Source organism: Rhinatrema bivittatum, chromosome 2 (assembly GCF_901001135.1).
Source record: "Rhinatrema bivittatum chromosome 2, aRhiBiv1.1, whole genome shotgun sequence".
NCBI classification, from domain to species: domain Eukaryota; kingdom Metazoa; phylum Chordata; class Amphibia; order Gymnophiona; family Rhinatrematidae; genus Rhinatrema; species Rhinatrema bivittatum.
In genome coordinates this window covers 31,253,379-31,391,445 of record NC_042616.1, presented here as the reverse complement: position 1 = coordinate 31,391,445, position 138,067 = coordinate 31,253,379, and the positions used below count along the sequence as shown (strand labels likewise).

General features: G+C 45.0%; 2 protein-coding genes and 1 long non-coding RNA gene across 4 annotated transcripts; 2 read left to right on the top strand and 1 right to left on the bottom strand.

Moving 5' to 3' along the window:
- The first annotated feature begins 1,289 nt into the window (after window positions 1-1,289).
- LOC115083771 lies at window positions 1,290-5,800 on the top strand. The gene is made up of 2 exons (XR_003854398.1): window positions 1,290-1,437; window positions 1,468-5,800. It is a non-coding gene; the product is annotated as an uncharacterized LOC115083771 (long non-coding RNA).
- A 34,960-nt stretch (window positions 5,801-40,760) lies between these two features.
- LOC115083756 (oocyte zinc finger protein XlCOF6-like) lies at window positions 40,761-70,605 on the bottom strand. Its single transcript, XM_029587758.1, has 3 exons — window positions 70,470-70,605; window positions 67,701-67,827; window positions 40,761-48,242 (listed from the first exon to the last, which is right to left on the bottom strand). The coding sequence occupies exons 1-3, from the start codon at window positions 70,494-70,496 to the stop codon at window positions 45,877-45,879; spliced, it is 2,520 nt and encodes an 839-aa protein (XP_029443618.1). The 5' UTR covers window positions 70,497-70,605; the 3' UTR covers window positions 40,761-45,876.
- Window positions 70,606-71,073: 468 nt separating this feature from the next.
- LOC115083759 (oocyte zinc finger protein XlCOF6-like) lies at window positions 71,074-132,888 on the top strand. Of its 2 annotated transcripts, XM_029587764.1 has the most exons (6): window positions 71,074-71,642; window positions 75,365-75,491; window positions 88,176-88,289; window positions 115,840-115,953; window positions 117,621-119,589; window positions 129,870-130,003. In XM_029587764.1, the coding sequence occupies exons 1-5, from the start codon at window positions 71,619-71,621 to the stop codon at window positions 119,585-119,587; spliced, it is 2,346 nt and encodes a 781-aa protein (XP_029443624.1). In that variant the 5' UTR covers window positions 71,074-71,618; the 3' UTR covers window positions 119,588-119,589; window positions 129,870-130,003. The 2 variants fall into 2 exon arrangements, with proteins under 2 accessions (XP_029443624.1, XP_029443623.1); XM_029587763.1 differs by lacking the exon at window positions 117,621-119,589 and having other exon boundaries at window positions 129,870-132,888.
- The last annotated feature ends 5,179 nt before the right edge of the window (window positions 132,889-138,067 follow it).

Here is a 138,067-nt window from a genome sequence, read left to right as displayed (position 1 = left end):
ACAGTGAGGTAGATTAGAGTGAGGCACATCTCATTCCAGAGTGGTAGTTTAGAGTGAGGCACATTACATTACAGAGAGGTAGATTAGAGGGAGGCACATTACAGAGAGGTAGATTAGAGGGATGCATATTACATTACAGAGAGGTAGATTAGAGTGGGGCACATTACATTACAGAGAGGTAGATTAGGAGGAGGCACATTAAATTACAGAGAGGTAGATTAGAGTGAGGCGCATTACATTACAGAAAGGTAGATTAGAAGGAGGCACTTCTTATTCCAGAGAGGTAGATTAGAGTGAAGAACATTACATTACAAAGATGTAGATTAGAGTGAGGCGCATTACATTACAGAGAGGTAGATTAGAGTGAGGTTCATTACATTACAAAGAGGTAGATTAGAGTGAGGCACATTACATTCCAGAGAGGTAGATTAGAGGGACACACATTACATTCCAGAGAGGTAGTTTATAGTGAGGCACATTACATTCCAGAGAGGTAGATTAGAGGGAGGCACATTACATTACAGAGAGGTAGATTAGAGGGAGGGACATTACATTCCAGTGATGTAGATTAGAGGGAGGCACATTACATTACAGAGAGGTAGATTAGAGTGAGGTTCATTACATTACAAAGAGGTAGATTAGAGTGAGGCACATTACATTCCAGAGAGGTAGATTAGAGGGACACACATTACATTCCAGAGAGGTAGTTTATAGTGAGGCACATTACATTCCAGAGAGGTATAATAGAGGGAGGTACATTACATTACAGAGAGGTAGATTAGAGGGAGGCACATTTCATTACAGACTGGTAGATTAGAGGGAGGGACATTACGTTCCAGAGATGTAGATTAGAGTGAGGCACATTACATTCCAGAGAGGTAGATTAGAATGAGGCACATTACATTATAGTGAGATAGATTAGAGTGAGGCGCATTACATTACAGTTTGGTAGATTAGAGTGAGGCACATTACCTTACAGTGAGGTAGATTAGAGTGAGGCACATCTCATTCCAGAGTGGTAGTTTAGAGTGAGGCACATTACATTACAGAGAGGTAGATTAGAGGGAGGCACATTACATTTCAGTGAGGTAGATTAGAGGGAGGTACATTACATTCCAGAGAGGTATAATAGAGGGAGGTACATTACATTACAGAGAGGTAGATTAGAGGGAGGCACATTTCATTACAGACTGGTAGATTAGAGGGAGGGACATTACGTTCCAGAGATGTAGATTAGAGTGAGGCACATTACATTCCAGAGAGGTAGATTAGAATGAGGCACATACATTATAGTGAGATAGATTAGAGTGAGGCGCATTACATTACAGTTTGGTAGATTAGAGTGAGGCACATTACCTTACAGTGAGGTAGATTAGAGTGAGGCACATCTCATTCCAGAGTGGTAGTTTAGAGTGAGGCACATTACATTACAGAGAGGTAGATTAGAGGGAGGCACATTACAGAGAGGTAGATTAGAGGGATGCATATTACATTACAGAGAGGTAGATTAGAGTGGGGCACATTACATTACAGAGAGGTAGATTAGGAGGAGGCACATTACATTACAGAGAGGTAGATTAGAGGGAGGCGCATTAGATTACAGAAAGGTAGATTAGAAGGAGGCACTTCTTATTCCAGAGAGGTAGATTAGAGTGAAGAACATTACATTACAAAGATGTAGATTAGAGTGAGGCGCATTACATTACAGAGAGGTAGATTAGAGTGAGGTTCATTACATTACAAAGAGGTAGATTAGAGTGAGGCACATTACATTCCAGAGAGGTAGATTAGAGGGACACACATTACATTCCAGAGAGGTAGTTTATAGTGAGGCACATTACATTCCAGAGAGGTAGATTAGAGGGAGGCACATTACATTACAGAGAGGTAGATTAGAGGGAGGGACATTACATTCCAGTGATGTAGATTAGCGTGAGGCACATTACATTCCAGAGAGGTAGATTAGAATGAGGCACATTACCTTACAGTGAGGTAGAATAGAGTGAGGCACATCTCATTACAGAGTGGTAGTTTAGAGTGAGACACATTACATTACAGAGAGGTATAATAGAGGGAGGTACATTACATTACAGGGAAGTAGATTAGAGAGAGGTACATTACATTACAGAGAGGTAGATTAGAGTGAGGCACATCTCATTACAGAGTGGTAGTTTAGAGTGAGACACATTACATTACAGAGAGGTAGATTAGTGGGAGGCACATTACAGAGAGGTAGATTAGAGTGGGGCACATTACATTACAGAGAGGTATAATAGAGGGAGGTACATTACATTACAGAGAGGTAGATTAGAGAGAGGTACATTACATTGCAGATTGGTAGATTAGAGTGAGGCACATTACCTTACAGTGAGGTAGATTAGAGTGAGGCACATCTCATTACAGAGTGGTAGTTTAGAGTGAGTCACATTACATTACAGAGAGGTAGATTAGAGGGAGGCACATTACAGAGAGGTAGATTAGAGTGGGGCACATTACATTACAGAGAGGTATAATAGAGGGAGGTACATTACATTACAGAGAGGTTGATTAGAGAGAGGTACATTACATTACAGAGAGGTAGATTAGAGGGAGGCACATTACACTACAGAGAGGTAGATTAGAGGGAGGCACATTACATTACAGAAAGGTAGAATAGAGTGAGATACATTAAATTGCAGAGAGGTAGATTAGAGGGAGGTACATTACATTACAGAGAGGTAGATTAGAGGGAGGCACATTTCATTACAGACTGGTAGATTAGAGGGAGGGACATTACGTTCCAGAGATGTAGATTAGAGTGAGGCACATTACATTCCAGAGAGGTAGATTAGAATGAGGCACATTACATTATAGTGAGATAGATTAGAGTGAGGCGCATTACATTACAGTTTGGTAGATTAGAGTGAGGCACATTACCTTACAGTGAGGTAGATTAGAGTGAGGCACATCTCATTCCAGAGTGGTAGTTTAGAGTGAGGCACATTACATTACAGAGAGGTAGATTAGAGGGATGCATATTACATTACAGAGAGGTAGATTAGAGTGGGGCACATTACATTACAGAGAGGTAGATTAGGAGGAGGCACATTACATTACAGAGAGGTAGATTAGAGTGAGGCGCATTACATTACAGAAAGGTAGATTAGAAGGAGGCACTTCTTATTCCAGAGAGGTAGATTAGAGTGAAGAACATTACATTACAAAGATGTAGATTAGAGTGAGGCGCATTACATTACAGAGAGGTAGATTAGAGTGAGGTTCATTACATTACAAAGAGGTAGATTAGAGTGAGGCACATTACATTCCAGAGAGGTAGATTAGAGGGACACACATTACATTCCAGAGAGGTAGTTTATAGTGAGGCACATTACATTACAGAGAGGTAGATTAGAGGGAGGCACATTACATTACAGAGAGGTAGATTAGAGGGAGGGACATTACATTCCAGTGATGTAGATTAGAGTGAGGCACATTACATTCCAGAGAGGTAGATTAGAATGAGGCACATTACCTTACAGTGAGGTAGAATAGAGTGAGGCACATCTCATTACAGAGTGGTAGTTTAGAGTGAGACACATTACATTACAGAGAGGTATAATAGAGGGAGGTACATTACATTACAGGGAAGTAGATTAGAGAGAGGTACATTACATTACAGAGAGGTAGATTAGAGTGAGGCACATCTCATTACAGCGTGGTAGTTTAGAGTGAGACACATTACATTACAGAGAGGTAGATTAGTGGGAGGCACATTACAGAGAGGTAGATTAGAGGGATGCATATTACATTACAGAGAGGTAGATTAGAGTGGGGCACATTACATTACAGAGAGGTAGATTAGGAGGAGGCACATTACATTACAGAGAGGTAGATTAGAGTGAGGCGCATTACATTACAGAAAGGTAGATTAGAAGGAGGCACTTCTTATTCCAGAGAGGTAGATTAGAGTGAAGAACATTACATTACAAAGATGTAGATTAGAGTGAGGCGCATTACATTACAGAGAGGTAGATTAGAGTGAGGTTCATTACATTACAAAGAGGTAGATTAGAGTGAGGCACATTACATTCCAGAGAGGTAGATTAGAGGGACACACATTACATTCCAGAGAGGTAGTTTATAGTGAGGCACATTACATTCCAGAGAGGTAGATTAGAGGGAGGCACATTACATTACAGAGAGGTAGATTAGAGGGAGGGACATTACATTCCAGTGATGTAGATTAGAGTGAGGCACATTACATTCCAGAGAGGTAGATTAGAATGAGGCACATTACCTTACAGTGAGGTAGAATAGAGTGAGGCACATCTCATTACAGAGTGGTAGTTTAGAGTGAGACACATTACATTACAGAGAGGTATAATAGAGGGAGGTACATTACATTACAGGGAAGTAGATTAGAGAGAGGTACATTACATTACAGAGAGGTAGATTAGAGTGAGGCACATCTCATTACAGCGTGGTAGTTTAGAGTGAGACACATTACATTACAGAGAGGTAGATTAGTGGGAGGCACATTACAGAGAGGTAGATTAGAGTGGGGCACATTACATTACAGAGAGGTATAATAGAGGGAGGTACATTACATTACAGAGAGGTAGATTAGAGAGAGGTACATTACATTGCAGATTGGTAGATTAGAGTGAGGCACATTACCTTACAGTGAGGTAGATTAGAGTGAGGCACATCTCATTACAGAGTGGTAGTTTAGAGTGAGACACATTACATTACAGAGAGGTAGATTAGAGGGAGGCACATTACAGAGAGGTAGATTAGAGTGGGGCACATTACATTACAGAGAGGTATAATAGAGGGAGGTACATTACATTACAGAGAGGTTGATTAGAGAGAGGTACATTACATTACAGAGAGGTAGATTAGAGGGAGGCACATTACATTACAGAGAGGTAGATTAGAGGGAGGCGCATTACATTACAGAGTGGTAGATTAGAGGGAGGCACATTACATTACAGAAAGGTAGAATAGAGTGAGATACATTAAATTACAGAGAGGTAGATTAGAGGGAGGCACATTACATTACAGAGAGGTAGAATAGAGTGAGATACATTACATTACAGAGAGGTAGATTAGAGGGAGGTACATTACATTACAGAGAGGTAGATTAGATGGAGGCACATTACATTACAGAGAAGTAGATTAGAGGGACACACATTACATTACAGAGAGGTAGATTAGAGGGAGGCACATTACATAACAGAGAGGTAGATTAGAGTGAGGCACATTACATTACAGAGAGGTAGATTAGAGGGAGGCACATTACATTACAGAGAGGTAGATTAGAGAGAGGTACATTACATTATAGTGAGGTAGATTAGAGGGAGGCACATTACATAACAGAGAGGTAGATTAGAGGAAGGCACATTACATTCCAGAGAGGTAGATTAGAGTGAGGTTCATTACATTATAGTGAGGTAGATTAGAGGGAGGCACATTACATAACAGAGAGGTAGATTAGAGGGAGGCACATTAAATAACAGAGAGGTAGATTAGAGGGAGACACATTACATTATAGTGAGGTAGATTAGAGGGAGGCACATTATATTACAGAGAGGTAGATTAGAGGGAGACACATTACATTACAGTGAGGTAGATTAGAGGGAGGCACATTACATTACAGAGAGGTAGATTAGAGTGAGGTACATTACATTATAGTGAGGTAGATTAGAGGGATGCACATTACATTACAGTGAGGTAGATTAGAGGGAGGCACATTACATTACAGAGAGGTAGATTAGAGTGAGGTACATTACATTATAGTGAGGTAGATTAGAGGGATGCACATTACATTCCAGAGAGGTAGATTAGAGGGAGACACATTACATTACAGTGAGGTAGATTAGAGGGAGGCACATTACATTACAGAGAGGTAGATTAGAGTGAGGTACATTACATTATAGTGAGGTAGATTAGAGGCATGCACATTACATTCCAGAGAGGTAGATTAGAGGGAGGCACATTACATTCCAGAGAGGTAGATTAGAGTGAGATTCATTACATTACAGAGAGGTAGATTGTAGTAAAATACATTACATTAAAGTGAAGTAGTTTATAGTGAGGCACATTGTAGTAAGAAATACAAAGAGTTGCTTAAGAGACCCCACATGGATCAGGATCAGACTTATGAATGATTAAGGGGATGTGATCTTACTCCTGAAGATGAAAGGTTTATAACTTCAGCACAGGATAGGAAATTACAGACAAGATGGTAAGCACCTTAAAGCTTCTTTATTTTTCGACGCCTTTATTAACATTTGATGTATCAGCTGGTTTGTTGAGTTGATGAGAAATGTTTGAAATGTATTTTAACTATTTTATTTGTTTTTATTTAATGTTTTATATTTAATGTGACATGATTCGTTTATTGTTATTTCGATGTTGTTTGTAATCTGATGATGTATGTACTTCTGTTGTTTATAATCTCATGATGTATGTACTTCTGTAAACCACATAGTATAATGTCTTTGGATCATGCGGAATATAAAAATTTTACAATAAATAAAGAAAAGGTTTACAGCCAGCTTAGAAACATTTGATAAAGCAGATACATTTATTTATTTATTTATTTAGATTCTTTTTTATACCGAAGTATAGCAAGGAGCCTTCACTCCGGTGTACAATGAACAACTTCATACATTAAACATTTTTAACAGAGGATATAAACTTAAACATCAGTGTTAACAATAACATCTCAGCAAAGGAGAGTGATAAGAAACATTATTAGAAAACGTAACTATAGATACATGCAGATTCTGTAAAACAGAGCTAGAAACAGTTACACATTTGGTCACTGGATGTTGTGTTGATGTCAAAAGGCCTGTATGCAGGAAGACATAATAAGGTGGCTCGTCTAATCCACTGGAAATTGTGTAAACATTGTAACATCGCTGTACAAGAAAAGCACTGGGAACTGAACCCTGAGAATCCTGTAGAGAATGTAGTTGTGTTCACCAAGCCCAGCACATAAACAGCTTGAGACTAGAAAACTGGATATGGTGATAAAAGGAGAAAATCACAGGACTGTCATTGCTGATAGAAGTGTCACCTATTAACTATTCTGATTATCATATGGAGAAAGAGAAGATCCTCAAGCATCAAATGATGCAATTAGAGACCATAAAAATGTGCCAGAAAGACACAAAAATAGTCCCAATTTTATTTGGTGCCACTGGCCTATTAAAACGAACTTCCAGGGTCATCTAGATGTGTTGTCTGTGCGTATAATATCTTATGAGCTTCAGAAGAAAGTTCTGTTTGGCACAATGGAAGTATTAAGAAGAGCATTAGATGTGAATTTGAGAGATTGAGATCATACTTAATATATCCTGCCTTATGAGTGAGGTACAAAATGAACTCATTTGGAGACATTTGCCCTAAGTGAAGCTATTTACATATATTGAGTGTAATAAAAGCATCACTCAAATGCAATCAGAATCCAGAGAATTCCCACTGGAATAAAACCATTTGCATGTACTGCATCTGGAAAATCTTATTGAGACACATGCTTTGCTGAGAGAATCTATTCTGTCAACAATCTCTCCAAACCCCTACAGTTATCCCCCTGAAGAATGCATAAAGTAAACCCACTCAAGACTTTATACCTCTTACATCTCTGCATATATCCTATTGTCCCTCCTGGAGCCTTACTCTCTGTGATATATCTTTAGTGGTCTCCTCAGGCTTATTATGTTACTCTGAATACATATTTCCTTACTCTGTTTAATGCCTCCTATCATGTACTGTCTCTATGTATTTTGTAATACACCTTGATCTCGCTGGCGTGAAAGGCATGAAACAAACAAACAAACGATGATAATGATGAGAAAACAAAATTCAAGATCCAGCTGAGAATGAACACTAGACTGAAAGATGACTTTCCTTAAAGGAAACTTAACTACAACTAAAAGCATCCCCCAAACCGAAGATTGCAATATAAAGGAACTGAAGCAGGAAGGTGTATATCAATATCTAGGCACAGAAAAAGGTGGAAAAATTTGGCATAAAGTACTGAAAGAACAGGTCAGTAAATTGTACTATAGGAGATTGAAATGAATATTGAAAAGTGCTTTAACAATGTGGATTAAGATACCCGCTATTATTCAGCTTAGGTGCTTCATAAACAGAATGGGATGAAATGCTTTGTTAAAATCCAAGTCTACCACATCCAGCACTTGTCGCCAATCTAATTCTCTAGTTATCCTCTGACCTGATCTCCCTCTGGGAAAACCGTGCTGCTTTAGATCCCTTGGATTTAAGATGTTTCACCGTCCCAGCCCTCAAAAAAACGAGAAACTCTATTAAATATTCTCATCGCTTAAGTGATACAGACTTTGCAGTGGGTAGGTGTGGATGTTGTTCTTTTGCAGGAAATGCACTTTCCATCTTGGTATCGTCACTACTTGCAACCAAACTGGGAGTTATGGATGGGGGGGAACATGTCATGTTAATTAGCATATATGGCACACAAGATTCTGTCAAAGCATTTTTCCCCCTCAGATGTTTGAGCTACTGTGTGTTGATAGGGGAGGGAACAAATCCAATGTGATTATAAACCACTACCTGGATAGAAAAAGGACTTCCCTTGCAGCATGCCTGGGCGACAGGGCTGTAAACATTTCTGATGACCAAAATGCAGGAGGTGGGAGTAATTCATGTGTGGCATTGCGGCCATCCCTTGGCTAGAGAATAGTCTTCTTTCCCCCACCTCATGATTCACACTAATGGACAGATCATTTGTTGTTACGTGAATAAGATCTTTGGATGGTGTGGAGCTGCTCTGTGGCCTCTGTTAGTATCTCTTGCACGCAGTGAGGATGGCAGGTGGAAAAAAAAATGAATCTTTGCTTTTTGGAGGAGGAGATTCAGGCTGTAATTATTATTGTTCAGAAATGGGAGGAATACTTATCCTTTCATGATTTGGAGGATTCAGAGGTGGGAACAATATGGGAAGCAGGTAAAGCCGCCTTAAGGGGGTCACTTGATTTTACTTGCAGCGTTTTAAGAAGAAGGAGCGAGAGAGGACAATGAGGGAGCTTGAGGTAGAGGTGGCTCAGCTGTAAAAGGACATCGCAAGCTCGCATTGTCTGTAATTTATTGGTTTGTTAAATCAGATTATGGTTGTTGGGGGTTTCCTTTTATAATTGGTGTCAGCTGTAAAAGGAACATAAGCGGACAGGAGATGAACATTGTTTTACAGCTTTGTGTAGGGCTAAGAGTCAGTTGAATGCTCTTATGAATGACAGAATTGACCATCTTATGATATTAAATAAGAGAGTTTTCTTTGAAAAGGGAGATGCATCTGAGGGATTGTTGGTGAGGTAGTTGTGGGGTCAGAGGGTTAAGGATGCTGTTAGCGCAATTAAAGTGTAGAATCAGTTGGGTATCTCCCGTGCTGAGATTGCAGAGGCCTTTAGAGATTTAAGTGCTCATTTGTCTCCTTCTGAAGGAGTTGCTGATCCCGATAAGTTCAGGAGTACTTGAGTAAGTGGTCCTTTCCTAAGATAAGTGAGGTAGCTTGGGGTAGGTAACGCCTCGCTATTAGGGAGATGGAGGTGTTTCAGACTATTAAAGAATAGAAACCTGGTAAAGCATGTGAGACAGATGGGTTTGATATTGGTTTTCACAAGGTTTTTTTTCTGCTTAACTAGACCTACTGTTGGTGCGAGTTTTTCAAGAAGTCCTAGAGCTGAAGCAATTACCAAAAACTATGTGTGATGCCTCTGTCAGTGTTATTCATAAGGAAGGCAAGGCTAGGGATGACTGTTCCTCTTACCATCCTATCTCATTCTTCAATACCGATTTGAAGATTTTTGCTAAAGTGATGGTGAAGAGATTGGAAAGTGTATTACTGAAGGTGCTGCATCAGGATAAGAGCAGGTTTATTCCAAGTTGGCATTTTTTAAATAATTTGCTGTGTACTCTTGGAATAATTAAGGTTGCTCAGGGAGGGCTGAAGGATGCAGTCCTGATCTCCCTTGATGTGGGAAAAGCCTTTCAGAGAGGAGAATGAAATTTTATGGATGCAGTGCTGGAGGTGATTGGCATTGGTGACCATACGAGAGGATGGATACAATCGATGGATCGCAGTGCTAGGGCGATGGTTAAGGTGAATGGAACGGAGACACAATCTTTTCACCTACATCGCAGCACTAGACAGGGTTGCCTGCTCTCTCCCTTATTATTTGCATTGGTTATAGAACAGGTACCTGCATAGAGTAGATTAGATGAGAGGTGTGGCATTGTAAATGAGCAGTCAAGGCTTTCATTCAGTGCTTTATTTACAGTGCACATCAAATTACAACATATCTGCTTACCTTCAGCAGTGGGAGCACTGAGAGGTGAGGATCACCTTGCTGGTGGCTGAAAGGAATCAGTAAGTTTTGCTTGGGAATTATTTTTTTTTTTTTAATTGGGAAGAAGTAAACCATTTGGGAATATTATTTAGTGTGTTTGTGCTTTTAATAGTCAGTAAGGCAGCAAATAAACATAAGTTAAACCTAGGGAACTTAAATGGTCAACATCAGATTATAATGAAAGATAATCAATATCCTTTGAGAAAGATTGAGAATTTGGATAATCAAATGAGAGGGAGACATTTAAGGTTGATAAATTTCCCCAAAGTTACTTTGGTTTCAGCAAAAGATATGTGGACTAGGGATGCTTTGGAGGTTTTAAAGTTATCTCAACAAATACTGCCTCCAATTACAAAAGTTTATTACTTGTCACCACTGAAGAAACTATCTGTAGAGGGCCAGGACATTCAGATATTATCACCTTTCAACATCTCTGAGATCTTGGAAACATCGGATTAAGTAGAAGCTCAACCTGCCACTTTAATTGTTTCTTGCTCGACTCGCATAGAGACCAGATATTGAAAATGTATTTCAGGAATCGTAAGGAATTATTTCAGAAGTTGAAAGGTCAAGTGTTTCTAGATTTGGCTAAAGACACCCAAAAGAGGAGGAAACAGTTCCTTATAATGAGACCAAGAGTCCTACAGATGGGGGCATTGTTTCTTCTAAAATTTCCATGTAAATGCCTCATTAAATATCGTGATCTTACGTATACATTTTTCCACCCTTCTCAACTTTCTAAATTTATCTCTGATAGAGTTTCCTTTTCGACTGATGTATCTTTACCTGACACTGTATAGCATCTTAAGGTTGGGATGTTCTTTCTCTATTATGTAACCATTCCACACTATCTAGCTTTTCAGCTTTGTTTGTTTCCTTAAAAAAGTAAGAGTCTTCCTTGGTGTAAGGGTTTTCCCAGACTAGAGGGCTTTACAATATTTATTTTCCTGTATTAGTTATTAGAAGGAGTTTAATGCTTTATATTGCTTTTGTCAATGTCATTGTAATTTTCTTTTTTTCAAGGATTTACTTGAATGTATAATAAAAATTGCAATAAATAAAATTAAAAAAAAAAAAAAGAAAGAAAATGTGGGAGGGAGGTTCTGGAAGCCAAATTTAGGCTCTTAGGTAGAAAGCTTAAATCCAGAACCTCCAGGGTAGCATTCTCTGAAATGCTCCCTGTTCCACGCGCAGGTCACCAGAGGCAGGCAGAGCTCCGGAGTCTCAATGCGTGGATGAGACGATGGTGCAAGGAAGAGGGATTCAGTTTGTAAGGAACTGGGGAACCTTTTGGGGAAGGGGGAAGTCTCTTTCGAAGAGATGGGCTCCACCTTAACCAGGGTGGAACCAGACTGCTGGCGCTAACCTTTAAAAAGGAGATAGAGCAGCTTTTAAACTAGAACAAAGGGGAAAGCTGACAGTCGCTCAGCAGTGCATGGTTCAGAGAGAGGTATCTTTAAAGGATACTAATGATGCATTAGAATTAGGGCATCCCGACAGTGAGGGTCCAATAATAAGAAAAGTAGTCCAAGTGCCTGTAACTAAAAACTCACCTGAGCTAAAAAATTCTAACTTCTTCCTATCAATTAAAAAGCAGAATGAAAATGTAAACAAACTTTGAAATGTTTGTATGCTGATGCCAGAAGTCTAAGAAGTGTTGTGTCCATTGGTGCCTGGTACCTTCCTCTCTGACTGGGGGAAGATTGGCTGCCACAGTGTTATTCTGCCACAGGTCCTCAGGTGTTCCTGGACTGACTTGACTGTTACAGAGAGTGAGAGAGAGAGAGAGAGCCTTGCTATAGATCCTACTCCCTAGACAGGTATTTGTATCCCCATGGTAGGCCCATCTAGTAACTCGAGGTGGGGATTAGGTATGAGCGTAGGGGGTTGGGGGCCATGTTCACATTCAACATGAGACGTACGAACAGAACAGTGGTCTCTTGTGAAGATTTGATGACCTTCGGAGTGAGGAAACTCACTCCAAGAAGAGATTTGGGCAACGTTCTCTCAACCTAGCTTGATGGACACTCTACCTGGGCAACAACAAGCTAGGTTGAGAGAACATTGCCCAAATCTCTTCTTGGAGTGAGTTTCCTCACTCCGAAGGTCATCAAATCTTCACAAGAGACCACTGTTCTGTTCGTACGTCTCATGTTGAATGTGAACGTGGCCCCCAACCCCCTACGCTCATACCTAATCCCCACCTCGAGTTACTAGGTGGGCCTCTCTCTCTCTCTCTCTCTCTCTCGTTACCTGTGCAAGATAGGCCTTATGGAAACAAAGCAGAGAAGACACTCAAGGACAAGACCAGGATGAAGGTAATACAAAGAGGCAGGCAGGGACAATGAGGAAGACACTGAAGCAACTAGTACTGCAGAGGAGTAGTAGACCTAAGGTGAAGTCTTCTTACAATATTGGCATTTAAAATCTGTGGCATACTGGGTGAATGAGGCTGACTTTCACTCCCATATACTACCTCTGGCTTTCTTTCACACAGACCCTCTCCCTCCCCCTTCATCTCATCACCACTAACTCTTTTGCACCCCTTCCCCAGGGACTGAGCCTCTGCACTTTTTCACACATATCCCCTCATGGATTGCATTATCCTTCCTTTTTCTCATCACCTCAAATAACCCAAGTTTGCATTGCTTATTTGGGGTGATGGGGGGGGGGGGGGGGAGGAAACAGCATTCACCTGCCCTTCCTGTGCTCCCCCAGCATTCAACAACCTCCTCACCCCTTTTGTGCCACCCCCTGCTCCCCTCCTCCATTATCCCCTTCTTACACCACCGCCCAAGCCTTTAGCACCTTTCCTCACCATTCATCTCCTCTAACACCACTCCCCCTCTTGTAACACCAAGCATTCATCTCATCTTCATCTCACTCCCCTTCCAGCATTTACCTCCTCATCCTCCGTATCAATCACTCACAGTTCCATGATTGTGCTTTAAAAAGCCTCTCCCCACTCTGCCCTCAACTAAGTCCTGAGTCCTGGGATCACCGGCTGTGGCTGTGTCTGCCTGTGCCATCCTTTCCTCTCCTTTTGAAACTAGGGGGACAGGATGGGAGAAGGTGAGACTAGAGCTGGCACAGAAGAACAGAAAAAGTTATTCTCTTGAAAAAGATGAGGAAAAAAAAATAATCAGAATTGCAAACGTTGGAGTGGAAGAAAGGATTGCCAAAGAGGTAAAGTGAGGTGACAAAACATTTTTCAGATACATTAAGGAAAGGAGGAAGGCCAGAGGTGGCATTGTAAGAATGGAGGAGTAGCCTAATGCTTACAGCAGTGAGCTGCAAACCAGGGTTCAAATTCCACAGCCATTCCTTGTGACCTTGGGAAAAGTAATTTTAACCTCTATTGCCTCAGGTACAGATTTAAGGTGAATTTTCAAAACCTGCATGCATAAAAAACAGCACTTATGTTTCCTATTGAATTTCTTTGCTTCTTTTATTTGATGGATTGATTTTTGCAAATTTTCCCCTCTTAAAACAGGAAGAAGTATCCTCTGCATCTCCTTCTGATAACATCTTGTTCTTTTCCGGATTCTCATTGAACTCCCTGTGATGTGTCTCTGTATTATCATATCCGGGATCATCATTTTCTGGATAAAAAAGTAAACATTGGGTATTACTGTCGAAGAAGGACAGTTTAATGAGTTCAGTAATACAATAACATTTGGGTTTTTTTCTTTTTGTGTTATTGCTCTTCTCCTGAAGCGAGCACAGTGTGAACGTTTTACAAGCATTGTGTTCTAATATTGGCCTGAAATGTTGTGTCTTGTCTTCTGCATGTGAAAGAAAGGGAGCGGATGCAGAAATATTTTCTGTTTCTGGTGATCATGAAGGTCAAGTACAGATGCATACAATGGTAGTGCACATCATGTGGTGCACTTGCCATCTTATTTATATTGGAAAGGCAATAAGACCCTTGCAAACATGAATGAATTAACACTGGAGTGCTTAGCGTTGCAGCATTCATTTGCTGAGTTTACATTTGCAGTGCTGGAGCAGGCCACCCCTGACATTTGGGGAGACAATCTGGATAGGACATTGATTTGCAAAAAAACAGAACTGGATTTATTTTTTTATGAAATGTAGAACCATTGGGAGTCATTGGCGAAATCAATTGGTTTCTGTCAGTGAACAGAACATGGTTTGTTGTGCTTGGTCAGGATGAACATGTGAACGATATGTAAATGAGCATGACACGGACATTCAGGGTTTAAAAAAACCTGAGATTCCGGTTTGGCATGTGGTGCCGCATGTTAGGACTGCCGGCGGCGGCGGATCGTGAATAGGGCCAGGTGTCATGGCTGCTGGCAGCGGGGAGCCGTGTCCGGGGCCGGGACGTCAGCCGCGACGGTCCTGAATAAGCTACTCACCAGGGGTCGGGTTTCCGGAGGCCCCGCGGAGGCAGGGGGCCTTTCGGTGATTACTTTCGCGGCTGCAGCCGCTGCCAGGCCCGGCCGATTGAGCTCTGCTCGGCTGGGCTGACTCCTCCCCCTTCTGTCTCTGCTAGAACCGCGCATGCGCGGCTGCTGTAGATTTAAAGGGGCCACGACAGGAAGTTGTTGTGGCTCCTTCCTGAAGACTTCTCCCTGGATTTTTGCATTTAAGGCTTGGTCTGCTCCTCAGACCTTGCCTTGGTATCAAGGTTCCTGGCTGAGTTGTTCCTGAGCTTCTTGTTCTTGGTTCTTCGTCCCGCTCTGCTTCTCTGCTCCGTGGATTGACTCTTGGCTTCTGACCTCTGGACCGGCGTTCGAGTTTTCCTGACTTGATCCTGGTACGGCTTGCGACCCTTCTCCTGATTGCTCCTGGACTGGCTTCGGACCCTTCTTCTGCTTCGATCTTGGACTGGACTTCGACCCCTCTTGTGTACCGAATCCTCGGACCGGCTTTGGTCTACTCTGTGACTCCGTCCTCAAGACTACTATGACCTGCTGGAGGCGCCAGCCATCTGGAACCCACAACCCGCAGGAGGCGCCTGCATGCAGACCTTTCTTGAGTCTTCAAGGGATTCTCCTAAGTCCCAGCGGCCAGATCCCTACGGGCTTCTCCTGGGGGGAGCTCGAGCTTCCAGGGTGAAGTCGTCATCTCACCATCTTCCACAGGCCTTGCCATCCGACGGTAGAGACCGAAGAGGGTTGACTTCCTTTTCGGTAGTGCTGACTCTACCTTGGAACAGGGGTCCACTTTCCGATTCATAACACCGCAGTAGTGCCGGGTTAAAAGGCCGTACGATGTGTGCATGTTCTATGTTTATTTGACTCGCAGGACTGCCGGTTTTGGAGATTTTATATACTTTTATATTTATTTTTAGATATGAAGGGCCTATGAGGCAGGCCAAGGTGGTTGCCGAAACACGGGCATGTTGGGTTGGGATAAGGGCTTGCAATAAAGAAAATATACAAAATAAAAGTACACGGCGTCAACATCAGTGGTGCAGGTTGGAGCGTTGGAGTAAAGGTGTTGGTCTACCCTACAGAGACTTGAGAAAAACTTGCTAAGCTAAGTATTCAATTTTTGAGCGTTTATAAAACAGTTAAGGGTATAATGGACCAGCAGATTGGTGCTGTTTCTGTCACTGTCTGTAAGCACATTGCGTGGCAAGAGACCCATTATTGAACCTTTAGCACTCTTTGTCTGATGCTATCTTAAAATCTGTCTTAATATCTGACTTTAATTTTTTTGATATGTGTTGTTTTTTATCAAAATTGAGGAGTATTGATTCTAACAGACATGTTATTGGTTTGGGGTTTTTTTTGCCTCTTCTGCTTTGCTTATTTAATTTTGGCTTAATTAACATAGGCAGTAATTTTCAAAAGGACTTACCACTGGTTTTCAAACTGGGTTTTCCACTTGCATATGCTCTTTACCCATCTAAGCGGGCTTTTGAAAACTGCTGCAAAATATGGCATTCGATTTCAAAAAGGTTTTATCTGCATTACGTGCACTTAACGTAGGTAAATGGGCCTTTGAAAATTGCTACAATAGTATGTTACATTTACATGCGTAACGCCTGTGAAAATTCACCTGATGGTGTTTACAGTACCTTAGCAGCAGCAGCAAGCAGCAGGTTCATAAAAGATTCATATAGGACTCCTTTACATGCACTATGCACTTCCGTTTTTGAAGTTTTTCATCATTTCTTTCAGCCAACTTTATTTTCTATTCGAGATGTTGATGGAGTCATTTTTTTGTTTCTTTGGCTGAGGATGTATTTAGAGGTTGGGCCATATGGATTCAGAGTTCTCACCCAGACACAGACTAGTTTGAAGGCCACAGGCCAACCTCTGAGTGAACTCATATTTACTATTTTGCACTGTGAAATGCTTACGAACAGGCCAAGAGTCTGTTTATTTTAGTTATTCCAGTAGGTCTAGGATGAGAAAGCAAGCAATTAACTTCTACTAAAGCTTGAGAGAGAGTGAGGGCCACACAGCTGCGCCTGAGATTGATAAGAACTCAGAGGGAGGGAACATGGCTGCTTTTCCCAAGCATTTTAGTGTATAAGGAGTAATAACAGCGAGAGAGAGAGAGAGAGAGCACACTTCCAGACGTGATAGCAAAGGCTGATACTTTGGAAAGATGTAAGCTTTTATATACATATATGTAGCAATTGTCATTATCTACCACTTCTCCTGCATGATCTGATTTTATTTGTTCTATCCTCCTATTGGTCAAATAAATACCTGGAACCGTGATGTTCTGAATCAAAGTTTGTGTAGGGAATAAGCTCCTGAGTTCAAGCCCCCAGGTATAATCCCAGTAATTGTGTGTGTTCATTTCGAGTAAGCCCCCGAGGTAGTCCTGTGTGCACGCGGGCGATAAGCCCCTCAGGCAGCCCCCAGTGTAGACCTCAGTGAGATTAGCCCCACCAGGTCAGATTCCCAGGCAGAATGCCAGTGTGCACGGTCTGAACCCGGAACAGATGTTTATCTTTAACAGATTTTGAAAATAAATAAATGTTGCTTGTGTTTTTATCTGGGGGGATATGCACCATTTTCAGTTTTCATGCAGGGTGCAGGTTAGCCTAGAGCCAACAGAGAAAAAAAAAGTTAATTGTTTTTAAATTGGGTTTTGAATAAAGTCAAAAACGTATATTCTGGGGAAAAAAAATCTATTCTATTTCTGCGTAAAATAACTAAAAGTGGCCCTTACTGGTCCTTTCTGCTTTTCCTCACTTGGCATCGGGATGGCACCAATTTGAAGTGATGTGCGTGATAACACATTGCACTGGAGCAGCAGCACAGCGAAGAGCAATTATGAGGAAAATGAAATTGCACTGACACACACCAGAACGTGAGTCTGTCGAAACCATGGGAAGATTCGGAACAGCTTGTGATATTAAGAAAACAAATTAGGTGTTTCGGGGGGATGTGAGAATCACCAGTGCATATCAGGGTAACAAAACACGGTGTGACCTGTAAGCATTTAATTTTATTTTACTGCAATCTTACAGGTGAATAGCCCAAACGCATATGCACCAATTAAAAACCCGTAGGAAACGTGCGTCGATCAGTGGAAAATAATAAGAGGGTTGGGGCGTTCTGGAGTGGGGACCAAAGAGGCACGAGAAAGTCTTTTACTTGCATAATATTCACCCCTGCTCAATATCTGGGGTAAGGGATCGTAAACATCTCACAGCTGAAAAAATGACTGGGTGGGTCTGGTAGAAATGGAGGGACTCCGGGCTGAGACACCAGGAGAGTCTTCACGCGCTACAGATGGACTGGGTGATCAGGTAGGACTGTTAGAAAATCTCCTGACTCACTCGTATAAAAGCCGACTTCTGGGGACGAAAATGTTCCCGAGTAATGAGTAAAATGTATTCGCATATCCCTTTAAAATTCGAAGTACAAATACGTGGGCGTATCATTTGTCACACTTATCTGGCTATATTACAATTTATCCTGCTTAGTAGCACCTTTGTCACTACTTAGACGGACAAATCTGAACTTATCTGAACTTATCTGAACTTATCTTTAGGTCCCCACTTGGGACCTAAAGGTAAAGACAATCTAAAAAAAAAAAAAAAAAAAAAAAAAGGACTGTTATTCCACTGATTCATCTAACGCTACTGTACCCTACTGTTGATTGTACCCTGTATGTAATTGTACCCTGCATCTGAGCGTACCCTACATTTGATTGCAATCCGTTTTGCCCTATGTTAACTAGCTTTAACTATCTCCAAACCAAGTGTTTCCCTAACGTTTTACCAGCCATTTATATAACAATACAGCCCCCCCCTTTCTCCCTTCTCCCACCTGACTTTCTATTGTTTCACCTAACGCTACTACCCCTTATTTCCTTTCCCCCCGCTGCACAGTTTCCCCCTTTTTATCAGAACCATGTGCCTACTCCCCCTCCCCATTCCAAGACGGCACTACCCTTCTCTACGCAGGCCCCCCCCAATTCGCCCTCACCCACCCAACCCTCGCAAATCCCTTATACCCATCATGACCTCACCCCTCCCACAATTCCTGGGCTTAACCACCTTAGCCATTACCCTCTTTAATGCCCAATCCATCCAAAAAAAAGGACCTATACTAATTGACTTGCTTACAGACGACAACCCCGACCTATGTGCCATCACCGAATCCTGGTTAAAAAACACTGACCAGGTTTTCCTAAACCAGCTCCCAACAAAGACATACGACCTCTTCTCCATCCCAAGACCTAAAAAAAGAGGAGGGGGTTTACTCCTGGTGGCCAAAAAAAGCCTTGGCCTCAAACTCCAAGACACTCAACCCCCGCCCAAACTAGAAATTGCGCTATTTACATCCAAATCCCTGCAAATCTGCCTAGTCTACGCCCCCCCTAGCCTAATCGAACAAGACCCCTCTCCCATCACAGAATATTTCACAGTCAACATCAATGCAGACCTCCCCACCATTGTGCTAGGAGACTTCAATCTCCATGTAGACACCCACCCCGCCTCCCCCTCCTGCGAAATTCTACTAGACACCCTCAAAGCTCAAGGTTTCAATCAAATCATCACCGAACCCACACACAAAGCGGGCCATACACTGGACTTAATCTTTGTGAATTCTAAAATAACTATTGCTACCCCCCCCGGTAGTCACCCCAGTGCCGTGGTCCGATCACTTCCTCATCAATACAAGCCTTACAACCAAATCCCCCACACCCACCACACAAAAACACCATAAAACCATCTCCTTCCGTAAACACTGTAGTACGGAAGAGCTTACCATAGCTTTCGACAAAATAGCTAATAACATCGATCTCACCAACCCTGACACCGCACTCCACTCCTGGAACAACCTTACAACGACCATTGCCAAAGAACTATGCCCCATCATCCACAAAGAAATACCACTAGCACAACTTGAAAAAAGAAAACCATGGTTTTCCAACAATTTAAAAACAATCAAACAAAACCTAAGAGCTAAAGAACGCGCCTGGCGCAAACAACCATCAGCAACACTTAAAGCTACTTACAACAATACCTTACACGTATACCGTCATGCGATCACACAAGCCAAGCGGGATTTCCACGCCGCAAAAATCCACGACTACCAATTTAATGCGAACGCCTTATTCACATATGTCTCAGAACTCACCAGCTCCAATACACCTACACTCAACGAAACAAACTCCAACAAAAGATGCGAAGAACTAGCTCGCTATTTCAAGCACAAAATCGACAACATTCTACTTCGCTTCCCTGCCAACCCCACCCCCCTCACCCCACTCCCCAATGACAAAAAGATCACCCTTGAATTTTTCGACCTTACCACTAACATGGAAATAGAGGCTATTCTAAAAAAGATGAAACCCGCCACCCACTCCTCAGATACCATTCCCTCAAAAACCCTCCTCTCTATCACCCCCGCCATCACCAAACCCATTACAGACCTAATCAACTGCTCTATCACCGCTGGCAGCCTCCCAGACCCACTCAAATTGGCCATAGTCAAGCCCCTTCTAAAAAAACCCACCCTTAACCCAACAGACCCTGCCAATTACCGTCCGATTTCCAATCTCCCTTTTTTATCCAAAGTCCTAGAGAGGGTAATCAACAAACAACTGACTGATTTTTTAGAAGATCATAATATCCTCCACCCTCTACAGTTCGGTTTCCGTAAAGCCCGAAGCACTGAAACCTTACTACTGGCCATGACAGATACCATACTTAAAGGTATGGACCATGGAAACTCGTACTTACTCGCCCTACTAGACATCTCAGCTGCATATGATACAGTCAACCATCAAATTCTAATGACCCGCTTAGCAGAAATAGGTATCACCGGCACCGCCCTCACATGGCTCTCCTCCTACCTCACAAACAGAGAATACCTCGTAAAAATCGACAAATACGAATCTTCACACATACCTATCACACAAGGTGTCCCCCAAGGATCTTCCCTATCCTCCACCCTCTTCAATATTTATCTCTTACCGCTATGCCACCTCCTCTCCAACCTAGGCCTGAAATTTTTCCTATATGCAGACGACGTACAGATTCTCATACCGTTTCAAGGGTCCATAAGCAAACCTTTGCAACACTGGGAATCTTGCCTCACTACCATAAACACGCTGTTATCTGAGCTCCATCTAGCTCTAAATACATCCAAAACAGAATTACTCGTCATCTCTAATCAGCCTGAACGTTTTACCCTCCCCATGCGACAGAACAATCCTCAGAACACAACCACAGCCCTCTCCCAGCCCCAGTTTGTAAGAGACCTAGGCGTCCTCATAGATCAACACCTAAACTTTAAACCCCACATCAAAGCTCTCCTAAAGGGAGGTTTCTATAAATTAAACATCCTGAAAAAACTCAAACCCCTCCTCCACACACACGATTTCCGCACTGTCGTACAGACCACCATGCTCACAAAACTGGACTATTGTAACTCCCTGCTAATAGGACTCCCTGCCACCACCATCAAACCCCTGCAGATTCTACAAAATTCCATGGCCAGAATCATAACAAGTACTCGTAAAAGGGACCACATCACCCCCATCCTAAAGGACCTACATTGGCTGCCCATCTCCTTCCGCTCACAATACAAAACCCTAACCATCCTTCACAGCTCCCTTCATAAACACAACCACACCTGGCTTGATGAGATGCCTCACTACCGCTCCTCTGACCGACCTACAAGAACAGCCCACACAGGCACTCTCCACACACCATCCCTCAAATCAGCACATTCATCTCATACCAGAGGGAGAGCGTTCTCCATCGCTGGCCCCACCCTCTGGAACTCCCTCCCCACCCTCCTACGCCAAGAGACATCACTCCACAATTTCAAGAAAGGAGTCAAGACATGGCTCTTCCGACAGGCCTACCCTGACACAAACCAAACATAAATTCTTCCCTCCAGCCCCTCCCTGTCTCGACCATCCTCCGGCTGCTCCCCCCCTCCGTCAGACCCACCCCTACCCCTCTTCACTCCTAGTCACCTTCCAATCCTTTGTCTCCCAGCCGCCCCCTTCCCCCTTCTACCCCCTACCCCCCGTACACCTTTCAATCTCCCTCAAATAACCTTTCTCCGAATGAACACCATAGCCCAAGTAATTCTGGTGGCTTTCAAGTCCTCATGAGTCCCTCCTTAAGTAAATGAAACCTGTACTTAAGTTACTGATACCTATACTCAAGTTAATGAGACCTGTGCACTCCGTCATCTGTACATAGTTTCCCTCTATTCCTATAGTTTTTATTCCTTTACTTCTCATCTCTCTATCTGCCTTTGTTCTCCTCTCTTCCCCATCCCCACATTGTTAATTGTTATTGCCAGTTATTTATTTACTATCATTATTATAAATATTGTTTTATCGTTACACTGTATTTTCCACCTGAGTTCATTGTAAACCGGCATGATGTGCTGCACGAATGTCGGTAAATAAAAGTTAATAAATAAATAAATAAATAAATAAATAAGTGGCGGTGCTTATCTGGCTATATTCTGAATTGTCTGGCTAAACCTCCACAGGCCTACTTAGCTGCATAAGTCGGAAAAGTACTACTTGTCCGTCTATGTAGCTAGGGCTTTTCAGACATCATCCGGCTGCGTGCCAATGCAGAGTTGGATAAATCGGAATTTATTCGCATAGCTCCGAACTTTCATGGCTCGCAGACTTTATATATGTGAATAGTTGCGCACATGTATGTGCTCGTATTTTATAACCTGAGCAAATTGTTTCCACACAGGATATAAAATACAGTAGGAACTTTGCATGCACTCGAGCAGTTCTGAAAGTTATCCTCCCTGTGTACAGGACGTATCTGCGTCATGGGTGATGGGACATTGGCATCTCTTAGGCTCCGGTAAAACGTACCAATATATTCTGAGAAAACACTGTAATCATTGAAAGGAGTGTCTTGGTAACCTACCTAGGGGTTTAGGGAACAGGAGTGGGTATTCCATGGGAACACGGCAGAAGTCCTTAGACGTGTCAGGGAAGAACGTTTAACATATTCAGTGAAACATTGCTTAGTGCATTCAACAATACCTTATAATCAAGAACATGGGTATTCTGGATGCAGGGAAGGGGAGGTGAAACATCTGTTTCTGTTAAGGTCGGGTGACGCACATCCTCCACAGGAATTCATGCTCATCCATTAAGAAAGGTAAAAATATTTCCCTCTCCTGTGATCCTAGATGTGTTGTCACAACGATAAACCCGTAAATTGTAAATTCTGGGAAGACTCTAGGGATCACTGTAATCACCCCCAAGTGTCTTCCCAATCTTTCAGAAACCTACCCTGATGGACTTCCCTATCCAACCCCAGGCCCCGCCTTAATCTACCAAATACAATGCCCAAACCCAGGGAACCTGCTCCCCTGTACTATCAGACTGTGCCTTAGTATTCAAACTCCGTAGCCCCACCTTTTCCAGCAACTGGCCAGCTCCAGTCTGCTACTATGGAGAATAAAATATCTCCAGACACAATAATCTTATCCCTTTAGGGTATGTCGGGTTTCTTAACAAACAAGGATAGAACCACCAAAGACATGGCAAATACCCCTAGAGATCATTACCTTAAGAGAAGCCGGGATTCATGGTTTGGATTACCAGGAGGTCGGCTGTGAAAGCCTTACTATTGTTTGCACACAGTATTAACACAGACACACACCCCACTTCCTGCACTTTAAAGCACGAGGTCCCCCTTTTATTCCGCTTCCTTTCAGGGAAAACACAAAGTCAGACCAGTTTCTCGAGAAATTAAACATCCTTGCACTCACAAACGACATAGAAGACTTAACTCATAATCCATAAGCAGAAAATGATTTAAAAATAATAAAAAAAAAATTTTAATTACAGATCTCTAAAAACACTTCAAAAAAAAAAAATCCGAGATTTTTCTTTCTTCTGAAAAAGGAAAATGGAACTTGGTTATTGTTTCTTTTTGGAGCTTCCACATATGGATGGAGGAGGAAGGAGAATATCTTCCATCGAGGAAAAACTCCGTCATTTTTTCTTCTGCAAAATATAAATTGTCACATAAAATGTTTTTATTTTTGCATAAAATCATAACATAACACAGCTATGAACTGCACAGTTCAAATTATTGTTTCCGGCCTATTTTCTTCTAATATATTTTTTAAACCACACAGACTGTGTTCAGTTTAAAGGTTAATACATTTTGTTCTATTTGATAAAAACATTTTTTCTTACTATAATCCAGGGTCCAGACGTATCTTTCAAAAGTGCGTGGTAATTTACAAATTTACTCTGAACTTGTTTAGGAAAAGAGTCACAAATTTAAAAAAGGCTAAATATACATTGTCATTCAGTGCAAGATTCTACATGGATCAGTCAAGCAAGCTCACAGTCTAACATCCAAATCAGAAAACAAATTCAAGTCTGCTGCAACAGAAGACCCCCTGGGTTTTTTCCACATGCTGTTGCAATTTCTCTATATTTAGAAATGGAATCCAGTTACACCACATGGTCTAAATAAAAACAGTAAGGTGAATTTTAAAAGCCCAAAGCATGCTAAAATTAGGGGATGCACACACAAGTTGAGATGCAACCGGAACAAGAATAGATCGGTGCCAGGAGATGCTTTAATTATAACAAATGGTAAAGACCGATGCTATAATGAAAGCATCTCCTGACACCGATCTATACTTGTTCTGGTTGCATTCTTGCTACATTGGATCTGGGCCCACACAAGTTGAGATGACACACGCCCACTGTATTTTCAAAATGCCGAGATGCGTGCATATCTGGGGCTGCACATACATCTCACCGAGATTCAATAAGGGGCGGGGAGTTCCGCGTGTACAATACTAATGCACTTGGGCGCACACCCAGGTCCACTGGCGCCTAACTTTACTTCTGCTATGGAGGATGTGTAACTTCCAAAATTAAGCAGATTAGCCATTTCTGATGGGCTTAAAGGGTGTGGGGGAACTGGGGGAGCGCAGGCTATTAAACCACAAGGATTTGGAGGACTTAGCTCTTAACTGGGCAAACTGGTGAATGAATTGGTGAAACTGGCAATGGCGGCGATGTGCGCCCATTATAAAATACCCTGACTTATGTGGTAGAAATGGGATTTGCACACCCAGCCATGTGCCCACTTAAAACTGGGTGCACATGTACACACGCCCAGGCTTATGTTCTCATGTGCGCAAGTTACAAAATTGTTGTGTCCTTGGATGTTTGCCGACCCTTGTGCGCCAGTTTGAAAGTTACCATCATAGCGTGGTCAGCTTTTTATTAAAGTATTATATCAAAAGACCTGGTAAGACATAGAAGGCGGGGCCATGATGTATTATAGGGATATAATACGTGACTGGTTAAAAGAGGACTGGAAGGCTCATCTGCTGCTCCCAGCAACCCCCGGGAGAGGAGTCCAGAGGTCACCGCAAGCGATCCAGGAATTGAATTCCAGAGCCCCAGCTCCAATTATTTGAGTGAAGATCAATTTAATGGTGGTTAAAAAGGATTGGTAAGCATAGCTTTGGGAAATCTTTGGACTTATAAAAGTTTGGAGAAAGGTGAAATAATGGGATATATTCTTTAGAGTTTGTGTGTGTCTGGGGTAATAAGCAAGCCAGAGATAGTCAATTCTAGTGTCTGTCTTTCCCACCCACTCAACCCTTGATTTTCAGGCAAGAGACACTTTCTCATTAAAAATCAATCAGGCTCTTATCTAAATCACACTATCGTACCAGCCCTTATTGAAAGTTTAATCATCTCCTTGTAGGACACTAGCTGATTAATTGGTAAATTCACCTGTAAAAACAAAGAACTCTAATTCCAACTCCCTTAGTAGTCTAAACTTAACTAGCAGATTGATTAGTAAATACACCTGTAAATTTAAAGTACTCTAATTTCAACTCCCTTAGTATCCTAAACTTAACAAGGAACTCAATAAAATTAATATGAAGGCAGCAGTCCAGCAGCAAGAGGGGGGCTTTCCAGTTTTTTGCATTAAGTGTCACATGTATGATTTTTGTACCCGCCGGTGAGAGATTATATGTGTGCACTCAGTGCAAAGAGCTCCTGGTTCTCAGGGAACGAGTCCTATCTTTGGAGGCTAGAGTAGCAGACTTGGAGGAGCTGAGGCAGATATAGAGGTACATTGATGAGACCTTCAGGGACATAGTAGCCAAGTCCAAAATCCAGTCTGGCAGCCCCAGACTGGATCAGAAAGGTCTCCCAGTAGGAGAACATCACCCTAGTGTAGCAGAAAGTGATCTTTTAGCAAGGACCTGCTCTCCAGGTGATGTATTGTCCTCTCGCACTGAGGACAAGTCTCCCAGGGCTACTGCCCAGGAGGGAATGGTTAGGCCGGCCATCATAGTTGGTGATTCAATTATTAGAAATGTAGATAGCTGGGTGGCTGGTGGGCGTGAAGATCACCTGGTAACTTGCCTGCCTGGTGCGAAGGTGGCGGACCTCACACTTCACCTAGATAGGATTATAGACAGTGCTGGGGAGGAGCCGGCTGTAGTGGTACATGTCGGCACCAACGACATAGGGAAATGTGGGAGAGAGGTTCTGGAAGCCAAATTTAGGATTTTAGGTAGAAAGCTGAAATCCAGAACCTCCAGGATGGCATTCTCTGAAATGCTGCCCATTCCAGGTGCAGGTCCCGAGAGGCAGGCAGAGCTCCAGAGTCTCAATTCATGGATGAGACGATGATGCAGGGAGGAGGGATTCAGTTTTGTAAGGAACTGGGGAAACATTTGGGGAAGGGGGAGACTTTTCCGAAAGGATGAGCTCCACCTTAACCAGAGAGGAACCAATCTGCTGGCACTAACTTTTAAAACGAGATAGAGCAGCTTTTAGACTAGAACAAGGGGGAAAGCTGACAGTCACTCAGCAGTGCACGGTTCAGAGAAATGTATCCTTGAAGGATACTAATGAAACAGGAGAGTTAGGGCATCCCAACAGGGAGGTTCCAATAAAAGCAAACGTAGTCCATGTTCCTATATGTAAAAAATCACCTGTGCTAAAGATTTCCAAATTAACCCTAAGAACTGAAAAGCAGGTTGTTAATACAAACAAAACACACACTTTGAAATGTCTGTATGCCAATGCCAGAAGTCTAAGAAGAAAGATGTGAGAGTTAGCGTGTATAGCAGTAAATGATGAGATTGACATAATTGGCATCACAGAGACTTGGTGGAAGGAGGATAACCAATGAGACAGTGCTGTATCAGGGTACAAATTATATCACAATGATAGGGAGGATCAACTTGGTGGGGGTGTGGCACTTTATGTCCGGGAGGGTATAGAGTCCAACAGGATAAAGATCATACAAGAGACTAAATGCTCAATAGAATCTATATGGGTAGAAATCCCATGTGTGTTGGGTAAGAGTACAGTGATAGGAGTATACTACAGTGCACCTGGACAAAATGGTCAGACAGATGAAATTCTAAGACATATCAGGGAAGCTAACCAATTTGGCAGTGCAATAATAATGGGAGATTTCAATTACCCCAATATTGACTGGGTAAATGGACTTGCTAGAGACATAAAATTCCTGGATGTAATAAATGACTGCTTCATGGAGCAATTGGTTCAGGAACCAACAAGAGAGGGAGCTATTTTAGATTTAATTCTTAGTGGAACGCAGGATTTGGTGAGAGAAGTAATGTTGGTGGGGTCACTTGGCAATAGTGATCATAACATGATCAAATTTAAACTAATAACTGGAAGGGGGACAATAAGTAAATCTACAGCTCTAACACTAAATTTTCAAAAGGGAAACTTTGATAAAATGAGGAAAATAGTTAGAAAATAACAGAAAGGTGCAGCTGCAAAGGTTAAAAAGTGTTCAACAGGCATGGACATTGTTTAAAAATACAATCCTAGACGCGCAGTCCAGGTGTATTCCATGCATTAAGAAAGGTGGAAGGAAGGCAAAATGATTACCAGCATGGTTAAAAGGTGAAGTGAAAGAGGTTATTTTAGCCAAAAAAAATCCTCCAAAAATTGGAAGAAGGATCCATATGAAGAAAATAGGATAAAACATAAGCATTGCCAAGTTAAGTGTAAAACATTCATAAGACAGGCGAAGAGAGAATTTGAATTGAAGTTGGCTGTAGAGGCAAAAACTCATAATAAAAACTTTTTAAAATATATCCGAACCAAGAAACCTGTGAGGGAGTTGGTTGGACCGTTAGATGAAGGAGGGGTTAAAGGGGCTCTTAGGGAAGATAAGGCCATTGCAGAAAGACTAAATGAATTCTTTGCTTCTGTGTTTACTAATGATGATGTTGGGGAGATACCAGTTCCGGAGATGGTTTTCAAGGGTGATGAGTCAGATGAACTGAACCAAATCCCTGTGAACCTGGAAGATGTAGTAGGCCAGATTAACAAATTAAAGAGTAGCAAATCACCTGGACTGGATGGTATGCATCCTAGGGTACTGAAGGAACTAAGAATTGAAATTTCTGATCTATTAGTTAAAATTTGTGACCTATCATTAAAATCATCCATTGTACCTGAGGACTGGAGAGTGGCCAATGTAACCTCAATATTTAAAAAGGGCTCCAGGGGCAATCCAGGAAACTATAGACCAGTGAGCCTGACTTCAGTGCCGGGAAAAATAGTGGAAGCTATTCTAAAGATCAAAATCGTAAAGCATATAGAAAGGCATGGTTTAATGGAACACAATCAACATGGATTTACCCAAGGGAAGTCTTGCCTCACAAATCTGCTTCATTTTTTTGATGGGGTTAATAAACATGTGGATAAAGGTGAACCAATAGATGTAGTGTATTTGGATTTTCAGAAGGTGTTTGACAAAGTCCCTCATGAGAGGCTTCTAAGAAAACTAAAAAGTCATGGGATAGGAGGCGATGTCCTTTCATGGATTTCACGCTGGTTAAAAGACAGGAAACAGAGAGTAGGATTAAATGGTCAATTTTCTCAGTGGAAAAGGGTAAACAGTGGAGTGCCTCAGGGATCTGTACTTGGACCGGTGCTATTCAATATATTTATAAATGATCTGGAAAGGAATATGACGAGTGAGGTTATCAAATTTGCAGATGATAAAAATTATTCAGAGTAGTGAGATCACAAGCGGATTGTGATACATTACAGGCAGGGCCTTGCAAGACTGGAAGATTGGGCATCAAAATGGCAGATGAAATTTAATGTGGACAAGTGCATTTCAGCGACTTCCTTCATTTCAGTGACTTCCTTCATTTCAGCGACTTCCATTTAGTAGTTCAGTCTATAATTCTGTCTAAGTTAGACTACTGCAACTCCCTTTTACTAGGCCTTCCTGCCATATCCACGAAACCCCTACAGATGGTGCAGAATGCTGCGGCGAGGTTACTCACCAACTCAAATAAAAGAGCCCACATCACACCAATTCTACACGGCCTTCACTGGCTTCCTATAAAATCCAGGATCACCTTCAAGACATTAATGATGATCCACAAGGACATTATGGGCATTGCCCACCTAAATCTAAACACGCAACTCCGCCCTCACACATCTCAAAGACCTATCAGATACAATTACAAAGGATCCTTATATGCTCCTCCGGTCAAAACCTCATTAAGAAAACGAGCACTCTCTACAGCCGGGCTGGAACTCATTACCTCCGGAGCTTCGCCAAGAAACATGTCATCAAACTTTTAAGAAACACCTAAAAACATGGCTCTTCCGGCAAGCCTTCCCGGAATCGCAGGAACACTCTGACACCGGTCAAAGGGCAAAATAGACCACAACAAGTCTCATGACCACCCCCAAGCCCCGCAGGGTTCGCTTACGCCTTATCCGGACAGTCCACATGTTATGAAAGACACCCTTGTAGATGCATTAGTTCTTTAGCTCATGTTATGCTCATGTCATGCCCATCAACATTGTTCACTGTTACTTGTATCACTCAATTTATTTTACTATTTATTTTAGTTATTTTTACGCCTTTTAACGCTGTTTGACGTGTTATTGATGTCTATTTAATATCTACGTTCTTATGTTCAGAAACTCTGTTTAATGTAACGCCTTAACCGCGACTGTTTTGTTCAATGGAAACTGACCTGATTTGATATTTGTATCGAGAATGTCGGTATATAAAAATTCTAAATAAATAAATAAATAAATAAATAAAGGTGTTGCATATAGGGAAAAATAACCCTTGCTGTAGTTACACAATGTTAAGTTCCATATTAGTAGCTACCACCCAGGAAAAAGATCTAGGCATCATAGTGGATATTCTGGATAATACTTTAAAATTGTCGGCTCAGTGTGCTGCAGCAGTCAAAAAAAGCAAACAGAATGTTAGGAATTATTAGGAAGGGAATGGTTAATAAAACGGAAAATGTCATAATGCCTCTGTATCGCTCCATGGTGAGACCACACCTTGAATACTGTGTACAATTCTGGTCGCTGCATCTCAAAAAAGATATAGTTGTGATGTAGAAGGTACAGAGAAGGTTCGACCAAAATGATAAAGGGGATGGAACAGCTCCCCTATGAGGAAAGGCTGACGAGGTTAGGGCTGTTCAGCTTGGAGAAGAGACAGCTGACGGGGGATATGATAGAGGTCTTTAAGATCACAAGAGGTCTTGAACGAGTAGATGTGAATCGGTTATTTACACTTTCGGATAATAGAAGGACTAGGGGGCATTCCATGAAGTTAGCAAGTAGCACATTTAAGACTAATCGGAGAAAATTCTTTTTCACTCAAAGCACAATAAAGCTCTGGAATTTGTTGCCAGAGGATGTGGTTAGTGCAGTTAGTATAGCTGGGTTCAAAAAAGGTTTGGATAAGTTCTTGGAGGAGAAGTCCATTAACTGCTATTAATCAAGTTTACTTAGGGAATAGCCAGTGCTATTAATTGCATCAGTAGCATGGGATCTTCTTGGTGTTTGGGTACTTGCCAGGTTCTTGTGGCCTGGTTTGGCCACTGTTGGAAACAGGATGCTGGGCTTGATGGACCCTTGATCTGACCCAGCATGGCAATTTCTTATGTTCTTAACTAATCCAAACCTTTTTAAACTCATCTAGGCTAGCTGCCTTGACCACAGACTCCAGCAAGAAATTCCATGCCTTAATTGTGCATTGAGTAAAAAATTATTTGCACCACTTTGCTTGACATTGGCTATCTGTTTGTTTCATGGATTGAGTCCTAGTCGTAGCACTAACTGAAAGTGTAAACAACCATTTCCTATTCATCTGTTTCATCCCACTTCCTCTTCAGTCTTCTCCAGGCTGAAAAGCCCTAACCCGCTCAGCCTTTCTTCATAGGGGAGCTGTTCCATCCCTTTTATCATCTTTGTCACCCTCCTCTGTACCGTTTCTAATTCTGCTATATCGTTTTGGGATGCAGTGACCAGAAGTGCACACAATACTCAAGATGAGGTCGCACTATGGAGTGATACAGTTTGCTCCAGCACCTCTTCAGGATTCACACTGATTTGTTTTAATTTCTCCAAAGAATCATCTACAAAGAACGGTTTCAGTGTGGCTATGTCCCCCAACATCCTCCCCAACACAGACTGAAGCAAAGAATTCATTTGGTTCTTTCTGCTGTGACCGTGTCCTCCCGCACATATGGATAAACTTTTATATAATGTTTCTGCACCCTGGATTAATTCATTATTACAATATTTACACTTCTTGAGATTGGCCCAGCAAGGCTTAGCAGAAGTACCCTCCCTATGACTGACCCACCTTGAAGGAACTCATAATCGGGCCTCTTCTGCTGCAGGCCCACTATATTGGAACACTCTATCTGGGCAGATATGGTCTATAAATTCGACAAAGTCATTTAAAAAGTGCTTAAAACTTCCCTGTTTAAGCAGGCGTTAGAACTGAATCCTTAGGGATAAAATGAGTTGCCAGTAGTCAGGACTCAGGAGTTGTTGTGGCATCCTGCAGCTGAAGCTCTTTCAAGCCGATACAGTATCGGCACGCGTCAAACGATCATGACTGAGCGCCCACTCTCTTAACGCGTGCCGATTCACCTCTCCCGGGCGCCCACTTTAATATTTAAATGGGCTGCCGCGGTCAAAGGGAAGCGTAGGGGAAAACTTTCCATCCCTAGTGCCTCCTCGGCATCGGGCGCTCAGGAGAACCGGCTGTCAGCGGGTTAGAAAAACGGACGCTCGGTGGTAATTAAGCGTCCGTTTTCCTAACCTGACCGCTGGCAACGCTCTTTTTTTTTTTCGGTTCTCCTTGTTTAGGTTCCTCTTACTTAATATCGCCATGATATTAAGTTGGAGGAACTACAGAAAAGCAGTATTTTCTGTAAACCTTTGGGGCTCTTCAAGAATTAACGCCTGCCCTGGATTTTTGAGAGCAAAAATGTGTGTGTCGGGTGCATTTTTTTTTTTTTTGTATCGGGGAGTAATAGCCTCATCAGTATCGATTCGCATGTGTTGAGCACTATTAGCTTCGCGCTGGTTTGGACGCGCATTTTGGACGCGCCAATCCCCTTATTGCATGAGGGGGTTTGTACGTGCATCCAAAACATGTGCCCAAGCGCCTGTATAGCCGTGCGTTCAGCTGAGCACACTATGGGGGCCGACGCAATATCGTGCACGCAAAAAACGTGCGTCCAACCTGCCCGCATGTTTTGGAATGAACACACGTCCCCTCTCTTGGGCGATCAATGTAATAAATACTCAAATGACCTGATGCCTAAAAGGAATGCACGATGGATTAATTGCGCATCCCGTGCCCAGCCACGGCTTAGGAAAATGGACGCTCGTAAATTAAGCTTCCCTTTATTCTAACCTGACTGCTGTCAAGATTTTTTTTTTTTTTTTCATGTTGCAGCTTTCTGTGGTTTCTCCTGCTTAGTATGGCAACAGTATTAAGTAGGAGGAACTACAGAAAAGCTATATTTTTTTGCTTTTCTGAGCATGGCTTGGGATGCCTCAAAACGTAACATCAGCTCTGGACTGGTATTAATTTTTGAGAGTTAAAATGTGTGCGTCGAGTGCACAATTTTTTTTTTTTTACATCACGGATACTAGGTAATAGCCTCATCAACATTTGCACGTAACGAGCGCTATTAGCTATGTGCCGGTATGGACACGCGTTTTGGATGCGCTAATCCCAATATTGCATTGGGCGTATTCTAGAGCGTACAAAATGCGCGTCCAACTGTGAGTTTAGCAGCGCGCTGAGCTCAGTGCCTGATATTGTATTGGCCCCTATATTGCATCGGCCTGTTTGTTAGTGAGGGTTAATCTTGTTTTTACATGTTTTATTATTGTGTATGTTTGCCTTTTACCCCACTGTGAATGCTATTGAATGTGTGCAGGCTATAAAGTCTTAAAAATAAATATCTAACAATCTGAAGCATAGGAAAAAAAAAAGTCAAACCATATAAGAGAGCCTAAACCCTGCATGAACCTTTCTTCTCTTTACATAAATGCAGGCAAAGCTCCGTAAAAAGTTGCTTCTGCCCAGAAGAGTCTTTGCCTGCTTCTCCTCTGCCTCAGCCATGCTCTCTCCTGCTCTCCTGGGGAGGAGGAAGCTGCAGGATCTCCCTTCTCGCACTTTCTTCAGGCTCTGCTTCTCTCTCTCGATGGCTGAGGCTTGCGGAGAAGCGGCAGGAAATGTTCCGGGTTAGGAGGGAGGAGAAGGGACAGGAAGGAGGGATCTGGGCAGAGAAAGAGACTGGAAGCCCTTGTGGTCTCATGATCTCATGCAGGCGCCATCTTACGACTGACAAAAAGCTGCTGAAACTCCGGTTACACTCATAGCTACCAACCAGCTCCAGTCCAGGAGAGCAGTGGTCCAGTGCTGGATTTGTCTCTCAGCAAAAAGGAAGCAGGTCCAGTTGCCTTGACATTTAATGGAAAAGGGGGATGGGGGTAGCTATTGGACTTTGGGATTGAATGGGGAAGGGTTTAGACAGGGGGATGTCTCTGCATGGCAGATTTTATCTATTTTTATACTTTTTTTTTTTTTTTTGTGGGGCCGCCTCAAATGGCAGCCCCAGGATGGGTTGGGGTATGGTTAGGCTCCTAGTGGCATTTTGTCAACTTTGGGGGAGGTGGTTGTGTTGGGCCGCGTGGCCCTTTAGTTCTAGTATGGGAGCACTGGGACCCACATTAGGGTCTCGGTGCTTCTGCAACAGAATAAAGTTTTCCAAAAAGCTGTAGATAAAATAACAGCTGAAAAATGTCTAAGTCAGCCATGTTATTTTATTTACATAGAATTTACTATGCATTTGCTGCTTTGCAAGCATTATGCAAATTTATGCATGCAAAGCTACAACAAAAAATAGAAGGGAAAAATTAAATTTCACTATTTTATTACAATAATTTTAAAGATAAATTTGAATACATTTAAAGACAATAAAGTATACCATTACATAACAATTCCATATGGAACGTAATCAGGATTAAAACTTCCAAACACCTACATTATAGTAAACACCAATAACCCACAAAACATACACACATTAAAAAATCACATTCATAACCCAACCTACACATGCATGAAAGGAAAATTCAAAGCAGTGTGGACCCGGACAGAGGCCCCCATTTCACTGATATATATATAGCTTCTTCAGGGGGAACCTTTCTTAATAACAATGCTGTTTCACAAAGTATTTAGCACAATAGATGGTTCAAATTGAAACAACCATATTTACAAATATTCCAAGGCATCAACAAGCAAAGGTGTCGTGTTTTCAAAAGATTGTGGCTGTCCCTTTCATTTTTTCTATGCAAGCAAAGCAACTAATTTTAATAGGGGTGTCTTTTATGCACATACAATGCCCAATATCACCACGATAGGGCCACATCATGCAATACACAGCATTTATTGCGTGATACATACTGTTTAATGCACATTATAGCCCTATCATGACTTGTTAAATCTCCCTATTAGCTCAATAAATATAATTTTAAGGCTTATTCATCTATGTAGAGCTTTTTGCAGACATATCTGGCTATCTTATGCCCAGATTCATCAAAATGCTATAAAATATAGTGGAAATAGCACCCATGAAAAAATGGGTGTGGTTAGATAAAATTGTAGAGTTTGAGAGAGAGAGAGAGAGGAAAGGTACCAACAAGAGGAGTTGATTACTTCAAAGCAAGTCTCTACTGCATTGTACAAATCAACTCCTCTTGTGGTACCTTTCATTGATTCAAATGAGAGAACTTCATTTATCATATCAATAGGATCATTTATCAAAATGCATTATAGCGTTAACGTGTTATTGCACACGTTAATGCCATAATGCCTGCGAAAAGTATAGTAGTGCATGGCATGAATGCAAATTTTTGAGGTGGGTGGGATCGGGGGAGGAGTTTGGGTGGGTTTTAGTTAATTTAGAGGCCATATCGCACCATTTTATAGCATAATGCATGCTATCGCACAGTTTTAGCGATATGTATGAAATGGCCATAACGCAATTCACACTAAATTTTTAGAATTGCATTTTGGCCATTTCTGGGGGAGTGGGGGGGAGGAGGAGGAGGGAGAGCTTTACTGTGTGCACCTATTTATATCTCTATAGGAGGGCCACCTGATGGGTCAAGGTGAGGTGTTAGTGGTGGTTTAGGGGCCAGTTTCGCATGTAGAGTGAGACGTACGAACAGCACAGGACACCTTGGTGAAGATTTGACCTCATTTGGCGTGAGTCAAATCTCACAAAGATGCCATTTGTACTATGTTCTCTCACCCTAGCTTGATGGACTCTATAACAGGGCACCATCAAGCTAAGGCGAGATAACACAGCACAAAATGTCATCTTTGTGAGGCTTTCCTCACGCCAAATGATGTTAAATCTTCACCAAGGTGTACTAAGCTGATCGTACCTCTCACTCTACATGCGAAACTGGCTCCTAAACCACCACTAACACCTCACCTTGACCCATCAGGTGGCCCTCCTATAGAGATATAAATACTTAACCAAGTTTTCACGTGATAGGGAGTAGATTTTCCATGCATAATTTAGACATATCCCCCCCCAGAAGTCAGTTTTTACATATCTAGGTTTGGGGTTTTCTAACATGCACATGGCAATGAAATATCCAGTTTTACTAATTAGCTTGCCAGTTTGCCCAGTGCATCTGCACCTTGTGAACATCCTCCTGGATCTTCTGTCTGAAGTACCCCCATTTCACATGTTATAACATCAGAGCCCCCATTGTTAACGTAGCCCTGCCTCAGCCACCGCAGTGGAAGAGTTACTTACTGATCAGGAGTGACAGGTTAGAGCAGCAACCTGCGTTCACTGGAGTAACGTGCATGGAGCGGCAGTTACTACCCTAGGCACTTGAGTTCTCTTTGTGTTGTCATTTACTATGTTACTTTGCTCCCTTGTCCAGTCCCCTCGCCTTCCATTTCTCCCCACTTGTCGCCTGCGGTGTCCTCCAGTCTTACCTCTTCCCATCTCCACAGGAGAGGAGGAGTGAGGGTGAACCTGGAGCAGACCCTGCAGAGAACATTTGCTCTGCTCCCTTTTCCCACACCCTCCTTCCTGGTCTCTGGAAGGGACAGGCTGGAGCAGTAAACGGAACAGCTGTGGGAGATTTGGGGCACAGGCACTGAATTCAGGGCATGAGTCTCTGGGTGGTTTAGTTTCCATCCTAGAACTGATGATCTCAAGATCTGAGGGAAGGTCGGTGATGGTACATATTGAAGTGGGTGGGTCTCAGGACGCATCCCTGTCTCACGCCTTCCTCCTACCTGACGCTGCCTGGCTGAAGATTGTTCATCTTTACCAAACAGCAGCAGATGAATGAATACATGGATTAAATTATATCATAATTTGTTTCTCCAGTAAGAGTGACATGCAGACACAGAATGGTTCATTGAACCAGACTGTGTCCAGTTTAGGCCACTTGGAAGAACCCCGAGTATCCCAATAGTAAAGTCTCTCACTCCCAGAAGTATGAGGTGGAGACACCCAAGCCTGTCTGGCAAATCATTTATTTATTTATTTATTTATTTTATTTATTTAATTTAAAGATGCTTATATTCTGCAACTTCCAAATTAAAACAATTGTGCAGAGCGGCTTACATAAATACACAATACATAAATACCAACATATATATGACAATCACACCCATAAATTGCATAAGCATTACATAAATGAACACACTTCATTAATACCCTACGTTTCCTGAAAAACGTTTTTACCCCTTCCTAATAATAATAATTGATGGGCCTGTTCCACCTTTTTTTACACTCGGCTATTCTACTAACCATGACCATATTCTCCAGCTGCAAATTCCACAGCTTTATTGTGCCGACTGATAAAGTACTTTCTCTGCTTTGTTTTAAATATGCTAGTTTCACGGCGTATCCTCTAATCCTAGGACTATTTGAAAGGGTAAATAACTGTTCTGTGTTTACCTGTTCCACCCCCCCCCCCCCCCTCGTGATTTCATAAACTTCTGTCAGGTCCCCTCTCCACCATTTCTTTTCCAAGCTGCAGAGTCCTAGCCTGCATAACCGTTCATCCTAGGGGAGCCGTTCCATCCCCTTTAACATTTTGGTTGCCCTTCTTGGCACGTTTTCTAGTACAGGCCATATGAATATTCTCCCTGAGGGGGTGCTTTTTTCATGTGGTGGTTGTTCAGGTCCAAAGGTGGCCTACCTTCTACCCCGACAAGGGCTTCTTGTTACCTAGAAAATCCATTAAGTTGAGGATTCATCACGGGGCCTGTGAACACACATTGACGTTGTCTTCTGTCGCTGAAGCTTCATCTGCAGCCTGAAGACTCTCAGCATTGGGCTCTGGGCCCTGGAGAGAGGGAAGATGCTGAACAGGTGGGGGACAAGATAAGAATAAAAAAACAAACAATCTTACTGGACAGACTGGATGGCCTACTTGGATGTTTTTCTGCCATCATTTATTGAGTGAGAGTTGCAGGAACAGTGGGGACTCTACAACTGAGTGGATGTATGAGTGGGGTGTGTGTTTGTGTTGTGCTGGGAGGGTAGGAGTGGAGGCTTTGAGAAAGATATACATGTGAGATAGATAAGAGGAGAGGGGATGATAGAAAGGCAAGCTTGAGCAGAGTCGTAGCCTAATGGTCAGAGCAATAGGCCCTGATCTAGGAAAGCCAGGGTTCAGTTCCCACTCTGGGATTGCTACAGTCAAATTACCTTTCCCTCTGGAACAAAAAAATGCAGTAAATAACCTTTTATCAGAAGAAAATAGGATTAAGCATGAGCAAGTTAAATGTAAGACAGACTAAGAGAGAATTTGAAAAGAAGTTGGCCATAGAGGCAAAAACTTTTAAAAATATATCCAAAGCAGAAAGCATGCGAGGGAATCGGTTGGACCAAGGAGTTAAAGGGGCACTTAGAGAAGATAAGGCCATCGCAGAAAGACTAAACTCATTCTTTGCTTCGGTGTTTACTGAAGAGGATGTTGGGGAGGTACCTGTAATGGAGAAGGTTTTCATGGGCAATGATTCAGATGGACTGAATCAAATCACGGTGAACCTGGAAGATGTGGTAGGCCAAATTGACAAACTGAAGAGTAGTAAATCGCCAGGACCTGGTGTCATAGTGGATAATATGTCGGCCTGGCTAAATTCTACAATAAAACGACATCTCTCGCAGCATAATCTCAGGTCTGCCAATAAAGCCCTTCTGACAATACCAACAGTAAGGTCTGCACATTTTAGCGAAGTAAGGGCCCGTGCAATTTTCATTGCCGGGCCGGCCCTCTGGAACAAGCTGCCTCCAGAACTACGGCTACAAGATAATTTAAAGAAATTCAGGAAAGATCGCAAAACATGGCTTTTGAAACAAACTTTTGAAATGGTCACTGAAGCATAATCCAGGGTTCTTTTTACATGATTTACTCTTTCCCTTTTTTTATTTTTTTATTTATTTATTGATATTTTTAATAATTACAAAGCATATCCATCGCTGTACAGAAAAGAAAAAACAATATTTAATACAATCAGTATAACTTTCAAAGAAAAAATACATTATTTCTATAGTCCCCTATATAACTGGAGGGGGGTGGGTACTTAGAAACTAAGGAAGCTATGATTTCTCTTTATATTTTACAGAGATAAACATAAGAAACTGCCCTTAACTTGCTACCATTCACCATTTTATTTTACCTAGGTTATTGGACCTTCAACAGGCGATGATGTTCTCATCGCCCTTTTATGGGAATTGAGCCACAATTTCAGTTGTTCAGGAGTCGTAAACACACATGTATTACTACCATACTTAATAATACATTCACATGGGTATCTAAGTTGATATGTAGCCCCCATCTCTCTGGTCTCCTTTCGAAATGTCAGGAAACCCTTTCTCCTTTCTTGTGTGCTTCTTGCCAGATCAGGGAAGATCTGAACAAATTGGCCCATAAATTTTTCCCCCATGTTCTGGAAATAATTCTTCATTATCACATTCATATCTTGCTCATAGATAAAAGAAATCAATAAAGTAGTTCTCTCAATGATCTCTACTGCAGATGACTCTAAAACGTCAGTGAGATTTTCCAGGTCCATTTGATTCTGTCTCGTCCCTTCTCTCATCCGAGTGAATGGCAAGAAGTAGACCTTATTAAATGCTGGTAACAGTCTTGTATTGTAGCCGTTTGTACTCTCTGCATCTCTTTCATCTGGGTTTCAAATAATTGCCTTTTATCTGACTGTTCCTTGATTCTTTTATCGTGATTCTGAGTAACCATTTCCAGTTTAGAAGAAATTTGAGAAATTTGATTCATACAGCCTTGGGGGGCTAAATTTTGCTGGGCCATCAATTCCCATAGGGAGTCCATTGTTACCACCGCGGGTTTACTAGAAAGGGTTAACTCAGCTTGTTGTTGTTCCATAGTCGGTGTTAATAGCAAAGAAACATTTGGAAGTGGGAGTCAAAACAGCCTTACCATTACTGGCTTCTCCAGGCTGCACAATGTTCACCGACATTAAAGCTGTCTGCCCTCCTTGTAAGCTGGATCTCCCTCGGTCCAAGCCTCCGGTTTCTGTGCCCTCCACGGGCTCTCCTGAGCAAGTTGCTCTGGGTGTCTCCATCACAGCTTCCTCCGGAGGACTGAACAACGTCGCTTGTGGTATCCTAGGAGTGGGGGGGCTACTCTTTCCCTTTTTAATCTGTTCTTATCTATTTTAATATTAATTTTAGTCCTATTTTAGAAAGTTTCTGGTAGAATTTTAGTCTTATTTTAGGAAGTTTTTGATAGAATTTTATTCCTTGGATATTTGAAGATATATTGTTATTTTTCTTTTCTCTTTCTATCATGTTCTTAAAATGTGATTATTGTAAACCGTAGAGATAGAACTTGTTTCTGTGCAACGGTATATAAAAACTGTATAAATAAAAAAAATAAATAATACATTGAAATCGTTGGTACAGTATGCTGCGGTGGTCAAGAAAGCAAACAGAATGTTAGGAATTATTAGAAAGGGAATGGTGAATAAAACAGAAAATGTCATAATGCCTCTGTATCGCTCCATGGTGAGACCGCACCTTGAATACTGTTTACAATTCTGGTCACCGCATCTCAAAAAAGATATAATTGCGATGGAGAAGGTACAGAGAAGGGCAACCAAAATGATAAAGGGGATGGAAAAGCTCCCCTATGAGGAAAGGCTGAAGAGGTTAGGGCTGTTCAGTTTGGAGAAGAGATGGCTGAGGGGAAATATGATAATGGTCTACAAAATCAAGAAAGGACTTGAACAGGTAAATGTGAATTGATTATTGACTTTTTTTACTAATACAAGGACCATGGGACATTCCATGAAGTTAGCAAGTAGCACATTAAAAAGAAATCAGAGAACATTCTTTTTCACTCAATGCACAATGAAGCTCTCAACATACAATTAACTCATTGCCAGAGGACATGGTTAAGACAGTTAGTGTAGCTAGGTTTCAAAAAGGTTTGGACAAGTTCCTGGAGGAGAAGTCTATAAACTGTTATTAATCAAGTTGTTGCTGTATTAGCAGCATGGGATCTATTTAATGTTTGGGTACTTGCCAGGTACTTGTGACTTGGATTGGCCACTGATAGAAACAGGATCCTGGGCTTGATGGCCCTTTGGTCTGACCTAGTATGGCATATCTTATGTTCTTAGAGATGCCTTGTACTTGTGTGAACAATGCAGATAACTTCTGCTATGTTTGTGGGGCAGTTATATTTGCATCACAAAAGCACAATCTAAACATTGTGGTTTAGAGCTTACCATCTGCATTCTGACTGAAAAACTGGAGATCAGGACAAGAGCTGAGCCCCACACCTATGCTGCAACACTTGTGCCAAAAAGCTTTGCCAGTGCTTGAACAGGAAAAGGAAATCTAAGTCTTTTGCAGTGCCAATGATTTGGAGAGAGCTAACAGATCATATCAACAACTCTTACTTCTGCGAGGTGCATCCAATCAGGAAAGGTTTGTCCAAGAAGAAAACATGGACTGTGCAGTATCCACCCATTCCGTCTGCTAAATGCTCAGTACCCCACGGAGAAGGACTGCTGGTTCCCGATGCATCAGAATCATTCTCATTTGAGTCAGCCAAGGAAAAGGATGAAGCTTGTGGTCCTGAGCCATCAATGCCACAGGACCCAGATTCTCTTCCTTCCTCCTATTCTGAACCACACAGAGAACTGAATGACCTTGTCAGGGCTTTGGAAGTCCCCAAGAGTAAGGCAGGGCTGTTGGGCTCCAGACTTCAGCAGACTTCACCCTCCTGGCAGGTGATATTAGGGGTTTCCATGTTCCGTGACTTGCAAAATTATATTGTCCGATTCTTCTTCGTGGAAGGTGATCTTGTACCCTGCAATGTCATTTATAGTCCAGATGTGCGAAGACTGTTCATAGAGTCTTCAAAGACAAGCCTTAAAGCTGTTTTGCTGCATAATGGCAGTTGGTCATGCAGTCCATGTGAAGGAAACCTATGGCAACATGAAACAACTTTTCAGGTGCGTAAACTACGACCATCACCAGTGGCAGCTTTGTGGTGACTTGAAGGTTGTTGCTCTCTCGTTCGACCTGCAGACTGGAGAACACAAAGTACTGCTGTTTCCTCTACAGATGGGACAGTCGTGCAAGAGATTCCCACTCCATCAAGCGAGACTAGCCACGCCGGCAGTCATTGCAGACTGGGGGGGAAAAGTGGTGAGCATCCAGCACTTGTTGAATCAAGGAAGATGTTGTTACCACCCTTACACATCCAGCTTTGTCAAGGCCATGGACAAAACTAAAGCAGCCTTTAAGTATCTTGGTGGTAAATTTCCATGGTTAAGTGATGCTAAGATAAAACAAGGTGTCTTTGTTGTCCCTTAACTGTGCATTGTGTGGCAAGGAAACGATGACATGAAAAGCCTTCCGGTAAATGCCACTGTTCCCTCTAAGCTGTGCATGTGAGCGATCGCTCATGCATTTTTGCTCGTCATTCATAGGTTTTACATGGACACTCACAGAAATTTTTCTTTGTGCTATATACAGAAATGCAATGCTAAGACTGGTGCTCGAAAACTGTTGGTTTAAAAAAAAACAAAAACTGTTGCTCACGTGAAACAAAAATGTGCACAGACCCAGTCTCTCCTTGGAGGGAGCACTGGTTAATGAGACATTTCCTCACAATAAGAAGGCGGACAACTACAAGATGTTGGTGGAAAAATCTCCTCAAGGCCTACAAAAGCCTTGACGGCAACTTCACTAAAGATGCATTTTTTTTTTTTTTTTAACTCTCGTCTACATTTCTTTCCGCCAAACTGTGGAGCAGTGAGCGATGAGGATGCCAGGCTATTTCACCAAAACATTGCAGCAATGGAGAAACGGTATCAGGGCAAACAGAGCCCATCCATGCTTGCAGAGCTGGACAGTGACAAAAAATGTTCTATAATTTAATGAGACAAGCCAAGAAGAGCAGAGTAGCTCCTGAATAAGGCATAAAAACTATGTAAATATACATTCATGATAGTTTTTGGCCTTTTGTTTCACAGTCAATTTTATTTCTATAATCCTTTTGCTGATGAAAGTTCTGATCAGGACAGATTAAATTTCTAGTGTTGCATATTTTTTGTCTATGTATTTTAACTGTAATGTACTTTAACGTTTTAATTTTGTATGTATATTGCTATCCGCAATTGAACCTGTTGTGAATTTGTGGGCTATAAGGTTTTAAAATAAATACATAAGCAACCATAAATACACAAATAGACCTAAGTGTATAATTTATGATTAAAGCTACTATCTAGGCAATAGACATAAAGGTGAATTTTAAAAGCCTGGCAAGGGCCAAAACTGGGAGATACATGCACGGTGGGCCGGCGCACGCCAAGCAGATTTTAAAAGCCACCCGGATAAGCAAGTACTCGTCGCTGCGCACAAAGGAAAAGTTCAAAAGAAGGGGCAGCGCGTGGGCATTCCTGGATTTTACTTTGAAATTAGCGTGTACATATTTATTTATTGGTCGAGTTTTGTATATCGTCGTTCGGTTTCGCCATCACAACAGTTTACAAAGTTTCAATGTTTCACAGCGTGTACAAATAATTCATATTCTTGTTAATAAAGTTATCTTAGTCGTTAAGACAGAGCTTGGCTGTTAAATTGTACAGTTCAATTACTTGCTTTGGATTAATTCTGCATGTTTATATGGGCCGGTAGTTGTAGCACAGTCATAGGGTGTTTTGGTAGGCTTTGGTGAATACTTACTCGCCCAGGCGTGCACCGAGGTCCCCTGAACTTCTGCTACGGATGACGTATAAGTTGTAAAACCAAAAATTCTAGGCAGATCAATGGAGGCTAACAAGAGAGAGAGAGGGGCCAGTAAAATAGGGGGCTTTGGAAGTCCTAATCTTTACCTGGGTAAACTGGGAAACTGGTAATGGCATCGGCACGCGTGTCTTTTAAAATCCCCCACTTGCGTGGCAGAAGTGACATTTGTGCACACAGATGTATGTCCACTTAAAATTGTGCGCAGTCTCGCTATTTTATAAAATGCGCGCATGTTATAAAATGGCCGCATCCCTGGGCATGGGCCAACGAGCACACACACATCCACCCGCATGCTGGTTTAAAAGTCACCGTCATTGATGTAAAATGTAAAAACTTAAATATCATGGAAACAGTAGCCAATCAGATGGTTTGTCATGTTTGAATTCAGGATATCAACATCAATGGCACATTTTATTGCTGAAGCAGACGACTTCTAAAAATTTGTATGCCAGCATCATGAGATCTATTTACTATTGGGTTCTTGCCAGGTACTTGTGACTTGGATTGGCCACTATTGGAAACAGGATGCTGGGCCTGATGGACTCTCAGTCTGATCCGGTATGGTAACTTCTTATATTCTTATGCATATTCAATACAGATCTCCTGAAAACCTGGTCTATGTGTGGTGGAGTTGGCCATCTCTGTCCTATAGTACTCTTCACTTGTCTTTTCTCTCATTAACATGTACTCAGTTTTGTACTTTCACCCACCTCTGGATATTAGTCTAAACCTTTCTGCTCAAAACCTTTTATATTACAGTCCTCAGTCAGATAGATTTTTTCATTTTTACTTAATTTTCTTTTAGGGAAAGTCACCTTTCAGTCCTGTGTGGATTGTCTGCTGGCTCTTGCTTTTTGTTCTCTCAGTGAAGCTTTTACTCTGAAATGACTTGTGCGTGAAGATTTTACCACACTCAGGACACATGAATGTTTCACACCAGTGTGGCTCCTCTGGTGGATTTTGAGAGATTTTATGTGACTTAAGCTTTTACCATACTCACAGGCCGCTGCAATAAGGTGCGTGCAGCTGAGCATACGGTTTTATTCGGTGTTGAGCATGGGTTCCATGTGCATAATAACCACCAATGCAACAGAAGATTAACATGCCTAAAATGGAAAGTGCCCATGCATGTAAATTCCATGTAAATGAAGACATTAGCTATTACTGTCCAATGCAGGTAGGGCTCCTAACACATTTTCTTAACACAGGAAATTTAACTGCAGCTTGGAGGTGGAGTAAAGTTTACTCACTGTCAAGGTTTCATAACATAAAAAAACTGGTCCTCTATGTTGCGATAAATGTGTCCTCCTGCTTAGTATCATCCTGGCATACCAGTACTGTATAAACTTGTGATGGAAACATATAAAGTAGAAATGCGTCTTGCCACTTGCGTCTTATTCCAGGGAATAAACATTTTACAGCAAATAATTCAACTTAGGTTTAATCTAACTTGATTGTAGATAATAAAGATTGAATTTACTGCTTCTCTGGTTTCCCTGATCATGTCAAATAAAAAAAAAAATATATATATATATATATTGTTTATCTGCTTTGCTTTTCTTGTAACTAATATAATAAGCACTTCAAGAGCCAAAGTGTTAAAAACATGCGAGGTACATTTTTTGCAGCGTGAAAATTCCAGAAAACACTGTAGCCAGGCCCTACAGCATGTTCTAAATAGCAATCTGTGAGAGGCAGTCATTCAGATTTCTTAAATAAACATCAAAAGAGAGATGAGAGAATGGTTTACTGTTTGCGTGATAGAGAGATTCTCTTGTACTTTTCATACACTGGGAAGGAAATTTCATACAAGAGCAAAAGCTCCATTACTCCCTCAAAGGTGACATTCCCAAGACAAAATGAACTTTCTAGAACCCGGCAGCTCCTATGTGGCTGAAGAGCATTTTCATTTTACCTGTCTATCAATGAATTTGATTCCAGGCTGGTTTTAAAAATGTGTCTTAACAAACCTGAAGGATTTCTAAATGCATAGCAAGAGGAAAATGTAACCACAGACTAAGGGCCTTATTTACTAAGGTGTTGTCTCCCTGCACCCTTAATATAGCCTGCAGGATCCCAGCACCACATGGTGGTGAAAGCATAATTTTCAAAATACATTCTCCAACATTAAAATCCGCAAACCTATAAACTTCAGTAATAGAACCAAAAAGCTGCACACTTTTGTTTTGGATGCACAATTTAGACACCCAATGCAATAAACTCATTTGAGTGCCAGAGACGCAGAATTCTCCTATGGTGCGCCTTTTAAGCCACTCCATTTGAGCACTGCATCAGGTGCAAAAGGAAGATGGCCACAATTGCATTATTAAGAAAAAGTACTCTATTGCAATGCACATTATCTGCATGTTTTATTACATCGACCTGTGAGTATATCTAAACCATTCCATTTCAGTGTGAATTCTCTGGTGACTTTTGAAAGACTGTCTACGTCTGAAGGTTTTACCACAATCAGGACACGTAAATGGTTTCACTTTACTGTGGCTTTTCTGGTGGACTGCAAGGTATGCCTTCTGACTGAAGCTTTTACCACATGTAGGACATGTAAATGGTTTTATTCCAGTGTGGATTCTCTGGTGGATCATGAGGGTTGCCTTTCGACTGAAACTTTTACCACACTGAATACATGTAAATGGTTTCACTCCTGTGTGGATTCTCTGATGGTTGGCGAGGGTTCCTGTCTGACTAAAGCTTTTACCACACTCAGTGCATGTAAATGGTTTCAATCCAGTGTGGATTCTCTGATGGATTATGAGAGACTGTACATAACTGAAGCTTTTATCACACTCAGTACATGGAAATCGTTCTATTATGGTATGAATTCTCTGATGAGATTTGAGAGATCTTGAGTCCCTGAAGCATTTATCACACTCTGTACACATAAATGGTTTCTCTCCTGTGTGGATTCTCTGGTGGTTTGTGAGGTCTGTCCTCTTGCTAAAGCTTTTACTGCACTCACTACATGTAAATGGTTTCACTCCTGTGTGGATTCTCTGGTGGCTTAAGAGGTTTGACCTCTTACTAAAGATTTTGTCACACTCACTACATGTAAATTGTTTCACTCCTGTGTGGATTTTCTGATGGCTTGCAAACTTTGTCTTCATACTAAAGCTTTTACCGCACTCATTACATGAAAATGGTTTCAATCCAATGTGGATTCTCTGGTGGTTTGTGAGGGCTCCCTTCTGACTAAAGTTTTTACCACACTCAGCACATGTAATTGGTTTTACTCCCTTGTGGATTCTGTGGTGACTTGTGAGGCTTGTCTTTTGACTAAAAGTTTTACCACACTCAATACAGCTAAATGGTTTCAATCCTGTGTGGGTTCTCTGGTGTCTTGTGAAGTTTGTCTTCTTACTAAAGCTTTTACCACACTCACTACATAAAAATGGTTTCAATCCAGTGTGGCTTCTCTGGTGGTTTGTGAGGGCTCCCTTCTGACTAAAGCTTTTACCACATTCACTACATGTAAATGGTTTTATTCCCATGTGGATTCTGTGATGGCTTGTGAGGCCTGTTTTTTGACTAAAGGTTTTACCACACTCACTACAGCTAAATGGTTTCAACCCAGTGTGGATTCTCTGGTGGCTTGTTAAGTTTGTCTTTTTACTAAAGTCTTTACCACACTCACTACATGTAAATGGTTTCACTCCAGTGTGGATTCTCTGGTGGCTTTTCAGGGTCCCAGTCTCCCTAAAGCTTTTACCACACTCCTTACATGTAAATGGTTTCACTCCACTATGAATTCTCTGGTGGACTGTGAGGTTTGCCTTTTGACTGAAGGTTTTACCACACTCTGTACATGGAAATGGTTTTAATCCTGTGTGAATTTTCTGGTGATCTGAGAGCTTTGTATTCTGACTGAAGATTTTACCACATTCAGCAGATGTAAATTGTCTCTCTCCTCTGTAGATTGTCTTTTGTGGGAGGGTTGCCTTCCTACAGAAGCATTTTTCAGACTGAATACAGGAGAATGTTCTCTCATCAGTTTGGGTTTCCATTTGTTTTGAAAGGAATTTCCTATGACAGATGCTTTTATTCAATTCATTACTTGAATTTTGTTTCTCTCCTTGGCGGAATTTGGGGTGTTCTGTGAAATTTTCTTTCTGATTGAAGATTTTTTCATCATCAGTAGAAGATTCTGTTCTCGCTTCTGTGCAGCTTTTCTTATATTTCATGGGTCTTGCTTTAGTAATAAAGCTTTTTGAGGGTTCTGCACTTGTACACAGTCTCTCTCCTTTTTTGATTTCCTGGTATTGCATTAGTTCTCGCTTACTTTCTTTCCCCCACTCAGAACCTGTAAAAGTTTTCTCTCCTGTGCATGTTTTCTGTTGTACCTGTAGATCTCCCTTCAGAATAAAGGTTTTCCCACAATCTGCAGATGGAGATGGTCTCTCTTCAGTGTGAGATCTCTGCTGTGATTTCAGAGGCACAGGAGCCCTGAGAAATATCCCACATGCATCACACACACAACTTTCTTCTGTTCTCTGGTTTCTCTGCTCTTCCCCTGTGTGTGTGATATTTCTGGCACTTTTCTCATTCAGAGCCGAATCTTCTGTTAAATTTCTTTGCTTCTTTTCTTTAATGGATTGATCCCGGCACTCAGAACAGGAAGATGTATCCTCTGCCTCTCTTTCTGAGAACATCTTGCTCCCTTCTGGATTCTCACTGAGCTCCCAGAGATGTGTGTCTGTATTATCGTATCTGGAATCGTCATTTTCTAGATAAAACAAGTAAACATTGGGCATTACTGTAGGAGAAGGACAGTTTAATGAGTTCAGTAATGCAATAACATTTCTTTATTGTTGTTGTGTTATTGCTGTTCTCCTAAAGTGTGAAAGTTTTACACGCAGTGTGTTCTAACATTGGCCTGTAACATTGTGTCTTGTCTTCTTCCATGTGAAGAAAAGGGACAGGATGCAGAAATATTTTCTGTCTCTGGTGTTCATGGAAAACAATTTTCAAAGCCATTTACCAGGTAACACACAAGTTATACATAAACTGATTTTTTGTAAATTGTCCTCCCTCTACATGTATAAATATATGTGCGGAGATTTAACCACATTGAGCGGAAGCGTTCCCGGAGGTGGGTTTAGACTGGGGGAAAGCGTTTTAAGATCTTTGTACATCATTTTCCAAATTGAAAGCGCCTGCAATTGGTGCAATGTCCAAGAGTAAAAAAGCAGCTGCAGCTGTTGTCCCAGTGTGAACAGCATGAAACGCCCCATGATCTGCAGTAAGAGAGCCGAGATGGAGAAGAGAGCCTGGGACACACAAGAGGTAACCCAGCACAGGAGGGAATATTACAACTAAAGAGTGGGGGAAAAGGAGAGAGCGACAAGGACTGGAGATATGAATTACAGGGGGAATTCTAAAGAAATGTATGAGCATAAAACAAGAAACTGAAAACATTACCCTGGATATGACTTTCCTGGAATTAGGCTGCTCATTTCTGGGGCAACGTTTAGACTACAATCATCACATCAAGCTCTGGCCAATATGGACCCACCCAGCTGCCTGTACATTTAGAAGCCTAGGATAAGCTCCTGGAGGCGCTGAACCAATGCCTGGAAATCCTGCAAGAACAAGTTAATGCCCTTGCTCAAAATCTTCTCCTGGGCCCTCTAAATCACTTTTGCAGTGAATACTATCAACTGTTATTTAATACTGTTATTTAATACTGTTATTTAATACTATCAACTGTTATTTAACCTACATTAGGCACTGTATCTTTTACTTATGCCTACATTAGGCAATGTATCTTTTACTTATGTTATTAACCCCATATATACTTATCCAAGTTATATCGACCTGTTCATTGTAAGACATTTACTTGTCAATGTTATTGTTAGAATGTAAACCGAATTGATCAGTAATTCTGTTATTGGAAAGTCGGTATATAAAAATGCTAAATAAATAAATAAATACATACATACTGCCTTCTGCTTCTTTATATCCTTCTCTGCGCTTTTCTGGAGATCCGAAAGCCTGCAGAATCAGTGCTTTATAGTCTTTACCCTGCAAGCCTCCTATTCTCCTAATTCCAGATTCTGTTGGACCTTGTTGAAGTGCCCCTCAATCATGTGGCTTAGTATCTCTCAATCTCATCATCTTTGCCTTGGTCTCCAGAAGCAGAGGAGGGAGCCCTAAGAGGAGAAGACCATCTTGGTGGCTGAAGAGGATCTGTTAAGTATTGCTTGGGAAATTTTAGAACTCAAAACGTTTTGGGAAGGATAAACTATTGGGTTATATTCTTTAGTGTATGTGTGTGTTTGTTATAAAAAGCAAGCCAAAAGGTAGGAAATAGCTTAGTTTGTGTGTTTTTGTCTTTCCTTCCCTCCCACCCACCTCTAACTCACCCTTTGATTTATAGGCAAGAGACACTTTCACATTAAAAATCAGGCAGCCTTTTCTGTAAAACACAGGATTGCCCCAGGTCTTATCAAGAGTTTAATTATCCTGTTGCAGGTCACTACCAAATTAATAGTGAATATACCGATAAATTTAAAGGATTCTTATTTACACATTCCTATTCCCTTAACAGCCTCAACTTAACTAAGAACTCAACAAAATTAAGATGAAAGCAGCAATCCAGCAGCAAGAGGGAGGCCTTCCAGTCTTCTGCATTGAATGTCAATGTATGATTTGTTTTATCCGCCGATGAGAAGCTGTATGTGTGCACCCAGTGCAAAGAGCTCCTGGCTGTCAGAGAATGAGTCCAATCTCATTCTCTGAGCTGAAGCAGACAGATGTATATAGATGAGACCTTCAGGGGCATAGCTGCCAAGTCCCAACTCCAGTCTGGCAACTCTGGTCCTGCCTTGAAGGAGGAAGGTCACCAAGTCAGAGAGCATCAATCTAGTGCAGCAGGAAATGATCCTGTAACAAGGACCTGCTCTCCAGGTGATGTACTGTCCTCACGCACCGAGGATGTGTCTCCCAGGGCTACTGACCAGGAGGGAAGGGTTAGTTCAGCCGACATAGTTGGTGATTAGATTATTAGGAATGTAGAGAGCTGGATGGCTGTTGGACGTGAGGAGCGACTGGTAACTTGCCTGCCTGGTGCGAAGGTGGTGGACCCTCGCCCATCACTTAAATAGGATTTAGATAGTGCTGGGGAGGAGCCAGCTGGTGTGGTACATGTGGGCACAAACGACATAGGAAAATGTGGGAGGGAGGTTTTGGAAGCCAAATTTAGACTGTTAGGTAGAAAGCTGAAATCCATAACCTCCAGAGTAGCATTCTCTGAAATGCTCTATGTTCCATGCTCAGGTCCCCAGAGGCAGGCAGAGCTCCAGAGTTTCAATGCGTGGATGAGATGATGGTATAGGGAAGAAGGAGTCAGTTTTGAAAGGAACTGGTCAATCTTTTGTGGAAGGAGGAGTCTTTTCTGAAGGAACAGGCTCCACCTTAACCATGGTGGAACCAGGCTACTGGCGCTAACCTTTAAAAAGGAGACAGAGCAGCTTTTAAACTAGAGCAAAGAGGAAAGCTGACGGTCGCTCAGCAGTGCACGGTTCGGAGGAATGTATCTTTGAAGGATACTAATGAAACAGGAGAGTTAGGGCATCCCAACAGAGAGGTTCCAATAAAAGCAAACATAGTCCATGTGCCTGTAAGTAAAGAATCCAAATTATCCCTATCAACTGAAAAGCAGATTGTTAATACAAACAAAAAACCCATTTTAAAATGTCTGTATGCCACTGCCAGAAGTCTAAGAAGTCAGATGGGAGAGTTAGAGTGTATAGCAGTGAATGATGAGATAGACATAACTGGCTTCTCAAAGACCTGGTGGAAGGAGGATAACCAATGGGATAGTGCTATACCGAGGTATACATTTGATTGTAATAATAGGGAGGAGCAACTTGGTGAGGGTGTGGCACTTTATGTGCAGGATGCCATAGAGTCCAACAGGATAAGGATCCTGCAAGAGACTAGATACACAATAGAATCTTTATGGGTAGAAATCCCATGTATATTGGGGAAGAGTATAGCAATAGGAGTATACTACCATCCACCTGGCCAAAAAGATGAGATGCTAAGAGAAATCAGGGAAGCTAACCAAACTGTAGTGCAGTAATAATAGGAGATTTCAATTACCCCAGTATTGACTGGGTAAATGTAATATCAGGACATGCTAGTGATATAAAGTTCCTAGATGGAGTAAATGATAGCTTTATGGAGCATTTGGTTCAGGAACGGATGAGAGAGGGAGCTATTTTAGATTTAATTCTTAGTAGAGTGCAGGATTTGGTGAGAGAGGCAATGTTGGTGGGGCCACAAGGCAATAGTGATGATAACATGATCAATGGGGAGATTACTTACCTGATAATCTCGTTTTCCTTAGTGTAGACAGATGGACTCAGAACAAGTGGGTATAGTGTGCTCGTGCTAGCAGTTGGAGATGGATCTGACATCAGCACGGGTACATATACCCCCACAGGAAGTGAAGCTCTTCAGTAATCTTCCTTGCAAAAGCTGTTATGGATATATGTGTACTGACGATCAATGAAATAGTGAAAACAAGATTCCCCTGACCGATTGATAGTAGCTGGAGACCGCCAGCATTCCCAACCGGAAGGCGTCGACACCTGGCAGAGTGGACGCACTCATGTAAGAAGTGATAAGGCTTACCTTGAATCGGTGAAACCAATGTAGACAGGCAGCTGGGCGGGATGCTGAGTCCATCTGTCTACACTAAGGAAAACGAGATTATCAGGTAAGTAATCTCCCCATTTCCTGTCGTGTAGCCAGATGGACTCAGAACAAGTGGGATGTACAAAAGCTTTACTCCCGGACTGGGCGGGAGGCTGCCTGATGACCATGTAAGACTGCCCTCACAAATGCTGTGTCCTCCCTGGCCTGGACATCCAGACGGTAGAACCTGGAGAAGGTATGGAGGGAGGACCACGTCGCCGCTTTACATATTTCTGCAGGCGACAGCATCCTAGATTCCGCCCAAGATGCTGCTTGGGCTCTGGTAGAATGAGCCTTGACTTGAAGAGGTGGTGACTTCCCGGCCTCTACGTAGGCCGCTCTGATAACTTCTTTAATCCACCGGGTGATGGTGGGCTGAGAGGCCGCTTCACCTTGTTTCTTCCCGCTGTGAAGGACGAACAGATGGTCAGTCTTTCGTACTGTTTCTGTCATTCCCAGATATCTGGGCAGCAATCTGCCAATGTCGAGATGGCGTAGCAAACGCCCGTCTTCTGATTTCTTCAGGCCTGCCGTAGTTGGCAAGGATATGGTCTGGTTGAGGTGAAATTGTGAGACTACCTTAGGCAAGAAAGATGGAACCGTGCGAAGATGGATAGCCTCAGGAGTGATTCTGAGAAAAGGATCACGGCAAGACAGTGCTTGTAGCTCTGAGATGCGACGTGCTGAACATACAGCCAGCAAGAACACCATCTTCAAAGTACGAGAACGGAGAGACAGGCCCCGAAGGGGTCTGAAGGTGGATCCCGCGAGAAAATCCAAAACAATGTTGAGGTTCCACAAAGGCATTGGCCACTTCAGTGGTGGATGAATGTGCTTGACTCCCTTCAGAAAGCGAGAAACATCTGGGTGCGTGGCAATGGTCTTGCCATCCCTCCTGGGACCATAGCAAGACAGCGCAACCACCTGAACCTTGATGGAGCTGAGGGAGAGACCCTTCTGAAGTCCATCCTGCAGGAAATCCAAAACAATAGGGATTGTAGTCCCATGCAGACTGGTGCCGTGAGTGTCGCACCAGTCTTCAAATACTCTCCAGATCCTGACATAGGTGAGGGATGTGGAAGACTTGCGAGCTCGGAGGAGTGTATCTATCACTGGCTCCGAGTAACCTCTTTTCTTCAGTCTAGCCCTCTCAATGGCCAGACCGTAAGAGAGAATTGAGCTGGATCCTCGTGGAGGATGGGACCTTGAAGTAGCAGGTCCCGGAGAGGAGGCAGGGGAAGGGGCTCCCCTGCCAGTAGTCTTCTCATGTCCGCGTACCAGGGTCTTCTTGGCCAGTCTGGTGCCACTAGAAGAACTAGGCCCCGGTACTTCTGAATCTTGTGTATAAGGGCACCCAGCAGGGGCCATGGAGGAAAGGCATATAGCAGGGCCCCTGGGGGCCATGGCTGAACCAGGGCGTCAATCCCTTGAGAGAACGGATCTCGCTTGCGGCTGAAGTATCTGGGTACCTGAGCATTGGACCTGTCCGCTAGTAGGTCCATGTCCGGAATCCCCCAGTGATCCACAATCATCTGGAAGGCTGTGGGCGACAGCTGCCAGTCCCCCGGACTTAGGCTTTCTCTGCTGAGGAAGTCTGCCGTGGTGTTGTCCCTTCCGGCAATGTGGACGGCGGAGATGTCCTGAAGATTCGCCTCTGCCCAAGCCATCAGCGGGGCTATCTCTAGAGACACCTGTTGGCTTCTGGTTCCGCTCTGTCAGTTGATGTATGCCACCGTGGTGGCATTGTCTGACATCACTCTGACTGCTCTGTTCCTCAGTCTGTGAGCAAATCGTAGGCAGGCTAACCGGACTGCCCGTGCCTCTAGTCGGTTGATGTTCCACCCTGCTTCTTCTCTGTTCCACCGCCCTTGGTCGGTGAGTTCTTCGCAGTGTGCTCCCCATCCGCTCAGGCTGGCATCTGTGGTGAGCAGAATCCACGTGGGGGAGGACATCTTCGATCCCCTGCTCGTGTGGTTGGGCTGCAACCACCACCGTAACTGGGTCCGCACTCTGGCTGGTAGAGGGAGATACACGGAATAGTTCCAGAAGCGGGGACTCCAGCGAGAGAGCAGGGAGTTTTGTAGAGGTCTCATATGGGCCCTTGCCCAGGGTACCACTTCCAGGGTGGATGCCATGAGACCGAGAACCTGCAGGTAATCCCAAGCTGTGGGCCGACTGGCTCCCATCAAGGACCGAAGACGCGTCTGAAGTTTTAATCTTCTCTTGGTGGTGAGACTGACTGTGTCTGCCTGGGTGTCGAACTGGACTCCCAGATATTCCAGAGATTGGGAAGGCTGTAGGCCTTCCCAATCTCTGGAATACCCATCCCAGGCTTTCCAGAAGGGCGAATACCCATCCCAGGCTTTCCAGAAGGGCGATCACTCTGTTGGTTGCCCGATGGCTCTCCTCTCGCGATTTCGCCCTGATCAGCCAATCATCTAGGTAGGGATGGACAAGTATTCCTTCCCGTCTGAGCGCCGCTGCCACCACTACGATCACCTTGGTGAAGGTCCGCGGCGACGTGGCCAGCCCGAAGGGCAAAGCCCGGAACTGGAAGTGGCGTCCCAGCATCTTGAAGTGTAGGTAGCGCTGATGATCCGGATGGATCGGGATATGCAGGTAGGCTTCTGATAAATCTAAGGCCGTGAGGAATTCCCCTGGCTGTACTGCGTTCTTGACTGAGCGCAGAGTTTCCATGCGAAACCTCGGGACCCGTAAGTATCGATTGACTGACTTGAGGTCCAATACGGGCCGGAAAGTGCCCTCTTTCTTGGGTACCATGAAATAAATGGAATAATGCCCAGAATTCATTTCCCGTGCAGGTACTGGGATTATGGCTTTCAAGGACAGGAGCCTCGCTAGGGTAGCTTCCAATGCTGCCTTTTTGTGGATCGGACACGAAGATTCCACAAACCTGTCCGGAGGGATGTGATGGAAGTCCAGATAATACCCCGCTCGGATGATGGCGAGGACCCACTGGTCCGACGTAATCTCGACCCATCTGGGGTAAAAGAGGGTTAACCTGCCCCCTATGGCCCCGTCCCCCAGATGGATCGGCTGAATCTCATTGGGAGGCGCGGCCGGGGCCGGAACCCGAGCCGGCTCCCCACTTCTGCTGCTTGGGCCGAAAGGACTGATTCCTGGCCGGAGGACGAGGTGCCTGGTAGCGACCCCTATAGGGAATGAAGCGTTGAGAACTTCTACCTCTGGGAGGCCTTGGAAAAGTGCGCTGGTTCCTTCTGACCCGATCTTCCGGCAGTCGAGGTACGGGAGAAGCACCCCATGTGCTGGCCAGTTTATCTAGGTCGCTGCCAAACAGGAAAGAGCCCCTAAAGGGCATTCTGGTGAGGCGTGTCTTCGAAGGCGCATCCGCTGACCAGTTCCGTATCCAGAGCTGCCTCCTGGCAGCCACAGAAGATGAGATCCCCTTGGCTGTTGTACGGACCAGGTCGGATGCAGCATCCGTGAGGAACGAGAGAGCAGACTCCATGTCTGCCGCCGGAGCATTGTTCCTGAACTGTGACAAACAGGAACGCGTCACCACTGTGCAGCAGGTTGCGATTCGCAAAGACAGAGCTGCCACCTCAAAGGTCTGTTTCAGGATGGCGTCCAGGCGCCGGTCGTGAGGTTCCTTGAGGGCCGCCCCCCCCTCAACTGGAATGGTAGTGCGCTTGACCACCGCGCTAACCAAGGCGTCCACCTGAGGGCACGCCAGCATCTCCTTGATTGCCGGATCCAGGGGGTACATGACTATCAGGCCCCGACCCCCTTTGAATGAGGCCGCTGGTGCAGCCCATTCCAGATCTATCAGTTGCTGTGCGGCTTGCAAGAAGGGAAAATGGTGGGCTGTAGGACGAAGACCTTCCAGCAGAGGGTTCTGTGTAGATGGCACCGCAGAGCTGGGCCCCGAAATATCCAACTCCGCCAGGCACTGAGATACTAGATCGGAGAGATCTTCCTTGGGAAAGAACCGCCTCATGGTTCGATATGGCTCCATCCCCGAGGGAAGTTCCCACTCCTCGGAGAGTTCTGATTCAGTCTCCGAGACATCAGGGTCCGCCTGAACCGGACTGCCCAGCGGCGGGTGTGTTTGCCCACGATAAGGGCGCGAAGGTCCAGGGGCACGATCCGCTGGAGCAGCAACAGGAGCAGCAGCAACAGCAACAGCAGGGCCTGGACAGGAAGCTGATTGCATCCGTACAAAGGCATGGATCCCCTTAAAGAGATCCACCCAGGAAATAGAGGTGGTCTCAAGTTGTCGGGGTACCAGGTCCCCCGGGATTCCAGGTTGTTCGAGACTGCCTGCGAGTCCGGGGTGGCCCCTGGGGAACTGTCAACAAACCTCGGTTGAGACTGGTCCAGGCCTGAGGCTCCCACTGCCTCCTCACATTGGGCACAAAGGGAGTCTGGCTCCTCGCTGTGTGTGGCTCTGAGCTGGCATGCTGAGCAGAGGCCGAGAGCTTTCACGCCGGAATCAGGAGGCGCCGCCGCCAGGGACACCGGGGCATTCGATTGTTCCATTGCGCGCTGAAGAATATGCGCTGAATAATATGCGGCAGCAATATGCGCTTAATACAATATGTGATCAATATAATATGCGCTCAATAATAAGCGACAGCTATATACGCTTAATACAATTTGCGCTCAACAATAAGCGGCGGCTATATACGCTTAATACAATATGCGCTCAATAATATGCGGTCAGCAATATACGCTTAATACAATATGCGCTCAATAATATGCGGTCAGCAATATACGCTCAATACAATATGCGCTCAATAATATGCGGTCAGCAATATACGCTCAATACAATATGCGCTCAATAATATGCGGACAGCAATATACGCTCAATACAATATGCGCTCAATAATATGCGGTCAGCAATATATGCTCAATACAATATGCGCTCAATAATATGCGTCAGTAATATACGCTCAATACAATATGCGCTCAATAATATGCGGTCAGCAATACACGCTCAATACAATATGCGCTCAGCAATATACGCTCAATACAATATATGCTCAGCAATATGCAATATACGCTCAAATAAGAAGCGCTTAATACGATACAGGCGCCTATCATGGGCGCTCAATACCTGAATAGGGCCGACAAAATGGCGACCTCCGCGGCGTGCCGCATACAGGCAACGCCGCCGATCCTCGTACTTCGGAGACCAAAAGTAAAAGTTGTGCGCCTTACCTGATCCTCGGCGCTTCCCGGCTGAAACCGGGCGGTCACCGGCTGTGGGGGAAGAGGGGAAATACCTTCACCGCCACGCTTAAGGAATGCACCCACTGCCTCCCAAGTCCACGCCGGGACCGAGGCGCCTCTTAGCCCGACCCAAGCCTCGCTCGGGGGCTGGATCCCTGCCGCAATTCGGCCACCGGACCGAGGCCGAAACCTCCGAGGGACCACGGAAATCACCTCGGGAAACTCAACTGGGGGAGGGACCGAATGGTATCACCGCAGGAGTGCGGGGCTCGATGTTCCTGTAGAAATTTAGTAAGTAGAAAATAGAAAGTAGATTGGAAACACGCTCAGCGAGCGTGCAGGCGCTCCAAACTGCTTTGGAGACGGAAATTACTGAATTGCCTCACTTCCTGTGGGGGTATATGCACCCGTGCTGACGTCAGATCCGTCTCCAACTGCTAGCACGAGCACACTATACCCACTTGTTCTGAGTCCATCTGGCTACACGACAGGAAAATTAGAATTAATGAGTGGAAGAGGGACAATAAGTAAATCTATTGCTCTAGCACTAAACTTTCAAATGGGAAACTTTGATAAAATGAAAAAAAGTGGTTAGAAAAAAAATGAAACGTACAGGTTAAGGGTCTACAACAGGCATGGACATTGTTAAATAAAATACCATCTTAGAAGCGCAGTTCAGATGTATGCCATGCGTTAAGAAAGGTGGAAGGAAGGCCAAATAACTGCCAGTATGGTTAAAACATGAGGTAAAAGAGGCTATTTTAGCCAAAAGATTTTCCTTCTAAACTGGAATAAGGATCCATCTGACAAAAATAGGAAAAAGCATAAGCGTTGACAAGTTAAAATGTAAAACATTGATAAGACAGGCTAAGAGAGAATTTGAAAAGAAGTTGACTGTAGAGGCAAAAACTCATAATAACATTTTTTTTAAATATATCCAAAGCAGGAATCCTTTGAGGGAGTTGGATGGACCGTTAGATGATGGAGGGGTTAAAGGGGCACTTAGGGAAGATGAGGCCATCGTGGAAAGACTAAATGAATTCTTTGCTTTGGTATTTACTGATGAAGATGTTGGGGAGATTCTGAAGACAGTTTTCAAAATGTGATGAATCAGATTAATTGACCCAAATCACGGTGAACCTGGAAGATGTAGTAGGCCAGATTGACAAACTGAAGAGCAGCAAATCACCTGGACCAGATGGTATGCACCGCAGTGTTCTGGAAGAACTTGAAAATGAAATTTCAGACCTATGACAAGTAATTTGTAATCTATCATTAAAACAATCCATTACACCTGAAGACTGGAAAGTGGCTAATGTAATCTCAATATTTAAAAAGGGCTCCAGGGGTGATCCGTGAAACCATAGACCGGTGAACCTGACTTCAGTTCTGGAAAAAATCATGGAAACTATTATAAAGAATAAAATCACAGAACATATAGAAATACATGGTTTAATGGGACACAGCCAGCATGGATTTACCCAAGGGAAATCTTGCCTCACAAATCTGCTTCATTTTTTTGAAGGAGTCAATAAACATGTGGATAAAGGTGAACCAGTAGATATAGTGTATTTGGATTTTCAGAAGGCGTTCAACAAAGTCTCTCATGAGAGGCTTCTAAGAAAACTAAAAAGTCATGGGATAGGAGGTGATGTCTTTTCGTGGATTACAAACTGGTTAAAAGACAGGAAACAGAGAGCAGGATTAAATGGTCAATTTTCTCAGTGGAAAAGGGTAAACAGTGGAGTGCCTCAGGGATCTGTACTTGGACCGGTGCTTTTCAATATATTTATAAACGATCTGGAAAGGAATACGAGTGAGGTAAGCAAATTTGCAGATGACACAAAATTATACAGAGTAGTTAAATCACAAGAGGATTGTGATAAATTGCAGGAAGACCTTGTGAGACTGGAAGATTGGGCATCCAAATGGCAGATGTAATTTAATGTGGATAAGTGCAAGGTGATGCATATAGGGAAAAATAACCCCTGCTATAGTTACACAATGTTAGATTCCATATTAGGTGCTACCACCCAAGAAAGAGATCTAGGTGTCATAGTGGATAACACATTGAAATCGTCGGCTCAGTGTGCTGCGGCGGTCAAAAAAGCAAACAATGTTTGGAATTATTAGGAAGGGAATGGTGAATAAAACAGAGGATGTCATAATGCCTCTGAATTGCTCCATGGTGAGACTGCATTTTGAATACTGTGTACAATTCTGGTCGCCACATCTCAAAAAAGATATCGTTGCACTGGAGAAAGTATAGAGAAGGGTGGTCAAAATTATAAAGGGCATGGAATGGCTCCCCTACGAAGAAAAATTGAAGAGGTTAGGGCTGTTCAGCTTGGAGAAGAGACGGTTGGGGGGGAGGGGGGATATGATAGAGGTCTACAAAATCATGAAAGGATTTGAATATGTAAATGTGAATCAGTTATTTACTCTTTTGGATAATACAAGGACTGGGGGCACTCCATGAAGTTAGCAAGTAGCACATATAAAACAAATCAGAGAAAATTATTTTCGCTCAACGCACTATTAAGTTCTGTAATTCATTGCCAGATGATGTGGCTAAGGCAGTTAATGTAGCTAAGCTTAAAAAAGATTTGGAGAAGTTCCTGGAGGAGAAGCTCAAACTGGTAGTAATTAATACTGAATAGGCACTGCTTCTTGCCAGCATTGGTGGCATAGGCTCTATTTAATATTTGGGTACTTGTCAGGTACAGTGGACCCTCGAGTTACAACCAGCTTGATTTACAAACAACTTCGGTTACAACCAAAATTTTAGTTTTGAGTTACAACCTGAATGCCGGCCAAGGCCATGTGTATCCGCTCGTGCGTGTCGTTGCTACTAATTGGGCATTTTTTCCTGTCAATCGTGTTTTTTGGGCTTGGTGGGTGGGACTTCTGCTCTGCTGTTGCAGTGATTGGCTGCTGCTGCTGCTGATGAGGCCTGTCCATCTCAGGCACACCCAGTGTTCACAGGAGCACATAGGCAGACCCGGTAAAGCATTGCAGCAAGCAACAGCATCACTGGTGACCAAGGAAGCTTCTGTGCAGCAGCAGACAGGGAGTGTAGCACTCAGCTGGCTAGGTATCAGGAGGGGAGGAATGAGTCTGCTGGGAGGGGGAAATGAGGGTTTGGGGGCCAGAGATGTGCTCGGAGGGGGTGGAGAGGGGGGAATCCTCCCCCTCCTCCCTTCCTGCAAGCCAAAGATGTCAACTTGAATGGTGAGTACAGTATGAAATTGTTGTTTCTGGTAGGCTAGGCACATTTTACAACTTTTTGATGAGTACACTAGGAAAATTATAGGTGTTTCTGGTAATTACGCACATTATACAACCCTTTTTTATTATGAAAATGTTAGGTAAGGGGTGCTTTGGGAGGTTCGGAACGCATTATGGGTATTTCCATTATTTCTTATGGGAAAAATAGTCTTGACTTACAACCAACTTGAGTTACAACCAGCTCTCTGGAACCAATTGAGTTCATAAGTCAAGGGTCCACTGTACTTGTGACTTGGATTGACCATTGCTGGAAACAGGATACTGGGCTTAATGGCCCTTGGTCTGACCCAGTGTAGCATAGCTTTGTTCTTATGAAACCCTCACCTTTATCACCTCCGGGGCAGCAGGGAATTTCATTAGTGAGATTTTGTATACCAGCACGACCTAGCAACCCAATCCTTGGTCTGACCCAGTGCAGCATATCTTTGTTTGATTGGCATTCAGGACAGATTTGTCTCTTGGTTTCCCTTCTTGCTTCTCTTTTTGTATACTGGACCCAAGGCCTATAGCTCCCACTTTGTTCCCCATCCCCTGTTCATTGTAACTTCCATTTCCATTACTTTTTGTTTTAATGTAAACCGATATGATGTGTATTTTAATGTCGGTCTAGAAAAATGGTTAAATAAATAAATCAATCCTGCACCAATCTCAACTGCTCCCATTGATGGATGGGCCCCCGAGTCAAGGAGGGGAGCAATGAGTCACAGTGGATCTGAACCTTCCAGTCCGTTCGTGGCACTCTGAACCGTTTCCTTTTGGATTCTTGACTCATTTCCCTGTACGATTCCTTCTGGGATCACTGTGGCTTCGGTTAGAGAACCCACTCGTCGATTGGCATTCAGGACAGATTTGTCTCTTGGGTCTCCCTTCTTGCTTCTCTTTTTGTATACTGGACCCGAGGCCTATAGCTCCCACTCTTGTGGCCTCTGTAGGGGAAATTCTCCCAGGCCTTCCTAAATTAGTACCAACATTTTCCGCAAGAAGCAAGCGGAGACACTCCCAAAGCGGCAGGAATGGGACTGCGCTCCTGAACTGCTTTCTGGAACTAGAACCCTACGAGAGTGGACCTTCCCCTTGTGAGGTCCAAAAGCCAAGGCCCTGGCTGAATAGATTCAAGAAAATCTTGGCCCGAGGCTTCATTCGACTGTCCGGGTCCCCTGCTGGCGCAGGAATTCTCTTTTATTCATAAGGATGGATCCCTTAGGTCCTGTATCGATTACAGGGGCTCAGTAAGGTTACGGTTAAGGATCATTAGCCCCTTACTACTAATCAATGAGCTGTCTGATAAGACTCTAAAGCGCACACATTTTTACCAAGCTTGACTTGATAGGGGCGTGACACCAAAACTGGAGGGCGGTTTGGAAGTCCCCAACTTTAAGTTTTATAACTTAGCGTCACACTTGCACAGGACTTAATTTGTAGACAGAAAGGAAGTGGAACGGTGGAGGGAGGGAGATGGGCGGAGCCAGGGCCAGGTGTGACCTGTGCAAAGGGGCGGGGCCAGGTGTGATCTCTCTCTCTCTCACCTACCTGAATCCAAGCCATGCGGCTGCCCTAGTCTCAGGGTAAATCAGCTCCAGTGCTCTCTGTTCTCTGCTTCCTCCAAGAGCTGGGGGGGGGGGGGGGGGCAGGGAGAGCAGATATAATCCATGCAACTACTGGCTCTGTTCTGTTTCCTCAGGGGAGCCAGAACTGAGAGACGCTGCCGGCTCTGCTCCGCTTTCTCGGGTTCCAGTAAAAAGGTGGCAGAACTCAGCTCTGGGACACAAAAAAGGGGTTGAATTAGAATACATTGGGAAGTTATGAGCAGTAAGGCCATTCATCAAGATCAGGATTTGAAGCCTTGACAATTGGCATTACTGCTCACAACTTTCACATTTATGCTAATTCAAACCTTTTTTTTTTTTTGGTCTGTTCTTTGCTCTACAGTGTCTGCTTCAGTATCGCCCCTTCCCCCTCTATTCCCTGCAATGGAAAAGGAAAGGGGAGGGGGCTGGATTGGAGAGCAGAGCGGCTGTTCTCTTCTCTGTGTGCTTCAGGCTCAGCCCCTCTCCTCCTCTTCCATGCAGGCTGCCCGGACGGGAGGGGCTGGGGAGGAACATCCGCTCTGCTCTGCCTCTTAAGCCTGAAAAGAAGTGAGGGAACTGCATTCCACCCCCTTCCCCCACAAATTAAGCCCCCCCCCCCTTCCATAAGCTAGGGCAGGGCTTCCCAAACCTTTAGCCGCCGGGACCCCATGTTAGGACTTGAAAATTCACCCGACCCTAGAGGACGGCCAGAGCAAAGTAGCAGGCGTGCAGTCCCCCCCTCCTACAATCAGTCCACTCTCACCCTTCCTGCAATTCGGCTGATTCTCCTCTCTCAACCTCCAATCGATCCTTTTTCTCCATCTCCATCCCTACCGAGAATCTCCTCTTTCCACCTCCGCCCTTCCAGCTGATGCCTTCTTACACTGTACAATCTCTCTCTTATCCTTCCCTCCAGACCTTTCTGCATCCACCCAGCTGATCCTCTCTCACCCCCAAGCCCTTCTTATAACCACTCAACTGATCCATCCTCTGTCATCCTCTCCCTCTCATCCCCATCCCTTCTGTTAACACTCAGACCCCCCAGGTGATCTCCTCTCACTCCCCAGCTCCTCCTCTATTATCCCACAGTTAATCTTCAGCCATTCCCCCCTCTCTCACTCTCCACAACCAATCCCTCTCCCCCTGATCCAACCCTCCAACCCTTCCTGCCTTCGATCCCTCCCCTTCAGACTGCCCCCTCCTCCAAACACTGCCCTGGCTAAGGTCAGTGGCAGCATTTTCCTTTGGGTCCCAGGCCAAAAGGTGGATCACAACTGCTGGGAAGGAGGCAGGCTGATGACAGGGGCAACATATTCTCTTGGTTAGGGGGGGGGATCAGTGGCGGGTGTGGAGAGAGAGAAGCAAAGGCCCAGACACGTTCTGCCCTCCCCTCCTCTCATGGTTTGTCCCAAGCCTGATGGTGACCGGCGAGCAGCAGCAGTCAGCTTGGGAGGGGGGGGGGGGGTTAGGAGTTAACGCAAGCTCACAGGCCCTGCAGCGGCCCTGATCCCTCCCTCGCACAGGCTTCCTGTTACCACAGAAACTCGTGCAAGGGTAGTGCTGCCGCAGGGGCCTGTGAATGGGTGCTGGGGCTTTTGAGACATTTGTGACCTCCAGCTGAAGGTTTTGTAACCTCATTTGGGGGTCCTAGGGGACTGAATATGGATCAGAGTGATTACAGGGCTTAGGGCAGGAAAGAGCAGTCTGGGCGCCATTAAATTTAAGCTATGTCCTTCACCCTCCTCAGGAAGAATGACTCCATGTTCTCCGAGCCTCGTTGCTGGTAAAGTCAATTCCAGGGGTGTGGTGTGCTACCAGAAAGTCTATGTCCTTGGTCTGCCTCGGTGTCACCAATTCATAGAAACATAGAAATGACGGCAGAAGAAGACCAAACGGCCCATCCAGTCTGCCCAGCAAGCTTTCGCACTTTTTTTTTTCTCTCACATACTTATGTTTCTCTAGGCTCTTAGTAACCTTTTTTATTCTATTTCCCTTCCACCCCCGCCATTAATGTAGAGAGCAGTGTTGGAACTGCATCTAAGTGAAATAGCTTAATTAGTCAGGGTATTAACCACTGCAATAAGCAAGCTACACCCATGCTTATCTGTTTATCCAGACTATGTAATTCAGTCCTTGTTGATTGTTGCCTGAATATAGATCCAGCTTTCTTCATTCCCCCCTGCCGTTGAAGCAGAGAGCCATGCTGGCTATGCATTGAAAGTGAAGTATCATCCTCAGGGTCCTCCGGGGTATTTCTCTATTCCACAAATCATAAGGAGGATTTCAAAATGGAATTTCATAGATTTTATTGATAAAAATACATATCATATATTTGGGGTCTGTTTTACAAATCTCTACCAAAGTGTATACAAGAAATATCACCCTTATTTAAAACTTAATTCCTCAGGACCGATCTGGGTGGATTGCGGATGCGGGTTGGACTGCTACCCTATGGTTACGCTTTATTTCTAAAGCAAAGGACAGTTTCAGTAAAATGTGGTAATTTCATCCATGGTGTTGATTTCTTTAGTAGCATTTTATTTTACATTATCTTGAGACTCTCTGGGTGGGAGGGTGAGGGTGGGGGGTGGAGGGCGAACACAAGAAAAATTGTATGGCTATCCATTGCTTCCTTCTTTCATCTTTTTCAGTTAGTGCCTTATATGGTTTCGAAGTATTGGTGGGAACTTAACGTCAATGGGAAAAGACTTGAGGATTGTACTGTTGGTATTTGTTTAACTTGTGTAACTGTCTTTTTGACAACCCTCAATAAAATATGTTTAACAAAAATACATATCATACACATTCATTAGTGATTCGTAGAGAACTCGTGGGGTTTACGAATGTTCATTTCCTCCTCTGTGGTCAAACATGGGCATTTCTTGGTGAGATACTGAAGACAACGCAGGGCCCAGCCCTGATTAAATTGTTCGCTATGCATACAGGCTTCTCTTCCCAAAAACGGGAGGAAGTTGACTCAGCAGAAGCCCAATCTTTGATCTATGAAAAGTACAACCAAAGTGAGTCTTCGGGAACTGCAGTTGCGTTTCCTTCACAGATTGGGGCTCTGCTCCCTTGCGAGTTGATAAGAAGGGGCTTCATTCAATCTGCTGATTGTGTAAACTGTGCTGCCCCAGAAGCCATGTTTATTCACCGTTTGACTGGGAGAGTTTGGGAAGCCCCGAGATGGGAGCTGCCCCATCATAATTAAGAGAAATTTTCCCTGAAACGGGTTCTTTTGGTGTATTGGGTTTCTGGGCAACAGGGAACGTTATAGATAAGGGTCATACGATTGTTTTGTTGAGGGTCTTGCTGCATTTTGCTCAAATGGCTGCAATCTGACCCTTGAGTAAAATCCAGGATCCCTTTTTGGGGTCTTTGCCTGCTGGCTCTGCAAAAGCATTCATTGCCAGTTTTTAGTTATAAGGAGGGCCTGTCCTGCTGCTTCCGTGCATCGCCAGGTTGAGGGGACAGGTGATGTTCACGTGGGGGGTTCTGTACTTACCGGCTTTGGACCACTGTTCCGTTTCACGAGTGAGCAAGGTTTATATGATGTAAGAAAACTGGTTGACAAAGTTTTATTTTCGTACTGTGGATTTTGTTTACTTTCAGAATTAATAATTCCCCCCCCCCACCTCATTGGGACCGCCCTCTACCCCCTCTAATCCTAGAGATAAAGAAGTTTGTTTTTTTTTGTGGTGATAACCGCATCACGATATTCAGAAATCCCTAGTGAACAGGGAGAAGGGATCCTGATCGGACTGCGATTACGGCCGCCGTCGTTCCGCTCTTCGGAACGGACGCATTTGTTTCCTGAGTTATGTTCGTTAAAGCAAGGTGCGAAGAACAAGAGCTCTCTCTTTCATGGGGACGATCTTGCCAAGCGTGGCTAGCAGTGAATCATGCCAGACCGCTGGTCACGGAATCAATTACCGTACAGAGGGAAAAACCCAATGTGATAATGAATGGGACATTCAAAAGCACAAATATCAAAAAAAATCCCACCAATCTTTTCAAAAACTTTACTTACGTCTTTTTTTTTTTTTTTTCAAAGTTTGGTGGACCTTTTTCAACTCCGGGGATTAATTCATTTAAAGAATCCGTGGACAATTCTGCTTAGATGGCTCTTTTCAATTACTTTTTGTACATTTTTTTTCATTGCATAACAATTTAAAGTCAAACAGTGGTGCCAATAAATAATGTAAGAAACTTAGCTGCAGGCATCCAGCTCTGGTGATGACCCTGACACGGTGCCATGTTTTGAGTCAGTCTGCGTCGGGGGGGTGGGGTTAATCCCAGGATTCTTGTATTATAAGCACCTCCGTGAGAAAACTCTATTGCTCAAATGCACCCATGCAAGGTCGGGGGACAGTTCTGGAGGAACTATGACCCAGGACTTATCTCGTCTCCCTCTTATGAGGTCACCGAGTGGGTGGAACTGGCCGAGCTGGATGGAGAAAATGAGGCACAACAGCCCAACTTGCCACAGGCAAGCATGAACATTGCCTCCAGGGTGTGCAATCTGTTTGCTGCCCTACAGGAACGATGTCGTAGGGGAAATATGGTAAAAAGACATTTAAATGCCTCCGAGATATCAATGGAAAGGAGGATCTGAAACAAGAGGTCACAGAATGAGGGTGAAGGGGAGTAGACTCAGGGGTAATCTAAGGAAATATTTCTTTACAGAAAAGATGGTGAAAGCAGAGAACGGCTTCCCAGTGGGAGAGGCGGACACAAGGACGGTTATCTGAATTCATAAAAGCGTGGGACAAACACAGAGGACCACTGAGGGAGTGGTGGGGTTTGTAGAGCTTAAGCAGCTGTGTGGCTCAGCTGGCTAGACAGGCCGTATGTGTTCTTTTCATCAAGTTTCTCTTGTTTCCTGCAACAGAAATCTTTCATCACCCAGCAGGAAATCATGAAAACGCTCAGGCTGCAGGACAAGCTTATTCAGGAGAAGTCCCACAATATGAAGCAGAGGAGGATGGTAGAGTGATTCAGGAAGACCTCCTGAGAATGTGCGCAGCCATTTATCCTAACAGTGACCCCCATCAATCCATGACCAACTTGACACCACCTTGGAAGATCTATAGGCAATGTCTTCTCCTAACCCCGATGGTGCCTAATCCAGATGGACGGCACCTGAATAAGTCACAGACTGTTTGACTGTATTGTGCATTATGTGCAAATTAATCACTGGGTATTTATATAATACTGAATAATTACTTGTACAAAGTTGTTACCGATTCTTTATAACATATCGGAGACGATGCTTTGTGAAAGACACACGGGATGTTTGTGTGTAAGAGACTGGGAACACTGCAGCTAAGTTTCCAGTTCCTCCCACACTGAAGGCCTTCAAAACATTTCAGTGCACAACGTCTCATAAAGGAACAAAATTTAATCTTTACCCAGCGATTTCAGAGCTTCATAATTCTCCTGCATGGTCTCCTTGTAAAGCTCCTTCTGCCATTCTTCCAACATCTCCCACTCATCCTCAGAGAAATAGACAGCGACGTCCTCAAATGTTACAGGGACCTGGAACAGGAAGAGGGACCTGCTCAGCACCCACGGCCTCAGGCACAGCAGCACAAACTCCTGACACACTTCCTCTAAAGTTTGCAGACAGTAAAAAGGATTTTCTATGTTCACATTTGGGGAGAACCTTGGGCATCATCTGGAATGTTAAATGCAAGGAACAATCCTTTATATAAAAAGACAACTTCCTGTTAAGTCTGAAGCCAATTAGTTCACAGAGTCTGCCTGGGCGCTCCTGTCTACACTGCTCCAGCTGAGGTTATAACCCTGCTGCTAGCTGTGCAAGCTTGACCATCTGCAGGATATCGCATCTTCTCCAGGTCAGCTTTGATGTTGTCCCTCTACTCCTCTAACATTTTGGGTACATCTGTACAGAAGCTCACACCCTTAAACCAAAATCTAAGGACCCCTTAATCTTATTTCTCATAGCCGCCTCTAGATTCTGCTCTCAGCCCTCCATACCTGACCCGTGCAGGCTTACACTGTGGTGCAGTTTTGGTTGCCACCTCTGCTGGTAAGTAGAGAAGCATTTCAAATTGCTCTTTCCTGTACTTTATTGAAATCTGCTAAATATCTGAATGTTTCTGACATATTCCTTTTTCTTCTTTCTTCCAATAAAATAAATGCACATTTACAAGTACATTTTCAAAGGCCCGCGTGGCAAATACCGGGGTTTATGCATGCAGCCGGGCCTTTTGTGCCTCGCGCACATTTTATAACGGGCCCGGCCGCGTGCGTAAACCCCGATACACGCACAAGTGCAGGGCCTCTCCAAAGGGGCGGGAGGCAGGCTGGGACCGCATGCGGAGATTACTGCTGCTCCAGAGGAGAAGTAATAAAATAAAAAAGGTCACGTCCGAGGTCACGTCCGAGGTCACAGTGTGCATGAGCGCACACTGTGACCTCGGACGTCCAGCTGGGCGCTTAGGTCATGGCGTGCGCTCATGCACCTTCGCTGCCTTGAGTGCCCAAATTGGACGTACAGGCGTGCGTTCATGCACCTTCGCCGGCGGGGGCTGCTGGAAGCTGCCTCGCATAGGGAGTGCCCGATCCGCCCCGGGCTGCTGAAGCCACTCCGGCCGCCCCCGGGAGGAAGGGGAGCTGCGTTGCGCGCCTCGGGAGGAGGGGAGAGAGGACTGGGGCTGCTCCGGAGCTGTCAGCGCGCCCGCACGGGAGACCAGCACCCATGGACGCCCTTCTACTGCTGCTGCTGGGGGCTTGCGTGGCCGCGGCCAAGACAGATTAGCGGGGGCTGGGGGAAAGTTTGCTCGTGAAATTTCGTCTCTCTCTGCTGGGGCTTGCCTGACGCTTGTCAAGCTGGCATTCCCCAATGCCCGAGCGTAATACAGAAATGATTTTCGCCCTGCGCCTTGCTTTATTTTTTGTAATAATTTTTCCCCCTTGTGCGAGAAGCATTTTTTTCTGTGGATTGAGTTGGTTTGGGACTGGGCGGCTAAGTTCACCACACTAACACCAGGGTAAGGGTAGGCGGTAAATTAGCAGGTTAAAAACGCGGCAAAACAGCAGGTTAAAAAGGCGATAATCGGGGCGCACGTTACCGTATGGGAGGGAATAGCTAATCCGATCGTTTACATATCATATACATGCCACGGGCGGAAAGGGATATGCGTCGATTTCAAGAAGCGGTAAGGACGTGTAAACCGGATACTGAATCGCGGGTTAGACATACGCATCCAAATTGTGCGTACAAAACGGGTTAGAAACAGGGTAACCGCGGCCGCGCTTTACTGTATCGGCCTGTTAAGATGCACAGTATGAAATGGAATCACTTTGGTGAAATAACTAAAGATAAGATTGTTCAAATCATTCCTAAAATGAAGTCTTCCTGTCCCCTTAAATCACGTACAAGAGCACGATTGAAAGCACTTAGGGAAGAATTGGGTTTACAAATTGTCAATACTAACTGGGGCTAGGATGCATGACCGCAACACATCTGTGCTTTTTTTTGCTCCATTTCCAATAAAGAATTAAATTCAAACTTGCTGTGCTCACCTATAAGCTTTCATATATAATGCTTCTGTACCTTGGATTAATTCAATATTACATATTTACACTACAGTATACACTCCTTGATATGGTTCCAGAAAGGTTTACTAGAAATATCCTCCCCCGACTGGCCCACCTCGTATAGTCACGATCGAGCCTTTTCCATTGTAGGTCCACTAGACTGTAATATTCTACCTGGTAGATATGGTCCATAAACTCGACAAAGTCATTTAAAATGCGTTTTAAACGTTCCTGTTTAAGCAGGCATTAGAGAATGACCCTTAGGGATAAAAGTAGAAGCCAGCACTCAGGCAGCATAACATCATGCAGGTGAAGCTCTTTCTTAATGTGGGTTAATCTTATTTTCATGTTTTATTATTGCGTGGGTTTGCCTTGCACCCCGCTGCAAATGCTACTGAATGTGTCTTGGCTATAAATTCTTAAAAACATATAAATATTTAACGCTCTGAGGCACAGAAAGAAAAGTCAAACCAGACAAGAGCCCCGAAACCCTGCAAGAACCCTGAGCATAAATGCAGGCAAAGCTGCATTAAAAAAAATGCCCGATCCCCTCTTGTAAATCTTCCTTGTGAAATCAACTCTCTCATTCCTGGACTGAGACCTTCCGCCTCTACCTGTGCAGCCGCCTCGGCCTCAGCCATTCTCTCGCCTCCTTCCACGTTGAGTTCAGCGTGAAGCTCCGCCCCCTTGTGAAGTCGTCAGCCTGTGCTCTGTGTAGAGCTCCGCCCCCCATGTGACGTCATCAGCCCGTGCTCTGTGTAGAGCTCCGCCCCCCTTGTGAAGCCGTCAGCCGGTGCTCTGTGTAGAGCTCCGCCCCCCTTGTGGAGCCGTCAGCCGGTGCTCTGTGTAGAGCTCCGCCCCTTGTGAAGCCGTCAGCCTGTGCCTGTGTAGAGCTCCGCCCCCCTTGTGAAGCCGTCAGCCGGTGCTCTGAGTAGAGCTCCGCCCCTTGTGAAGCCGTCAGCCGGTGCTCTGCGTAGAGCTCCGCCCCTTGTGAAGTCATCAGTCTCTGCTCTGTGTAGAGCTCCGCCCCTTGTGAAGTCGTCAGCCTGTGCTCTGTGTAGAACTCCGCCCCCCTTGTGAAGCCGTCAGCCTGTGCTCTGTGTAGAGCTCCGCCCCCCTTGTGAAGCCGTCAGCCTGTGCTCTGCGTAGAGCTCCGCCCCCTGAGAAGCCATCCGCCGATGCTCCACGTAAAGCCACACCTCCTCGTGATGTCATCAGTCTACTCCCAGCAGTGCCTGTCAGCGTCAGCCAGTGAGAGAGAAGCGGAGGCCGAAGCTCTCGAACTATTATTACCGTTTATTATTTCTGTAGCACTGCGAGGTGTCCCCAGCTCTGTACAAAACACACATAACCGTTTCTGCTCCATAGGGTTTATGGTACAGCCCAGAAATGCATACAGGACAAATGAGAGGGGAGAGCATTCCTCTGGATCTGCTTCCTTCCTGCTGAGAGACAAACTCAGACCTGGCATGGATGGAGCTGGATGGCAGCTGTGACTGTAACCGGAGCCGCAGCAGCTTTCTTTTCCATTCGGAAGATGGCGCCTGAGACAGAGCTCTGAGACCGCAGGGCTTCCAGTCTTGTTTCTCTGCCCAGATCCCTCCTCCTCTCCCCTTCCCATCCCCACTCCTCCCTCCTAACCCGGAACATTTCTTGCAGCTTCTCTGCAAGCCTCAGCCCTTGAGAGAGAAGCAGAGCCTGAAGAAAGCGAGAGAAGGGAGAGAGCCTGCAGCCTCCTCCTCCCCAGGAGAGCAGGAGAGAGCATGGCCGAGGCAGAGCCTGCACAGGTAGGGCTGGCAGAGGGGGGAGCAGGCAGAGACACTTCTGGGCAGAGACAACTTTTTTAGGGAGCTTTGGATACGTTTATGCTCAGCGAGGAAAAGTTCTAGCAGGGTTTAGGGTCTCTTGTGTGATTTGACTTTTCTTTCTATGCCTCAGATCGTTAAATATTTGTTTTTAAGAATTTATAGTCTGCACACATTCAGTAGCATTTGCCGTGGGGTGCAAGGCAAACATACACAATAATAAAGCATGTAAACACAAGATTAACCCACACTAACAAAGAGCTTCACCTGCATGGTGTAATGCTGCCTGAGGATGCCACAAGAAGTCCTGAATTCTGAATTACTGGCGACTAATTTTATCCCTAAGGGTCCAGTTCTAAGCGCTTTTCAAATGTCTTGGTTGAGGTTCCAGACCATATCTGCCCGGATAGGGTATTACAATATAGTGGGCCTGCAGCGGAAAAGGCTCAATCATGATTTTTATTTATTTATTTAGGGTTTTTATATACCGGCATTCATGATACAATCACATCATGCTGGTTTACAATTAAACAGGGGGGTGCAAAATAAACTAAAACTTTTATACGATTTTATACAAAGTGGACCACTCAGGGGGGGAAGGTACGTCTAGTAAGCCTTGCTGGGCCTATATCAAGGAGTGTTCTGGACTGTAAATATGTAACACTGAATTAATCCAAGGTGCAGAAACATTATTCAAAAGCTTATGGAGAAGTGTAGCAAGTTTGAATGTAATTCTTCATTGGATGGGAAGTCGATGGAGTGAATAAAACACAGGTGTTATGTGGGGATGCATCCTAGCCTCATTCTGTACCATTTGAAGGACTCTCAATGAATTTGCTGGGGAGACCCATGTACAGCACATTGCAGTAGTCCAGGGCTTCCCAAACTTATCCTGGGGTCCCCACAGCCAGTCACATTTTTAGGATATCCACAATGAATATGCATAAGATAAATTTGCATTTTCCTAGCATGTAGACAGATTGACTCAGGACCAGTGGGTTTATGTTCCCCTGCCAGAAGATGAAGATGGAGCAAGCTGTCACCACAGTATAAATAACCCAGCAGTGATCCCAGCCTGCCAGTATTCTCTGTCTCCAGTATGAGGGTGGATATGCATCTCCCTATGGGAATTGTTTGTGAGCTTTTTGGAAGGAGAAATTTGAAATTCTAAATTAATGAAAAGAAAGCCCCACTCTCCTGCGGTGATACCTAAAGGTCCCTCCCCCAGTTGAGAATTCCTAACACAATTTCCATGGTCCCTCAGAGGTGTGCCTTGGTCTGGTAACTGGGTTTCCCTGCGTGGACTTAGCTATGAGTTCAGCTGAAAGGCAGTGGGTGCAGGAGGCCGAACGCACAGGTGATGGTAGATGCCCTCTCCCCTGCAGCCAGAGACTGTCTCTGTACTCAGCTGGTAAGCACTGAGCTCAGGAAAGAATTTAAAAAAAAAAGGAGAAACTTTCCTAGCATGTAGTCAGATGGACTCAGGACCAATGGGTTATATGCTCCCCTGATAGCTGATGGAGACAGAGTCAGGTTTCAGAGCTGACGTCACCCTAGATATACCGTAAGAACATAAGAAATTGTCATGCTGGGTCAGACCAAGGGTCCATCAAGCCCAGCATCCTGTTTCCAACAGAGGCCAAACCAGGCCACAAGAACCTGGTAATTACCCAAACACTAAGAAGATCCCATGCTACTGATGCAATGAATAGCAGTGGCTATCCCCTAAGTAAACTTGATTAATAGCAGTTAATGGACTTCTCCTCCAAGAACTTATCCAAACCTTTTTGGAACCCAGCTACACTAACTGCACTAACCATATCCTCTGGCAACAAATTCTAGAGCTTTATTGTGCATTGAGTGAAAAAGTATTTTCTCCGATTACTCTTAAATGTGCTACTTGCTAACTTCATGGAATGCCCCCTGGTACTTCTATTATCCAGAAGTGTAAATAATTGATTCACATCTACCCGTTCAAGACCTCTCATGATTTTAAAGACCTCTATCATACCCCCCTCAGCCGTCTCTTCTCCAAGCTGAATAGCCTTAACCTCTACAGCCTTTCCTCATAGAGTAGATGTTCCATCCCCTTTATCATTTTGGATGCCCTTCTCTGTACCTTCTCCATCGCAACTATATCTTTTTTGAGATGCGGTGACCAGAATTGTACACAGTATTCAAGGTGTGGTCTCACCATGGAGCGATACAGAGACATTATGACTGCACTGATAGAGAAGGCATGGGTACCCCGCTGTATACTCCACTAACATCATAGAAAATAGACCTGAAATACCGCATGTAGGACTCCCCCCTTCTATTCGACAGTTCAACTGCTACAAAATTCCATAGTGGTCGAGTCCATGATGCAGAAGGCAAGGACGTTGTGACTTCACTCAAACACACCACCAGCTCGTGATAATAGATCTCTCAATGACTTCGCAAAGAAGTCATTTCAATCTCGTATGCTAAATGTATCTATACAAAATCATCAATTTTACATGGCACAATATCTGTTTGAAAATTTACAGGCTCTGAAGCCATATTTGCAACAGGGATCCCCGGAGGCCAGTTTGCCTACAGAATATCGCAATCTAGAAGAAAGTCTATAACACCTCCTTAGATCGGTTTACAAGGGGTTTGAGATTTCCTCCAAATCCTCAGCAAATGCCATAGCAGCACAACACCTTGCATGGTTGAGATCCAATGCCATCAGAGACAACGTACATGATAAGTTAGCAAACCTTCCATGCTGCCCTGATAACTTGTTTGGGGATCAATTTACCGACACGATAACAAAATTCAAAGAACAAAAAACAGTTCTTTCACTCACATCCCCGCATCAACCTTCCACATCAAGGCATCAATATTCTTCTTCTTCTACTTACAGAAGAACCAACTTCAGATCCTGCAAACCATACTCATTCTACAGGCCTCCAACCTATCAGCCTTCCAGGCAACAGCCTTATCAACACCAAGCACCACGCCAACGTCCCAGAGCCCCTCATCAGCCCCGTCAACAAGCTGACCCTCAACCCTCCAAGACCCAGCCGGGTTTTTAGAAATACCATTGCCACCGAAGTAGACCTCTCTAGTAGGGGGCAGGTTGTCCAGATTCCTCCCAGCCTGGAACCACATCACGTCCGATCAATAGGTCCTGACAATAATAAAGGAAGGTTACTCTCTCCATTTCACATCCTTCCTAACCCTCCTGCACTTAGTTCCTCAGAAACATCAAACAGCACATCGAGGACCTCTCCTTCGGGAAATCAAAATGCTCCTCCAGAACAAGAGCATTCGGAAATTACATTTTGGTTTAAGGGTGTGAGCTTCTGTACAGATCTACCCAAAATGTTAGAGGAGTAAAGAGAGAAGACATCAAAGCTGACCTGGAGAAGAAGCGATACCCTAAAGGTAGTTAAGCTTGCACAGCTAGCAGCAGGGTTATAACCTCAGCTATAGCAGTGTAGACAGGAGCACCCAGGCAGACTCTGTGAACTAAATGGTTTCAGACTTACAGGAAATTGTCATTTTATATAAAGGGTTGTTCCAATGATTTAACATTCCAGATGATGCCCAAGGTTCTCCCCAAATGTGGACATAGAATATTATTTTTACTATTTGCAAACTTTGGAAGCAATGTGTCAGGAGTTTGTGCTGATATGTCTGAGGCAGCGGTGCTGAGTGAGTCCCTCTTCCTGTTCTAGGTCCCTGTATCATTTGAGGATGTCGCTGTCTATTTTTCTGAGGACGAGTGGGAGATGTTGGAAGAATGGCAGAAGGAGCTTTACAAGAAGACGATGGAAGAAAATTATGAAATTCTGAAATCACTGGGTAAAGATTAATTTTTGTTCCTTTATGAGAAGTTGTGCACTGAAATGTTTTAAAGGCCTTCAGTGTGGGAGGAACTGGAAACTTAGCTGCAGTGTTCCCAGTCTCTTGCACACAAACATCCCGTGGGTCTTTCACAAAGCATCATCTGTTTCTTCCATTCTGATTCTCTTCTTCCTTTGGGTGTTTCTGGTGGAAACCTCCTCCTTCAGAGTTTCTAGGCACAGTGTGGCTATGATGTGATGGGTCTGTTTCAGATGTTTCTCCCACAAATGCTACTTATTATGATCTTAGACTTTGGATGTGAAGAGGCAGTGAGTGAGAAAGGGATTGGGAGATGGAGTGGGGAGAGAAAAGGAGGTGAGAGGGAGAGAATGTGGCAGAGAGGGGTTATCTTGAGGCTGAAAGAGATGCATGAAGAGAGAAGGAAAAGGAGAAAGAGGCAGGGTTCATCTCCCCTCTCCCCTCCCCCAGGGATGGGGGAGGGGAGAGGGAGTCATTGTTAGTAGCTTGATTTAGGGACTCTGATTGTAGGGGTCAGGAAGGAGCCCTCAGTTCATTGCTGTTGGCTGAGGATTGTGGCTGCAGTGACTGAACTAAAGCAAGCTGGGAGGGATATATAAATAGAAAAAACATTTCTAAGGTAGTTCTGAGTGAAGACTCCTAGTTCCAGATCCCATCCCAAAGGATATTTATGGATAGTGATGGTTCCCCCAATATGTTAAAAAGAATCAGTGACAACAAAGTACAACTGTTTATTGCAGATTATATAACACAGTGATTAATTTGCATATAATGCTCAATGCAATAGAAAAGTTTGTTATTTAGATGCTGACCATTTGGAGCAGAAGAAGGCTTTGCTTATAGATCTTCCAATGTAAAGGACTAATGGGGTTGCTGTTCAGGTAGATGGCTGCACACATTCATTGGAGGCCTTCCTGAATCTCTCCACCATTTTCCCCTACTTAATATGATGGGGCTCCTCCTTTATCAACTTGTCCTGTAACCTGAGCATTTTCATGATTTCCTGCTGGGTAATAAAATATTTCTGCTGCTGGAAACATAAAAACTGTTGAATTGGTGGACCCTAGGTCGAGACAAGATTGACGCTACCTGTAGATTCAACTCCAACAAGTCCTCATCATTGGCAAGCAAACTGGTCGGTGCGGAGGCCCAACTGGACCTTCACCAATACCAGAACTCGTTCCCCCGCAGGTTGAACCCTTGGGTGATGGGGTCGGCAAGACTTAGGCGGGGTCTCCGGTGATGAAAAATCCCACGGCGAGAGACAAGGATGTAGTCAGGCAGGCCTGTCCCTGGATGTAGTCAGGCAGGCCTGACTACATCCAGGGACATTCCAGAGATCGAGGCAGGCAGCAGACAGACAGAGGTCAAGCAGAAAAATGCAGAAAAAGGCAGCAGGCAGGCAGAGGTCAAGCAGACGTTCTGAGATCGGGGCAGGCAGAAGACAAGTGAAGACCCCAGAACACCTATTGAGGTCAGAAGCCAGAAGACAATACAAGAAGAGGAGTCAGGAACATGGCAACTAGCAGCTCCAAAGGAGTTCGACCTGTTGCTGAGGCGTCTGCAGATTGTCAGGGCCGGAATTATATAGGCCCCTGTCTCTGACATCATCGCGATGGGCCGCAGGCATTGTCCCATTTGTTATCCTTTCACCAGGTCTCTGAGATGTCAATTATGTCTATTCACTGCTGTACACTCTGATTCTCCCATCTTACTTCTTAGACTTCTGGCATTGGCATACAGCCATTTTAAAGTGGGTTTTTTGTTTGTATTAACAACCTGCTTTTCAGTTGATAGGGATAATTTGGATTCTTTACTTATAGGCACATGGACTACGTTTGCTTTTATTAGAACCTCTCTGTTGGGATGCCCTAACTCTCCTGTTTCATTAGTATCCTTCAAAGATACATTCCTCCAAACCATACACTACTGAGTGACTGTTGGCTTTCCCCCTTGTTCTAGTTTAAAAGCTGCTCTATCTCCATTTTAAAAGTTAGCGCCAGCAGTCTGGTTCCACTCTGGTTAAGGTGGAGCCCATCCTTTCGGAAAAGTCTCCCCTTCCCCAAAACATTGTTCAGTTGCTTACAAAACTGAATCCCTCTTCCCTGCACCATTATCTCATCCACATATTGAGACACCGGAGCTCTGCCTGCCTCTGGGAACTTGCATGTGGAACAGGGAGCATTTCAGAGAATGCCACCCTGGAGGTTCTGGATTCAGCTTTCTACCTAAATTCCTAAATTTGGCTTCCAGAACCTCTTTCCCACATTTTCCTATGTCGTTGGTACCCATATGAACCACGACAGCCAACTCCTCCCCAGCCCTGTCAATAATCTTATTTAGGTGACGCGTGAGGTCCCCCATCTTTGTACAAGGCAGGCAAGTAACCAGGTGGTCCTCATGTCCATCAGCCACCCAGCTATCTACATTTTTAATAATCGAATCAGCAACAATGACAGCCAACCTAACCCTTCCCTCCTGGGCAGTAGCCCTGGGAGACTCGTCCTTAGTGCGAGAGCACAACACATCAGCTGGAGGGCAGGTCTTTGCTACAGAATCACTTCCTGCTACACCAGGGTGATGCTGTCCAACTGGGAGAGCTTTCTGATCCAAGGCAGCACCGGGGCTGCCAGACTGGATTTGGGACTTGGTTACTATGTCAATGAAGGTCTCATCAATGTACCTGTGTGCCTCATCTCCTCCAGGTCTGCCACTCTAGCCTCCAGAGATCGGACTCATTCTCTGAGAGCAGAATCTCTTTGCACCAGGTGACACTCAATGCAAAAGACTAGAAAGCCCCTTTCTTGCTGCTCGATTGCTACCTTCATCTTAATTTGTTGAGTTCCTAGTTAAGTTTAGGTTGCTATGGGAGTTGGAATTAGAGTCCTTTAAATTTATAGATGTATTCACTAATCTGGTAGTGACCTATAAGGGGATGATTAAACACTCAATAAGGGCTAGTGCAATACTATGATTTAGATAAGAACCTGATTGATTTTTAATAAGAAAGTGTCTTTTGCCTATAAATCAAGGGATGAGCTTGGGTTAGGGGGAAGGAAACACAGACTCTAGAATTAACTCCCTCTTGCTCACTTATTATCTCAGACACACTCAAATTCTAAAAAATATATCACACTATTTCACGTCTCTCCAAACTTTAAGTTCTAAGATTTCCCAAAGCTATACTTTCAGTCCTCTTCAACCACCATTAAGTTGATCTTATCTCAATGAATTGAGAGATTTAAGATTCCTCTTCTACTGCAAAGGATGTGAGGCTGGGGCTGTGGAGTTCGAAGCCTCCGAGGCTCACTGTGACCTCTGGTGTCCTTTCCTGGGGGATGCTGGAAACAGTATGCAGATGAGCCTTCCGGTCCTCTTCTACAGAGTGGCGAGTAATATCAAGACATAGACATGGCTATTTGAAAATAAGCTAGCAGTTAATGCTAACAAGATCGAAATCCCTGATACTGTTTAAATTGAAGGTCTTAACAGTAATGACTCTGGTTTCTAGGCGGCTTCCTGCCAGCAGAGGTCCTCAGTGGGATGCTCGGACCCTTCTAGTCTGTGCCTAGAAGGCCGCATGATACTCTTTCTTGATTCTGTTTGTTTTAAAGTTTGTATGTAACTTGTAAATTGCTTAGGAGTTTGTAAGCGATTAATAAATAAATAATGACGCAGCCAGGCCAGCCTTATAAAACCCTCCCTCACAGGATACTTCCCACCTCAGCATGGAGTCTCCTTGCTGCCTTTGGCCCCTTATCTTTGTACTCCTTGCTTAGTATCGAAGAGACTATAAGGAAAACACGACAAGGGACCACAGATTGCCGAACGCAGGACAGGAGCAGGACTAGGAGTACACTGGCAGGAAAGGCCACAAGAGGCCCAAGCAAAGCAAGAGTAGGGCTAGAAACACAAAGGAACGGAAGGGTCCTGGAAGGCCTAGATATGAAAAGGACAAAATATGGAACAGATATGCAAGAGAGGCCACTGGGAGGCCTAGATAGGACAAGGGCAAGAGGCTAGATAGGGCACTAGTAGGCCTAGACAACTCAAGGACAAGACGCAAAAACAGACGGACTACCCAGAGACCTAGACAGGACAAAGACAAGGCATGGAGTATACAGTCTAAATAGGCCACCGAGAGGCCTAGACGACAAGGGACCAAGTCAGGAAAGGCCACTGGGAGGCCTAAACAGAGCAAGCGCAAGGAAGGAAATAAAATAAGATTGTTCCTTGCATTGTCTAACCCTTGTTTGTCTGTGGTCCTATGCTCCCTATTACTTATTTGTCTGTCACTATCTTCAGTGTACTCCCTGTGTGGATTCATTGTGCCAGGTCCCCTTCCCATCCGCTGCCTGCCTGTTCCTGTGAGCTCTCTGCCCCGACCCTGTGCACTGCCCTCCATAAGTCCTGCCAGCCATGAACGCCGGAGGCTTCATCCCAAAGGGAAGATGGCTGGCCAGGCAGAAGACTGCAGGCCTGACCTGCCTGCTCCTGACTCCTGTATTCCCCCTACGTAGGGGTCTCTCGAATCGGCCCACGCAGCCAAGGCATCGACATTCCTATCCCTACTCAGGTGCAGAATTTGGGGGGGGATTTTGAATTCCTCTCTTTCCTTCTAGCTGCACATCAGGAAAGTAATGGAGACCGCTTTCTATAAACTGCTTATCATGCAGCGTTTAAAACCATTCTTACCTGTAGAGGCCTTTCGGACTGTAATTCACACTACAGTGATAAATGGTTTAGATTATTATAATTCAGTTTTCCTGGAGCTGCCTGTATCTGCTAAAAATGCAGCGGCCCACATAGTTGTTGGGTCAGCTAGAGGGCAGCATATTACTCCGATTTTTAGAGTCGTTACATTGGCTAGCAGTGATGTGGGTGGAGTATGACATTCCAGATTTTATTGTTGCTTTTTAAGGTTTTTCACTCCCTGGTTCCGGCTTGGATTACTGCGTTATCGAAAGTTTACACACCATCACATTTTTTTTAAATCCTTGGAAAATCATGTATTAAATGGTTCCTTCCTTGAAGCAGTACTACCACTGCGAGGCAAGAGAAATGAGCTTTTGTTGTGGCAAAGCCAGTGCTGACGTGCCACAGTCTTCCTGACCATGTTTGCAGTGAGGTGGGCATGAAAGCATTTAGAAAAAGGTTGAAGGTTGGGTTTTTTTTTTTAATTTCAATAGGCTTTTAACACAAATTAGGTTTTAAAACCTGCTTATTTAACATAGAATAAGCAAGTAAGTTAATGCTTTTCAACAGGTCAGATGGCACTGTACATTTTTTTTTTTAGCCCATTGTAACCCATTCAGTTGTGGTAGGGCTTTTATGCTATGTGAATTAATTGTTTGTCTAGTTTATTATGTCGGTTATTTTCTCTTGTATTTTTATGTATATTTTGCAGTACCTAGCCTAGGAATTGCAAGATGGGTGGTTTATAAATTTTATAAATAAAGAAGTAAATAGCCTAAAAACCCAACCTGTTTGTGGCCCTTGAGAGTTGGGAGTGAATACCGCTGCTCTAAGGTATACATCTTTTAAGTCTGTCCCCTTATTCGTGAAAATGAAGGCCACTGGCCATTTTGGTAGCCTCGCCCTAGGCGCGCGCGTGCGCACTTGCTCTTCCTTTAAAGGGGCCGTGGCGGGAAACCAACCCGCGACCCCGGATGATGATGTCAGTGAGTCCCCCGATACATAAGGCCGGGCCTAGCCAGTTCTTCCTTGCCTTGGCAACAGGTCTCCACGCTTGTCGTGTACTAGTTGCTTGTTCCTGGTTCCCGGTTTGTTCCTGCTTCATCTGTGTTCGTGATTCCTGGTCCTGCCTTGTTCCTGATATCCGTTCCTGTTCCTGTGATCGTCTCTACCCCTTGTCACGCTACTGATTGATACCTGACTTGACCTCTGCTTCGTCTGACTACGCTACTGATTGACACCTGGCTTGTACTCCGCTTCATCCGACTACGCTACTGATTGATACCCGGCTTGACCTCTGTTTCTTCTGACTACGCTTCTGATTGATACCTGGCTTGACCTCCACTCGCCTGACTATGTTACTGCCTGATTCTTGGTTTTGAACTTTCCTTCACCTGACCATCCTCTGCTTGACTCCTGGTTTGATCCGTGCCTGTATTGCCACTTCTCCTTGCCTGCCGCCTGCCCTGACCACAGCCTGTTCTTCCACGCCTCTGCTGAATCTAGTCTGGTCTTGGCCTCTCAGGCTTTGGCCTGTTCTTACCTGGGTGCCCTCTGTCTTGTTCCTGCTCTCCTTGGCGCCTGGATCTCCAGGACTCTGCCTCTTCTGGACTTGTTCTCCTGTTTCTACTACCGCTGCTGGCCCCTGGATGACTCTCTCACCACCTCTCAGAAGAACAAGGACGTAGGCCCACCTAAGACCAGTTGGCCTCAATACCCAAGGGCTCAACCTGCGGGGAACGAGGGATGGTATTGGCGAAGCTCCAGACAGCCTCTGTCAATCAGCCAGCTCCGCCTGCTGATGGTGGGGACCCGTAGGGCTTGCCCTGCGGGTAGCTTCAACCCCATCTCGGCCCAAGGGTCCACCTCCTGTGCAACATTAATTGCCTGTAATACTTCAAAGTCAGATATTCAACCTAGACGGCAAATCCAGAAGAAGTCCTGGTTGCAGTACTGAATTTAAATAAGCCATAAGAACATAAGAAATTGCCATGCTGGGTCAGACCAAGGGTCCATCAAGCCCAGCATCCTGTTTCCAACAGAGGCCAAACCGGGCCACAAGAACCTGGCAATTACCCAAATACTAAGAAGATCCCATGCTCCTGATGCTATTAATAGCAATGGCTATTCCCTAAGTAAACTTGATTAATAGCCATTAATGGACTTCTCTAAGAACTTATCCAAACCTTTTTTGAACCCAGCTACACTAACTGCACTAACCACATCCTCTGGCAACAAATTCCAGAGCTTAATTGTGCGTTGAGTGAAAAAGAATTTTCTCCGATTAGTCTTAAATGTGCTACTTGCTAACTTCATGGAGTGCCCCCTAGTCCTTCTATTATTCGAAAGTGTAAATAACCGATTCACATCTACTCGTTCAAGACCTCTCATGATCTTGAAGACCTCTATCATATCCCCCCTCAGCCGTCTCTTCTCCAAGCTAAACAGCCCTAACCTCTTCAGTCTTTCCTCATAGGGGAGCTGTTCCATCCCCTTTATCATTTTGGTAGCCCTTCTCTGTACCTTCTCCATCGCAACTATATCTTTTTTGAGATGCAACGACCAAAATTGAACACAGTATTCAAAGTGCGGTCTCACCATGGAGCGATACAGAGGCATTATGACATTTTCCGTTTTATTAACCATTCCCTTCCTAATAATTCCTAACATTCTGTTTGCTTTTTTGACTGCTGCAGCACACTGAGCCGACGATTTTAAAGTATTATCCACTATGATGCCTAGATCTTTTTCCTGGGTGGTAGCTCCTAAAATGGAACCTAACATTGTGTAACTACAGCAAGGGTTATTTTTCCCTATATGCAACACCTTGCACTAGTCCATATTAAATTTCATCTGCCATTTGGATGCCCAATCTTCCAGTCTTGCAAGGTTCCTCCTGTAATGTATCACAATCCGCCTCAACAGTTTCATCCTTAGTTGTGACATCTCCACTATAAAGATTTTAGTAAAAATGAGCAACGCGCTCTCTAATCTTATTATTATCAGATAGAAAGTTTTCTGTAATATTTTTTATACATAATATGGCTTGTTGAGCCGCTCACTTTATCTCCGAACTCTACATAAGATTGCTTATCCATATCTATTTAAAGGAGTTATCCACACAAAAGCTTTAAGTTTACATCTTTCAGCCTCCAAGGTTTGCAAGATCTCTATATCTCCTCTCTGTTTGTGTAAGTCTTCCAATGGATGTATGCTTGGCTTTCTGCACAAAGCCTCTCTTTTTCTTTTTGTTTTATTGCCCGTGCAATTAAACATCCACTAATGACAGCTTAAAGCCATCCCAGACCAGCGGAAAACCAATCTCATCTGTGGTATTATTTTGAAAATATTCCTACTTATCATTCTCAAAACTCTTACAACACTCCTCATCCTTCAATAGGGTTGTCATTCGGCCTCCAAAATTGCCTCCCACTGTTCTGTAAAACAATCAAGACAAACAGGAATATGGTCTCACCCATATCATACCCCTAATTTCAGCTCGGCCCAATCTAGACACCAAGGATTTGCTTAAAAGAAAGAATGTCAGATTAAAACCTCCTACTTTAATATATATATATATAATCAGAGGTCTGAGGATTTGTAAGTCACATAGGGGCAGATTTTAAAAGGGTTACGTGCGTAACCCTTTTAAGATCTTTAAGATCATGAGAGGTCTTGAACGAGTAGATGTGACTCGGTTATTTACACTTTTGAATAATAGAAGGACTAGGGGGCATTCCATGAAGTTAGCAAGTAGCACATTTAAGACTAATCGGAGAAAATTCTTTTTCACTCAACGCACAATAAATCTCTGGAATTTGTTGCCAGAGGATGTGGTTAGTGCAGTTAGTGTAGCTGGGTTCAAAAAAGGTTTGGATAAGTTCTTGGAAGAGAAGTCCATTAACTGCTATTAATCAAGTTTACTTAGGGAATAGCCACTGCTATTAATTGCATCAGTAGCATGGGATCTTCTAGGTGTTTGGGTAATTGCCAGGTTCTTGTGGCCTGGTTTGGCCTCTGTTGGAAACAGGATGCTGGGCTTGATGGACCCTTGGTCTGATCCAGCATGGCAATTTCTTATGTTCTCTTATGTTCTTATGTAAACCCGCTTTTGCGCGAGCCAAGCCTATTTTGCATAGGCCCTGCGTCGTGCGCATGTCCCGGGGCTTGAAAAAAGGGGCGGGAGGTGTGCAGGGTGAGGTGACACTCTTAGTATACCTGTCTATCACCCTCTTATAAAGGCGCTGTTCCAAATATGAAAGGCACAGCTCGAAGGGACGCCTCCTGATCACAGCGTAGCCTCTTACCCTTCTTTGATACCCACTGCCATCTTAGAAGACTCTGAGCGTTCCCCTGATGAAACCTGCCCAACCGAGGATGGAGACGTAGGTGGTTGAAATGACCTGGAAGGTCACTTGGGAGTTGAGCCCATTAATATTAAAAGCCAGACCAAAAGGGGACTAGCCACTTCTAGTGAATATTTTCCTTTTTCGGGAAAATCTGTCACCTCCTTCAGCATTGTACGCTTCCGCAGTGTGGCGAGAGAGAGATCGTTATGTGCAGCTTACCCAGAGCCCCTGGCACACAGCACCACTTACTCCTTCATTGGAAAGTCGTGCTAGCAGGCCACAATATCTCTAGGGAGATTGCCCTTCGGGGCATCCAAGGCACAGTCAGGATCCAGCAGGATTTCAGAATTTCCATGGAGCCAGGCTTGCTGTGCGGATTTCTTTTTTTTTTTAACTGTCTCTGCACTATCTGCAAAGTTTTCCGTTTCAGGCACACCCCTAGATCTCAAATTGGTTCTGCGAGAGCAGTTTTCTAGATCTTCTAGTTTAGCTAGAATGTCAGAATTCGCCTGTTTCAGTCTCCCACCGGTTTTTTTGCTGTTGCAAGCTAGCATCCGCTTGCTCTCCCCCACTGTTCTCCACATCATTCATACGATTCCCAATGTCATTAATTTCACTTCTCAGCTCCACCACCATGCCTGTAATCTCGTCTATAAACAAGGCTAAGTCTGATTTTAAATCTTGAAACCAAGCCATCATCTTGGAATAGCAGGCACTCTCTGTCAGCCTGACGCTTTCTCAGTCCCCACAGCATCGTTGTGCTCCTCATTTAGCAACTCCATGCCTCTCCTGACCAGGTTTTTCAGCTACTTGCCAGCCACGGTGTTTCCGATAAGAACATAAGAAATTGCCATACTGGGTCAGACCAAGGGTCCATCAAGCCCAGCATCCTGTTTCCAACAGTGGCCAATCCAGGCCGCAAGAACCCAAAAACTAAGTCTATCCCATGCTACTGATGCAATTAATAGCAGTGGCTATTCATTAAGTAAACTTGATTAATAGCAGGTAATGGACTTCTCCTCCAAGAACTTATCCAAACTTTTATTAAACCCAACTGCACTAACCACATCCTCTGGCAACAAATTCCAGAGCTTTATTGTGCATTGAGTGAAAAAGAATTTTCTCCGATTAGTCTTAAATGTGCTACTTGCTAACTTCATGGAATGCCCCCCTAGTCCTTCTATTATTCGAAAGTGTAAATAACCGAGTCACATCTACTCGTTGAAGACCTCTCATGATCTTAAAGACCTCTATCATATCCCCTCTCAGCCGTCTCTTCTCCAAGCATGTAAGAGAAATCTTTCAGATCCACCACTTTTCGTTGTGTGGACATCAGGGTCCGTGCCTGGAGATCGAAGACACTCTAGAAAAGTGCTAAAAAAAAAAAAAAAAATGCTGGGCTGAAAAAACAGCTTCTTATGGCATCTTGGTGGAGAGCTCATAGCTCAAGCAGCCATCCCAGCTGGTGACGTCACTTCTTCCATTACACTGCAAGTTTTAGCATTAAATCTTAGCTGCCAGACTCGAGACCGTTCCTTGAGCTTTGCTAGATCCTGCCTTATGTTTTCCACACCTTCCTGGCTGTCTACCCTGTTGCAGATTTTGGTATCATTCTCAAAAAAGGCAAAGCTTTCCCGACTTGTCTTTCCGCGTTATCTCTTACAAACACATTGAGAAGAGAGGCCTGGCTCAGTAGGGGTTCTCCCTCTCTCTGAATTCACATTGATCCAGCTTGCCGAACTGTGTTTGGCGTTCTGCTGCTGGGGCCGCCGTGTTAGGACGAGACATTAAACCAGATCTCGTCTACTCTTGGCAGATAAGTAGGAGCTTTATTAACTGTGCAGCAGGGGCCGAGGTTTATAAATACCATTTATTCCCCCTCCAAAATGAACGTGCGTTTCAGTACGCACACACGTTTTACTGCTAGGATCCGCATAGCTTATATACCAGTTTTTTAAAATCACGCGCATACATTTTACGCAGGAAATAACTGTAACTTGGACTCAGTAACCCTCAGTTTAGGTAGCAGGACAGGTATTTTATAAAGTTGCCTGAGGTAATCGTATGCCTCACTTATGACAATACTTTACACTGCACATCCAGCTCAAACATCAGCTCGCCGAGACCTCCACCAGTTCTCCCACGCCCTCCATAACTTGCTCTGGACTCCCCATCCAAAAAATGCATTCAAAGGTCCAATTTAATTTTCGCAGCTTGATTAGCAGGTGTAAAAGCAGGCACGCGTGTTTGAAGATGCGTATTATTTATAAAATGTGAGCGTGTTTCCAAACCTCGCCCTGGCAGGGCCTTGAAACCCTCTCTCGTTGCGCCCAGAGGGGTTGATTTTAAGTCCCGCGCGCGCGGTTCCCGGTGCGCGCCCACGGACGTGCCAGTTTTATAACATGCGCGCGTCGCGCATGCGCACCGGATTTTCGTGTCCGCGCGCGGTGGGGGGCGGGATTTTAACAAAATATGCGCAGTGATGCAATCGGGCCTCTCCCAGTTCCTTCCCAGTCCGCTCCAATTAAGGAGCGGACTGGGTGGGAAGTTTCCTACCCCTAACTCTATCCTTCCTCCCTCTCCTCCCTGCCCCCTAAACCTCCCCTAACTATCCCCAGATTACTTACTGCTTCGGAGGCGCACAAGTAATCTCCACGCGCCGGCCGGTTGCCGATGCCTGCTTCCCCAGGACTCCCGCCCAGACTATGCCTCCCCCTGTCCGTCCTTTTGCAGGGCCCGGTACTTCTGCGCATAATGGGGACTACGCGCGTGGCTGGGCCTGTTGTAAAATGCACGTGGCACGTGCAAGGTCCAGCCACATGCGTAGCCCCCATAATTTACGTGCATGGCCCTTTTAAAATCAGGCCGAGAGTTTTCTGCGCCACAGTGTCAGCGACCGTCCTGTACCGCACATGTACTCCTACCCTTGTAAAAGTTTGTTTACCATGCACAGAAGAATATTTGCTGATTTTTTTTACACACACAACCTCGGAGTAAGTCTTTCAAAATTCCCTCCTGAAGAACCCTTGGGATTTATCGCGACAGAGCTAAAACTCGTAACAGTTGTTATTCAAACAAACCGGGTAAGCTGAAAGCCATAGAAGAAAAGCAAATTCATTTTAGGAAGATCAATGCCCTTCAGTGTGGCATGCATCACTTGTTGTGTAATTGTTCAACTGATATTATGAAAAGGATAAAGATCTTGTCATTTGAGGCTCATGGAAACTACATTGGCTGCTTTCCTGTCCCCATTTACTTCCTCAGATTTTTGCATTTTATCAAACATCTCCTGTTAAATATTGACAGCAGTGATATTCCAGGGATAAGCAAATTGCCAACCCCCTGGACTCTTCCACTCGGGTTTTCAAGATTTCCTAATGAATATGCATGAGAGAGATTTGTAGGCACATTGCTTCAATTGTATATAAATCTATTTCATGCATATTCATTATAGATATCTTGAAATCTCAAGTGGACCGAGAGTCCACGGAGCACAGCAGGTTGAACTACTTCTGCATCCTTCCATGTCCCATCACAATGAGCCTGACACAGTGCAAATGTTTGTTTAATTTCCTTAATTTCAGAGCAGTCTGATTTGATTCTTTTTGGCTTGGCACAGGCCCTTCAGCTGGGAAACCTTCTCTGATATCAAAGATCGAGCATGAGGAAGATCCGTGGGTCAGGGACCAGCAGGACCCAAGCGACAGGAGAAGACTGGAAAGCTCCTGGAGAGGTGAGGGAGAGCTCAGGTTCAGGGGAGGACTCCTGGGGCAGCCTGGGGGCACCTCTCTGTCCATAGGGAGTAGGGGTTAAGAAGAGGCTGGTTTGACCATTCTTCTGATTACTTAAAGGATATTTACATAACCAAAATTTTCCATAAAAATAGTCCTAGTGAATCCTCAATGCCACACAGTTTTTGCATAAATATTAACTAAATGTTGGGACCATCATAAAATGAACCAAAATCCTTATGTTAATGTTTCCCAGTTATAATCAGAGGTCCCCAATACTGGTTTTTTTATGCAAATCAATATTTTCTTTTTTAAATACATTTTTCTTATGCATATAAAATATTCATGTCTTTTCTGATATTCATATAAGTGAAAATCTAATTAACTTAAAATATCCTCTTCAGCCAGCCCGACAATGCCTGGGTTTCGAACACTTCTGCGTGGGGATGGAGTTCAGTGTAGCATTCAGTGGCCACAGGCTTCCATCTTGAGCCTTCACGTGCAGGTTAATTCCCTGCAAAAGAGGAAAAGCCCACTTGAATCATTTATACAGTGACTTTGCAATCGGAAGACATCATTGTGATCAGACTGCTTATTAAATCTAAATAACATTCACATGTGTATTTATATCGGAAATTAAATCACAGAATACTATTTGTATTCTTCGTCAAAACCCAAAGGCCGTACGGAATTAAGAGGGTAACTTTCAAAGCTGCTCGCAAGTGCCCATATCCGCATGTATATGGGTGTGCGCAAGTTGCTACTGTAATTTATAATCTGCCTGCAGTTGATATGACAAGGTTATAACTAACAAGTACATATGCTCAGCGACGTAAAAATTGTGAGCTGCGCAAGTTGGGCTTTTTTCTCATGGAAGCTGTAAATTATTGTCACATCATATATATATTTGTTCTAGGGTGCAGGGCTCTGTTTGATATGTTGTCATCCTCCTTCTGTCCTTCCTTTTTGTTTTTTTCTCCTTATTCTTTCCTTCAGGGCGCAGGTTCCTGGGTATAGAAGGACTTTCTCCCCAAAATTGTTCGGGAGTTTTTCTTGTTATTTACAAGTTTAATGGTTATTCTGTTTTTTTATGCTTTGTCATGTGAATACCGAATCTTTCGCTGTTTCACCACTGCTAAGTATTGGTGATGATGTCACAAGGAAAGACAGTGTGCTCTGTCTCCATCTGCTGGTAGGGGGAAATAAATCCACCTGTAAAGATTAGACTGGACTGGTGTTGCAGGATTCATGGAAAGAAAAAGCAAGTTTGCCTACCCGTCAGTGGTGTTTTCCATAGATAGGAGGATGAGTTAGCCATGCTGACTGGACGTCCTTCGGACGGCTCGGAGGCAGAGCTTCTCAAAGAATACAGAGCTTTAACTCTATGCGCCTTCACAGCCTTTCCTGCGTAATTGCCTGTTCTCCTCAGTTGATAATTTAGCAGGTCAAGTGCAGCGAAGGTATGAGAGGCTATACAGGGAGAAGGGCGGGTTCGGAAGGCGAATTCATCCTGCTGTCTACAGAAAACACCGTTTATGGTAAGCAATCTTGCTTTCTTCCCGTCGATACGCAGGCTGAATTAGCCATGCTGCCTGAGCGTTCCCAGCTTAAGGTGGTTGTATGCACACTGATATTACCCACTGGAGGAGGATACGGTCAACTTTGTAGAAACTACTTGCTTAATTTGTGCTCAACTCGTGAATTCCATGGACAGGCTTGATCCGTAGGAGAATGGTGCAACATTTTTTTATTTATTTTTTTATTTAAAAAGTATTTATATACCGTTTTTTAAAAAAGAAATTTTATCAAAAACGGTTCACAGATTTAAAACCAAAAATAAAATAATCAAAATAAAATGGAATTTTTAAACTTTACATAAAAATTGGTAATAACTAGACAGAATGCTAGTATATAAGGTTATTAAAAATATAAAAAGTTTGGAACCATGGGCTTATTGTTTTGGGGGAAAAGGGGGGGAAGGGGAACGGGAGGAGGAAGGGGAAGTGCTTGTTGGGCAAGACAGTAGTGAGACGTGAAAGTATGAAGGAAGACCAAGTGGCTGATTTACAAATATCCAACAATGGCACCTTGTGCAGATGAGCAATTGAAGTTGCCATAGCTCTGACCTGATGTGCTTTAAAGGCGGTCGTCAATGTAGTAGAGATGCGTGAATAGCAGAATTGAATGCATTGAGTTATCCAATTAGCCAACGTCCTTTTTGCTCCCGGTAGTCCTTGTGCATTGGGACTGAAGGATACATAAAAGTTGTGAGGCTCGGCTAGCTGCATGAGTTTGTCTCTTGTGGTAGGCCAAGCCCTCTTACAGTCTAAGCTGGGAAGCAGGCTTTCTCTGTTGTTTTTGTGTGGTTTTGGAAAAAGACTGACAATGTTATAGTCTAGTTCAGACGGCAAGCTGAAACAACGTTTGATAAGAAGGATGGATGTGTGAGTAAGGCGACTTTGTCATGGTAAAACTGTAAATATGGTGCATAGTGAACTAAAGCTTAAAGCTCACCGTCCCGTCTTGCTGAAGTTGCTGCAACCAGAAAGACTATTTTCCAGGTTACATATTTCCTAGGGACAGTGTCCATCGGTTTGAAAGGTGGAATACTATCTTTATATCCCAGGGAACCGGAGGTTTGGAGATTGGTGGCGGAAGTTTTAGAAGGCCTTTCTTAAATCATGATATCGGAGGATAGCTTGAAATAGGGAGTCCATTTGTCAGAAGATGGTACGCCGCTACTGCGCTTAAGTGCACATGGACAGATGATGTTGCTAATCCTGTCCAAAAGAGCGAATGCACATAGTTTAGCAGCGTTTCTGGCGAAGAAGAGAATGGGTCCACTCCAGTCGATTGTCAATACAGATGGTAGCGCTGCCATTTTAACGCATAGTTTTTATGATGGAATGTTTCCTGGCTGCTTCCAGGATATCCTGGAGTCCCGGTGGTAGATGGAGATGGTTCAGTACTGTCCTCTCAATCTCCATGCTGTCAACTGTAGGGAGGAATGCATGGGGGTGTAACAGGGTACCCGCTTCCTTGGTCAGTAAATCTGAACTGTTCCCCAGAGGAATTGGAGGACTGACGGAAAGTTGAACTAGATATGCGTCCTACAGCTGCCTGGGCCAGGCAGGAGTGATGAGGATGAGGACCGCTACATCTGCAGTGCACTTCTGGACTATCAACTGTATTGGGGATATGCATAGAACAGGGTCCCCACCCAGGGAAAGAGGAACACATCCGGTGTATATCTTCCTGGATTTGGATAGACGAAATAATACCTCTGAACCTTCCGGTTGCTTCTGGTTGCGAAGAGATCTATGCATGGGATGCCCCTAATTGCAAAGAGCTCATAACGTTAGCAGCCACCACTTGTTCAATCTGTATTGGCGTTCCTTTGTCGCCAACCCCGTTTCCCATCTTGTACTCCCCATTAACACACCCGTGATTGAAGTAAACACGCTACAACTGTTATTTGGTGTAAACAAAAGGCCGCAGCTTTATTCCTTAATACATTTGCATAAAATTTCCTGGTATACCCGAGCCGATGTTCTTCCTCTAACTGCCCGCCGTACCTAGCCGGGCGTCTTTTAGCCAGGTCCGCTGGTGGTCCCGCCATGTGTTCTTTGCGGCCCCACCGCCTTATCCGCGCCTCCCTGGCGCTGACGACTATGACGCCGTCCAATGATGCCTCCGGCATCCCTTACCATATAGCCAACCGGCCCGGGTAACCGCCTTCACCAAAGCTGCGACAATACCCTCCCTTTTCTTCCTTGCCTTATGAAATTGACTAACCTCAATTCTTTATTTAAGCTTCTTGTAGGGTGGGTGGGTGGGCTTTCGCCTGGCTCCCGGCTCTCGTCTGAAAAGGGGTGATCGCCGTTCCGCGATCACCTTTTAAGGGGGCCGTTGCGTCATCATCTGGCGCCGTGGGCGCCCGATGATGACGCCCTATTCTTTCTCCCCTCGTCCCGCCCACCAGCTCCTTCGGACCGCCGCCCGACATGGGGTGGCGCGTCCGTTATTGTTGTGGGCTCGGCGATCCCGCCTGGGCCCACCTATTAACGTTAGCAGCCACCACTTGTTCAATCTGTATTGGCGTTCCTTTGTCGCCAACCCCGTTTCCCATCTTGTACTCCCCATTAACACACCCGTGATTGAAGTAAACACGCTACAACTGTTATTTGGTGTAAACAAAAGGCCGCAGCTTTATTCCTTAATACATTTGCATAAAATTTCCTGGTATACCCGAGCCGATGTTCTTCCTCTAACTGCCCGCCGTACCTAGCCGGGCGTCTTTTAGCCAGGTCCGCTGGTGGTCCCGCCATGTGTTCTTTGCGGCCCCACCGCCTTATCCGCGCCTCCCTGGCGCTGACGACTATGACGCCGTCCAATGATGCCTCCGGCATCCCTTACCATATAGCCAACCGGCCCGGGTAACCGCCTTCACCAAAGCTGCGACAATACCCTCCCTTTTCTTCCTTGCCTTATGAAATTGACTAACCTCAATTCTTTATTTAAGCTTCTTGTAGGGTGGGTGGGTGGGCTTTCGCCTGGCTCCCGGCTCTCGTCTGAAAAGGGGTGATCGCCGTTCCGCGATCACCTTTTAAGGGGGCCGTTGCGTCATCATCTGGCGCCGTGGGCGCCCGATGATGACGCCCTATTCTTTCTCCCCTCGTCCCGCCCACCAGCTCCTTCGGACCGCCGCCCGACATGGGGTGGCGCGTCCGTTATTGTTGTGGGCTCGGCGATCCCGCCTGGGCCCACCTATTAACGTTAGCAGCCACCACTTGTTCAATCTGTATTGGCGTTCCTTTGTCGCCAACCCCGTTTCCCATCTTGTACTCCCCATTAACACACCCGTGATTGAAGTAAACACGCTACAACTGTTATTTGGTGTAAACAAAAGGCCGCAGCTTTATTCCTTAATACATTTGCATAAAATTTCCTGGTATACCCGAGCCGATGTTCTTCCTCTAACTGCCCGCCGTACCTAGCCGGGCGTCTTTTAGCCAGGTCCGCTGGTGGTCCCGCCATGTGTTCTTTGCGGCCCCACCGCCTTATCCGCGCCTCCCTGGCGCTGACGACTATGACGCCGTCCAATGATGCCTCCGGCATCCCTTACCATATAGCCAACCGGCCCGGGTAACCGCCATAACGTGAGGTAGGTGTAACCTTGCCTCGCGTTCCCCATTTTAATTACTTAGCTGCGGCCTTTTCTAACTGTATGCCCTCTGCTTCTATGGCCCCTTGTAGGCTTCTATGGCCTCTTGTAACATATTGTTAAATATGTCATATCCTATGTCAGATAAGTGTATCCCGTCTTTTCTGTACAAACCCTGGCACCCATCTTCTGCCCATTGGTGCCTAATCTGTTGCCACCCTTTTTTGTGCGTCCACGTTTCCATCTGCTTGTTAACCTTCTTTCGGCCTCTGTTCCATAATTTAGAGTCCCTCCATTTTGGCCTCTGAATGATTTCTGACCAGACCAATGCGGTGTTCGGGAATAATTCCGATATTGTGACCAGGTCTCTCTGTACCATTTGTATCAAAGTTTTGCATGTCGTTGAATTCAGGTCATTGCCCCCCAGGTGCATGATTATCACGTCTGGAGCCGCCTTTTCTTCCTTTAGGCGCCGTAACCAGGGCAATAGTTGCTTCCAATGCATGCCCGACTTTCCTAACCAGATGATGTTCCACCCGTGTGATGCTAAACCGAGATGTCGCCCGTACGGTCTTCCGCTCGCTCTCTTGGCCGCCCATCTCACATATGAGTGGCCAATGATCCAGGCTGACCGCTGTACCCGCTGTTCTGTAAAATAGAATCAAGAGGTTGATTAGTTCAGTGGGATATAACCTTGTCCAGTCGTACATAAGTATCGACGGCGTTCGACCTCCATCTTCCGATCCTTTTAATTGTCTCTTTGTCTAAACCTGCCATCGCCGCACTTGTTGCCGCGCCGATTCGGAACGAATGGGAGCTAAACTTCCTGATATCCCACTCCAGTTTGTTAGCCGCTGATTTTAGTACTGCTACCAGCTGGAATCTTGTCAGTGGTGATCCGTCGTGATGTATCAGTAGATGCTTTCCTCGATCTGGGCGGGCGGCTAGATATTCTTGTGAATTAAAGATTGGGCATGTCCTACAACCTGCTATTCTATTGAGATGTAGTATAGCGCCTTTTCCTTGCTGATCGGTCTTTGATCTGTTTATAGTAATGCTGAGGGTTTCCGATGAGCACTGTACGTTCTTCCGCAGTAGCCCGCTCCCTCCCTCGTCTTTCTTGTTGCGGGCTACTAATTCGCTTATTCTGAGCGCACCGAAGAATGCCAAGGTGAAGGCAAGCCTGAATAACTTGATCTCGTACTTAGATGAGCAGATGTCCGCTAGTGCTACCCATAACGCTTTCAGCATGTTGTGTGTAATGGGGTGCCTTCTGTCTTTGTTTGGGCCGATCTTCCTTGCCCAACCTGACAACATTTTTTTTATCAGGAATGATTTCGTGGGGTCACCCCAACCGAATGCTTTGAAAAAGAATGCTGTTCCGGCGAGGTGCTTGATGACTGTGTTCCTGGATACACCGTTGTCTTTTTCGTAGGCGATGAATTTAATGAGAAGCTCGTTTTTTGCCGGTCCCTGTCTCCATCCGTTTTTCCGAAGGAAACTGGATACTACTTCGTAGCTCTTGCAGTATGAGGTCCATGTTGTTGATGCTACTGATCTTCGTAGCAGGTCTTTTGTTGTATCCGACCAATTTGCCATAACCGTTCCGGCATTGCTGTTGGTGATTCGTCTGCTGTAGGGACCTGCTTATGAAATAAATTCCATTTAGCCCGGGATAAAGCGTCGGCTGCGCCGTTTAACGCCCCCGGCACGTGTCTAGCTCTTACGGTTATGTTGCATTTTAGCGCCTGCAAGACTATTTCCCTCAGTAGGTTCACCACTATTGCGCATTTTGCGGATTGCGTGTTCAAGACGTGCACTACCGCCTGGTTGTCACACCAGAAGATGATGTGGCGGTTGCTTAGCTTTTCGCTCCACAGCACCAGCGTTACCCATATTGGGAAAAGTTCTAAGAATGTGATGTTTTTTGTTATGCCCCTCTCTTTCCAATCTTCCGGCCAAGGTTCCGCGCACCATTCCCCTTGGCATAGGGCACCGAATCCCCAACTGCCCGATGCATCTGTTTGAATGTCCAGGTCCCGATTGGATAAAGGAGCGTCCTGAACGACTGACACCCCGTTGTAGCTATCGAGAAAAGAGCTCCATACTCTGAAGTCGTCTCTAATTTCTTTTGAAACCCTGAGGAAATGATGCGGCTTCTTTATCCCTATGGTTTCTGCCGCTAGTCTTCTCATAAACGCTCTTCCCATGGGGATCACCCGGCATGCGAAGTTCAGGGTTCCCAATATGGCTTGCGCCTCTCGTAGTGTTATCTTCTTAGCGGATCCCGATTGCCGTATCATGTCGCGCAGCTTTACTACCTTTTCTACGGGTAGCCTCGCTATCATTCTTGTGGAGTCTAATTCTATTCCTAGGAATGATATGGTAGTTGCTGGGCCTTCCGTCTTGTTGTGTGCTAATGGAACGCCTAATTCGGCGGCGATGAACTGAAACTGTGCTAGCAGTCTTCCACAAGCTTTGGAGTCTTGCGGGCCGACGAATAGAAAGTCGTCAAGGTAATGTATGATATTGCTTGAATCCGTTTTCTTTGCTACGACCCAGTGTAGGAAGGTGCTGAAAAGCTCAAAGTATGCGCATGATATGGAGCACCCCATGGGCATACATTTGTCAAAGTAAAATTGATTATTGAAAGTGAAACCAAGTAGTGGGAAGCTATCAGGGTGCACTGGGAACAGCCTGAAGGCGGATTCTATGTCCGCCTTCGCCATCATGGCTCCTTTTCCACACGTCCGCAGCAGGGCCAGTGCTGAATCGAAGGATGTGTATTGTACCGAACAGTCCTCTTGCGCAAGGTGGTCGTTTACTGACCTTCCCGGCGGGGATGATAAGTTTAAGATGAGTCGGTACTTTCCTTTTTCCTTCTTCGGGATAACGGCTAAAGGCGATAGGAACATGTGGTGGAATGGTTGCCGCTTGAATGGACCTGCGATTCTTCCTAATGCTAATTCCATTTGAAGCTTCTCTAGTACGATGTCCCTGTGTTTCATTGCCGAAGGAGAGTTGTTGGTGTTTTCTCCTTGTAATTGTCCCTGGAATGGGATCACGAATCCTTCTTTGAATCCTTGCCATATTTTATTTGCCTTGTCCTTGTTTGGGTATAACTGGAGCCAAGGTTTCAATGCTTCCAGTTGTATGGGTGAAGGTGCCTTCTCGTATTGTATCGGTCGTAAGGGTGAAGGTGCCTTCTCGCATTGTATCCTCTTATGAATTGACCTTACTCCCCGGCGAAGCTTTCTTGTTGCACTTTATCATGGGGTGTGGAGCGCCGCAGATTGTGCACACATGCTTGAACTTGCAGTCCTGAAATGTACATACGGCTTTGTTGTACTTCCAACATGTGTTATCGTGGGCGTGTAACGGCTTAGTTGCGAATCTGTACGGGGAAGTTCTTCTTGAGCCCCTGGGTCTCGCTCCTTGCTCCGTGGTCTTGCATGTCATATGTTGTATCCAAAGGCTGACGTCTTGAGTTCCCCAGGTCATATATCTGTTCTCCTCCATCTTATCCCGAAACTGTTCATCGTAATTCAGCCATGACCATCCGCCATGCTGCTGATAGGCTCTGGTGATATTGACTGCGTACGCCAGCATCGGTCCGTATTGTGAAGGATCCTTCCTACCGACTACGCTGGCCATGTAATGGAATGCCGTGATCCAGTTAACTATGGTCTTCGGTATTCTCCTCTCCTTTTCTTTGTTGTATGTTGTCTTCGATTTTTTGCGCCCCTCGGCTTTCCTTCTCCCTAACAATATGCTAAATATATCGATGTATTTCTTCTTCTGTATCTTCTTTCTTAATCGCCTGGGCACGTCCTCCCATAGCTCAGATAACGTCGTTAGTGCGGGAGGACCTCTTGAGTCTTTGTTGCCTCCTTTCTTATGTTCCTGTTGGTCGTTGCTAGATTCGGAGGATGATGAACTAAGAGAGCTAGAAGAGCTGGAGGAGTTGCTTGAGCTGGTGCTGTCCCTGCGCTTGCGCTTTACTTTATGGCTCTTTTTCCCCGAACTGGAGCTATTCCGTGACCCTGTACACTCTGCCCCGTCCGGCGGAGCATTGAGCCCCATATCCCCATCTTTACTCGAACACTCACCCTCTCCGCCTTGCCTTGCTCGACTTGTGGATGGTTGTTCGTCCTGGTCGCGTTTGCTGCCATGCGATCCTCCTTGTTCACCTTGCGATGTTGTACCTCCACTTCTGGCGAGAGTCGCAGTCCTCTGTATCCTGTCGAACTCTTCCAGTGCCGTGTTGTACGTATTTGGTCCTGATTGCATGTCGTGGGAAGTAGGGCGTGTGTACTGCCACGATGCGCTTGGGCCCCACTCTGAGCCCTGATGTTGTTGTGCACGTCGGGGGGTTTGTGCCAGATCCCACTCGTCGGGATGACCTTGTTGCTCGTAGGTGTTTTTTGGAATGTGTTGGTAGTGAGGTCTCGTGATGTGGTTCCTACTTGAGTAGGTCATTTGATTTGTCTCAGTTCGCCAACCTCGTCCTTTGTTCCAATTTGACGCTCCTCCATGGATCTCTCTTGCGCTGCCGCGAAACGTCTGGGGATGACCATCCTGATCGCTGTACGCGCATTGGTTGTGGGACTCGCGTTCCCGGTAATAGTTAAACCGTGGCGAGGTACTCTGCCATTCTTCACCAGTCCATCTGTCGTAGTTCGGGGAGCGGGTACTCTGCCAGTGTTCATCTGTCCTACCGTCGTAGTTCGGAGATCGGTCTCCATGACGTGGTTGAGTGATGTCTGGCTGTCTTGCCGCGTCCTGCTCCCTGTCGTTTACGTATTCTTTCTCCGCTGCCTCTACCGCTACTTCTTTGGTATTAACTTCTATATCTGGTTCGCCCGTTGGGGGTGTCTCGATGATTGGATCTCTGCCGTCGCTTCTTCCGCTCCTTCCGCGCTCGGCTCTTGTTCTCTTCCTGCCCCGGGTCTTTTGTGTCCTTGGTGGCTGGGGGGTCTTTGCTCTTCCTGCGTTTTCACCCTTATTTGCCGCCTTGGATCTCGTCACTCTTTGAGGCTGCTCTACGTTCTTAGACCTCGATGGCCGACCTGTATTTTTGCGGGGTGGCATTCTTTGTCTACGAATGCTGTAAGAAATTGCGCTGTGTTAGTATTGATTTAGTAGCTATTCATACCTGAGCCCGGCTCTCCTCAAATGTTTTACAATCCCCTTTCCTACAATCTTATATATAGGCTGGCATTGATCCTTGCCCTCTCCCTCCACTGTCCTCTGCTCCCCTGCCAGAGTTATCTGCGCCGTCCTTGTTGCCCCTCCCGTGTTTAAAAGCCCGTACGCGTCACGTCCGCCCCCTTTTGCGGAGTCCTTCATAGCACTACTGTCCCGCCCTGGAATCTGTATTCCTGGCATCAGAATTCCGGGAACGCTCCTCGTTACCCCGTGGGGCCTCAATGCTGCCTCTTCTGCTCCCTTGAATCCTTTGCCGCACTCTGCCCTACTCTACTCTTACATCGATGGTCCCCTGTGCTCCCGGCCTCCTTCCGTCCCCCTGCTATCGCTTCCCGTCCCCCTCTTTGCTTTTTTTTTTTTTTTTTTTTGGCGCGTGCATGTGACACTTACCTTCGCCCCCCCCCCATCAGCGCTCGTGTCATCCTCTTCCCTCTGGTTGGGGGGGGGGGTGATGGGGCACCACGGAATGCCGTGACAAGCAGGGTCTCGCAACAAATGCAATGCGGGGACCTCGCAAAGTTGCTGGCATATTCACACACAATTCACTCACAATTTATCCATTTATTAGCATTACGCCTCTTCTTCCTTCTTCTGCAAGTCTGCTCGAGTTTCACAAAAAACCCCCATCATCGTTAAATATCATTATTATTATTAATATTTATTTATTTATTTATTTTTTTTTAAACGCCTGTATCCACCATCACCAAATCTTAATGTAGTATTATTTTTTATTTTTTTTTTTGCAGGCGTTTGGGGGGGGGGGGCAGTTTCATGGGCACTTCCCGCGTGGTCCTCCTGCCCGGCGCCCCTTGGGTGGGGTATCCCCCGGGGATCCCCAGGTGCTCTGCTGGGGGGGGGGGGGGGGCCAGGCACAGCCCCGGGGCTTGCTGCACAATAAACTTATTATGTATATATGTATATAAATCTATATATATATATTTTTTTTTTTTTTTTTTTTTTTTAGGGGGGTGCGGGGGGGGGGGGGTGCCCCTTCGCTGGGTGCGGTGCGCGAAAGGCGGTGCGGCGCGGGCGGGAGCTGTGTACGCGCGCTGCCCGGCTCCGGCTGGATGCCGGGGGGGGGGGGGGGGGGTTGGGGCCCCGCGGTCAGCGAAATGCTGCACGTCCGGCGAGGGGCGAGCGGGGGCGGCTGCTCAACAACAGCGGCCAGGCCGGCCGGGCGCGTGCAGGCCGCGGCCATGCTGGGTCTACGGATGCGGCAGTGCCGGTTCGCCATACTTGCCAGATGCTGGCGGGGGTCGGCGGCCGCATGGGCCCGGCGCGACCGTCCGGAAAGGGTTGTCTGGCCGGGGGAGGGGGCATTATGCTTCGGGAGCGGGGTGGGAGCATGGGGCGGGACGCCTGTGTGGCGCTCGGTCGGGTATCGGCGGCTGGCCTGGGGGTCCGACATCGCAGGGGGGGGGGCGGCCGCATGGGCCCGGCGAGGGGCGAGCGGGGGCGGCTGCTCAACCACAGCGGCCAGGCCGGCCGGGGCGCGTGCAGGCCGCCGCCATGCTGGGTATATGAATGCGGCGGTGCCGGTTCGCCATGCTTGCCAGGTGCTAGCGGGGGTCGGCGGCCGCGTGGGCCCGGCGCGTCCGTCCAAAAGGAGGCTGTCTGGCCGGGGGGGGGGGGGGGCATTACGCTTCGGAGGCGGGTTAGGGGGGTGGGACAGGGCGCCTGTGTGGCGCTCGGTCGGGTATCGGCGGCTGACCTGGGAAGTCCGACATCGAAGGGGGGAGCGGCGTCCGTCGCGGAGGGTGAGCAGGGATATGATTTTGCGGAGGGGGATAAGCCGGCGGCCCTTGCAGCCGGATCAGGGCGGGAGGAGCCATCTCCGCCGTTTTGGGGCCTTATATCTACGGGTGGAATCGTTTATTTATTTATTTTTTTTTTTTTTGGCATCCGTATCTGGCTTACCCTTCTGTTGTGTCGCTAGCCTGCTGCACGCTGTTTGCTGCACTCAGCTCGCCTTTCGCCTGGCTCCCGGCTCTCGTCTGAAAAGGGGTGATCGCCGTTCCGCGATCACCTTTTAAGGGGGCCGTTGCGTCATCATCTGGCGCCGTGGGCGCCCAATGATGACGCCCTATTCTTTCTCCCCTCGTCCCGCCCACCAGCTCCTTCGGACCGCCGCCCGACATGGGGTGGCGCGTCCGTTATTGTTGTGGGCTCGGCGATCCCGCCTGGGCCCACCTATTTCTCTACATCCTGATTTAGTGCCCACTTAAGCAGGTGAAAGATCCTGCTGAGCCTGTCTGCTTTGGTTTTTGCTACTCTAGGAAGGTAGATTGCCTGTAACGCTATCGAGTGTGCCTCTTACCACTCCAGAATTTGAAGTGCTTCCCTGCAGAGTGCCCTGGAACTGGACCCTCCTTCCTTGTTTATGTAGAACATGGCTACCTGGTTGTTTGTGTGTCTCATCACATTTTTCCCCTGCAGCTGACCCTTGAACATACAGAGAGCATTTTTTATTGCTCTCAACTCTAGGAGATTGATCTGAAGGACTTTTTCCGCCGGAGACTACAGTCCCTGCGTCTTAGATGTTGCAGATGAGTACCCCAACCCCTTTTTGAGGCATCCATGGTCAGAATGAGCTGATACACGGGGTTGCAGAAAGGGGCTCCCTTTGTTAGGACATTTGGGGATAGCCACCATATTATATCCCTCTTCATAGCTCGAGTCAGAGCCACTTTCTTGGTCATTGGTTGGTGGTAGTGGGACTTTAGACCCCATTGTAGACGACACATATAGAGGTGAGTGTGTGGAACAACATATATCGCTGCTGCCATATGTCCCAGAGGGGTGAGAATTTGATGTGCTGGGGGGTTTGTGTAGTGCTTCAACTGCAGGGCTAGATTGCAAAAGGTTTGAGCCCTGTCGGTGGGGAGAAAGGCCCTGCATAGGGTTGTATTCAACTTTGCCCCTATGAAATGGAGGACTAGCATGGGCTGAAGGTTGACCTTCTTGTGGTTTATTATGAAGCCCAAGTTTTTCAGGCAGACAATTGTCGACCAATTGCATATGGAGACTCGTAGCTTATGGAACTAAGAGAAGCCAATCGACCAAATAAGGAAACACCTGAATCCCCCTTCTTCTCAAGTGGGCCACAGCCACCGCCAGACAGTTTGTGAAGATTCTTCGGGTGGATGAGAGGCCAAAGGGGAGGACCTTGTACTGGTAGTGGTTTGCATTGACCTGAAAACAGAGATAATACCAGGAAGAGTGGTGCATTGGGATGGAGGCCTAAGCATCCATGAGATCCAGTGAGCACATCCAATCGTTGGGTTGAAGGAATGGCAGAATGGATTTGAAAGATGTCATCTTGAATTTTTCCTTTTGAATGCATCTGTTCAGGGAACATAAATCCAGAATTGGGCGGAGGCCCCCACTCTTTTCAGGATGAGGAAATATTGGGAATAAAACCCCTTGTTGCATTGTCTGCAAGGTAATACTTGAATTGCTGGATAATGAAGCAAAGAGCAAACTTCCTGTTGTAAAGATAGGGCTTGCTCCCGAATTCAAGTTGACTGAATTAGATGCGGAAGTTTCAGTCTGTTTTTGAAATTGATTCTGTAGCCATTGCGAACTACACTTAAAACCCAACGATCCGAGGTGATGGATGCCCAAGAATGATGGAAATGGGATAATCTGCCCCCTACTGTTAGTGGTAACTGTAGCTGACCCTCGTTCAAAAACTCTGTTGCAGTTTTTGATTGGGTCCCTGCTGTTGCTTTTGAGTACGTTGGCCTCTGGGCCGGCTCATGATTTGGGTTTGGTGTGTGTGTTGCCTGGGGGGTTGATATGACGGCAACCGGTAGAATGTATAGGGTCTGAAGGGGTGCCACTGGTAGCGTGATTTTTGTAGATGAAGCTTGTTGCTCTGTTGGAGAAGCTAGGGACAAGACAGCAACATTCTGTTCCTTCAGCTTTAGCCAACTTTTCATGCACATCTTCATATATTGCACTTGCTTGTAGCCAGGCTATCCTGTGGGCTGCAAAAGAGACAGCCAATGCACAGGCTGAAGTTTCAAAGGCCTCATAAATAGTTCTAAGGAGGTGTCATAGGCCCTCTTCTAGATCTGTAAAGGGTTGAGGCAAACCATGGTCTCACGCTGCAGGTGGAATGTGTGGTTTCAGAGTTTGCAAGCACTCATGTAAATACTGTGTTATGTAAAATTGGTACTGTTGAATCTTTGCGTTTAGCATCGCTGTTTGGAAGATCTTGCTTCCAAATTTGTCCACGTATTTGTTGTCTTTACCCGGCAAGGTATTTAGGAGCAGTCAACATTTCTTCGATTTTTTTTCATTGCTGATTCCACAACTACCAAAGAGTGAGGAAGCTGAACTGTACCATAATGAAGTGACTTCCTCAATAATTTGAGGACTGTTTTGTGAGACATTGATGGCCCTAAATAAGGGGACTCCCAGGACTTATCCATAATAGCGTCAAGGACCGCTTACCATGGTAACACAGTAGGCTCAGACAGAACATCAAATATCTCCAATATCCCAATTACCTCGGAACTAGGATCAGGGATTTTCTTTGTTTCAATTTTGAGAACGGATCCTATTTTCTTGATAAACTTAGAAAAAGTCACGTCTTCTGGAGGTGATGAAGGGTCTGATGGGATTTCCGTGAAAGACCCCGGTGAAGTTGGAGATGAGTGGTACAGCTCTCTGTCAGGTTCCAAAGAGAACTGAGGGGCCTGTTCCTCTATTTGACTATGTGGGCTGCTATTCCCTTGGTAAGGGGACGAGAGAACTCTCCGCGGAGAGAGACCTGGTCATGATGGACTAGGCGGTGGATGAGACCTGTCGCCCTCCAAAGATGCAAAATAAGTTCTGAAGTATCGTTGAGATCTATGTCATGGTGTGAGAGGCATGTCCCCCAGCCTGAAGAGAACATGTACCTTTTTCCGTGGTGGCTTGCCGTATCCTTCTTCTATGAAGTGATTTTGCTACTTGCCTTTTTTGGTGTTGGCAAGACAGCTAAGAGAATGGAGGAATCAGGATCCCTGGAATGCTGCGATGGGTTTTGATCACCGTGGGACATTCTGTGCCTCTTCTGTAGGGGCTGTTGCAAATGGGACAAGTGCTTCTTCCTTCTTGACACTGAGGATATATCCAAATATACCCTCTGAGATGAAGCCGATGATTCTTCAGAGTGTTGTTCAGCCACATCTGAGGACTTGGCTCCCAAAAGTTCTTTGGGCAGGAATACTATTTGGGGATCCCGGTCTTGCTCTTTTGAAGGCCCTGAGGAATGTTTTTCCGGAGGTTTGTGCCTGTGCTGATTTTGCGGTTCTCCTGCAGGCAGTGAGTGCTTGGGGCGCGGTGGTTGCATCATAGTTTGGTGCTGCTGCGTCATGAGGACATTCCAGTCCTTTTTACGAGGCACCTGCGTTGGGGATGACTTTTGCGCCAGTCAACGCAATGCATCATCTCTGTCGTGCACTGATTACATGGTGCGTGTCCAGTGTGTTGCAGCGCTGCCTGTGTCGCACGTCGATGCCTGTGATGCAATCTCTTTGCATCATGCACTGCTTTCATCTGCAATGCCTGCATCGAGCACAGTTGCTTGGTACTTTTGTCAAAGGGCGATGCATTTTTTGCTGTCGCACCCACCACTGCATGAGTCATTTTGGAAACATGGAGCAGCTTGAGCTCTCTGGGAATTTTTCCCACCTGGCTCTGCTTCTTTTGAAGATCCGAGGAGGATAGCGGGCCCAGCGACAAAGGGCTTTTAAAATCTACCCCATAGTCTGGCCTGTTATGGTTTACAGTTCAGTTTTTGCCTACACATTTGTATTACTACTTTATGGTCTCTTTATACTGTATTTGGTGAGGGTCTGTCTGTGTTCTGCATGTGTGATTGAAGTTAAGTATTCTGGTTAATGTGTCATTTTTATGGAGGGATTTATAGAAGCTTGGTTTGTTCTGTTTTCCTAATAGGAGGTATATTGGCATTTTAGGTCCTGGTGTAATGTGTTTGCAGGGTCATTTTTTCATAGAGTTGTAACTGTTTGAGTGCTGGAGGTTGGTGCTGTTTTGGAATGGGAGGTATATTGTATGGTAATTATAATTTAGTTTACAATTGAGTTTAGTTTCTGAGGACCAAGCCTGCACCCAACATGCATTACAGTAGTCCTAATACCATATGTGTTACAAGGGTCTTTTGGGCTTTTCTGTAGGGTTTCTGGTTGACACCTCAGCTGTACATATACTTATAATAAGCAGGCTGTTGTGATAATTCTTACTTCAAAAGGCTGTACTTTGTATGTTTTTTCATGTAAAATCTTTTATTATAAATGCATAATTTGAAATTGTGTGTGGAGAGGGCTGTGGTACAGAGGGAAGCGGTACAGAGAAGGGCGACCAGGAAGGTGGAGGATCTTCATCGCATGACGTACGAGGAGAGATTGAAGAATCTAAATATGTACACCCTGGAGGAAAGGAGGAGCAGAGGTGATATGATACAGACTTTCAGATACTTGAAAGGTTTTAATGATCCAAAGGCAACGACAAACCTTTACCATAAGAAAAAAATCAGCAGAACCAGGGGTCACGATTTGAAGCTCCAGGGAGGAAGATTCAGAACCAATGTCAGGAAGTATTTCTTCACGGAGAGGGTGGTGGATGCCTGGAATGCCCTTCCGGAGGAAGTGGTGAAGACCAGAACTGTGAAGGACTTCAAAGGGGCGTGGGATAAACACTGTGGATCCATAAAGTCAAGAGGCCGCCAATGAAGAGTGGGTGACTCGCCAGAATGATGGCTACTGCCTGGAGACAATACCCTTATTCAATAAACATACACATGGTTACTGTGACTCCAACATCACTCTAAGCTTCAACAGCAAGAGGAAATGTGGAAAAAAGGATTTGCACTCACAAAGACGGGAGTAGCTGGCTTGTTACGGCGGTTACTACCCCAAACCAAATATCCAAATTACTACCTCCACCTTCCTCTATTCCTGATGCCTTTCAACTAGCTTGATCACTCCATTCTTATACTTCACTTCAATGCATATCCAGCATAGTTCTCTGCTTCAACAGCAGGGGAAAAGAAAAACTGTTACTTCACACATCCAGCAGAGCTCTCTGCTTAAACGGCAGGGGAGAAGAAAAAAGGATTCACACTCACAAAGCGGGGAGTAGCTGGCTTGTTACGGCGGTTACTACCCCAAACCAAATGTGCCTGATACTTCACTTTCAATGCATATCCAGCATAGCTCTCTGCTTCAACGGCAGGGGAGAAGAAAAAAACTGATACCTCACGCATATCCAGCATAGCTCCCTGCTTCAACGGCAGGGGAGAAGATAAACAACCAATAAGGGCTGTATAACATAATCTGGGTAAAAACAAATAAGCATGGGTGTAGCTTGCTTATTGCGGCGGTTACTACCCCTACTACCTCTAACTACTCAAGCTAGATATTTCACTTGGATGCAGCTCCATCACCGCTCTCTACATTAATGGTGGGGGTGGAAGGGAATTAGAACCAAGAACTAAGAGAAACAGATAAGTATGAGAAAAGAAATGAGGGAAGCTTGCTGGGCAGACTGGATGGGCCATTTGGTCTTCTTCTGCCGTCATTTCTATGTTTCTATGTTTCTATGTAAGGCTGGGCACAAAGCTGTAAGATTCACTTAGGGTGCCCTAATACTCTTGCACTGAACCTGATTAGTAAAAGAATACAAATTAAATGTAAAAAAAAACCAAAAACAAAAAAAAACACCCCAGAATGAGAAGGGGCCAGCCCAGTAATTGTTTGCACAGGGCTATAGAAATGTTAGCACTGGCCCTGCATGATGATGTCCTGTGGTGACATGCTGGCAGGGTTCCCATCCCTTCCCAGTGAAGAGATCCCGTGCAGTGGTGCTGTGTGGGGATACGCTGGCAGATGAAGGGGAGGCCCGCAGGGGAGAGAACACTGAATGCTTTTTGCAAGAAAGTTGTGTAATAGAAGATTTAAATAAATAAATAAATAAATAAATAAATAAATAAATATTGGCCCCGGGCACCGGAGACCCTTGTTACACCTCTGAATATTGGCTCAGGTTCCTGATGGAGCATAGGCCGAATCTTGGGGGTTTGCCAGGTGATGGTCCTGATGGAACTGATTCTCCCATCCCCTGTCTTGGGAACCTACTTAGTTTGGGGGTCTGAGTTCCTGCACTGATGGATCAAATTCAGGAAGGAGTTAAAAACATGATGTTTCCAGCAGGCATTTAAGGTTAATCTACAAGGCAATGACTAAGAGGTTTTTGAGTCCCTATTTTCTCTATATTTTATTTTCTTACTGATTTTTAGTAATGAACGTAATTTTATTTTAGTCCTATTTATTTTATTATGATGGTTTATGTAATTTTATTCTATTGTTATTTTTATGTTTTTATTTGGTTTTTAGTTATTATGTACACCATAGTGATAGAACATGTTTCTGTACAACGGTATAGAAGAATTGTACAATTAAATAAATAAAATAAACACCAGGTGATCTTCAGTGATTTTGTTCCATTGGTGGGTCTGGCAACAGGATCTACTGACAGCATACTCCCACTCTCTTCCTCTGGAAGGATCATCCCTTAGTAAAGTCATATTCTCTGCTGTCCTGTACTCATTTTAAGATGCTGCTCTTTGTCTTTTTGTAGCATTTCCATATTTCACTTTTTTGCAAACATGTTGTTATATAAAATAATGAAAACAAAAAGAGCAGGGAAATCCCACAAATAGTATACACTAGGAAAAGGGAAGACTATGTATTATCCCAGGACAAGCAGGATGCTAGTCCTCACATATGGGTGATGTCACTGATGGAGCCCTATTGCGGGAAAACTTTCTGTCAAAGTTTCTAGAAACTTCTGACTGGCACTCTGAGCCTACTGAGCATGCCCAGCATGCCATGATATTCTCTGCCACAGGGGTCTCTCTTCAGTCTTCATTTTTCCGCGCTGTAAGCATCGCGGAGATAGGAGTCCTGTGAGTTTTCTCACAGATTTACTGACTGAAAAGTCATTGATTTTTCAAAATATTTTTCTCCCATAAGGGATCTCTCTCTCATTTCCACCGGACGGTGAGAAATTATAGTCTCATTTTTACTTTAATTAAAAACTCTCTCTCTCAAATTTTGTTTTTCTTCCCTCTTTTCATCGACGGCTGTTGGTGAAAAGATGGCTTCAGGTTTTAAAAAATGTCCGATCTGTAATCGGACTATGTCCATAACAGACCCACACCTTGAGTGTGTTCTCTGTTTAGGGGACAAACATGATGTCTCATCCTGCCCTCAATGTGCAGAGATGACTCCCAAAGGAAGAAAACTTAGACAGGAGAAAATGGAACACCTCTTTCACCTTCAGCTTCTTCCTTCTCCTTCAACATTGAAGAAATCGTCCCCAGCAGGAGTTTCCAAAAAAGTTTTGCTGAAAAAACGTCGTCTGGAAGGATCGGGAGATCAAGCATCGCCATTGACTTCGGCGTCGATAAGGTCGGTAGTCGAGCATAGGCCCAAACATAGGCACCGACATCGACACACACCGTCAGCGTTAACCCTCTCCCCAGGAGAACCGATCGCTAAATGGCAAAAGCATCAAGAAACTCCGCTACCAGCGCAGGGCCTACATCATCGATCGAACCTACACAGGCATCGGTGGAGGTATTATCAACACCCACACCGCTACCACATACAGCTACTCCATCTACCCCAGCTGTATCGCAGGAATTGTCGATTTTTATAAGACAAGCGGTGATCCAGGCCCTAAAGGAACAGACACATATTCCGGCGACTGTGCCGATGCTGGCGACGGTGTCATCACCGATGCCGGTTCTTGAACCAATGCCGATATCGATGCCAGTGTCTGTGACCTCACTAACACCGGTCACCATTCCAATACCGACGACCCTGTCGATGCCGGCACCGATGCTGATGTCCATAATTGCACCAATGCCGGGGACTAAATCGATAACAACTATGGTGACTTCAAAGCGACCACTGAAGACAACAACCCCATCTTCGGTTCCGAAGCCGTCACCATCGGTGCCACTCCTTCCTGGGGATCCAGGACGCCCAGAGTCAGCACTTTATCAGATCTTCAGGATCTGCTCGATTCTCTTCCCTCTAATCCACAGGAAGAGCATATTGAGGAGTAACCTATTAAAGATCCATTACCAGGACCTTCGGGAATTCCTCCACCACCTAAAACTTCAACAACTTCTCCACAAGTCCAAGAATATGATGCTTGGAGTGATACACAATCAGATACGTTATCTGAAGATTTTATGTCGGATCCATCTCCACCAGATCCAAGGAAAAAAATCTCCTCCAGAAGATTTTTCATTCACAACTTTTGTCCAGGAAATGGCTGATACCATACCATTTCCGTCAAGCCTTCCCAGATATCTAATGCTACCTAATCAAGTCTTTTAACCCAAATCATGGGTTATCTCACTGTTTTTTCCTATTACAATTTTTTTCAACTGTACTTTAATTTTTGAGCTCTTTCATCTTTGTATTTATACTTTACTCACACTCCATTTACTCTATCTCTTTTATATTTTTTTTCTATATAATATTTATTACTACATTACTATGTTTAATTGGTTATCTATTCTATTTGTTCCATAATTTATTGTTAGTTCTATTGTTACCTGTTTTATTGTTCAACTGTTCTATGTAAAGCCCACTACTCTTTTTGGGCATTTAAAAGTTGTATGTAAACCGGATTGATTTGTAGTTCCTACAAGAACTTCGGTCTATAAAAATTAAAAATAAATAAATAAATAAATTCAAATTAGTCACAGAGCAGGATAACAGACAGCAAACCCTGGAGGTACTTCAATTTGTAGACCCTCCAAAACAAGTGGTAGCTATACCAGTGCATGATGTTCTCCTAGATTTGCAACATCTTATTTGGGAACATCCCTGCTCAATGCCAGCTGTCAACAAACGAATGGACAGTACATATTTGGTGCAGTCTGCTCCTGGCTATCAAACGTTGCAGCTCCCTCACCAATCAGTAGTGGTGGAGTCTGCACAGAAAAAATCCAAAAGAATAAGACCACATTCCTCAAATCCCTCAGGTAAAGATCATAGGTTTTTAGATTCCCTGGGCCGAAAGGTCTACCAAGGGGCCATGTTAAATTCGAGAATCTCTTCATATCACCTTTACATGACCCAATATTAAAGAGATTTGTGGAAACAAATGCAAGAATTCATTCCATCTCTTCCATCTCAATATCAAGAAGCAGCCCAAGCCATCATCCACAAAGGACTGGAGGCAGGCAAACATGAAGTCCGCGCAGTCTATGACGGGTTTGAGACATCTTCCAGGGTGGCTGCATCGGGGATCAGTGCCAGGCGATGGGCATGGCTTAAAGCCTCAGACCTCAGGCCTGAGGTCCAGGATAAATTAGTAGATCTGCCATGCTTAGGAGATAACCTTTTTGGATCCAAAGTCCAGGATGCAGTTGCTCAATTAAAAGAACATACTGAAACCCTGAGACAGCTTTCCTCGATTCCACGGGATCCCCCTACACACTCTGGGCGTAGGCCTCAACGGAAAGAAACTAGAAGACCTTTTTATAGACAAAGGCGGTACTACCCTCCTACATCTAGGACCAGGCCTTCTAGAACACAGCAAAGACCTCAACCCAGACAACCTAGGGCGACTAAGCCTCAACCGACGCCACAGACAGGGCCTGCTGCTGGCTTTTGAGGCCACTTCCAGAGAACAAAGCTACCTCTCCAATCCTCAGCCAGAACTTCCGGTAGGAGGCCGAGTATCCTGGTTTTACAACAATTGGATTCCAATAACAACGGACCAATGGCTACTTGCAATAATATCTCGAGGTTATCAACTCAATTTCCTCTCAATTCCAATATATTCTCCTCTGAGACCTATTTCTCTCAGCAAAAATCACATACTCCAATTGCAAATAGAATTATCCACCCTTCTGAAAGCCAGGGCTGTAGAGCCAGTGCCCCGGACTCAGCAGGGCAGAGGATTCTGTTCCCGATATTTCCTCATTCCAAAGAAAACCGGAGGCCTATGTCCCATTTTAGACCTCAGAAATCTCAACAAATTTCTAAAGAAAGAAAAGTTCAGGATGGTTTCGCTAGGCACCATGCTTCCACTTCTTCAAACAGGAGATTGGCTTTGTTCTCTGGATCTTCAAGACGCTTATGCTCACATTCCAATATTCCCTCCTCATTGCAAGTATCTGTGCTTCATGGTGGGTCATCAACATTTCCAATACAGAGTACTGCCATTCGGACTTGCCTCTGCTCCCAGAGTATTCACCAAATGTCTGCCAGTAATAGCAGCACACTTGCACAAGGAAAGTGTCCATGTCTTTCCCTACTTAGACGATTGGCTCATCAGAAGTCAATCTCAACAAGGAGCGCTGACTTCTCTCAGACGAACAATTACTCTACTTCACTCCATGGGCTTTCTCATCAATTATCAAAAGTCCCATCTTACTCCATCTCACCTTTCTCATTTCATCGGAGCAGAATTGAACACCATCCTCTCAAAGGCCTTTCTACCCGAGGATCGAACAGAAACACTTTCCCTACTGGCAAACTCGATTCACTCAAAGAAACAAGCAACAGCTCATCAGTTTCTAACCTTACTAGGCCACATGGCTTCCACAGTTCATGTCACTCCTATGGCACGACTCGCCATGAGAGTAACCCAATGGACTTTAAGATCACAATGGATCCAAGCCATTCAATCACTGTACTCTCCAATTCAAGCAACCCACCAGCTACGTTCCTCTCTTCTTTGGTGGGTGAACAAGGACAATTTGCGCAAGGGCCTACCCTTCCAACAACCAGTCCCACAGATAACGTTAACTACAGATGCATCCACCTTGGGTTGGGGAGCTCACATAGACACTCTCCAAACCCAAGGTACTTGGACAAAACTCGAAGCAACATTTCAAATCAATTTTCTGGAACTTCGAGCTATACGTTATGCTCTGCATGCGTTCAAGGACTGCCTTTCACACAAGACTGTTCTCATCCAAACGGACAACACAGTTGCCATGTGGTACATCAACAAACAGGGAGGTACGGGCTCGTATCTCCTTTGTCAAGAAGCCGCTCAAATTTGGGGTTGGGCCCTGAACCACTCAATGTTCCTCCGGGCCACTTATCTGGCAGGCATTCACAATGTAGTGGTGGATCGACTCAGTCGTCAGTTCCAACCACAAGAATGGTCCTTGGATCCCTCAGTCGTGACCAGGATATTTCAACGTTGGGGACAACCAACAATAGACCTCTTTGCATCACATCTGAATCACAAAGTGGACAAATTCTGTTCTCTACACAAACAGAAAAACCAGCCAGCCAAGGACGCATTTTCTCGCCCTTAGAACTCGTGCCTTCTATACGCGTATCCTCCAATACCGCTCATAACCAAAACTCTAGTGAAGCTACAACAGGACAGAGGGACCATGATTCTCATAGCACCGTATTGGCCTCGACAAGTATGGTTTCCCACACTTCTAGACCTCTCGATCAGGGATCCCATTCGCCTGGGTGTAGCTCCCACTCTCATAACTCAGGATCAGGATCGGTTGTGCCATCCCAACCTTCAATCCCTATCCCTGACAGCATGGGTGTTGAAAGCTTGATTTTATAACCACTCAATCTCTCAACCAATGTATCCCAAGTGCTTATAACTTCACGTAAACCTTCAACACGAAAGAATTATTCTTCAAAATGGAAAAGGTTTGCTTTGTGGTGCAGGCAAAAGAGTATTGATCCTTTTACCTGCCCCACAACTTCTCTACTAGACTACTTATGCCATCTTTCAGATTCTGGTCTCCAGACTTCATCTGTAAGAGTCCATTTAAGTGCAATCTCAGCTTACAATAACAAGATGGGAAATGCACCAATATCCATACAACCTCTTGTCAGCAGGTTTATGCGAGGTTTAACTCAACTTAAACCACCAATTCGGCCGCCAGTCACAGAATGGGACCTTAATCTGGTCTTAACAAGACTCATGCGCTCTCCTTTCGAACCTATGAATTCCTGTGATGTTAAATTTCTCACATGGAAGACTATCTTCCTCATAGCCATTACATCAGCTAGAAGGGTTAGTGAGTTACAAGCACTTGTCATGTACTCACCTTACACAAAATTCCTTCATGACAGAATGGTTCTCCAAACACATCCAAAATTCCTTCCCAAGGTAGTTACGGAATTCCACTTGAACCAATCCATAGTTTTACCCACATTCTTTCCAAGGCCTCATTCACACCAAGGAGAATGAACCTTACATACCTTGGACTGTAAGCGTGCACTAGCCTTTTACTTAGACCGCACGGCAGTCCACAGGAAATCCACTCAACTCTTTGTATCTTATGATCCAAACAAACCAGGTAAAGCAGTGGGTAAACATACTCTATCCAACTGGTTAGCAGATTGCATACAGTTTTGTTATGAAAAAGCAGGCCTTCCTCTCCAAGGGTGAGTAAAGGCGCATTCAGTAAGAGCAGTGTCAACCTCAGTAGCACACTACTGTTCAGTGCCAGTTCTTGACATATGTAAAGCTGCAACATGGAGTTCTCTTCACACCTTTGCAGCTCATTACTGTTTGGACAAAGAAGGACGACAAGATTCAGCCTATGGACAATCTGTCTTAAAGAACTTGTTTCCAGTTTAATCCCAACTCCTTCTACATGGAACCTGCTGTGACTTTCGGCTGCCTCATTTTTAACAACAATACTTCAGTGTTGCTTCACTATAAAAAGACTCAGCCTCTAGCTTGCTAATCACCCATATGTGAGGACTAGCATCCTGCTTGTACTGGGATAAAGCAAAATTGCTTACCTTGTAATAGGTGTTATCCCAGGACAGCAGGATGTAGTCCTCACGAAACCCACCCGCCACACCGCGGAGTTGGGTTCGATACATTTTATTATTTTATTTTTGCTAAAGCTTATTGCTACATACGAGACTGAAGAGAGACCCCTGTGGCAGAGAACATCATGGCATGCTGGGCATGCTCAGTGGCCTCACAGGGCCAGTCAAAAGTTTCTAGAAACTTTGACAGAAAGTTTTCCCGCAATAGGGCTCCGTCAGTGACGTCACCCATATGTGAGGACTACATCCTGCTGTCCTGGGATAACACCAATTACAAGGTAAGCAATTTTGCTATTACTTAGAAAATATTGCCCACTTAAATGATCATAAGTCTATTTTTTGTTATATTTTTATATTTAATTTTTTTCAAATATTTTAAAAGGAAAAGTGAACCGCATCAGCAAGCCAGTCAGCATATCTCCTATAATATGGAGATCGCTCGGACTTCTCAATCATTTGCAGTCACTTCTCTATGTGGTCCATGTTTCAAATTAGCTTCAAAAGGTTAGGCTCATGCTCCAAATGTGTATTGAATCTCCAAAAGAGGCAATTTTGATAGCTTGAGCTGCAAGTGGATGGGCTCAACCATGGCCGAAGTTTCGCTCGTAAGCTTCTTCAGGAGCCAAAACTTATCAAAAGTTTAAATTGTCTGCCGATGCTCTAATACTTCCGTCTGATATGAAAATAAATGAACCAAAAGTTTCCAGAGCCTGTAGGTATTATCTTCTACTGTGTGGTTTTTTTCAATTTCTGTTGATTCTTAAACTAGCACAAAGGCAGAAAAACATTCAATATTAACGTCGGTATTAGATACTTAGCTTTTCTGGGTGGGCAGAGTGTGGAATCCTTACTTGGGACCAGAAGGTCTCCTGCTTGATTTCAAAATGGACAGAAACCACAAAAGCAAAACCACCTCTGTTTAAATCGAGCGGACCTTACTGTCACGTAGCCAATGGGGAACAAGTGACGTCATCTCGCGATGACTCCAAAATCATTACAGAAACACCTGTAAGTCCAGAGTGATGTTTAACCCTTTGGGTTGTACGGTGTTCAGCCGGCGTATCCAGCACTCTTCAGACTGTGGAGTAATAGACTGTTATGGTCACCTCCGCGCCAGGACGGACGCATGAGTTCCAAAACCCAAACTTGTAATTCATCAAATGTATGTGAGAAATCGTGGCAGTGACTTACTAACGGCGCATTGATCCGATTGTTAGCCAAACAGGAGCGATGCTCAATCAATCTGGTCTTTAAAGACCGTGTGGTTTTTCCCACATACACCTTCTCACAAGGGCATTGAATGATATATATCACACCAGACGATAGACACGTTGTAGAAGCCTATAAATGAATCGTTGAATGTATTGATGGAAAGTGAAGTGAAGAAACTCATCATAACATGACAAACCGAACAGTGACCACATGCCTGTGGGAAAAACCACACATCGTACAACCTAAGGGGTTAAACGTCACTCTGGACTTTCAGGTGTTTCTGTAATGATTTTGGAGTCATCGCGAGATGACGTCACTTGTTCCCCATTGGCTACGTGACAGTAAGGTCCGCTCGATTTAAACAGAGGTGGTTTTGCTTTTGTGGTTTCTGTCCATTTTGAAATCAAGCAGGAGACCTTCTGGTCCCAAGTAAGGATTCCACACTCTGCCCATCCAGAAAAGCTAAGTATCTAATACCGACGTTAATATTGAATGTTTTTCTGTCTTTGTGCTAGTTTAAGAATCGACAGAAATTGAAAAAAAAAAACACACAGTAGAAGATAATACCTACAGGCTCTGGAAACTTTCGGTTCATATATTTTCATATCAGATGAAAGTATTAGAGCATCGGCAGACAATTTAAACTGTTGATAAGTTTTGGCTCCTGAAGAAGCTTACGAGCGAAACTTCGGCCGTGGTTGAGCCCATCCACTTGCAGCTCAAGCCGTCAAAATTGCACTGTGGTCTGATATCCACCTCTTTTGGCGATTCAATACTCATTTGAAGCATGAGCCTACCCTTTTGAAGCTAATTTGAAACATGGACCGCATAGAGAAGTGACTGCAAATGATTGAGAAGTCCGAGCGATCTCCATATTGTAGGAGATACGCTGACTGGCTTGCTGATGCGGTTCACTTTTCCTTTTAAAATATTTGAAAAAATTCAATATAAAAATATAACAAAAAATAGACCTATGATCATTTAGGTGGGCAATATTTTCTAAGTAATTACATAGTCTTCCCTTTTCCTAGGTTTAACAAAATAAAACAGGTTCCTTAATTTAAGGAGGGAGATGATGTCATTCTCTTTTCCCGGGAACAGATTCTCCAGCCGAGAAACTTGATCTGACTGTAAGGACGAAGCAGGAGGAAGACTCCTGTGTCTGGGATCAGCAGGACCCGAGAGACAGAAGAGCATCTGAGAGCTCCTGTACGAGTGAGTGGCTTTTCCCTCTATTCATGACTTTATTGTGGCATTAACAGATCTGACATTTAGCTACTAAAGAAAAAAAATTAAGTAATGTCTACATGACTTATTTTATTTATTGCGTTTATTTATTTTTGTGTTCCAGTTTTTGGCATTTCAAAGCCGATAACAGCTACTGTAGGTATTTCCCTATCCCCAGAGGGCTTACAATCTAAATGTGTGTATGTATATGCAAATTTATCTCATGCACACGCCCCGGGGACATCCCAAAAACCGGAATTGGCTCCGGAGACCCCAGGAAGGCCCAGCACTACGTCTTTCTCATTTTGTCCACACCTTTTCTGTGTCTGGCTTGTATTTTTTTGAGACGGGCTGACCAGAACGGCACACAGTACTCCAGGTGCATTCTCACCATGGATCCATACAAGGGCATTATGATATTCTCGGTTTTGTTCTCTATTCCTTTCCAAATAATTCCTAACATTCTATTTTACCTTTTTGACCGCCACCGCACACTGAGCCAAGTATTTCAGAGTTTTGTCCACAAAGACTCCGAGGGCCTTTTCCTGCTTGGTGACTCCTAACACAGACCCCAGCATCGGGTTCCTGTAGTTGGGATTCTTTTTCCCTATGTGCATTGCTTTGCACTTGTCCACATTAAATTGCATCTGCCACATTTCTTGATAGTGAAAATCATTTCATGGCATTTATGTCTGCTTTATTCTCCCCCTAATCATGGTTGTCTGGACCTGGTGCTCTCACTTCATGTAAAGCATAACATTGTGATGATGAGTGGAATTTTCATTTCCATGTTGATATCCCCACCAAGGGTTTAGTTCAGGGGTCGGGAACCTATGGCTCGCGAGCCAGATGTGGCTCTTTTGATGGCTGCATCTGGCTCGCAGACAAATCTTTAATAAAAAAGTAAAAATCTAACAAAACCCCCCACCCTCCTGACGCCCCCCAAGACCTCCAAAATTAATTTACTACAACCCCCCACCCTCCTGACCCCCCCAAGACCTGCGAAAAGTCCCTGGTGGTCCAGCAGGGGGTCCAGGAGCGGTCCGGGAGCGATCTCCTGGACTTGGGCTGTCGGCTGCCAGTAGTCAAAATGGCGCCGACGGCCCTTTGCCCTCACTATGTCACTGGGGTCGACCAATGGCAGCGGTAGCCCCTGTGACATAGTAAGGGCAAAGGGCCGTCGGCGCCATTTTGACTACTGGCAGCCGACAGCCCAAGTCCAGGAGATCGCTCCTGGACCCCCTGCTGGACCACCAGGGACTTTTGGCAGGTCTTGGGGGGGTCAGGAGGGTGGGGGGTTGTAGTAAATTAATTTGGTAGGTCTTGGGGGGGGTCAGGAGGGTGGGGGGTTTGTAGTTAATTAATTTGGCAGGTCTTGGGGGGGTCAGGAGGGTGGGGGGTTGTTAATTAATTTAAAGGGTTGGGATGGGGTTTTGTTTTTGGGAGGGAGGGGTTTCCCACAGAAAGAGAAAGATAAAAGTTTTCTGATCTGGGGAGGGGACCGAAATGGCCCTCCCCAGACCCAAAAACAAAATGGGGAGAAAAAAAATGTTATGCACTCCCCTAATTTGCTCCATAAGACGCACAGATGCCCGGGGACAGAGCCGGTTTAGCACAAATTTTTTTTTTTTTAATTTTCCCCCTCTGAATCCCAGGTGCGTCTTATGGAGCGAAAAATACGGCAATTGCAGAAACCCTTTTCTTGAAGAAGATGGCTAAAAGAAAAAAAGATGAGGCGTATCGTACTTTTCAGCAGGAATGGACAGAGGAGTTCGCCTTTGTGGAGAGAGCAGGTTCCCCAGTGTGTCTAATATGCAGTGATAAAATTGCAACGATGAAGCGGTCAAATATAAAGCGGCACTTCGAGACCCGCCATGCTACATTTGCCTCGGAATATCCTGCGGGGGACAGCAGGAAGAAAGCATGTCAGGAGCTACTGTGCAGAGTGCCAGCTAGTCAGCAGCCACTCCGTGTTTGCACCCAACAAGGTGACTGGATTTCGGCGAGCTTTGCTGGGGCTTTAGCAATTGTGAGAAACGGAAAGCCATTCACAGATGGGGAGTACGCCAAGACATTCATGCTTGATGTCGCCAATGAACTTTTTGACGACTTTTCGGATAAAGACAAGATAATCAAACGAATAAAAGCCATGCCTCTGTCGGCAAGAACTGTTCACGATCGTACCATCATGATGGCAAATCAAATTGAGGCAACACAGGTGAGGGACATAAATGCAGCACCGTTCTTTTCTCTCGCTTTATCCCAGTTCAGCATTATTGCAAGGTATGCTGTCGGTGACACCCTACGTGAGGAAAGTCTTGCTGTTTTGCCTATGAAAGGGGCAACAAGAGGGGAGGATTTATTCAAGTCTTTCACTGAGCTCGCTAAAGAAAAAAATCTACCAATGGATAATCTTATTTCGGTGTGTACTGATGGTGCTCCGTGCATGGTGGGGAAAAACAGAGGATTCGTCGCGCTCCTTCGTGAACATGAAAAGAGACCCATCCTAAGTTTTCACTGCATCCTACATCAGGAGGCGCTTTGTGCTCAGATGTGCGGCGAGCAGCTTGGTGAGGTGATGTCGCTGGTCATTTGGGTGGTCAACTTTATTGTTGCCCGAGCTTTAAATGATCGCCAGTTTAAAGCACTGCTGGATGAAGTTGGGAATAATTATCCTGGTCTGCTTCTGCACAGCAATGTGCGTTGGTTGTCAAGAGGGAAGGTGCTCGGCCGTTTCGCGGCTTGTCTGAGCGAAATCCGGACTTTTCTTGAAATGAAAAACGTCGAGCATCCTGAGTTAGCTAACACTGAGTGGCTCCTGAAGTTCTACTATCTCGTAGACATGACTGAACATCTGAACCAGCTCAATGTGAAAATGCAGGGCGTTGGAAATACAGTCTTAGCCCTTCAACAAGCAGTGTTTGCATTTGAAAACAAGCTAGAACTCTTCATCGCCGACATTGAAACAGGTCGTTTACTACACTTTGAAAAACTGGGAGAGTTTAAAGATGCATGCACAGCAAGTGACCCTGTTCAACATCTTGATCTTCAGCAGCTAGCGAGCCTCACATCTAATCTCCTGCAGTCATTCAGAGCGCGCTTTGAAGAACTTCGTGAGCGCACTCGTCTTTTTAAGTTCATCACCCATCCACTCGAGTGTGCGGTGGACAGCGCCGACCTGAGTTACATCCCCGGTGTCTCCGTCAGAGATTTTGAGCTACAAGCTGCGGACCTGAAGGCCTCAGACATGTGGGTGAATAAGTTCAAGTCACTGAATGAAGATTTGGAAAGACTTGCACGACAGCAAGCAGAGTTGGCGAGCAAACACAAGTGGGGAGAAATGAAAAAACTTCAACCCGCGGACCAGCTGATTGTCAAAACTTGGAACGCGCTTCCCGTCACATACCACACACTGCAGCGTGTGAGTATTGCTGTACTGACAATGTTTGGCTCTACGTATGCATGTGAGCAGTCTTTCTCACATCTAAAGAACATTAAGACCAACCTACGATCAAGTTTAACGGATGGAAGTCTCAACGCCTGCATGAAGCTTAACCTCACCACGTATCAACCAGACTACAAAGCCATCAGCAGAACCATGCAGCACCAGAAGTCACATTAATGGTAAGAAGTACTTTATTCATCATTGGTTAGCGACAGCATAAAAACGTTATTAAAAAGAATTCAGAGACTTATTGTACTTTAAAAGTGTTGGTCTTACACAAAATGCACACATTTACTTGTATTTAGTTTTAAACATATTGTATGGCTCTCACGAAATTACATTTTAAAATATGTGGTGTTCATGGCTTTCTCAGCCAAAAAGGTTCCCGACCCCTGGTCTAGTTAATGATTTCTTTTTATTAATGCTATCTGCATTAATTCTTGTACAGTTAATAGATTAATAAAACAGGGCATACCTGAGATATGCCAGCCGGCCAGGGCTGGAGGAACCACTAGGCGAGCTAGGCCTGTGCCTAAGGCGCCGTGATTTAGGGGGCGCCGCGGCAGAATTTTGAAAGGGCAAAAGTGCCCTTTCAAAATTCTGCCATCCCCCGCCTCACCGTGCCACCCTCCCGACGCCCCCCCTTGTGGTCCAGCGGAGGGCCCGGGAGCAATCTGCCGCTCCCGGGGCCTCGGCTTCCACTAAGCAAAATGGCGCCATGGCAACCAATGGCACCGGTAGCCCCTGTCACATGGTAAGGGCTAAAGGCCACCGGCGCCATTTTGGTTAGTGGCAGCCGAGGCCCCGGGAGCGGCAGATCGCTCCCGAGCCCCCCAACTGGACCACCAGGTATTTTGTAAGTTTTCTTTTGGGGGGGGGAGGGGAGGAGGAGTCAGGGCTGCGGCTGGGGGCGGCACAAGGCTGAAGGTGCCTTGGACGCCCAATCCCCTTGCACCAGCCCTGCAGCTGGCCCTGACTCTAGGTACACTGAATCTTCTGTGACACCGTTAGTTGCTTATCCTGCTTTATGGTCAGATAAGTGCTTTATCAAGTTCAGTTTTAAACCAAAAGTACCAAGTTGTACCAGGTCAGATATTAAAATTTGTAGATCTCTCATGGTTTGCAACACAGTAGACAATCTTGCAAGGTAACATTGATTTTAGTAATGTGAGACTTTGTACTGATACAGAAAAACCTAAAAAGGTAGGTGAGGATAAATCTAAACTATTGAACCTATGCACCCATTGCCTTCAGCTCTGCAGAAATTATACCAATGACAATGATGGGGACCTTCATATATCTTATCTATAATGACCACTCTTAGGTCTTCTTTTGTCTATTCCGGTATGTGGTTTTTAATCATTGGTCTCTTTTTTTTTTTTTTTTTAAGTCCAGTGTCTTCCGTGCTCTGTGTGCAAAAACTGAATTATTTACCTTATTCATAAGATGATGTCACTGCTAGCTTTACTCTGGGAGCTTAAAATACAGCTGCTTATCTTCCAGCTCATAATGCTCTAACAGCAGGCCAACACGGGGTCCATGTTTTGCTAGCGTCTCTCTCCGCTTCAGGAGTTATTCTCAAAGGGGCAGATTTTTAATTTTACGCGCGCGGGGTACATTTGTGCGCACTACCTGGCGCGCACAAATGTACACCCGATTTTATAACATGCGCGAGCTGCCGCACGCTTGTTATAAAATCCGGGGTCAGCGCACGCAAGGGGGTGCACACTTGGGTTTTTTTATTTTATTTATCGTTTTTTATTGAAGACATATCATAATACATATAATCACAAGAATAGTGCAATGTATATCCGCATTTCAAGTCAGTCATCAGGAAAGTAAAAAAGTACAAAGAACCATATAAAAGACCAATATATGACAACATTTTGAACAATACTCTATATACCCTATTCAACAAACAAAAAAAAAATAAAAAAATATCAATAAGCACTAACCAGATCTTTGTCTTATGTTTTATTGCATAGTAAGTCCCCCCCCCCCTCCTGTCCATGCTATCAAAAGAGGTATCTAGTACATAATAAAAGGTATATAATGCATAGTTGGTAAGGAATCTGTGGAGCTGCATTTAAGAGGAGAAGACCCCAGCCCCGGAGTTAATGTGCTGGTTCTTCCAGTTGACATATGCTTTCCAGGTACTATTGAATTTCCCCATGGACTTTCGTTTTCGAGCTGTAATTTCTGCAAGTAAGTATATGGCCCCCAATTTATACTGTACTTCAATTAAGGTAGGCACATACGGAGTTTTCCACTTCCCGGCTATGGTAACTCTGGCGGCCGTCAAAACAATGACCAAGCAGTCTATGTTCAGTATTGAATAATGCAAAGATAGGTGCTCCTAGCAGAGCATTCTGGGGAAGGAGAACCGTTACAGCAGGGAGCATCAGACTGATCCAGCGTTCGATAACGGCCCACAGTGCTTTCATCTGCGGGCAAGACCTCCACGTATGGAAGTAACTTCCCACCTGTTGACAACCCTTCCAACACATAGCGGGTGTGCCCGGATTCATTTTATGGAGTTGCGTTGGACAATAGTGCCATCTGAATAGCAATTTAAGCGCGTCCTCTACCATAGCAGATGCTATTAATCCCTTGCCTAAGCCTTTAAAAATTTCTTCCCATTCCTTAAGGGAGTAGGTAAGCCCAAAGTCCGCCTCCCAAGCTAATAAATGGGAGGGTTTACAAGTCATCTGCTGACCCAACATGTTGTAAATGACCGATAGCGGTTTAACACACTTATCTGCCTTTGCACATAAAGTCTCAAAGTCTGACCTCCCTTGTAAGCGCACCGCTAACATGGCCGACCTTGCGAAGTGTCGGAGTTGCAAATATGGGTAAACATCAGCAGCAGATAGATCATATTTGCATTGCAGATCTGAAAAGGAGCGTATATCAGACTGTCCCTCAAACCTGAGCCCACTGGGTGATACCTCTGGAAGCCCAGATCCTAAAAGCTTGTGATTCTTGTCCCGGTAAAAAATCAGCATTGAAATATAGAAAGGTGCTCAGATGATATTCCCTTGTACCCAGCAATAAAGGATGTTTAGTAGTCCAAATCCCCAACAGATAAATCCTAGAGGGAGGTAGAATAGCTTTAGGCGCTATACCCCAGGTCTTTTTAGGCTGCCATACAAAACTAGTGCGCGGTATGGAACCCAGGAGTTGTTGACTAAATTGAGCCCACAATTTAGTGGGTGACTGCTTATGCCAATCTACTATTTGTTTAAATTGAGCTGCTAAAAAGTACCGTTTAAAATTGGGAACCCCCAACCCCCCCCCTGGGAGCGATGTTGGAACATCAATCGCCGTGCTATGCGAGGTCTCTTACCTCCCCAAATAAAAGTCATTATTCGCTTTTGTATCTGGGCTAGCCATTTCTTGGGGCTTGGGATAGGTAAGGTTTGAAAAAGATATAACAATTTCGGCAATACCGTCATCTTGATGGCCGCTATCCTACCCAGCCAGGAGATGCTATAGCGGTTCCACTCTTCTAGATCTAAGGAAATCCGTCCCCATAAAGACACATAATTGAGTTGAAAAAGATCATGCGTGGCACTCAAGTAAATCCCTAGATATTTTATCTTCTGTGAGGCCCACTTAAAGCGAAATTGAGATTTAAGCAACATTGCTTCAGAAGGATCAGTACTAAGATTGAGACTCTCGGACTTGTCCCAGTTTACTCTGAAACCAGAGACCATACTGAAATCCGTCAGCGCAGAGGTTACCTGAGGCAGAGATATACTTGGCTCTGTAAGAACGATCATAATGTCGTCTGCAAATAGAGATAGTTTCGAAGAGAAGGGACCCAGCTCTACACCCCGAATATTAGCATCTGTTCGACCTCGCATAGCAAATGGCTCCAAAAAAATAGCGAATAACAGAGGAGAAAGGGGGCACCCTTGCCGGGTACCCCGTTTCATCTGAAAGGTAGGAGAGTAGCCACCATTGATTTTTATGCATGCCTGAGGTTCCTTGTACAATTGAGCCAGCCACTGTAAAAAGTGTTCTCCAAATTTCAATTTTCGCAACAAAGCAAATAGATATGGCCAATGTACCATATCAAAAGCTTTCTCGGCGTCAACCGAGAGAGCCAATGCAGGCATCTTTTGTTTTTGAACCCACCAAATCATATCTAATATTTTGTGAACATTATCACTTGCTTGTCGACCCGGAATGAAACCAGACTGATCCGGGTGAATTATATTAGCAATAAAACTATTCAGACGGGTGGCTAAGATTTTGGCGAGTAATTTTAAATCAATATTAATGAGAGAGATCGGTCTATACGAGCCACATAATGTGGGATCTCTTCCCAGCTTCGCCAAAACAGTTATGCCAGCCGTATTAGCTACGGTATAAAGCTGGTTGCCCTCCCTCAGAGCCCGATAATAATTCGCCAGAAGTGGGGCAAGAGTTTTGGCAAATACTTGATAAAATCTGCCGGTGTAACCATCGAGTCGCGGTGATTTACCTGGCTGTAAAGTCTTAATAGCCGCCAATATCTCCACCTCAGAAATATCTCTGTCCAAGAGATCTCTCTGAAAATTAGTCAGTTCAGGGAGATTTGCCTCATTTAAATAACATTTGATCTGCTCAGCACTGATATTAGGGTCCTGAGAGAACAGTTCCGAATAAAACTGTTGGAACCTTTGACGGATAGATTTATTATCCGTGAGCATAGAACCATCCTGCGCCTTTATCTTGACTATGGTAGCGTGCGCTTGCTGGCTCTTTAAAGTGTGGGCTAATAATTTACCTGCTCTATTACCTCCTTCATAATATCGCTGACGCGTCAAAGTAAGTTGATGAGCGATCTGCTCAGCGTCTAGAGTCAACATGCGCTATTTGGTTTCTCTTAATTGCGCTAAGACTGTTAGGCCAGCGGGATGTTTCTTATGTTGCTGTTCTAATTCACGTAACCTTCGCAGGAGTTGGCCCCTACATTTATCCCTTTCCTTTTTTAAATAGGCAGCCCTCGAAATAAGTTTACCCCTCAAAACTACCTTTAAGCACTCCCAGAGAGTTGCTGCGTTGACTTCCCCTGTATCATTGGTGTCAAGATAAACCTGAATATCTCTTATCATTTGCGAGACAAAAGTGGTATCCTCTAGTAGAGAGTCGTTTAATCTCCAAATCCTGGTGCCCCTGTCATATTCTTGGAATTGCACTGTGAACCATATTGGTGCGTGGTCTGACCAAAGCATGGGTTCGATATCTAAATCCTTAATTCTGGGCAGCAATTGTTTACTAACCAAGAACATATCAATACGAGAATAACTCTCGTGCGGGTGAGAATAGAATGTATAGTTCCTGGACGAAGGGAACCTAGATCTCCAAGCATCCGCCAGGCCCTGGCTTTGTATAATAGCCCGCAAGGTTTTCCTAGCGATTTTAGAATCAGTGCTACGCCCATTAGAGTTATCCAATCTGGGATTTAGAGTAATGTTAAAGTCTCCTCCAATGATGGAGAGACCGTCCAATGCAGTGTCTAATATAGAATGCAGAGAGGAATAAAATCCCTCCTTCTGGGTATTGGGACCATAAACCGAAAGAAGTGTGACCAATTCCCCCCACCGAAATAACTACTAGTAAGTATCGACCCTCTGGGTCCTGCACACATTTTTTCAATTCAAAGTGGAAATCCCGGTGCCCCAAAATACCCACCCCCGCGTATTTATGTGTCGAAGTAGCCGCTGACCAGAATTGGTGTGGGTATTTGTCAGAGGTCATCAGTTTTTGAAAATGCTTCCTAAGATGCGTCTCCTGGAGAAGTGCAACATCCGCATGAGAGCGTTCTAATTCCTCAAATAGTAAGCGGCGCTTTTGGGGCGTGTTTAAACCTTTAACATTAAGAGATAAAAATTTAAACGACACCATGGGAAAAAATGTCTCCTACCGCTCTAACATCACCGCTGATAGTCCCAGTGCCCCTATAGCCCCTTACCAGGATAGAAATAGACAGCCGATAAATAAATGAAACAGCACAGAACTTCAGTGCACAGACCCCCTGCCACCATCTGAATGATACCCCTTTCAGTATATATAAGGCACTAGAATCCCCCATCCCCTGGTGATTCTTCTCTGGGACCCCCAAGTTCTGTTCCCAGTTGAATATAGAGGAAGCCCTCGTCCCCATTCCCAACACCAGTAACCGGATCATCATATAGAAAACTATTATCTCGCCTAAGGATTAGCTAGATAAAAGAGAACTAAAATCACTGATTGCAACTAGTAAGACCTTGTATAATAAGATAAACTTGTGAAGGAGAGAGTCAAACGTTCCAAATAGTGGAATGGAAGATACTCCCTTCCCTATAGCAAAAAGTCAACAGATTAAGCTGCCTTCTTCAAGTAGGTTCACTCCCTCTCGAATCTCCTGTGGAGTTGCACTGCAACTGGCGTCGGCCCTTTGCCAACGGGGTCTATCCCCGTGCTGACCAGCTGAAGAGGTAGGTGCTGAGTGCTGCTCCTGTAGTGGGATGTCAGTGGGAATTCCCGCGTACTTCAGGATCCCGGCTGCTTCTTCTACTGTTTTTACTCGATAAGAGTTCCCTTTTAGTGTAAAAGCCAGTCCACCCGGAAAGAGCCACCGGTAGCGGACGTCCTCTGCCATGAGTTTGGAAGTGATACACTTAAAATCTTGTCTCCGCTTCAGGGTAGCTGCGGCGAGGTCTGCAACAATGGCGATGGTGTGTCCCTCCCACACCCATGTGCGTTGTTTCCTGGCCGCATTGTAGCTTTTCTCTTTTTTGGAAAAACGAATGGTAGCAAAACTACCAGATCCCTGGGTTTATTCGCCAGGTTTGGCCCCAGTGACCGGTGGGGCCCGTTCTATTTTGATAGGGCCCAAGGAGGTCGACGAACCTTTATCCTCCGCCTCCAAGAGGAATTGAGAGACCAGTTCCACCACTTTGATGCTATCGCTGTATTCATCCGTCTCAGGCACCCCACGAATCCTTATATTGCACCGACGGCTCCGGTTTTCAGTATCTTCTATTTTATCTGCAAGGGGCTGGTAGGTGTCCTGCAGACCCGTATGGGAAGTCTGTATAGATTGCCAGTGTTCATCCTGAGCGTCAATACGGGTTTCGGCCTCATCCAGCCGCCTGCCTATCTCTGCCATTTCCTCCCTCATTTCTGCTATCAACGCAGATACTTCAGACTTGTAATATTTTATGTCCTGCCGCAACTCGATGAACCAACCTCGCATTTCTGCGCGAGTCGGGAAGTCCGTCCCCTGATCGTCCGAATCCATCTCTGCCTCTGTTATAAGACCTAGGGTTCCTTCCTCCGCCATTTTGTTGCGAGCGGTCCCAGGATCGTCGCCAGCTTTGGAATAAGAATATTGCCGAAGATCCACTGCCTTTTTCTTCACAGACATCAGCAACCGCGTCAGTAGAGCTTTATCTAGCAGAGAGGGTAGGTTAGCAATTACAGTGAATGCTGTAGGCGAGTTCTATTGCCGGTAGCACCGGAGAGCTAAAGGATCAGGCTGTGTTCATGAAGGAAGACGTCACTTCCTCCTCAGGGGGGGTGCACACTTGTGCACCTTGCGCTCGCCGAGCCCTAGGGGAGCCCCGAAATCGGAGCGGCCTTGGAGGGAACTTTCCTTTCCATCCCCCCCAGCCCTATCTAAATCCCCCCCCCCCCTACCTTTGTTGTCAAAGTTACGCCCGAAGCAGGCGTAACTTGCGCGCGCCGGCCGGCTGCTGGCGCGCCATCCCCCGGCACAGCCGTGTGCCGGAGGACTCGGGACCGCCCCCGGACCTCCGCCTCGCCCCCGGACCACCCCTTTTTCAAAGCCCCGGAACATACGTGCTTCCTGAGGCTCGGCGCGCGCAGGGGTAGGTTTTAAAGGGGATATATATATATATATATATATATATATATATACGCGCGTAACCCTTTGAAAATCTACCCCAAAGTGTATACTGGAAGCACTTGGGCAGCCCAGCCGAAACACCATTTAAATCCCCTTCAGTTCCGCGATGGTCACCTCGTGCTTTTTCACTCATGATGTGAAGATCTTCATGGCCAGCGACTGCCGCCTTAAAGAGCCGCACATCACGACCGAAGAAGCACCAGGTGACCGTCACCGGACTGAAGGGAAAGCCGGAAGATAAGCTACCGGAGAGAAGAGAGGGGTGGTCTTGTCTTACGAATAAGATAACTCACAGTTTTTTTTAACATAGATCACAAAGGACCCTGGACTTTAAAAAAGAAAAGAAAATGATTAGAAAATATATGCCAGATAGGCCTGAAAGAGTGGTCATTATAGGCAAGGAATATGACGATCTCCATCACTATCAATGATATCATTTCTGAATATCTGAAGGGAATGGGTGTGAGGTTTGCGGTATCATGTCATGTTAATTTGCCTGTTGCTTTGCATACAATTGCACATTGGAAGTAAGAACCATTGCTGAAGTGGCTACACGGGTTCCCTGGCTCTCGTCTGCATTTATACCACACTAGAGAGGAGGGTCTGCCGAGCATCGCTGGAATAAGACAGAGCCAGGATAATAGGGAGAGATTTAAAGAGGCCCAGTCGGCTTACAGGCAAGTATTTGTGGCTGTCTTCTCGACTACAGGCCTCCTCGAATTATTCAAAAGAGATGTTTGATACTGGAAAAAACACTGTAAGATCCTCGGGTCTAGGTTTATTGGATATTTCTGATGATGTTTGTATAATTGTTTATGCTTACGACCTACGTATGTTTATAGGCTTATGCCTTAATGTTGTACACTGGTTATCTTTGAAAAAACATAAATTTATGTTGTGGCTTTACCCAAAAATCAGGTTAAAGTGCTGTAGTGCTGCTTCTGGACTTATTACACCTTTTCTTCCTTAGGAACGCAGCGCCTCTCAACTGAAAGGCCTGCACTGCTTGCCAGTCAAGTACAAAACTAAGTTTAAGGTTTGCAAATACTGCATAACGATGGTCCCAGATATTTGGTGGACTTACTGGAGAGGTTTACACCAGGACGAGCATTGTGCTCTGCACACAAGTAACTTTTAACTGCTCTTGCCATTAAAGATTTAAATTTGATGGTGGGAATTCTCCATTTTAGGGTCAAAATTGTGGGACGCTCTTCCTAAGGATCATCAGGAACTTGATGATTAGGAACTTTTCAGAAAAGAAAATTCAAGATATTTAATTTCCAAGAGGCTTCTGCCTAGGCTGCTAGTACTGACATTGGTCTAAAGGGCTAAGGACTGCAGTCATCATATTTATTCTTTATAAAATCCAACATAATAAAATACAATTGTATCGTCAGTGCTGTCCTGATTATATTGTGTTACGAGTTTTTGCTGTAATCGGCTTAGAATGATAATCTTCACTGTAGTCGGAATGTAAGAATTTTAAAATCAATGAGGTACATTTTAAAAAAGAGCGCGCGCGCGTGCGGCGTTCTTTTGTTCGTGCACCAGGCGCGAACAAAAGAACGCCGTATCTTATAAAATCCGGGGTTGGCGCACGCGTAAGTTACTACTGCCTCCGGGCAGTAGTAACTTACGCGTGCCGGCTTTCTTCTGGCGCGGCAGGCCCCGACACAGGCTGCTGTGTCAGGGCACTCGGCCACGCCCCCGGACCGCCCACACGCCCCCGGACCAACACCACGCCCCCGACCGCCCCTTTTTGCAAGCCCCGGCACTTACGCGCGTCCCGGGGCTTGCGCGCACAACCGAGCCTATGCAAAATAGGCTCGGCGCACGCAGGGGGGGTTTTAAAAGGGTTACGCGCGTACCTTATGCACGTAACCCTTTTAAAATCCGGCGCAATGCCCTCTTGTTCATTCTGTCCCGCACGCACACACATGCACACACTCTCTCTCTCTCACACACACTCACACACACACACACTCTCTCTCTGTCATACTCCTCCCTTCTTTTCTCTCCCTCTAGGCCCAAACTGCAGTAGCAGCAGCAGCAGACACCTTCAGCTAATGTGGCAGAAGGGACTGCTGTTTTAATCACATGGGCTGACACTGCACTTCTTCATTCTTCTTGTCTCTGCCCTCATGGGCGTAGGTAACATTACACCGTCTCCTTCTTTCCTCCCACCATGCTGGGCTGCCCGGATGGTGCTCTGCCTCCAGCTTCTTTGTTCCAGCCACACAGACCGATACTCCAGTCTACTCTTACTCCTTCTGGTCATGTTGATGAGTTCGCCTTCACCCTTGCAAGGCCCCCGTGACTTAACTCATGTGAGTGGGAAGACAGAGAGGCCATCGCTGCACCAGTACCCAAAAATGTGGCTCTCAAGGCAACTGCCTAGTCCACCTAGAGCTTCCAATGGTCCTGTATGTTTGAGTAAAACACATGCCCTTAGCCCTCCATTGCACATTTAGCTCTGAGGGAAATGAATATGAGCCTGTGCCCTTTTCCTGTGCTCCCAGCATGTGAAATAATGTCTGCACTTTCTCTCTCATCCAACAGATTATGGGATCCATCGTGAAAATAAGAATAAGACGGGTCCTACAGAAAACCAGGAAATCCACAAGATGTTTCCAGAGAAAGAAAAAGAAAAGTTTATTCAGGGATCAGAGGAGGGAAGAGACTGGAGAAGAGAGTCTAACTTAAGCAAGGAAAGAAGAATCCCTGCGGAACCAAAAAGAGGGACAGACAGTATTTCTGGAAATTTGATAATCACTATTTCACCCCAAATAAATGAACAACAGAACTTGTCCAGTTGCACATTGTGGGGAGAAAATGTAACAAAAAGTGACCCAGGCTCACATCAGATAAGACAGAGTAGAGAGAAACCTTTTAAATGTGCTGAATGTTGCAAGAGCTTCATTTCAAAACCATATCTAATAATGCACCAAAAGAGGCACCGAGGTGAGAAACTATTTACATGTGCTGTGTGTGATGAAGATTTTAATAAAAGAACGCAGTTAACAGAACATGAGAAGATCCACATTAAAGAGAATTCACTTTTATGTATAAAATGTGGTAGAAGTTTTAATCATCAAAGGGAATTAAAAAAACATCGCCAAATCCATATGGGAGAGAAACGATTTCAATGTGCAGATTGTGGTAAAAGCTTCACTCATATATCTGTTTTAAAAGTCCATCAGAGGTGTCATACTGGAGAGAAGCCATTTATATGTCCATATTGTGGTAAAAGCTTTACTTATAAATCAGTTTTAAAAACCCATCAGAGGATCCATACAGGGGACAAACCATGTACATGTTCAGATTGTGGTAAAAGGTTTTCTCATCAATCGGTTTTAATAGCTCATCAGAGGATCCATACAGGAGAGAAACCATTTATATGTTCAGCTTGTGGTAAAAGCTTTACTCATCAATCAGTTTTAATAGCCCATCAGATGATCCATATGGAAGATAAACAGTTTAGATGTCCAGACTGTGGTAAAAGCTTTAATAGGAAATCACAATTAAATGCCCATCAGCGGATTCATACAAAACAGAATCCATTTACATGTCCAGATTGTCATAAAAGCTTTAGTTGGAAATCAGATTTAAAAGCCCACCAGAGGAGCCACACAGGAGAGAAACCATTTACATGTCCTGATTGTGGAAAAAGCTTCACTCAGAAGTCAATTTTAAAAACTCATCAGAGTATCCATTCAGGAGAAAAACCATTTTCATGTAGAGACTGTGGGAAGAACTTTGCTCGTATATCATATTTAAAAGAGCACCAGCAGATACATATGGGAGGGAAACCATTTACATGTCCTGATTGCGATAAAAGCTTTGCTCGGAAATCAAGTTTAAAAAAGCACCAGAGTATCCATATGGGAGAAAAACCATTTACATGTAGAGACTGTGGAAAGAACTTTGCTCGTATATCATATTTAAAAGAGCACCAGCAGATACATACGGGAGGGAAAACATTTACGTGCCCTGAATGTGGTAAAAGCTTTACTCGGAAATCAAATTTAAAACAGCACCAGAGTATCCATAGGGGAGAAAAACCATTTACATGTCGAGAGTGTGGGAAAAGCTTTACTCTGATGTCATATTTAAAGGAGCACCAGCGGATCCATATTAAAAAGAAAAAATTAAGAGGACAAAATATGGTTATGTGGACCTCTGAAGATAAAAAGGAGATAATGTACTGCTATATTTATGCCACAAACCCTATATTTAAATCAAGAGGGTTTATAAAGAGAGCACGCCAAAAACTGGAAGAAAGAGGCAAACTATCAAAGAAAAAGCTGCAAAATGCAACTGATGCAAATTTAAGATCTCTAATTGGAAACATCAAGGAAAGGAAATACGTAAGTGATAAAACATTAAATCACCTGAGGGCTGATACAGAACGAGAAATAGAAAAAGAGAGAGGAGATTCGGAGAGAAGTGCCAGAAGAATTGTGCTGGAACAGCCAGAGCATTTGGAGGAGGTAATGGGTGAAACATCAGTAAAAAATGGTGAAATAAAGGAGGATGAGAGCAGTGTAAAATAAGCCAGAAAGCAGAGGAAAGAGGAAAGACAGGAGAGAAACAGAGTGGTGAAGTTAGTGCTTGCGCTCCAGGCTTATATGGAAATGGATCTGTATGCTAAGATTAGGAGAGGGAAGGACTGCCTAAGATAAACCTGATACCAAGAGTAAAAAGCATGATCAGTAAGATCAATAAGGCCATAATCTGCAAAAAGAAACCATCTATTGATATCACAGAAATAAATCATGCACAGTATTGTGCAGCAAAACTCATTTCTGAGAGAGTCCTATGTGTAAGGACACAAGGTCAGGGGAAACTGAGCAAACACTAAAACCTCACAGTACCAGAAAAGCACTGGGACCCCGACTCTGAGAGAACAAAGAAGTTGGGATCACCTGGGCCCTCCCCAGTCCCGCCAATATAAAGCTTGATTCAAGAAAACCGCAAATTGTGGTAATGGATCAAGGGCTTTTTCAGCGATCTTGCCAATCCTATGGCACCAAGAAGAGGATTACTTATGATTCCGTAAACAACTCAAGAAGTGGCTCTTTCCACAAGGAGGATAGGGTGACATTAGATTGCAGGCGAGGCTGGCGCCATAATATCTGCAATGGGGATAGATTGATAAAGTTTATTGTGTTTCATTTTAGTATTTTAAATTTTATTTGATTACTGTTTCTTAAAATGTTGGAATACATTCTACAATCATCAAATGATTGGGAAAAAGTGTTTAAAAAATATCTGTTAATTATCTGCAAGATAAGAATCACTCGTCTTGCCAAAGGTACCTATGAAAAGTTTATCTTGTCAAATGCTGTCTCCTCTAGCATTATCACTAGAGAATAATCCCAGCCATTATTTCATTCAGCCTCATCTCAGATGATTGCAGCTGGCCCACGTTTCACCCATCCAGTCTGCCTCAGGGAAACGTATGCTGAGATTTGGAAGTTGGGAGAATCTCGAGACAACTGTTGTGTTTCTTTGAATATACAATTAAAAAAAAAAAGTGTTATGTTTGAATGTCTCATAATAAAATACAATTTTTGTTTAGAAACATATATATGTGTCTTTATTTATATTCTGCCTTTCGTGCACTTCAAAGCAGATCACATGCAAGTACTGCAGGTATTTCCCTATCCCCAGAGGACTTACAATTTTAATTTTATACCTAAGGCAACAGAGAATGAAGTGACTTGCCCAAGGTCACAAGGAGCGGCAGTGGGATTTGAACTCTGGTTTTCAGTTCTTAGCTCTTAACATGAGGCTCTTCTGCTCCATGCACCGATCTTCTCACAGTACATAAGGGGGTCATAGACTTACCAGCAACACACAGCATGAATCCTTTCCGAGCCGTAGGACTACTTGGAACAAATATCTGCAGGAACACTGGCACTTTTAGAAGCCTGCACGTTTGAGGCTGTGATGTCAGAGACTCACCCAGCAGCAGGTTGAGCTGGCCATGGGATCAAAAGGCAGATGGAGTTGTAAACTATTCATCACAAGGATGTTCTAACTGTTCACCAATTTGGTGCTGGCCATCTCAATCAGGGAGGGTGGCTAGTCAGCCAGTTTAGCAGCAGTAAGAATTTCCTTAATGATGCTAATAAGCTTCATCTGTGCCCGATCACGTTGCCCAGGGAGTAATTTTCTGTTCTATATGGGTGATAAGAGCAAAAGCGTCAACAATTACATTGAATATTTGAGGGAAGCCTCCTTGACTGTATGGTGTGAGGCAAAACCTTTAGAAGCATGCAGAAATATGGATCCCAGCTTATTATGAAGCACCTCTACGTCTATGGAATTAAAGGCACCAACAGCAGGTCCCGTGCCACCTAAAATTGTTTCGGTATATCAGGGGTCAGTAACTCTTAAGAGACGTTTTCTCATGCCGTCTCTGAACGCACTCTCCTGGGCTTGTGCCGGTGTTCCTGCTCATGCACTGCTTCCAGAATCCACACTCGCAAACTCTTCTACCGAATCATTTGGCAAGGGTGGAATAGTTCTGAGCGCTTGGTGTGGTTTCAAGCAAAATAGCTGCTCTCGCCCTCTTTTCACACATTGGTCTGATGGTTTGAAAGAACCAAAGTTATAGTAATGAGGTCCCAGAGCCCAGTGCATGAGTTTCTCAAAGCCAGAATTTTTCCTTTTGTATTTCACTAGACCCTAACGCATTGGTACATCTGTGGCCCATTTACACTATTCCTTTGAATTAACAGGCTTAGGGCCAGCCTTTTCTGCTATCCTCTCAAGATCACCTTGTTTAAGGCATCATGTAAGATCACCTTCCTAGTGCTGTGGATTCATCTTCTGAATCAGAGGAGTCAAGGACTAGGGGGCACTCCATGAAGTTAGCAAGGAGCACATTTAAAACAAATTGGAGAAAATTATTTTTCACTCAATGCACAATTAAGCTCTGGAATTCATTGCCAGAGGATGTGGTTAAGGCAGCTAGCGTAGCTGGGTTTAAAAAAGGTTTGGATAAGTTCCTGGAGGAGAAGTCCATAAACTGCTATTAGCCAATAGGGAATACCCACTGCTTGTTACCGGCATTAGTAGCATGGGATCTATTTAATGTTTGGGTACTTGCCAGGTACTTGTGACTTGACTTGGCCACTGTTGGAGATAGGATACTGGGCTTGATGGACCCTTGATATAAGCCAATATGGAATTTCTTATGTTATGTAAAATCCTGCCCTGCTAATAGCGATTTTGCATTCCTGCACTGGACTACTATCAGGCTTTTTTTTTTTTTTTTTAGTTTCTCTGTGTTTTTCTCATTTCAGAGCCCCTTCCATGTAGTTCGGTGTGGTCCTTGGTTTCACTACACTGTGTGGAGGGGGGAGGGGAGAGAGAATTGGCTTGGTATACTGAAGGGGAAACAGAAGCGGCCAACCAGTGCACTGAAGAGATGTTAGCAAAAGGAAGTCTTGCTTTACAAATCTGATAAAGTTCGTGTAGAAGGGATTAATAAACATTTGGACAAGGGTGAGTCGGTTGATACAGAGTATCTGGATTTTCAAAAGGCATTTGACAAAGTCCTTCGTGAGAGAGTCCACAAGAAATCAAAGACTGGTGGGATAGGAAGCAAATACCTTATTGTGGATAGGTAACTGGTGAAAAAGACAGAAGGTGAAGAGTGGAGTGCCCCAGGGATCTGTACTGAAGCCGGTGCTTTTTAATAAGGTTATAAATGATCTGGAAAAAGGAGTGATGAGTGAGTTTATCACATCTGCAGATGGCACAAAATTGTCCAAAGCAGTTAAATCACAAGCCAGTTTCGAGGACTTACAAGAGGACTTTGCAGGACTGGGGGATGGGAAGTCTAAATGGCAGATGAAATTTAACATGAACAGGTGCAAAGTGATGCATACAGGGAAAAGTAATCCCAACTACTGTGACCTCCTTTTTGCAGACTTCCCAGAAGGCCGGGGCACAGGGATGTCCTGGGGCTAATCTTATGCTCGGTTCTCTTCCTTCGGCAGACACGGTACACAAGCCACCGGGGTGCCTGGGTTCTTCCGGAGCCCCAGGCTCACGGTGGTGAGGACCAGTGCACACAGTCTCTCACTCATCCTGAGGTTCAGTCTCCTAGGTACTCACCCTTAGATGAACGACTTCGGGGCTTCTTTGGACTCAGAAGAAACAGGCTAACTTCCGGCCGGCTAAGATAAGGGCATTCCAGGGGCGTAACTGGGAGGAGATGAGTTAGCCATGTTATCAGGCTGACTCTTAGCAGGTTAAATCTGGTCGGGCCAAAGAGCTGACCTAAAGCCAGCCGGCTACCTTTAAGATAGCCGCACTACTGAATATACCTCCAAAGTTAGCCAGATCAGTTTATCTGGTTAACTTTACTATCCAGACGGTGACTAAATATGGACCTCCTACTGTCACCAAAATACTAACTCCAGGATAATCTGAGAGCGCCTGCCCTTAGGATGCTCAGTCTGACTCGATTGATGGGAAGACTGGGAAGGGTTAGGGAGCAGGCCCCAGTAGGGCAGAGAGTTGTCTAGTTCTCTCTCCTGTTAAACTTCACGGTTGGGCTTCTGGTGGCAGAAACTGCAAAAACAAAAAAATCTCATTGTTCAGTTGGGCAGGAATTGGTGGTAAAATGGCTCCTCCCAAATAAAATCTGATCCGGATTTTTCTGTGCAAGGAAACTTCTTCGCTCACTTACTATACTTTTTCCCCCTCCTTGGGCTCTGGAACAGGGAGCCCCAGTTCCTTATCCTGCCCTTCCTCAGGCCGGGGGTAACTTCCCTCCTGAGCAGGTACAGGTCCAAAAAACCCCCAAACCTCTTAGCCAAGGACAAAATCTTCCCAAATCTCTTCTCAACTCTCCAGGATAAAAGCCCCTCCAGATCTGTGAGGGAGCTGACGGGGGGAGCGTCCTATTCCCCAGCTCTCCAGGATAAAAACCCCTCCAGATCCGTGAGGGGGCTGATGGGGGGAGCGTCCTATTCCCCAACTCTCCAGGATAAAAGCCCCTCCAGATCCGTGAGGGGGCTGACGGGGGGAGCGTCCTATTCCCCAACTCTCCGGGATAAAAGCCCCTCCAGATCCGTGAGGGGGCTGACGGGGGGGAGCGTCCTATTCCCCAGCTCTCCAGGATAAAACCCTTCCAGATCCGTGAGGGTGCTGATGGGGGGGAGCGTCCTATTCCCCAGCTCTCCAGGATAAAAACCCCTCCAGATCCGTGAGGGTGCTGATGGGGGGGAGCGTCCTATTCCCCAACTCTCCAGGATAAAAGCCCCTCCAGATCCGTGAGGGGGCTGACGGGGGGAGCGTCCTATTCCCCAGCTCTCCAGGATAAAAACCCCTCCAGATCCGTGAGGGTACTGACGGGGGGAGCGTCCTATTCCCCAACTCTCCAGGATAAAAGCCCCTCCAGATCCGTGAGGGGGCTGACGGGGGGAGCGTCCTATTCCCCAACTCTCCAGGATAAAAGCCCCTCCAGATCCGTGAGGGAGCTGACGGGGGGAGCGTCCTATTCCCCAACTCTCCAGGATAAAAGCCCCTCCAGATCCGTGAGGGAGCTGACGGGGGGAGCGTCCTATTCCCCTAGGTTAGGCTGCGGGAGCCCAAGAGATGGGAATCTCTGGCAATCTCCTTTTCCCATTCCCAAATTAAAACAACCACCACCAGTCAATCCAGATTAACCCTGGGGAGGGAATCATTCAGAGAGGGTCTGCAAAAAATGCTAAATTCTACTCTGGGACAATAAATTAAAATGAGCGCATGCCCGTGCACTCAGATACACAGCAATGGGGATGCACGCGGGCGTGCAGCACATCTGTTTTACATCACGTGTGCAAATGCAGGCTGTTGGATTCGTGGACCCTTGAGCCGGCTAGGACAGATGACGACGCACCGTGGGAAGGCCCACAGTGGATGTCGAAGCCGGGAGGCGGCACAGAGCAGGAGACCAGTAGGATCTTCACCACTGGAAGCCCGAGGTCCTCCCCCAGGAGGAGCCCGAGAGGACCCGGGCCGCTTGGACTTAGGCGAGACCTCCTGGACGGCGCTGAACTGGATACCGGTGGGCGAGCCGAACTCAGAAGCCAATGGACGAGCCGAAGTCAGGAACCAGGAACGGAAGCCAAAGTCAGAAACCAGGAACAGCAACTAGCAACTCTAGACAGCGTAAACCTCGTTGCAAGGCAAGGAATGGAGCTAGATGCAGGGTTTAAATATCCTGAGGGCGTCTGAGTCATCCTGAGGCGGTGCTGTACTTTCCCACGCTGGCCCCTTTAAAAGTTGAGCCCCTGCACGCATGCGCGCCTAGGGGACGGAGCCAGCCACGGAGCATCGGCAGCGTCTCCCTCGAGCAGGGAGCGCCACAGACAGGAGCCAGGCAGGCCTGTACAGGCCTGAGGAACGCCGCAGCAGCCCGGACCGTCCCCGAGGTAGGTGGAGGGACCGGGGCATGGCCCGGGACCGCAACAGTACCCCCCCCCCCCCTCCTATGCCCCCTTACCGGGGGCCTGGGCTTCGCAGGAAGATCCAAGTGGAACTGGCGAAGAAGGGTCTTGTCTAGGATGTTAGAGGCTGGCTCCCACGTGTTCTCCTCGGGGCCATACCCCTCCCAGGAGAGGAGGTATTCCCATCTACAATGGTGGTAGCGCACATCCCTCACGTCCTTCACCTGGTAGATGATGTCAGGTGCAGCTGCTGCTTTGGTGGGCTCAGGGGGGGCTTGTCATGGAAAACTGACAGGATCAAGGGCT

Coding starts and splice junctions, on each gene's coding strand:
- LOC115083756 (XM_029587758.1), bottom strand. CDS start 70,496: ATGGCTGAGGCCGAGGCGGCTGCACAG. Junction 67,828..70,469: donor AGGCCGAGGCGGCTGCACAG/GTAGAGGCGGAA, acceptor TTCCTGTTCCAG/GTCCCTGTAACATTTGAGGA. Junction 48,243..67,700: donor TGAAGCTCTGAAATCGCTGG/GTAAAGATTAAA, acceptor TGTTTTATCTAG/AAAATGACGATTCCAGATAC.
- LOC115083759 (XM_029587763.1), top strand. CDS start 71,619: ATGGCCGAGGCAGAGCCTGCACAG. Junction 71,643..75,364: donor CCGAGGCAGAGCCTGCACAG/GTAGGGCTGGCA, acceptor TTCCTGTTCTAG/GTCCCTGTATCATTTGAGGA. Junction 88,290..115,839: donor ACTGGAAAGCTCCTGGAGAG/GTGAGGGAGAGC, acceptor TCCCGGGAACAG/ATTCTCCAGCCGAGAAACTT.